The sequence below is a fragment of the Hyla sarda genome, chromosome 4 (genome assembly GCF_029499605.1).
Source record: "Hyla sarda isolate aHylSar1 chromosome 4, aHylSar1.hap1, whole genome shotgun sequence".
In the NCBI taxonomy this organism is placed as follows: domain Eukaryota; kingdom Metazoa; phylum Chordata; class Amphibia; order Anura; family Hylidae; genus Hyla; species Hyla sarda.
This window is the reverse complement of record NC_079192.1, coordinates 168,474,375-168,582,067: the sequence shown is the minus strand read 5'-3', so window position 1 is coordinate 168,582,067 and position 107,693 is coordinate 168,474,375. Positions and strand designations below refer to the sequence as shown.

Here is a 107,693-nt window from a genome sequence, read left to right as displayed (position 1 = left end):
TACCTCTTTATGTGAATGGTTTAGTGGTCAAGCTTGCATGCTGCTGTTCCATTTACTCACGAAGGGACTGCCAAAGATGGCTGAATAGAGTACTCTGCTACCTCCAGCAATCCCATAGTGATCAGATACTTATCACCTATCCTACGGATAACTTAAAATCTTGGGATAACCCCTTTAAAGAGAAACTTATAGGCTATTCCCCCACACTAAACCCAATATATGGGGTTATAGTGCAGGTAAACAGCATTTAAATGAGAGGTCACTTACGTGAATTAATGAAGTATTGCCAGTTATAGGTCTTCACTCTTCTAGTTCTATTGTGCAGCTCTGCACAATGGAGGCGGGGAGCTGGCTCACCAAGCTCCCCTGACTTCTCAATAGTCCCTGCTCTACCTGCCCCCCTTATGAATATGCAAAAGCATTCATTCTCTCGTCACTTTAATGTGAAAGCCTGCCTGTGCTGTGCTCGCCTGCACTCTGCTAAGACTTGAGCCATGTGAGAGTTAGTCCATTGTGCAGAGCTGCACAATAAAATGAGAAGACTGAAGACCTAAAACTCTGGCAATACTTCATTAATTCACGTATATACCCATTTAATGCTGTACACCTGCACTGTAACCCAGTATATTTAGGTTTAGTGTTGTTGAACAGCCTGTCAATTTCCCTTTTTAAGCTTCTAAGGTTTTTTTTTCCTTCTTTCAATGTATATATGTTTCTTACAGGTTCACTCCATGTATCGCAGAACAGGCGCAAACTTCCAGAGAGCACAGGAGGAGTTTTCACACGGCATCTTTTCCAATCGCACAGTTCAAAATGCAGCTGCCGGAGCTGCAACCTCGGCCGCCAGGGGGGCATTTCAGCAAAACTGAGCAGCTTGATTCCATTACTTAAACCTTTTTTTTACACTTCTGACTATTTCCCTGATCCCTTTTTACTTCTTATCCAGAGAAGAAATCCATCAGCTCTAAAGCCGTTTTCTCAGTAATGCCTCTGTGGTTGTATCCAGCACTCCACATAATACCACTTCCACCATGAGACTGTAAAATTCTACAAATATGTACAGAAATATATATTTAGGCATAAAAACTGATTTACTTAATTTTGACCTTTTTATTTGAGGCTGAATTATTTGTCTTTTTTTTTTTTTTCTTTTATTCAGAAAGGGGAATGAATGATGTATCTGTAAAACACAAAGTCTGTGGAAATACTTGTTCTATGTTGAGACAACCAGATATGTAAAATATGTAGATTCCTCTTGTATGTTTCCTCTCATTGTGTTTCTATGTTTGCTGCAGAAGCCATTTTATGTACCAGTGTTTCTTTCACTAGAGCCTACTAGATTAATTTCAGCTGTCTGGCCATTCCAGGAATGATACTTTTTAAGGGTAGGATCTCACTGCATATTTGACACTGTGAGAGATTAGCTGGGCAGCAGGAAATATGCTGCACATTTTGCTATGAGCAGACACACAGGGCTTCCCTGCCGCAGCCCTGTGTGTGCAGTAAGGTTTGGAGATGGGTCAAGTGTGTCACAGTCACCTTGGCCTGCCTCCAAACCTGACTGCACACACAGGGCTATGGCAGGGAAGCCCTGAGCATCTTATTTTCCGATGCCTGGCGGAGTATGCTGTGTATGTGTGATGTGTGACCCTACCCTAAGGGTATGTTCACACATGCATATTTATTTTGCTGCTGATTTTGCTACCCATTGACTTCAGTGGGTGGCCAAGTCCTCTGCAATCTCTCCCCAAAATATGCATGTGTAAATGTGTCCTAACGGTACACAAGTGCAGGATCCGCTGCAGATTTGAAGTTGTGGATCTGCAGTTATAAAATCCAATTTTACAATGCAATTCTTATGTATTTTTGATTGGCATGTCAATAAAGTGATTGCCTTTGTAAAATCTGCAACTGCAGCTCCGCATTTTTAAAATCTGAAGAAGATCTAGGGGGAGATTTGTCAAAACCTGTCCAGAGGAAAAGTTGACCAGTTGCCCATAGCAACCAATCAGATTGCTGCTTTTATTTTTCACAGGCCTTTTAAAAAAAAAAAAAAAAAAAAAAAAAAAAAAATGAAAGAAGCGATCTGATTGGTTACTATCGGCAGGTTTTGATGAATCTCCCCCCTAGTGTGTATGAATGCACCTTATATGTTAGGTCTAGCATCACACTTAGTGATTTTAGGTGAAATGGTGCTGCAGTTTTTGATGTAAATTTTTGTGAGCTAAGGCCAGTTAAGTAGAGCCAACAGAATGGGGAAGTGTAATGAAAAACTGCCACAATAAGCAGTGTGTGACCCCACCATCAAAGACCCGTGATCAGGGAAGATTATTAATTTGTAAGGTTTTCTCACCATTCACAATAAAATGACCATGTAAATATCCAGGCAGGAGCTGTGGATGGTCTTTTATAGGTACAAGTTACAAACTAAATGAATGTAAATGACTGCACCAGCTGTGTATAATGTTAACTGTTGCCCCCTACAGTGCCTAATGAGTGAAAATCTAAATAAATTTATTTTCTACAACGGGTATGAATACTTCATGTTTCTTTATTATTTCAGCCTTGAAGTTTCTCAGATATTTTAATATGGAATTGTGCAATTTTAGTGGGTAATAATTTTTATGGAGTTCATAATATGGTAAATTTGACATGCTAACTGTATTCTTTGTGTCAGTACTATTCTGATAATACCAAACGCGGATAATTTTTGTTTAGTTTTTTGGTATAAAATAAAAATGGAAGAAAAAAATAGTTTGTTCCACTCCATGTCCTGATCCCTGGAACTTTTTTTTCCACCTACGGAGCTGTATTAGGGTTTATTTTTTGCACCTTGAGCTGTTGTTTTTACCAGTACCACTTTTGTGTATGTGTGGCTTTTTGATCACTTTTTTATTAAGTTTTTTCTGGAAAATGATGTAACCAAAAATCATCAATTAAAAAAAAAATAAAAAAAAATTTTTTTTCCCGCTAACATTGTTCACCATGCAGGATCAGGAATGTCTATTTAATAGTTCGGACAATTATGCAAACACCAAATAAGTTTACTATTTAAATTTTTTACTGTATTGTATAAAAAAAAAAATAGCTAAAGAGGGGTAATTAGAATTTTTAATTGGGGGGGTATATCTTAAGCATTTATTTTCTTTATCTTTTACGTTGAGTAAAAGGACTCTGCTACAGTGAAATCTCCCCAAAATTCCGATATGTGAACATGGCCTAAGCCTACCATTATACAATCATAACTCGTACCTTGTTGCCCGCTGCGAATAATGCTACCATTTACCTCAACGCGTCTGCTGGTAATCTGCAAATTTGCCACTATAAAGGCCTTTCGGCTGACCTATTGCAGTGAATGCAGCAGGTAGCACACTGCGAGTTTTGATCATGTGAGCGCGCCTTCATGGTTTTCTCCACAGGGCAAACCTTTTAGGCTATGTTCATACACATTAGTCGGCATTTACTGAGCTGCGCCTCCGTTGTATTTGAACGCTTACTAAATGACCCCTGTTATTTATAGTCATTTCTTTATTTTCGGCAACCCGAAAACACTATGGGGAGATTTATCAAAACCTGTGCAGAGGAAGTGGTGCAGTTGCCCATAGCAACCAATCAGCTCACTACTTTCATTTTTAACAAGGACTCGGCAAAATGAAGGAAGCAATCTGGTTGCTATGGGCAACTGCACCACTCTTCCTCTACACAGGTTTTGATAAATCTCCCTCTGTGGTCCAGGTAAAGCTACCTAATTGTGCTCCAGATTTATCAAGGTATATCTGAGTTATAAATATTTACATATCTGAGGACCTCTGTTTTTTAGACCAGCTATTAGGCTAGGTTCACACTGCAGAATCTCCGGGCGGATATTCAGAGTTCGGACAGTCGGCGCTAGGACCGCGTGGACACTGCAGACTCCAATAGACTGCATTGTGTTCCGTGAGTATTTCCACCTGAAGAATGAGCAACGCCATTCTTCAGGCGGAAATTGCCAAGCAGATTTTCCGTTCACAAATGCCGTAGTGTGAATTTGTGAACGGAAACCCATTCACTACACTATACATTTTAGTAAGCAGAATTTCTGCCTGCAATTTCAAAGCAGAATTGCAGGCGGAAATTCCGACCTAGCCTTAGTTAGCTTACTTCAAACCAGTTATTTCTTTATTTGCTCATTTCAGTCGTGCCCCTTTTGTCAGCTTTTGGTGGAAGAGTATCTAAAACTTTTATTAAGCGTGGGACAAGTCATGTTAGACAGTAACTTGATGCAAATTGTTTGGGGATTCTGTCATATTTACAATAGTAGACCTATATTAATATCATTCCATACATATATAAGCATAGTTCTATTTGTTTATATAATATAGCCAAGAAAATGTTATCAGAACAGCCCTCCAGACGTTGCAAAACTACAACTTTCAGCATGCCCGGACGGGCATGCTGGGAGTTGTAGTTTTGCAACACCTGGATGGCCACAGTTTGAAGACCACTGTCTTAGAATAACCTGCATAGATCTTAAAGGGGTAGTCCAGTGGTGAAAAACTTATCCCCTATCCTAAGGATAGGGGATACGTTTCAGATCGCGGGGGTCCGAGCGCTGGGGGCCCCTGTGATCTCCTGTACGGGACCCCGGCTCGCTGGCCAGATAGCGGGTGTTGACCAACGCGCCAAGCGGCAGCCGACACACCCCCTCAATACAACTTAAATGGGCACTGTCATGAAGTAAAAAAATTGATATGTTGTAGTACTTAAATGCTACAACATATCTCTAATATACTTTAATAAAAAAAAAGTGATTTTAAACAAGTTTAAAATCGCTTTTAAATTCGGCCACTAGGGGTCGCCCTCCTAGTGGCCGAATGCATTCAGCAGTGACGTCACCACTGAATTTCGACTCATTTCAGCCTGGCAATGAGTCGAAATTCAGGCACTCCTGTGCTCGCTCCCGCCTGTCAATCAAACAGGCAAGAGCGAGCACGCTGATAGCTGGGGTTGCGCGCATTGGCCAGCTCCACTGGCCTCGCGCGTGGCCCCGCCCGCCCCCTGTTACCCTGTCTGGAGGCAGCGCGAGCACTCATTGCTGCGCTGATCCTCCGGATGGGTAAGTCTGATCTGAGGTCTTATATTACTTTACAAACTATAATAATTATGGCAGCAACATGTTCTGGTTGGGATCCGGCAACTACAACTCCCAGCATGCCAACTACAACTCCCGGCTGTAATATCGTGCACGGCAGGCCGGCGATGCTCCTCTACTCCTCCTCCCTGGATAGCACATGCACAGGTAAACAGGGAGGAGGAGACCCCGGAGCTGCCTGCCGTGCTATTGGCAGATCATCTATGCGCGCTCCCGACAGGAGCGCTGCATAGACGATCTGAGGGCGGAAGCAAGCGCCCAGCAAGGCATCAGTGACGTTGTGCCTGCTGGGAAGCGCTGCTTCCTGCCCTGCTTTATAGAGCAGATTTAGAAGCACTAAATCTGCTCTATTAAAGCGATTTAAAAGTTTTTTAAAGCCAGGTAGGGGGTTAGGGCTAGATTACTAATAGGTAGGGACATATTAGATTAGATATTACTTGGTGGGAGCTACCCTTTAATGGCAGAGCTGGAGATTGCCGAAGGCAGCGCTCTGGCTCTGTCATAGAGTTGTATTGAGGGGGCATGTCAGCCGCTGCTTCGTGCGGTGGTCAACACGCCTCCTTCCCGCGGGCTGTCAGGGCCCTGTACAGGAGATCACGCGGGGCCCCAGCGGTCGGCACCCCCAACCCCCCCCCCCCCCCCGCGATCTGAAACTTATCCCCTAACCTTAGGATATGGGCTAAGTTTTTCACCACTGGATATCTCCTTTAATGTAAAGCAATGTAGCCTGGATAATCTTAGGCGTCCCCATTCATGTTGATACTGATAGCTCAGCTATGGTCAGATCACTGGTGTGTAGACAGAAACGCAACACACACCCACTGGATGTACTTTGATCTATTAGATGTCAAGAGTACACTCTGTCATAAAGTCGCTTGGGACACACCTATGATTACTTGCATTTTTGTAACCATCCGTCATTACTGACACAGATAGGGCAGATAAATGCAGCATACATTTTGAGGCCTTGTTCACACAGTGGAATCCTGCTGAAAAATTCCACTCAGAAATTCTGTTGCAGCATAGTCCCATGGTTTTCAATGTTGCCCCGTGCACACGGAAACATCTGCTGCAGAAATTCCGGCCTCTGCAGATAGAATTAACATGTCAATTATTTCTGCGTAATCTGCATGGAAATGCATTACTGTGTATGGAGACAAAGCATTTTTGAGCGGTCCTAGTACCGGTATATTCTGCCGACGCCCACTGTATGCGGAGTGTCTGGCGAAAATTTTTCGGGCACACATTCTGCAAAAAATCCTAAACCTAATCTATGGTTCTCTGGAAATGTGTATACTTTATCTTTAGTAAACATACATATGTGAGCTTAGTGGGGAGAAGTTATCATTGGGTTTACCCTGCTTTTTTAGGGTAAATTTGTCACACAGTTTGTCTTAGATGCTGTTTATAGACGTCACTGCAAATTTTGCTTAAAGGGGTACTCCGGAGGAAAACTTTTTTTTTTTTTTTTTAAATCAACTGGTGCCAGAAAGTTAAACAGATTTGTAAATGACTTCTATTTAAAAATTTTAATCCTATTAGTACTTATTAGCAGCTGTATGCTACAGAGGAAATTTTATTCTTTTTGAATTTCTTTTTTTTATCTTGTCCACGGTGCTCTCTGCTGACACCTGATGCTTGTATCAGGAACTGTCCAGAGCAGGAGAAAATCCCCATAGCAAACCTAGGCTGCTCTGGACAGTTCCTGACACGGACAGAGGTGTCAGTAGAGAGCACTGTGAACAAGACAAAAAAAAAAAATTCAAAAAGAATAGAATTTCCTCTGTACCATACAGCTGCTAATAAGTACTGAAAGGATTAAGATTTTTAAATCGAAGTCCTTTACAAATCTATAAACGTGGAGAAGCTGGAAAGGACCTCGAGGGCACACAAGAAGGTTACTTCACCTGTAGTAGAAATACAGCGTAGTATCGGAGGCCGAAGAACGTCTCCTGCGGGGTGCACATACGAAATGTATGAAGTATCAATAAATGAAATGAAGGAAGCATGTATGTGCACTCACCGCTCAGCGGAGACAGCTCGGTGTGGGAGTCCGGTTCATGGAAAGCTGGGTCTCAGCATCGGCGCAGGTACACCGAACTCCCACACAGAGCTGTCTCAGCTGAGCAGTGAGTGCACACACGTGCTTTCTTCATATTATTAATTTACAAATCTGTTTAACTTTCTGGCACCAGTTGATTTAAAAAAAAAAGGGTTTCCACCGGAGTACCCCTTTTAATAAAAAAAAACCAAAAAAAAAAACACACACAGTCATGATTTTAGTTTCATGCAAGCTAAACCACTCTTGAAGAATACCCCGCCGTGTGTATAGAATAAGCATTGTCCTGTATGGTTACGGAGCGCGGATTCACACGCGCAGATTTTTTAGCGGGTTTTCCGCTGCATATTTGAAAGTGGGCGGGCTCTTCTCGGCTGTCCGCAGCAGATTTTCCGCGGCGGAATTTACGCTGCGGGAAATCCGCCACAGTCCCTACTGACTTCAATGGGGCTTGCAGCGGATTTTCTGCAGTGTACATTCCGCTGTGGAAAATCTGCTGCAGACAGCCGAGAAGAGCCCGCCCACTTTCAAATACGCAGCGGAAAACCCGCTAAAAAAATCTGTGCGTGTGAACGTACCCTTAGATTAGTTCAGTGGACTCCTCAAGCAGAGATTCCGTAGTGTAAACATACCCTAAGGATATGTTCACACAGTGGATTTTTTGCGGCATGTCCTCCTGGAATGTTTCTGTGGGATATTCCACAGACAGCGGACGCTGGTAGAACATGTCTGGGCTGGGAACTGTGCCTTCTCCATAGACTGCAAAGCATTTCCAAGTGAATTCCACAGAAAGAATCGGTATGTCATTTCTTACTGCGGAGGCCATAACTGGAATTTCTACGAGAGATGTTTCCGCCATGGAAATTTCACATTGCAGCAGAATCCCATTAAAAACAATGGGACTCTGCTGCCACAGAATTTCTGAGCACAATTTTTCTGCTGGATTCTGCCTGGAAATTCTGCCGTGTGAATGAAGCCTAAGGGTATGTTTACACGGTACTAAAATGTGCGGAATATCCGCTTGGACCGCTCAAAAATAGATGTTTCCATTATAGTTTTTCTCTGGCTGGTTTCACGCACTGTATTTGGTCAATATTTTCAACTAAAACCAGAAATGGTACCGGCAAAGAGAAAAACTAATAGAAAGCTATTACACTTCTAGTTGGCTAAAATGACTTACCAAAATACTGTGTGTAAATCCAGTGTATGTCCAGTGAATTTTGACCTACAGGTCTGACACAGCCTAAGGGCCTGTTCACACAGGTAAAGCCTGCACTGATTTTTTTTTATATGTAAACTATGTTAATCTTGGCATCAAAAAAAACGCAATTGTATCTTAAAACCCATCCCAGATTGTGATAGGAAATGTGTAAAAAGTATTTATATATTTTTTTGTAAGTCATGTTTACAGGAGGCGCATCCTACATCTAGGTCCATTTATTAGTTGGTGAATAATAACAGTATAAACATAGGAACGACTTTCAGACGCATATAGCCGCTCCACCACACGATGGCGCTAGTCGTCAGTTTCCTCGGCTCGCAGCTTCCTGTTCCTTTAACAGCAATAAGGAAGTGCAATGTAGAATGACAGCTCCACAACAACACCATGGTGCCCGGTATATACCAGGCGGCCGGGAGCGCTGAGGGTGGCACATAGACCGTGGTGTACGGACATAGACGCGGAGGGTACATGGCACACCATGGCTAGCTGGGCCCCCCCTCGGCTTAATGACTTCATTCTGACTGATAAACTGGGCAGCGGCACCTATGCCACCGTGTATAAGGCCTACAGGAAGGTAACCGCTGGGGGTGGGATTGTGGGCATAGTACCAGGCATGATAGCCATTGTATGGCAGCATGTGCATATGTATGTGCTGGCCTTAGGATAAGTTTCCACTCGGTTTTTTTCTGGCGTTTTTTTGACCTGTAAAAAAAAATACACCACAAAAACCTTTCCTCATATTGCACTCCCAAGATGCGGTTTTTGTGGCTTTTCTTAAAGGGGTAGTTCAGTGGTGAAAAACGTATTCCCCCCCCAGCGGTTGGGCCCCCCACGATCTCCTGTATGGGGCCCCGGCTCGCTGGCCAGATAGTGTGTTGACCACCGCACGAAGCTGCTGCCAACACGCCCCCCTCAATACATCGCTATGGCAGAGCCGGAGATTGCCGAAGGCAGCGCTCCAGTTCTGCCAGGGAGTTGTATTGACGGGGAGTGTCAGCTGCCACTTTGTGCTGTGGTCAACACACCCCCTTCCCGCGGGCTGTCAGGGCCCCGCACAGGAGATCGCAGGGGCCCCAGTGGTCGGACCCCCCGCGATCTGAAACTTATCCCCTATCCTTAGGATAGGGGATAAGTTTTTCACCACTGGATATCTCCTTTAATAGTTGGTTTTAGTCATGGTGTTTATATTTTTGCGTTTTTCCTTTTATCATAAGTCATGTGATTCTCTCATCACCAATGCTAAACCTACGTGGTGTGGGAGAGAAACGCCAATATTTTGTCCAAATAAACGCCAAGTCTCAACATGCTGCGATTTTGGAAAACTGACGCTGAGCCCCAAATTACATAAAGATCCCAAAGATGAGTGAAAAAACGACAAGTAGATTTGGCATCTCGTAAATCCCTATTGACTTTCTCTATTGACAACAACTAGTCGCGGTTTGTCATCAAAAATGCTGTGCAGCATTTGTGGCGTTATTTGGGGACGTTTTTGCAGCCTAGCCTTACACACAATACTACATGTATGACTGCTCAGTCACACCCTGTCATGGCGGCTGGTGAAGGCCATAGCCCTATTAGTAAACTGGGAATAGAGATTATATATTCTGAAGAAAACTAGTCACCTGTTCAGTCCCCACCGATTCCGGATGATGCCCGCAGGCTCCCGCCATGATGGGCTTCATGGCCTATGGGCATGTGACCGTGGTGACTGATCAGTAGCTTCTATGGTACCTGCCATTGCGGCCAGGTAACCCACCCCCAAGTAGCACCCCATTGGTTTACATTGAAAATACTCATCATGGTGTTTAAAAAAAAAATTTTTGTAGTGTAAAAAAAGAAGTGACATATATATATATATATATATATATATATATATATATATATATATATATGTATATTACACATCTAATGCTTACATTGAAATCAGTGGGAGCACAAAATAATGCACCCAATACATGTGACTAATGTGTCAGATCTGCACCCAATGTAAGCTTAGAAAAAGCTTCTAAATAAAAAATGCCTCTTGACTACACACCCATAAAAAACATGTCTTTGAGAAGCATTCCTGCCTTGAAATATACAGATCATTTTCAGTTTCAGTTTTACACTGTGGTGGAGATTTATCAAAATCTGTGTAGAGGAAGAATGGTGCAGTTGTCCTTAGGCTGCATTCACACTTCGTTTTTACATTACGGTTGCCGGATCTGGCTGGGGGTGGGGCAAACCAGGCTCTCCCGTGCCCGAGCCGGACCAGCGCTGCATGCGGTCTCCTGACCGGATCTAAAACCGTAGTATACTACAGTTTTATGTCCGGTCACAAAACCGGATACGGGTCAAAAATGAGCCAACCGGAGTCACATTTTGACTCTGGTCGGCTCATTAAAGTAAATGGGAGTTCAGCGCTTGTCCGGCTGGGGTACGGGAGAGTCCGGTTTGCCCCTCCCCCAGCCGGATCCGGAACCCATAATGTAAAAACAAAGTGTGAATGCAGCCTAAACCAATCAGACTGCTTCTTTCATTTTTTAAATGGCCTCTGAAAAATAAAAGAAGTGATCTGATTGGTTTCTAAGGACAACTGCCCCACTTGTCCTCTACACAGGTTTGGATAAATCTTCCCCGATGTAAATATAGCCTTAGTATAGCATGTGACCCCCGAGGCCTCTGATTGGCTGCTGCCAGTAGGTTCTCCCTGGAGCCTGGGTGAAGTATCTGTGCTAGATAGGTGGGAGACTGTAGAGGAAAGCACAGATTTTTTGGGAGGTTGCTATGTTATTTGTTGCTCCCACTTTTTTTCTTACACGGTCCCTTTTGCATTTGGTTCTTAAAACCGTATAAAACTGGCAGATGCGCTCTTAGGGCAGTGTTTCATAACCAGGCAGCCTCCAGCTGTTGCTAAACTACAAATCCCAGTATGCCCAGACAGCTCACACTGCAGGCACACTGTTTGGGAAACACTGTCATAGGGTACATTCACACATACAGGATTTGCTGCATATTTTCCTGGACAAATCAACAAACCCTAAGGCTAGGTTTCCACACAGGTTTTTTTTCTGGCGTTTCTTGGAATACTGCCACTATAGTTTTTGAGCCAAAGTCAGAAGTGGATCCAGTAGGATCCACATTCCTTTTAAATACACTTCTGGCTATGGCTCAAAAACTGCAGTGGCAGTTTTCTAAAAAATAAAAAACAGAAAAAAACCTATGTGGAAACCTAGCCTTAAAGGGGTTCTTCACCATAAGGTGATATTAGTATATACCTGGCAGGCAGTAATGGACATGCTTAGGAAGGATCTGCGCTTGTCTTGGGGATAAATGGCTATGTTGTGAGATTACCATAACACTGTGGCTGGCTTTTAGTGAACTGGTATTTCCTGTTTGATTTTTCTTTTTTTGCCTACAATTCCCATAATTCCATTTTCCTCCCTCCCACACATCAGCCAACCCACCCAGTGAAACATAAATGAGCTGCATCCATTCAAAAGACCTGTGGTTTTCAATCAGGGTGCCTATAGCTGTTGCATTAGTTGCAGATTGAGGCGCCTCTTGATAAAGCTACTTACGTAGCCAAACATGTCTCAGCTGTTTATTTTATCATTGACTTACCAGCAAAAAATAAGCAGCAGAAAAAAAGCAGCTGATAATCCGCAGCAAAGTCCGTCTGTGTAAATGTACCCTAAAGGTAGAGTCACACATGCTGTATTTTTTTGTGTATTTGCTGCTGCATATTTTCCTACCCTTGGGGTAGGATCACACGTAGCGCATACGCAGTGTATTTGAAGATGCGGATGCGCTACTGACAGTCCCTACACTGTGCCTGTGCGTCCTGCATTGTCTGCTCGTAGTTGCAATCCACAGCTATGAGCAGACACACAGGGATCTGCGAGTAGCATGTGGATGCGCAGTGTTCTCACAGACATTGCAGTCGCTCCCCCTGCTCCCTGATCTAGGCCGAGAGCAGCCACGATGTCTGTGAGTACACTGCACATGCGCACGGCAACTCATAAATCACTGTGTCTGCTCATGGCAGCTGCGAGCAGACAAAGCAGGACGCACAGGCACTGCAGAAGGCACACTCTAGAGACAGTCAGTAGCGCATCCACAGCGTCAAATACTCTGCAGATGCGCTACATGTGACCCTACCTTTAGGCTGGATTCACATGGCAGAATTTCTGAATTCTGCACAAATTTATATTGCATTCACTTCATTGGAATTCCTGCAGCAGAAATTCTGATGTATGAATGGGACACGAGAATTCCATTGAAATGTATTGAGCTCCCTGAGCATGGTCCCTGTACAGTTCCCGTATAAGTTTTCAATTTGAAAACTGTATGCCAAACGATGCCTCAGATTGTGTCCGTTTTGCATCCTGTACGGTTTTGTCAGTTTTTTTCCCGTACCCAAAACTGTAGCCTACCATGGTTTTTGGTCCGGGTGAAAACCCGTATTGAAACACATATGTTTTTTTAGTTTTTTTTTTTAACATGGGAGTCAGTGGGAACCATACAGAACCGTATGTGTGTACGGTTCCATACGGTTTTTGACTTTGCACAGTTTTTCTCTTGGAATTTCAATCAAACAAGTGAAACTTATTTATTATGGAATGAAAAGTTAAAAACTTATACATTTTTTTCTTAAAAAACGGATGCAACCAGACATCATTTTTCAAACCGTATACAGATAAAAATTTGTACACACGTTTTGATACAGTTTGGTCAGGTTTTGAAGAATCTGTTTATTTTTTATCAAAAACCTCATACGGGAACTGTATTGCAAAAACGTGGTGTGAACCCAGCCCTAGCTGAGAGCAGGATGGATTTGCCGCCAGGAATATCCACATATCTTGAAAATGCTGCAGAATTGAAACATTATTTTAAAGGGGTACTCCGGAAGGAAAAGAAAGTTTTCAAATCAACTGGTGACAGAAAGTTAAAGAGATTTGTAAATTATTTCTGTTTAAAAATCTTAACCCTTCCAGTACTTATCAGCTGCTGTATATTACAGAGAAAGTTGTGTAGTTCTTTCCATTCTGACAACCGTGATCTCTGGTGTTGGTGCATCCCTATTGTAGGACTTTTTATTTATACAGTAAAGAAGTATTATCTATATGTAAAACAGGAAAACCCCTCTACTTTATACAAGGAATACCTGTTATAATATCATTTGTTCTAATGACGTCTTTGTACCTCCCTGGAGAATCGTATTTTCTCCTATTAGCTCTGCTTGTATGGGCTACAGTATGGGAGCAAATGGATGCATAACATATGGATCCTTTTTTTTCTCTTAAAAAAAAAAAAAAAAACGATATCATTAAATCATTTTATTGAAAGTATGAATAAACGTCGGCATCACAGGATATACAATGATATAGATAATCGTACAAGATGTAACCATAGAGACTGTTCAGCAATAAAAAGGAACATATCACGGCTTTGCTGAGTGCAGAGATTTGTGAAAGGGAAACACTGCTGCCAGGGGGTGGCATCCCACAGGAAAGTTTGAAAGTGTTATCAGATCACTAGGGTACAGGGATCAGGGCTAGAGATGAGCAAACTTACAGTAAATTCGATTCGTCGCAAACTTCTCGGCTCGGCAGTTGATGACTTTTCCTGCATTAATTAGTTCAGCTTTCAGGTGCTCCGGTGGGCTGGAAAAGATGGAGTCTTTCCTAGGACTGTATCCACCTTTTCCAGCCCACCGGAGCACCTGAAAGCTGAACTAATTTACGCAGGATAAGTTATCAACTGCCGAGCCGAGAAGTTCGTGACAAATCGAATTTACTGTAAGTTCGCTCATCTCTAATCAGGGCCATGTGGTTTCTTGTAGGATACCATATGGATCCTTAAAGGGGTATTCCAAGCAAAAACTTTTTTTTATATATCAACTGGCTCCGGAAAGTTAAACAGATTTGTAAATTACTTCTATTAAAAAATCTTAATCCTTCTAATAGTTATTAACTTCTGAAGTTTTCTGTCTAACTGCTCAATGATGATGTCACGTCCTGGGAGCTGTGCATGATGGGAGAATATCCCCATAGGAACTGCACAGCTCCTGCGACGTGAGTCATCAGAGAGCAGTTAGACAGAAAACAGCAACTCAACTTCAGAAGCTAATAACTATTGGAAGGATTAAGATTTTTTAATAGAAGTAATTTACAAATCTGTTTAACTTTCCAGAGCCAGTTAATATATAAAAAAAATTTTGGCCTGGAATACCCCTTTTAATGCAGAAGTGTGCATGAAGCCCTAATATGAGAAAATGCTTCTAAATCGAAAGTATACATGTTAGAAGCCAGTCAGATTTTCCGCAGACATTGTGATGAACGTTAGTGTTGTAAATCTGCAGATTTGTGCCATTTCCAGTTTGGGTTTACATGGAGCTCTCTGTATGTGTAAAGATAGAGATGGAGTGATGGAGTGCTATCTATACATACAAGGGCAGATTTACACCAAAAACTGTCTTTCATGACTTCTGGCTTTGTGGGGAAAGGACATGACTTGTGTGTAACTCCATCCATCCAAATTTCATTATAAAACTTTAAAATAAAGTAAGCCAACTAATAGGTGGTCTAAACATGTCTGCAGATGTGGCAGATTTATTTATACAGCAGCCTGAGCGACTTATTCATTTGGAGTATTTTTGGAGTGTCTAGTCTAAGTTTGCAGGGTCTAACCATGAGACAGTATTTGTAAATCCATTATTTGTATCCAGGTAGTAAATCATGTGCATTTCATGGACTTTCTTTTTAAGCTAATTTTACTCCTACAAATCCAGAGAAGTCCTTTAATCATTCCATACAAGTCTTTCTGATTTAAGTGGGACGAGTGCTCATTTGTGGCTCTATATTGTATTGATGCACTCCTAACATGCACCTTCTATGATTTTCCTCTCTTTTTAGCACAACACACGTGAAGTAGTGGCCATTAAATGCGTCAGCAAGAAAAGCCTCAATAAGGCTTCTGTGGAGAACCTACTGACAGAAATTGAGATCCTGAAAACCGTCCATCATCCACATATTCTTGAGCTGAAGGACTTCCAGGTCAGCTACTGCAATGTTCTTGCTTTCCTTGCTTTGCAGGGGTCATATTAGTGGCTTTTTAGGATGGAAACACACCTGCAGTCTTTGATGCATATTAAAGTGCTGCTTTTGATGCAGTTTTATGAGCCAAGGCCAGAAGTGTATCCTGTTTAAAAGGAGAAGTATAAGGCTGGATTGGGAAAACCATTTTATTATTTTCAGAGAATTTTTTATTTTCTTTTTTATTATTATTATATTTTGACCTCATTATATTCACTTGATTTTTTTCTCTTGTTGTATATGCTGGATGGATGTATCGCAGTGGGACCGGGATTATATATTTCTCATCACAGAGTACTGTGCTGGTGGAGACCTATCTCGATTTATCCGGACCCGTCGTATTCTTCCAGAGAAGAATACACAAATTTTCCTTCAACAGCTAGGTAGGTAGTTTTTCTTATAGCAGTTGGACAAATATACAGAAGGATACAGCAGGAGCAGTTGAGGTGGCAGGATACAGCAGGAGGTGAGACCTGTTAGCCTCCTGCTGTTGCTAAGCAACAACTCCCAGCATGCACAGCCAAAGGGCATGCTGGGATTTGTAGTTTTGCAACAGCTGGAGGCACAGCTACAACTCCCAGCATGCCCTTTGGCTGTCTGAATGCTGGGAGTTATAGTTATGCAACAGCTGGAGGCACTTTTTTTTTTTCTATGAAAAAGTGTGCCTCCAGCTGTTGCAAAACTACAACTCTCAGCATGCACCGACAGCCAAAAGGCATGCTGAGAGTTGTAGTAATGTGCCTCCAGCTATTGCATATCAACAACTGCCAGCATGCCCTTCGGCTGTCAGTGCATGCTGAGAGTTGTAGTTTTGCAACAACTGTAGACACACTGGTTATAAAAAACTGTTGCAATCGACATCTCCCAACATGCACTGACAGACCGTACATGCTGGGAGTTGTAGTTATGCAACAGCTGAAGGCACACTGGTTGCGAAACACTGAGTTAAGTAACAAACTCTGTGTTTTGCAACCAGTGTGCCTCGTGCTGTTGCATAGCTACAACTCCCAGCATGCACGGACAGCCAAAGGGCATGCTGGGAGTTGTAGTAGTGTGCCTCCAGCTGTTGCATAACTACAACTGCCAGCATGCCCTCCCTCTGTCAGTGCATGTTGAGAGTTGTTGTTTTGCAACAGCTGAAGGCACACTGGTTGCAAAACACAGAGTTTGTTACTTAACTCAGAGTTTTGCAACCAGTGTGCCTCCAGCTGTTGCATAACTACAACTCCCAGCATGCCTGGACAGCCAAAGGCCATGCTGAGAGATGTAGTTTTGCAATAGCTGGTGATTTGCTGCGCCCCCCCCCATTTTCCATCACAGCTCAAACCCCCGCCCGTGTGAATGTACCCTTAAAACACCACACTACATTAACAGAAAATAAAAAGTAAAACACTACATATACACATTCCCCTCCAGCTATTGAGCTGGAGCCTTCAGCTGTTGCAAAACAAAACCTGCCATATTTTTGTGTTACATGACTCAGCACTTTCCAGTGCTGGACTAAGACAGTTCCATTGGCTGACAGGCGCACTCCCGCCCCCTACCATTGGTTGCTGGCAGGGGTGGGTGCTCATGTGTATAAGATGCCAGCCGCTGCGCTCAGCTTATGACACCCATGGGCGCACAATCCCCATAGCGGGGAATGAGTGTAATGTCAGCTCAGCACTGAGATCCCCTCGCGGGCGCACAGTCCCTGTAGCGGGGAATCAATTACATTACAGTCGCAAATAACATTGCAGACGCACAGCAGGTGACATCCTCTTGCTGTGGTAGCCGAACTCACACTGAAGGGAACCGTGTTTGAGACAGAATATTTGTGGTCACGTGACACGCGCTGAAACCAATGGTAGGGGGCGGGTGTGTGCGTGTCAGCCAATGGAGCTGTCTTAATCCAGCACTGGAAAGTGCTGAGTCATGTAACACATTCCACGGCAAAACACAAAATATGGCACTACACCAGACAGCCATAGACTGTCTAGGCATGCTGGGAGTTTTGCAATAGCTGGAGGCACCCTGTTTGGGTAACACTGCCGTAGGGTATTTTTTGGTTTCGAACACTCGCATCCGAGTCCATCCCTATGTAAATCCCTCGAATGCGCATGGCGCTCTTTCACTCCGGAGCCCTGTCATATTTCAAGAAAACAGTTTAGGGCCACATATGGGGTATTTCCGTACTTGGGAGAAATTGCATTACATGTTTTGGGGAGCTTTTTCTCCTTTTACACCTTATGAAAAGGTAAAGTTGGGGTCTACACCAGCCTGTTATTGTAAAAAAAAATTTTTTTACAAGAGGTAAAAGGAAAAAAAGACCCCCACAATTTGTAACACAATTTCTTCTGAGAATGGAAATACGGTACCCCATATGTGGACGTAAAATGCTCTACGGGTGCACAACAAGGCTCAGGAGTGGGAGCGCACTATGTACATTTGAGGTGATTTGCACAGGGGTGGTTGATAGTTACAGCAGTTCTGACATAAATGCAAAAAAAAACACCCACATGTGAGCCCATTTTGGAAACTACACCCCTCACATAACGTAACAAGGGGTATAGTGAGCCTTAATACCCCACAGTTGTTTGACGAATTTTCATTAAAGTTGGATGTGAAAATAAAAAAAAAAGTTTAAAATATTTCACTAAAATGCTGGTGTTACCCTAAATATGTAACCTCATTTCTTCTGAGTATGGAAATACACCATATGTGGATGTAAAGTGCTCTGCTGGTGCACTACAATGCTCAGAAGAGAAGGAGCGCCATTGGGCTTTTAGAGAGAGAATGTGTCCGGAATTTAAGGCCACGTGTGTTTACAAAGCCCCCATGGTGCCAGAACAGTGGATCCCCCCCACATGTGACCCCATTTTGGAAACTACACCCCTCATGTAATGTAATAAGGGGTACAGTGAGCATTTACGCCCCACAGGTGTCTGACAGATTTTTGGAACAGTGTCCCATGAAAATGAAAAATTTTATTTTTCATTTGCACAGCCCACTATCCAAAGATCTGTCAAACGCCAGTGGGGTGTAAATACTCATTGCACCCCTTATTACATTTTGTGGGGGGTGTAGTTTCCAAAATTGGGTCACATGTGGGGGGTCCACTGTTCTGGCACCACGGGAGGGCTATGTAAACGCACATGGCCCCTGACTACCATTCCAAACAAATTCTCTCTCCAATAGCCCAATGGCGCTCCTTCTCTTCTGAGCATTGTGGTTCGCTTGCAGAGCACTTTACGTCCACACATGGGGTATTTCCATACTCAGAAGAAATGGGGTTACAAATTTTGGGAGGCTTTTTCTCCAATTACCCCTTGTGAAAATGAAAAATGTGGGGTAACACCAGCATTTTAGTGGAAAAAAAAAAATCAAATTGTTCATTTTCACGTCCAACTTGAGCGGAAATTTGTCAAACACCTGTGGGGTGTAAAGGCTCACTATACCACTTGTTACGTTCCTTGAGGGGTATTGTTTTTTCAAATAGTTTGTCATGTTTTTTTTTTATTTATTTATTTTTTTGCTGCTGTTCTGGCACCTAATACGACATGCCCCCCTAAAACAATTTCAGCAAAATTCACTCTCCAAAATCCCACTGTCGCTCCTTCCCTTCTGAGCCCTCTACTGCGCCCACAGAGCACTTTACATCCACATATGAGGTATTTTCTTACTCAAGAGAAATTGGGTTACAATTTTTGCTGGGATTTCTCTCCTTTTACCCCTTTACTAAAATTCAAAAACTGGGTCTAAAAGAACATGCGAGTGTAAAAAAAATGAAGATATTGAATTTTCTCCTTCACTTTGCTGCTATTACTGTTAAACACCTAAAGGGTTAGCACACTTTCTGAATGTCATTTTGAGTACTTTGAGGGGTGCAGTTTTTATAATGGGGTCATTTCTGGGGTATTTATTATATGAAAGCCCTTAAAATCTACTTAAAAACTGAACTGGTAAAATTCCGATTTTGGAAATTTTGTGAAAAATTGGAAAAAAGAGGTTAAAGAGGAGGCTGCCCAATAAGGACAGAGAAGCACTGCAGCCTAGTTCTGGTGGTCTATAAATACATCAGGGATCAAACATATTTGTGTTAGTTTTTTTTTTTTTTTTATTTCACATAGAAATTTTGGGTAGACATTTCAGCTGGGAAATTTTCAGTGACAATTAATATGGGGATTTTGGTGTGGATTTGCATCTATGGAAGTGCAGAATATGTAAATGTAAAATAAAAAACTCAATGGAGGAATTTACACAGCTTTTCTGTGCACATTTGTCACTCATTTTATCACAAATTTGTAAAAAAAATTATGGGACTTTTTTGCCTCCACACTTATTCTTATTTATCAATACTCCTTAGTATGAAGTCAAATGTGCTCTGACTTTTGTAGCCGGAGCTGTTTTATCCAGTGCAACAATATAATATTGTCACACATTTATGGGCAATCTCACTTCAGCCAAGACCACACTTTGACCAACTTATTTAGATCTAACCTATTTATTTATAATAATTAAAAAAAAATGTGCAGCATTTTGATAAAACTTGGTTCAGTTACACATGATATATGACCAACAAAACAGTATAAACAAATCCCTTCAAATGCATAAACAATGATACATTCTGCAGTTGCAGCATTGCAGTTTTTTGGGTGGAATTTAAACTTTTTAATTTAAGTCAGTGGGGAAAATCCACCACAAATCTTATCCACACTGTAAATTGAAATGCTGCAGATTTCAACCGCACTGCATGTCAGTTTTGCACACAGATTTTGTGAGAAATTGTTTTTCCACAGCATGTGGATGATTTTCTACACTGCTGCAACAAGAAAGGCTGCAGATTTTCTGCACAAAAATTCCATGTGGAATATCTTCAGCTTAGGCTCCTTTCATACTATATGTTGCTCCGTTTTAAAGACCCGTCATAATGTCCCAATGTTTTGTTAAGAAAACCCTTAAAAACGTCCTTTACAAAATCCCATTCAAGTTTATGAGATTTTTTGATTATCCGTTATCACCCGTTATAGCCCGTTACGAATAACTGATGTTACATGCACTAATTTTTCTCCCATCATAAATAACATCCGTTATTTATAACGGGCTATAACAGGTGATAGCAGATAATCAAAAAATCCCATAGACTTGAGAATTGGGATTTTGTAATGGCCGTTTAACGGCCGTTTTTAAGGGTTTTCTCAACAGGACATCATAACAGGTCTTTAAAATGGAGCAAAATATAGTGTGAAAGGAGCCTAACATGTCACATGTGGCTTTACCCTAAGGCCATGACGTGCAGAGAGTTTGAGCTGTCGGGATATTAGGAAACATATGTGAATAGAGAATAAAGAAGACGACTGAGCCACAGATTGATAAAGTGTTTGAAGTGCGTATCCTACTTTGTAACAAAAACTTGTGGCCCTTTGGGATGCAGAAACTGACAGTAACATAAAGCCATCAAGGTCATAATATCATCAGGTATCAGTTTTTCTTACAAATGATCAGACCAACATAGGTACAGTCCCACATTGTGCACAATAGCAGTACAAGTGGACTGTTTTAGATGAAACTGCTTTGTAAGCTTGACACAGTCTCATTTTTTTTGTACACGTGAAGAGGCCTAGGACTGTGCTGGAGCATATGGAGATGTTTAGATTCTAGTGAAGTGGCGGGTAACGGGTGGCTCTGTTGGCAGATTGGATCCAGGAGAATTTGGATTAAGCTTCTGGACTTTGAAGCTTATCATAACAGTCATGACAAAAAATGACTTACTAATAATATACTGTCTATAGTTATGCAGCGCTAAGGATTGCTTAAAATATAAATTAACACCTGCTTTTTTTGTTTTTCTTCATTCCAGCAAGTGCTCTGAAGTTTCTGTACGAGAGAAATATTTCACACTTGGATCTGAAGCCTCAGAATATTCTACTTAGTAGCTTTGATAAGCCCTACCTAAAGCTTGCTGGTGAGTTTGGTTATTCTCAGCCTAACTCTTTCCTGATAGCAGGTGTTGGTGGAAAGAAGGATCGGACATGTTTTATTTTAAGATGCCCACAGGAGATAAACTACTGCCAGAGTGTTCTGACAGCAGCTTATTCCCCACTCCCTATGAAAATAAACATGCATGTTTAAAGGGGAACCCCACTATTTTAAAACTAATTCCCTATTCTCAGGATAGGGGGATAAGCGTTTAATCACGCTTTATGCATTCTATATGGTAGCGGCAGAAATACACAAGCACTGTACTCTGGTATCTTCGGCACTCCCAAAGAAAGTGCATGGAGCGTGTGCCAACACACTGCCTTCTGCGGATAGGTGATACGTTTTAAAGTAGGTGAGTGCTTCCTTAAGAGGAAGCTCCGTGGCCAGTTGTTGAATGTGTATGGTCACCTTTAGTTCACAGTTAACATAGTTTTCAAATACTTTACAAGTAGGCATAAAACAATTGCTATAATGTATCAACAATGGTTAACTTTTAGACATTGATATGGAAATAAAGGAGTTCTGTAGTGAAAAATAACTTATCGCCTATCAAAAGGCGATCTCCTGAACGGGGCCCCGGCAGTTTACTGGAAGGGGTGTGCCGACCCCTGGACGGAGCGCTGGCCGACACACCCCCTCCATGTATCCTATAGAGATACATGGAGGGGGTGTTTCGGCCACAGCTTCCTGCGGGGGTTGGTACGGCCGCTTCCTGCAGACTTCCACGCACCCGTTCAGGAGATCTATAACTTATCCCCTATCCTTTGGATAGAGAATAAGTTATTTTTGCTGTACTACTAGTTTAATAGTGTTATGTACTCTTTTGCTTAGGTTAAGGGGTTATCCGACACAGAGCAAAAAAAAACAAAAAAACACCAAAACATTGCTTAGCAAAGTATTATTAGTGCTTATCTGGCTGCCTCTGTCATTATTAGTCCTAAAATTCACAATTCATTTCCTGTACCCAGTCTGTAAATGTAAAAGCAGCTGCCCAATACTACATCTCCCGACATTCCGTGCACTTCTTCGCTCCATAATCCCTCCTTCCCTTCCACAGCCTCTGTTTACACAGTCACTGAACCGAATGAGGTCAGCATCTCCTGGATGTCAGCCAATGTGAGATCATGAAAAACGGCACCAGTGCCGAAGGGCTGCACTCCCATCACACAGACACAGCATGAATCACTTAGAGAGCCTACTTCTTTGAGACTAGACTAGGCAGTCATCACTCGGGCTGGTTTGGATACCGACACCAGAGAAAGCCAAGCCTCCTGGGATGTTGAAAAACTGATGACATGTTATCACATGGGAGGTACAGTGCAGCAATGCAGGGATTGAAAAGGAAGGATTGAAAAAAGGGGTATACGCACTTAGAATCAAGGACGGAAGTATATTGTAAAGTTGCATTTTTTTGAAAAGTTGTTTATGTACGTACAATTTTCTGACACCGGATAACCCTTCTTAAATTGAATTGTGTTTCAACTAGATTTTGGTTTTGCCCAGCACATGATATGCCAGGATGCACCTCAGGCACTACGTGGATCTCCTCTCTATATGGCTCCTGAGATAGTATGCAGTAAACACTATGATGCTCGAGTAGACCTCTGGTCTGTTGGGGTTATTTTGTATGGTAAGAATTCTCAGGCTATTTTTAATTTGTGTTATTTTTTACATTACTGTCACAATACACTGAAGCATATACATTAGTCTATTTCTATATAAAAAATATAAATAATGTCTCCTGACTAGAGGGTTAATGGACTTCATTACAACTGAATAAGGCTGGGTTGTTACTGCATTTTACTTTGGGATACCAGTGAAAAGGTATGCCGATGTATAAGCAGCACACTTGCAGTGTGCCCGTTGAATTAAATGGGCTAAATGTAGTCTACAAGTCAGTATATTCAGTCCATTTCTTGAACATATACTTTAATTTTGCAGGACTCAAAACTGTGGTCTTTCACTTTTGAGGCTTGCAAAATAAAAATATACACCCTTGACTTAACATTGTCACTAGTAGACTGTGTTAAGTCCAATAAAGTTTGCCATAGTATACTCCTGCATACCTTTTTACTGGTATGCCAAGGTATACTGGTGACATGCTGCAAAAACACTGTGTAAACCTAACTTTTCTTAAATATTACAGATAACCATATGCCTAAAGACTTTTTATCGTAATGTGATGATAGTTTTTCTGCTTATTGAGATAAGAATGATGGTTCCCTTGAAGAGGGTGTGCTAAGAATGCCATAGAAGCTGGAGAAGGAATGTGTGTTCTAGACAAATCACTTGTCCTGTTTTCATTTCTGCTCCATATGTCATCAGTCACTTCTCTTTCATCTCAGAGGCTTTATTTGGGCGAGCACCTTTTGCATCTAGGTCATTCTCAGAACTGGAAGAAAAGATAAGAAGCAACCAAAGTATAGAGGTAAGACATGTGAGGATGATAAAGGGCACACTGATGCTAGTGTATTGTAGCCATTAAAGCTGTTGTGCAGAATTAGAAAAACATGGCTGTTTTTTTCCAGAAATAGTGTCATGCCTGTCCACAGGTTTTATGTAACATTGCATTCAGCCCTTTTCATGTCAATAGAGCTGAGCTGCAGTACTGCGGAAAACCTGTGGACAGCCGTGGTTCTGTTTCTAGAATGAAGCAGATGTATTTTTCTAATCCTGGACAACCCACTTGTAGATGTGGTGCTTTTTGTAGTACTGTGTGGATGCTGTATGTGGCATATTAAAAGTAGTGTAATTTTCAGGTTACTGACACTTGTTGACATGCAAAATTGAGAAAAACTGGATGCTTATGCTGACTGATACCCTGTTTATCTCTTTTGGGAAACATTTGTTTGAACATGTGGCTGTGCATTTTTACATTAGATTTTTTTGGATCCCACTGAAATCAGGGAGGCTTGCTTCAAATAATTTAGCAAATGTATGACCAACTTTTCACTAATATAACTTCCTTTGCAGTGCATCTGAGAGTAATAGCTTTCTAAACCTCATTTTTCTTTTGCCATGTGTAGCTCCCAACAAGACCACGGGTTTCCCCAGAATGTCGTGATCTTCTTCAGCGACTGTTAGTAAGAGACCCGGATCAACGTATTTCTTTCCCAGATTTCTTTAACCATCCATTTGTGGACTTGGAGCACATGCCATGTGCGGAGTCTTTACAGAAAGCTGTAAGTATCTTATCTTATCGTTGCTCTGCCTTTTACTTTTTTTGGTGAGCAATTGACCACCTAAGCCATTTTCTTTTTATGACTGGACCATTGTTTTAATATTTCCATGTTTCTGCCTTGACACTTGCACATTAGTCTTGTCATGTACATTATATACACATATATTAGCATTCCAAATGTAATTTTGGGAGTAAAATAAATCTGACTTTCCCCCCTATTTTTTTTACCATTTTTATCATTAACCTAAACTAAGTATATACAGATACACTCAAAATTTTGCATTTGTGAAATGTTGGCATTGTCTTTTATTTAAAGAATAGTAATCATATAAAGCCATTTATATTCACCAAATGACTTGAATCTTTTGTTTTAATCTTAATAATACTGGAAAACATCCAAATGGTCCTTATTAAAAGTTTTTTTTTTTCCTTGAATGTTGGGTCTTGTTAGGCCCCTTTCACACTGCCAGTATGCTCCGGCAAATTTGGCCGTCAAACTCCCTTTTTTTATATTTTTTTCAGTTTTCCTGCCGTAATTTTGTTGGAGCATACTGGTAAATAACGGGTTCCGATGGACCCGATTATATTCTACAGCCATCGTTATTTTCGGACAAAATAGGCAGAGAAAAAGACGGTGCAAGCACTATTTGTTTTCCGGCTTATATCGATCCTAAAGTAACTGACTTCACACTGACGGAGACAGCCGGCAGTGTGAATGAAGCCTTACAGATACACAAGGTGACACACACAGGTTAAATGGCAAGTAAAGGTTAGTGTGTTTGCTCTCACGTGGATACACTGAGAAGGCTAGATACTGAGCCATGGGGAGCCGAAAAGAATTGTCAAAAGACCTGTGTAACGGCAACGGATGGAAAACGATATATAAAAAGCTATCCAAAGCCTTGAATATGCCAGTCAGTACTGTTCAATTAGTCATTAAGGGAAAAAATCCGGGATCTCTTGCTACTAAGCCAAGGTCAGGTAGACCAAGAAAAGTTTTAGTATCAATTTACATAATTATTATTCAGGATACAAAGAAAAAATATACAGGTTATCACAGAAGAAATACAGGCTGCTCTGGAAAAAGACAGTGGGCCTCATTTACTAAGCTGAAACCAACCAGTTTTTGTTGAGTTATATTGGCGCAGAGTGTCTGAGACAGTGTGCACCAGGAAAATCTGACAAACCCGACATTGCACTGTGAAAAGCCGAAAAGGGGCATGGTCTATCGCAAAGGGGGCATGGTCTGTCCAAAAAGGGGCATGGTTTCACAACCCGACCTATTTACTATTGAATTCACAGAAAATCCTGTGGATAAATTGCTGGAAGTTTCCACCTAGAAAAAGCTGGTCGGAAAATGTTCCCGATTTGTAAATCTGTGATCCTCATAGTAAATAAGGTGGAATCCTGCAAGTCTGAAACAACATTTCCCACTAGTAAAAACCCAATACTCTTAGTAAATGAGGCCCAGTGTGCTTGTTTCAAGGAGAGCAATACGACAATACATGAACAAAAATAAGCTGCATGGACGAGTTGCCAGAAAGCAGCTTTTACTTCGTTGATATCTCAAAATTCAAGTTACAATATGCCTGACAACACTTTGACGCGCCTCACAGTTTTTTACACACAATTATTTGAAGTGACAAGACCTAAACAAGGAATGCTATCCCCACTGAAGCATGGTGGTGGTCACTGATGTTATTAGGGGCATTCATGACAAGATAAATGTTAACTGAAAATACTGGTAGACAGTTTTCATTTGCCTGCACGCTGCGCATAAGACACTCCTAGACTTTCCAGCATGACAATGACACTAAGCACAAGACCAAGTTGACCCTCCAGTGGTTACAGCAAACAAGGTAAAGATTCTGGAGTGGCCATCACAGTCTACTGACCTTAATATCATCAAGCCACTCTAGGGGAACATTCTGCTATGACAAATTGGTAGCTTTGCCACCTTCAAGGTTCGGGGCCATTATAGACAATTATTACAAAAGTCTGCACACTGTCATTGATGCTAAAGGGGGCAATACAAAGTATTAAGAATTCTAGGTTTGATTACTTTTTAACAGAGGTGTTATTTGTTGCCATGTTTTAATTTATGACTGCCATTCTCTAATAACCTACAGAATAATGGAATAATTGTTGCACGCTGTGCATGCTCAGCCTACCCTCTATTCATCCACCAAACTTTGCCAAACATGGGCCACACATGCACAGTGCACACCATTCATTCCCGGGACCCCCCTCCTATGGATAGGGGATAACTGCTTCGGATGGGAATACCTCTTCAATATATTTTGTAGGTTATTTCTAGTCTTGTTTTGCTTTGTCTTTACCTTGTCTTTTGGATTTATATACAGGCGGCCTTTGTAGTGGAGGCAATAGAGAAAGATGGAGCTGGGGAGCATTCAGCCGCCCTCACATTGTACTGCCGAGCTCTGGAATACTTCATCCCTGCCCTGCACTGTAAGTATTCATTTTTATTAAATGTCTACTTTCCTCTTTTTTTAATATGTTTTGTTTTTCTTTTTTTTTTCAACTTAAATCATCTTTAGAAATGGTTGCAGATGTTTAATTTGCATAAACATTAAGCTTTAAAATACATTTAACTACTGTATTATTTCATGTAGATGAAACAGATGTTCGCCGTAAAGAAGCCATCCGTTCTAAGGTTCGTCCTAAGTGTCTGTTTCCTGCCTTCAATCATACCCTGTGTCTTTAGCAATGAATGATAAAAGGCATCCTAGATTTCACATGCAAGATGCAACATTGCACAATTTTTCATCTAAAAGGAGAGTTTCAATCTTTGCTGTTTATGTGTAAAATATTAAACTCTGTGCATGGTGCAGGTTTGTCAGTATGTGTCCAGAGCTGAGGAATTAAAGGTCCTGGTGTCATCTAAAAATAAGAGCCTGCTACTACAGGGTATACCATCACGGGAGCTTTTGAAAGGTGAGTTCTAGCACATTTTGAAGGGTAGCTAAAATAAAACCCTGAAATTTTACTTTTAAATAGATGTTTATTTTTTTGGTTTAGATTTTTTGATGTTGTGCTTGTAAATGTATAGCAGCAAATAACAGTGCATAAAGGAGAATAAGTAAATAACCCGAGGTTCACGTTTGTATACTATAGCAATATGGGGGCAATATAGAATTTAAATAGTGGTAACAGAGTATCGGATATGTGAGTGAGCCTCTTACCAAGACACAGTAAAATGGACAATGCAGGGGAGTGATTTGAGGTTGGGATATTGGGACTATGTCCATTGGCTCTCATACCCACTTTCAAAATGCTGTGAATTTACACAGTGCAATTCTTGATTGAATTTTTTTTTCTAAAAATCATATAAAAGACTAAAGTACAGAAATTCTTACCTTTTTCCATTAATACATTACAGCTATGTTGTTTCATCTTGGCATGTATATATTTTTATATTTTGCCACAACTAATGAAGGCCTTTTTAATCCTTTAATGAAGAGATGTCCCTGGACAAGCCACGTCTGTTTGCTGCCTTGGAGGTGGCCTCAGCTGCGGTAGTGAAGGTAACAAGTCAGCAGAACAAATAGCAGCAAACTCATTTGCTAGAAATTCCATACATTCCTTGTATTATTAATGCCCCTGCAGGATGAAGAAGGCCAGGCTGCAGATGCTCTGGATCTGTACCAGCAGAGTCTGGGGGAATTGATACTAATGCTGTCGGGTGAGTGAAAATATTTTGTGTGACAAGGGTCTTATAGACAGTGAATAATATCAAGGCGTGTCCTCAGTTGCTTAGAAAGGTTATCCCTTAGTGCAGAGACCTGCTAACTAGGTACATTTCTTGCACCGACTTGCCCCAGCAAAATCACCTGTTTTAGGATCTAATACCGAGGTATTAGTTTATTGTCCGGATGGCTGCATCCTAAGGGGATATAAAGGGTTATTTGTGGTGAGAAAGAAGCAATATAATGCTGTTCTCTTTGTACATTGATCACTGTCATCAAGCAGATTGTAAGCAAACAATGTGAAAATATTACCGATTTACTAATTTACTGATTCCAGTTGTCTACTACGTTCTTCAAGTTATAGCATCAGCCTTATATCAGAATTTACTATCATGTGCACTTATACCAAGAGCTGAAACGTTAAGACACCTCTTTGTTTAAGCTGAAGCCTTTAACACTGCACATATGTATGACAAGCTACTCATGTGACACATCAATTACGTAGGCTCAGCTTTAAGGACTGCGTGGTTTGGATCAGTGAGATGATAAAGAAAGGCCTGGGAGTAATCATCCTATATATTGGCAGTCATCCAACTCCAGTGTCTGTCACATATGTTTCCCATATTAACGTTTATAACATAAGGACTGCTATAGAATACATTTTGCATTCATATCGAGTGCAGCTAATAAAAAGGGTCCTGAAAACTGTTGAAAGTTGTATGCACCAAATTTGAGATCTACTACATGTCCTGAGATGTAGAACAATACTTTGGACACACTTTACCCTTTTCATTTTAAAGGGGTGTTCCAGGGGGTGGCATGTTTTTTTGTAGTTCTGCAGCAAGTCTGGAGTGATATGCAGTGTAATGGTTGCATGTGTCAGGTGCTGGGTCATGGCAGCAAATTATTATATATATTTTTATGTTTATGTCAAATCTATTTACAAAAACCCTGCAATCTTGCACTCTAGCCACCAAGCCTAATAATAGGCCAACATGTTTTGTAAAGATCACTTTTCAGCAGTCATTTCACTATCATCACAGGTGGAATTACAATGATGGATGACACAAATATATCGATAACCCAGGTGCACAATGGTCACAATAGGTGATGCTGACATCTCAGCATGTCTCATCCATGCCGTCATGATGTTCATCAGCTGATATCTGTGCCTCCGCCAGAAAGTTCTCTCTAACTGTGTAGAGTTTGTCTTGCCATATAGGCCTCAATACACAAATTGATGATTTCTTTTTCATTTTGGTCCTTGTAGCTGAACCTGCTGGAAGAAGACGGGAGCTACTACATGCTGAAGTGAGTACAACCGACAAGACAGTAATCATAGGCTGTGGTAGAAACATAGGCTGAAAGAAATGTATTAGGTGCATATTAGAACCTAAACCTGGTGTTTTTTTTATAAATTGTATCATTTTTGACACTCACTAAGCCACCTGCCCAATCTTATTTAATTTTAATATGTTCCTACATATCTGCCAATCCACAAAGTATTTTTTGCTAAACAGCCAAGCAGTTCCTTGCTCTAGCAGAGAAATGCACTTTACACCCAAGGTGGCAACTTGCTGCCATAGAGGTTTTATTTTGTGAGCTACAGCTCCCACCCCTTTGGGTAATCTAGATGTGCTTATCCTTATCCAGATTCAGGCACTAATGAAGCGAGCCGAGTTTCTGAAAGAGCAGGTAAGTAGAAGATAAGAAAAGAACACATCAGGTGGGTGCGAAGAATGTTTGCTCTTTAGGATCTTTAAACCAGGTTCTCTCTTTGACGGGTTTACTGCAGATGAAAACGTCTAGTTGGAAGTCTGAATCTCTCGGACAGGAAGAGATGCTATCAGACTCTGTACGAAGCTGTGAGTATATACACTTTTTTTTATCTTCTACACTTTTTTCTCTTTTGAAGTAAAGGATACATACCGCAAAAATAAAATAGAATATTGAAGCGTTTTTACAATCGAGCTCCTGCAGCAGGATATCTGTTTAAATCTCCCACAACTTTGAAGCCTTAGACTACAGTGATCAGGATATGGATATAAAGTTTTTAATGCAAGTCTATGACCCCCCAAAAATATATATATTGCACTCCAGCAACAGGACCGAAATAGCAGATTAATATACCAAAATAGTTAGTAAACAGTAAATTTTTTTTTTGTTCTCTTCTGCTGTACATACAAGTCTGGGAAATCCGTTTCACTGTAGTCTCGAGCTCCAAAGTTGCAGGAGATCTAAACAGATGCTGCCGTAGTGTGATTACAGCCGTGCTTTTACTACAGAGCAGTAATACAGCAATATGGACAATGGGGGAAATTCATCATCAATGGTAAAGCTGTTTTATTGTCTATATATATAAAAATATATAATTTATGCCAAAATGTTACACCTTTGTACATGGTGTAACCTTATGTGCTTTTGTAGAAAGTGTTGTAGAACATTTTCCAGATGGGCTTTGCAGTGGTAACCTATTTAAGAAATGCACAAAGCATGACATTTTTGCACACTCATTTTCTGCCTTAGAATTTCAGCAACATTTTTACATGAGCAAGGTGTGTGTACTTGCATCTAATTTGTTATACGGTTGTACGCCTTTTTGATATATTTGGTTCAATTACACCAACAAAAACCCAACAATTTCAAACTGTTTAGAAAATCACTTTGCCCACACCAATGAAAAATTTCCCCCATTGAGCTTGAGAGAAAAAAAAGTCTACATCTTGGTATAATGTTAAATGTCTTCCTCTCTCTTTTTCAGCATGCTCTCTGCAGTAGCCACATTGAGGGACTCTAACTTGGAAGGAATTCTCTTATATGGTCTTAGTGATATTATGTATAAATTAAATTATTTTCCAATCTCTGGTGTATTATTTTTTCCTGTATCCACACAGCTGTCATGTGAAACAGCTAAAGAAATCATTCACGATTCCACCTCTGATTTACAGCATGTGTATGCTATTTCAATAAGATGTGTGAAGCGTCCTGTCCCCATTTGAGTACATCGGCTGTCAGGTGTCTATATCCACTTAAGGACCGATGTCATTTTGGCCTTAATGGGGTACTCCACCCCTAGACATCTTATCCCTTATCCAAAGGATAGAGGATAATATGTCTGATCACGGGGGTCCCACTGCTGGGGACCCCCGCAAAATAGCAAAATAGCATGCGGCACCCACCTGTTTCTGCTCCGGAAGCGCTGAAGGGTCTGGGTCCCGACCACCGTCACGCCCCCTCCCATAGACTTGCACTAAGGGGATGGAGCATGACGTCACACAGGGGCGGTGTCGTGACGTCACGGACTTCTGTTCCGGTGGTCAGGACCCAGACCCTCCAGCGCTTCCGGAGCAGAAACCGGTGGGTGCCGCATGCTATATTCCGGGGGTCCCCAGTGGCGGGACCCCCGCGATCAGACATCTTATCCCCTATCCAAAGGATAGGGGATAAGATGTCTAGGGGTGGAGTACCCCTTTAAGGACCAGAGCATTTTTTGCACATCTGACCACTGTCACTTTAAACATTAATAACTCTGGGATGCTTTTACTTATGAATTCATGAAAAATTAGAAAATTTAGCATTTTTATGCTAACTAGACATGCCAAATAAATTATATATTGATTCACATATACAATATAGTGCTGGGCGGTGTGGCCTAAAATGAATATCACGGTATTTTTTTTTATTATCGCGGTATCACGGTATTACCGCCTGTCCCACCCCGCGAGCGGGGTCCCTGTGCCCACTAGCGGTTTCAAATGTGCCCCCCGTGAGCGGGATCGCTACCATCACCGCTAGCGGGGTCTCTGTGCCCACTAACGGTGTCATATGTGCCCCCCACGAGCGTGAGCGCTACCATCACCGCTAGCGGGGTCCCTGTGCCCACTAGCGGTGTCACAAGAATGCCGAGCGCGGCTCTGTTCCCCGTCCCTGTCAGCTCTCAGGGTATGGGGACAGATTTAAAAGCCTTGTGCGCATCTAACGTAGTACTGCGCATGCGCAGTACTACGCAAATAGCGTAGGGCTAACGCTAGGCTCCTAGCGCTGCCTACATTAGCCCTTACGCTATTTGCGCCTGCGCAGTACTACGTTAGCCGCGCGCGAGGCTTTTAAATCTGTTCCCGTACCCTGAGAGCTGACAGGGACGGGGAACAGAGCTGCGCTCGGCATTCTTGTGACACCGCTAGTTGGCACAGGGACGCCGCTAGCGGTTATGGTAGCGCTCGCGGGAGGCATTCTTGTGATACCGCTAGTGGGCACATGGATCGTGCTCGCGGGGACACTGGCTGACAGGCGCAGCGGGGGGACACAGTAAATGGATTAGCTTCTGTGGCCCGCTTCCGCTCTCGGAATCGGGCCAGAGAAGCACACCGGGACAAGTGAGGGCGCCGCGCTGGGCTCTGCAATTCATCCAGAGGGTGGGGGAGGGGCCCCACCGGTATAGCAGTATGGGCAAAAATCCATACCGTGGGAGAAAAAGAAAACGGTATCCGGTATACCGCCCAGCACTAATACAATATGTCTACTTTTATGTTTGCATCATAAAGTTGACATGTTTTTACTTTTGGAAGACTTTACAGCGATCTTCACTGCTGCCTCTGATGCCGCCGCTGCTTCCTACACTTGTGCCTGCCACCGATCCCCGGTACCCACTGCCGCACCAGTCCCAAGTATTTGCCGCGGTCCCACCCGCAGCTCACGAGATCCTCTTCCCCCGCTCTGCCCGACTTCTAGGGGTGGGCAGAGTGGGGGAAATTTACTTTAATCCTCCACCCCCCCCTCCCCCCAAGTCAGCTGAGACACTGTGATTGGTCCTCTGGTCCAATCACAGTGATCGCTGACCAGGACCATCCACAGATGCTCCTGGGGGGCTTGCAGAAGTTGTCTCCTGGTAACAGTGGGACTTCTGCCAATTAACCCGTGCGATGCAGCGCATCGCCGAGTTAACTGAATGACTTACATAAACGTCATGATGCGCGAACTACCAGCATAACATGACGTTTATAAAAGTCATTCTGCGAAGATTCAGCTGACTGCATCAGCAGGAATATAATCTGAGGATTTACATGATGGGTGACGCTACATTTGTGAAATACTCCTTTAGCTTAGGAACTCTAAAACTCCATTACAGTAAAGGTATACTTTTGACTTTTACCTTTGACTGAAAGGCTATGTTCACACAGGTGGAACTTGTGCAGAATGTCCGCACAGACATTCTGCTGCAGAATTTCCACACCAGATGTTTGTACCACGGAAATTCTTATTCCGGCATCTATAGACAAGTCTATTCTTTCTACGGAGCCCGCAAGGAAATGCATTGCCGTCTATGACGGCACATTTCTGGGCAGTCGTAGCATACACCGGATCAGGCAAATGTGTGGAATGTCCGCACATGTATTCTGTGCAGAAATTTTGCACATATTCTGACTGAACTTAGCCAAAAAAAGTAGTAAATGCTTGGAAGAAACTTCCAGCAGATGTTGTTGGATGAAATCCAGAATAAACAAACACATATCTACCATAATGTAAGGGCAAACTTGATTGACCCAGGGGCCTTTTCCTGCCAACAATCATCTATTTTTCTCTTGATGAAGAAACGTTATGTTCTTAGGGTGGGTTCACACTATCTTTGAAGATACGGTCACCATATCCGGCTGGAGGAAGTGATAATCAGACGCTCCAGTATCCCAGCCTGACCCGGCCTGTATATCATTCATTTGAATGAGCCGAGCAGAGTCAGATAGTGATTCCAGTCGTCTCGTTTTTGCCCCGTATCCAGTTTTGTGACTGGACCTAAAACCGCGGCATAACACTGTTTTTGGTCCGGTCACAAAACCGGACACGGGGCAAAAATTATATGACCAGAGTCACTATCTGACTCCGGTTGGCTCATTCAAATAAATGAGATACGAGCCAGGTCTGGCTTGGATATGGGAGCACCGGTTTTCACTCCCCCCAGCCGGATCCGGTGACCGTATCTTAAAAACGTAGTGTGAACAGACTCTTTTTGATGTTCTTGCAGTTCAAGTGGTTGTTCTCTTGTCACATGCTCACTAGATAAATAAAGTGAAAAATTATAACCCCTATGTTCTAAAACAGTGAGCTTTGTCCTTATATCTCATTGAGGTTTTGGTTAAATCTTTATATAGCTCTGGATGGATTTTGGGCATGGAAATTACCGTATACCGTATGTAGGTAAATGTAAATAAAATAGCTAACAGATTAATAGAAAACAGATTTTCTCTGTCGCCTACATTGGGGGACACAGGAACCGTGGGTATATGCTGCTTGTCCACTAGGAGGCTGACACCATGCAAAAAAAGTCGTCTCCACCCAGCAGGATATACCCGCCCACTGACTCTGAGCTAATCCGTTTTAGCTTAGTGTCAGGAGGAGGCAGACGCAGGTCTGGAGCTCTCCAAACCTAGTCTTTCTCTTTTTTTCTAGTTAGATTTTCTCTCCTTTTTTATTTTCATAGGTTGGAATGACAGGGGCATGGCACTGCCTGGTCCCCCACTTGCGAGGTAGGGGCATGGCCCATAAGGTATGTACCGTTAACCCCCCCCCCCCCCCCCCCTTGCCAGCATTCAGTTTCAGGTGGTCGACCCTGGGTCCGGGTCCGCCTCAGGTCCCTGCTCGCCCTGCCTTTTGCGGCCTGGCATGATGCAGCATGGCACCATACTGGCAGAACGCACCTGGGTGAGTATATCAGCCTCAGTGGTAAGTATTACGCCCATCACCCCCCCCCCCCCCTCCTTTTTCTATTTGCAGCTTCTGGCACAGGATATCAGGGAACTTTATTGGGGTTGGGGTGAGGGTGATGGGAGGCACAAGAAGGCAGCAGTCAGTGTGCTTTAGTTGCGTTCTGGGATGGGGTCCCGGGAAGCACCTTTTACTTTCACTTCAGCTGCACGGTGGGGCTTTTCTTCTGTGCCGGCAGCCATTAGTGTCTCCCATGCGCATTCTGCTGCGGTGGTCGGGTTCTCACTCTCTGGAACTGCAGCTGCTTTAGTTCCCCGCCCCGACCATGCTCCCTGGCACCGGGATTCCGGCACCGCTCCAGGCCCGCCATAGTGCTCACGTGGGATCCGGAGGTCGCAGCTGGGGTTCCCCCTCGCTGCACTATCCAATCACCGTCAGCACGCGCTATAGGGGTCAGGGAATCCTATCCCGCGGCAGCGCGTGTCCCTGAAGTTACATGATCCCCCTCCTGGTCCTATCTCCGGCCAGCGCGCGCACTGGAGGTAACATCTGACTCCTCCCTGTGCTCCTGCATCCTTCTCCTCAGGGGTTCTCTAACTTCTTCCCTGCTGCTGGATCTACTGCCGTTCTCCATAGCTTCTGGACACAGGAACCTAGGTGAGCTTGCTCCTTGTTAACTGGCTGTCTGTCAAGCGTTTTCATGCCTGACCCCAGACCCGATGCCCCTTTCCGGCCGGTGGCCCCTGCCTTGGTCACATACTACTTCTGTTCGGGTTGCAGAACCAAGATGCCTGGCGGTTCTACTGAACCTACTTGTTCTGTCTGCACTATTGCGCGACCCAGTCCTCCCCTTATCGACTCTCGGGACGGTCTGCCAGAGCGTGTGGCCCCTGAGCCGATGGGCCTCTTCTGTTTCTCATTCCATCTCCGATTTGGCGCTGGTGTCGCAGGTAGTGGCTACCACCCTGGAGCATTCCTCCTTGCAGCCATCTGTCGGCGGCTTCCCAGCACCGCTCCTCCAGGTGCTCTCCTCACATGCGCCTGAGACAGGAGTCCTTTGCCTCCTCTCAGAGGCGCAGTTCTTTATCCACCTCTCCTGCTGGCTGAAGCTGTTCCCCCCCCAGGAGCCGCTCAAGGTCTCCACCATGTCCCGCTGCAGGGATCATACAGTCTGTTCCAAGTCTCCTGGAGAACTTGTCACAGAATCAGGCTCGCCCACGGATTCGGAGGGAATGTCCCATATGTCGGACATGGTGGATAGCCTAGTGTCAGCTGTCAGAGACACCTTTCACTTGCAGGACCCTGGAACTTTCGAGGCAGTACCGGAAGTCTCCTTCCGCAGGGAGAGACGCCATCCCCAGGTCTTCAATTCTCATATTGAATTTGATGAACTCTTGGACACGGTATAGAAGCTCCCTTAGAAGCGGTTCCAGGGCTCTAAGAAACTTCGGGCCCTTTTTCCATTCGCTTAGGACCTGGTCTCTAAATGGACCTCTCCACCTACGGTGGATCCCCTGGTGTCCCATTTGTCTAAGTCCACCACTCTGCCGCTGGCAGACGCGGCTTCCTTTAAGGATCCTTCCGACAAACGCATTGAGAACCTTTGAGAAGTTTGCCTATGAGGCGGCTGGCTCTATGCTTTTACCGGGGTATGCCTCTACCTAGGTGTCCAAGGCTCTCTCGGCTTGGGCTTTCCAGCTTCGCCAGGGTATACTTTCTGGGTCCTCACCTGATGACCTAGCTGACCTGGCTAATCAAATCTCCAATGCCGGTGACTACCTTTGCTTGGCAGCCTTGGAATCAGCCCACTGTGCGACCTTCGCTTCCGGCAACCTGGTGGCTCTGCGTCGGGCCATGTGGCTCAAGGCATGGAATGTGGATGCAGCTTCCAAGCGTTCTCTTAAGGAACTCCCTTTCTCAGGAGTCCGACTCTTTGGTAAGCATCTGGACAAAATTTCAGAAGCCACGGGCAGCAAAAGCTTTTTGTTGCCGCAAGATAGTCCCCGGTGTACTGTTTCGCGTTGAAAGGTCTCTTCCTTTCGTCCTTTTCGGTTCGCCACAACCCGAACGGACAAGCCCTCGGCTTCTCAGGACCGGAAGGCGCCTTCCTTTAAAACTGGAAGTCCGGGACCCAGTCAGGCCGTTTTTCCTCTAAGCCGGTAGCTCCAATCCTTCCTCTGCCTGAAGGGGTGCCCCCTGTTTCAAGACAGGACAGTTCAGGGCCAATCAGCGTTCTGGAACCGAGTGCGATTTTCCTCCTATTCCTCCTCCTTCAGACGTTTCCTTTCAGACGGACAACACCACAGCCATGGCATACATAAATCACCTGGGGGGCACCCACAGTGCCTTGTCAATGGTGGAAACGGCCAGGATTCTTGCCTGGGCAAAATTCCCTCACGTTCTCTCAATTTCGGCAGTCCACATTCCAGGAGTGGACAATTGGGAGGCGGACTTTCTCAGTTGCACCACAGCCGACTCCGGGGAGTGGTCTCTTCATCCCGAGTTGTTTGCGTGCACGCACTTGTGATCCCTTGGACAGACTTCTCCTCTCCGTATCTCTTCCCTCCGCTTCCTCTTCTTCCCAGGGCGATCCGGAAGCTCAAGGCAGAAGGAGTCTCCGCGATTCTCATAGCCCCGGACTGGCCATGTCGCATGTGGTACGTGGACGTCGTCCACCTCCTCGCAGATGCTCCCATGCATCTTCCCGATTGGCCCGATCTTCTCTCTCAGGGCCCCCTTTGCCACCGAAATTCACTTCCGCTGCATTTAACAGCGTGGCGATTGAAATCGCAGTGTTGAAGGCCAGGGTTTTTTCGGCCCAAGTCATTCGCACCATGCTTCGCATCCGGAAGACCTCTTCAGCCAGGATTTATCATCGTACCTGGCAGGCTTACTTTCGCTCGTGTGAGGCCCGGTCTCTGTCTCCCACAGTTTTCTCTCCCTAACCTCCAGTTTGGAAATGCATCTGGCACTCAGTTCCTTGAAGGGTCAAGTGTCCGCACTCTGTTCTTTTCAACGGCCCTTTGGCATCCGACTCCCATGTCCGCACCTTTTTGCAAGGGGTGGCCCATGAGGCTCCTCCTTACAGGTCCCCCACTCCTCCCTGGGACCTGAATTTGGTGCTGTCTGCCTTGCAAGACTCTTCCCTTTAAACCTCTCCGCGAAGTCTCCCTTTGTTTCCTTTCTTGGAAATTGTCCTTCCTCGTGGCCATTACCTCTATTCGGAGGGTCTCTGAGTTGGCGTCCCTTTCCTGACGTTCTCCCTTTCTGATGCTTTACCAGGATAAATTGGTACTCTGTCCAGTTCCCTCCTTTCTGCCGAAGGTGGTTTCCTCCTTCCACCTGAATGAGGACATCATTCTCCCCTCTTTTTGTCCCAACCCTTCCTATCCTCTGGAATGCTACCTCCATAAGTTGGACCTAGTTTGGGCCCTCAAGGCCTGTTTGTTGGTCAATTCTTTTCGGCGCTGTGACTCGCTGTTTGTGATTCCCCGTGGCCGGCGTAAGGGGCTTCCTGCTTCTAAGCCGACCATCTCCAGGTGGATCCGGTCGGCCATGTCGAAGGCGTATCGCTGTAAGGGAAATTTACAACCTTTCGAGTTACTGCTCACTGTTCCTGCTCTGTGGGGGCCTCTTGGGCGGTCCCGAAACAGGGCTTCTGCTATTCAGTTGTGCAAGGCAGCCACTTGGTCGTCCGTGCACACTTTTGCTAAATTCTATCAGGTGCACACTTTTGCATCTGCTGATGCGGGGCATGGTCGCAAGGTTCTATTTTTCTCTTTTACCTCTCTCCTACTGCTTTGGAATTAAACTGATTAGCTCAGAGTCAGTGGGCGGGTATATCCTGCTGGGAGGAGCCATCTTTTTTGCCTAGTGTCAGCCTCCTAGTGGACAAGCAGCATATACCCACGGTTCCTGTGTCTCCCAGTGAGGCTCCAAGAAATAGATTTTGCAGTAAGTATAAAAAATCTACTTTTGATGCACTATAAATCACATAGATAAAAACAAAAACACCACTTTCCAAAGAGTTTTTAACCCCTTAAGGACCCAAGCCCATTTTCACCTTAAAGTGTACCTGTCGTCAACAAAAACTTTTTATATAATATAGATAATACCATTATATGTATATTTGTAATATGCATTGGTAAAAAATTGTGTATATTTTTGGGGTGAAAATTTTTTGTCCCTGCAGCTATTGTCTTTGTCTCTCTATGAGGAGTCCAAAAACAGAAAGTGAAAGTAGGACAAGCAGGGATCTGTGCAAACTTCAGGCTTATCAATCATGCTGATGTATGAGCCAGGAGCATGTTATTGAGCCTCAGTGCACACTGTCCTGCTTTTTCTTAGTGCACAGAGCCCTGCTTATCCACCTTCACTTCCTGTATTTGGACTCATAGAGAAACACATGCAATAGCTGCAGGGACAAAAATATACACATTTTTTAACCAATGTATATTACAAATATACATATAATGGTATTATCTACATTATTTAAAAAGTTTTTGTTGACGACAGGTACACTTTTAGGACCCGGGCATTTTTTGCAAATCTGACCACTGTCATTTTAAGCATTAATAACTCCGGAATGCTTTTACTTTTCATTCTGATTCCGAGATTGTTTTTTCGTGACATATTCTACTTTATGTTAGTGGTAAATTTTCGTCGATACTTGCATCATTTCTTGGTGAAAAATACTAACATTTTATGAAAAATTTGCATTTTTTTAACTTTGAAACTCTCTACTTATAAGGAAAATGGATATTCCAAATAAATTTATATATTGATTCACATATACAATATGTCTACTTTATGTTTTCATTATAAAGTTGACATGTTTTTACTTTTGGAAGACATCACAGGGCTTCAAAGTTCAGCAGCAATTTTCCAATGTTTCACCAAATTTTCAAAATCAGAATTTTTTCAGGGACCAGTTCAGTTTTGAAGTGGATTTGAAGGGTTTTCTTATTAGAAATACCTCATAAATTACCCATTATAAAAACTGCACCCCTCAAAGTATTCAAAATGACATTCAGAAAGTTTGTTAACCCTTTAGGCGTTTCACAGGAATAGCAGCAAAGTGAAGGAGAACATTCAAAATATTCATTTTTTACACTCTTTACATGTTCTTGTGTGTAAAAGAAGATAAATCCCCCCAAAATTTGTAACCCAATTTCTCTCGAGAAAGGAAATACCTCATATGTCTATGTAAAGTGTTCAGCGGGCGCAGTAGAGGGGTCAGAAGGGAATGAGCGACAATGGGATTTTGGAGAGTGAGTTTTTCTGAAATGGTTTTTGGGGGGAATGTCACATTTAGGAAGCCCCTATGGTGCCAGAACTGCAAAAAAAACCAAAAAAAAAAACACATGGCACACTATTTTGGAAACTATACCCCTCAAGGAACATAACAAGGGGTACAGTGAGCCTTAACACCCCACAGGTGTTTGACTACTTTTCGTTAAGGTTGGATGTGTAAATAAATAGTTTTTTTGTTTTTCACTAAAATGCCGGTTGTCCCCCAAATTTTACATTTTTACAAGGGGTAATAGGAGAAAATGCCCCCCAAAATTTGTAACCCCATCTCTTCTGAGTATGGAAATACAATTCTCAGAAGAGAAGGAGTCACATTTGCAAATTTTGCTGAAATGGGGGGGGGGGGGGGGTGTCACATTTAGGAAGCCCATATGGTGTCAGAACAGCAAAAAAACAAACAAAAAAAAAACCATACTAATACTAATTTGGAAACTACACCCCTCAAGGAACGTAACAAGCAGTACAGTGAGCCTCAACACCCCACAGGTTTTTGATAAATGTTCATTAAAGTGTGATGTGAAAAGGAAAAAAAAAAAATTTTTTACACTAAAATGCTGGGGTTACCCCAAATTTTTCATTTTCACAAGTGATAACAGGAGAAAATGCCCCCCACAATTTGTAAATACATTTCTTTGGAGTAAGGACATACCTCATATTTTGATGAAAACATCTCTGCGGGTGCACACCAGGTCTCGGAAGAGCAGGAGCGCAGTCAGGGGCCTTGAGCATTTACTTAGTGCCAGAACAGCGAGACCCCCCTCAAGGAGCCTTACATGGGGTACACTGAGTTAAATAAGTGGGGTAGAGAGGGCCGTAAAAATGATAAAATAGGTTATGTTCCCAGAATGATGACCCAGAGCATAGCCAAAACATTCGGGGAAATGTGATCTGTGTGGCCGTCCCTAACCTGTTTCCTCAAATGCGCAACATAAGCCCCCCCCTATTTGCTTTATTTTTCTCTTTTAACTCTTTCACCTACCTTTCCCTCACTTTAGCTGTCCGTGCACTAAGGGTGGCAGGAGGCCACTTTCTCTGCCCTGAGGGGCACAGATCTTGGCAGAGGGGGGGGTCCCTGGCTTCTCTCAGCTCTGCCCGCTGAGATCGGTGGGCAAGCAGAGTTGAGAGAAGGGGACATTAACCCCTCCCCTGCCGGCTGCTATTGTTCGGACCAATAGCAGCGCTTCTGGGGAGGTGACGGGATCGCCACCTCCCCCTAACTACAGGAGGTGATTGTCGCCGATCACCTTCTATTTCCGGGTCATCGGATCACACGTGACCCATATGACCGGAATTGCCGCAGATCGCCGGTGTGAATTCAGGACCCCCCCCAGGCGTTGTCACAGGATGCCTGCTGAATGATTTCAGCAGGCATCCCGGTCCCTGCCCGGTGAGCGGCGGGGACCGTAATTCCCACGGGCGTACAGGTGCGTCCTGGGTCCTTATGTACTAAGTAGTAGAAACCTCTGGTACAAAGACTCACAGAACAAACAAAGCTTTCAAAACCACTACATAGTGCGGAGAGTGAGGCATCCTATTCTAGGACACACTCTCCATTTCTTTCCCTCAATGGGTTGTTTTTGTTTTGCTGTGCTAGTGTTTAGTACTTTGAAGAGTGTAGCCATTTAACATGACCCTCCAGTGATATATTGCATAAAATCCTGATTGTTTTATTCTCTTCTCCCTTTCATATGTATTATAATTTTGCATAGAATATTATGAAGTAGTGTTTGCTCTTTTCCAGATGTTCTATATTTGGTCAAACTACTTCTTAAAATCTATAAACAAGATATAATGTGTGAGTAAAATACAAACCATTCTTTATCACTATATTTATTTTTGGGGCAAAGTTATCCAACACCTTTATTACCCACCGGAAAAATAACTTTAAGGTCTCCATGATGCCTGTGCAAACAGGGCCATACACATTTTCACAAAAGTTGGTCTGAAAAGGATTATGAAGCCACATCTTATGGAAAGAGAGAGCCTAACGTGTATAGGGGCTTCTGTTTCCCCAACAGATGAAGTTGCTAAAGAGGAGTATCTGGAATGTTGGATTTCACCTAACCAATTCTTTTATTTTCGGGATATAAGTTCATGCCAGAGCAGTTTGGCAGTGGCTTACCTCCCCTCTTCCTTTTCAGAGCACATGGATGCTCAGCCAGGCATCAGTGTTTGTGGGGTGAACTGGAGAAATAGCTGTTTATTGTGTATGGCTACTTTAAAAGCATTACAGACATGTCAAAAATAATTTTGACAACAGAATATCCCTAATGGTTGGTATTACTCAGTAATAACAAAGAGCGAAAAAGGGGAATCATCCTGGGACAACAAGGTGAAAGACACAAATTTTCATTTCCCATATTTGAAGCAAAATGAATCCTTTTCCCTGAAGGATCAAGCAAGGCAACAGTGTGATATAGGCAAATAAGGTCAGTAAGACGCATCATACAACAATGAAACCTGGTGGTATTTGTTACTATTTCTCAGCTATATCTAAAGACAATGATACAAAGCAAGTCTACATCTGCTCTTTTACCAGAAACAGCTACAATACCAGACATAAAATCATTCTTTTTCTAATCTCAACAACTTCTTTAAGGGTAGGGTCACACATTGCGTATATGCAGGGTATTTCACACTGCATAGCATGAAATATAATCAGTATTCTCCTTTGAGCAAACACACAGGGCTTCACCACAGCAGCCCTGTGTGCGCAGTGAGGTATGGAGGCAGGCCCAGCGAGCCCACATGACTGTGACGCATGAGCCCGCCTCCACTGCACAGCAGATTTTGCACAGCGTGAAATATGCTGTCTATACGCAATGTTTGACCCTACCCTAAAGGGGTGTTTTTGCTTTTAAAAAAACAATATGCTGATGGGCCGGGAGGGGAGGGCAGATGTGGGAATAGAATAAAAGCCATACTTTACTAGCCATAGTGCCCGCATCTCTCTTTTTTTCCTGCTTCCGAGCAGACAGCAGTGTGCTCCAAGCAGGACAGCAATGTCTTGTTATGGCATCTGATTGGGTGAGCGTACTTAGGCTACAACCTGGTCGCATATGCTCAGTTGCAGCACTAGGAGTTATAGGAGGGTGAGCAGTTTGTCTATGAAACAGCAGATGATGGGAATTGGAGCAATGTCAGGGAGCACAATATGAAGCACACAGGAGGGTGGTGGCTATCTCTCTAGCAATCAGGGGAATACAGGTGGAGGATTACAGCCCAGGGTAGCAATGCATGATGGGAAATGAAGTCTGCTATACACATGAACTCTCTATTCTTGAGTACGTGTGACAACAAAAGAAGGTAACTGCATGTTTAAGATGAAGGATTAGTGTTATACTGCTGCTTTGTGTGTAAAGTACCTATAGCTTTCTTTCTAGTTCTTTTGTCCTTATGGCAAATACTCTTTTAGGGTAGGGTCACACGTGCTGTATTTTGCTTCTGCTGCGTATTTTCTTTCCGCCTGAAGAAAGAGAGACCGCCATTCTTCAGGCGGAAATTTCCAAGCAGATTTTCCGTTCACAAATTCCGCTTCACAAATTCCGAAGTCTTAATTTGTGAACGGAAACCCATTCACTACACTATGCATTTTAGCAAGCGGAATTTCCACCTGCAATTTCAAAGCGGAATTGCTGGTGGAAATTCTGTAGTGTGAATCTAGACTTAGACAACAGGGGTGCTGTTTCTGAAACACTATATAGGGGGAGATTTATCAAAACCTGTCCAGAGGAAAAGTTGCTGAGTTGCTCATAGCAACCAATCAGATTGCTTCTTTCATTTTTAAAGAGGCCTGTGAAAAATGAAAGAAGCAATCTGATTGGTTGCTATGGACAACTCAGGTTTTCATAAAACTCACCCTATATCAGTGGTCTCCAACCTGTGGACCTCCAGATGTTGAAAAACTACAACTCCCAGCATGCCCAGACAGCCAACAGCTGTCCGGGCATGCTGGGAGTTGTAGTTTTGCAACATCTGGAGGTCCGCAAGTTGAAGACCACTGCCCTATATAGTATAGCCTTCTGTTTCTAGTCTCACTTCATATTGTTATTTTGCACATACTTTAAGTTCAGCATTTAAACATATAGGGGGAGATTTATCAAAATGTGTGCAGAGTAAAGGTTGCCCATAGCAACCAGATCGCTTCTTTCATTTTTCAAAGGCCTTGTTAAAAATGAAAGAAGAAATCTGGTTGCTATGGGCAACTGCACCACTCTTGCTCTACACTGGTTTTGATGAATCTCCCCCATAGAAGGAGTTAGAGGGAGTTTTATCAAGCTGTCTTGGGCAGGGCTCACATTATTAGGGCGTCTTGCACTGACTGAATCAGTGTTAGGACCGCACAGGCACTGCCGTCCCTATAGATGCAATGCAGTCTGTACTGATTCCATTGAAAGAATGAGCAAGATAATTTTTTTCAGTGAAATTCTGTAATGACTGTGTATCTCAATCTCACTGATAGCAATAGGAATCTGCTGCCCCTAAATTTCCAAGCATAATTTTAAAGCAGAATTACACTTGGAAATTCAGTAGTGTGAACCTTGCCTTATAGTAAAATTCTCTTCGTTGTTTATAGCAACCAATCAGAGCTAAGCTTTCATTTTACCAGATCAAAATGAGAAAAAAAATGGAGAGCTCTGATTGGTTGTGCTGGGCAACAAAGAGAATCTAAGTGTAAGTTCACACTGGAATTTAGAAAATGTTCCTCTAGTCTATATTCTTTTTGTTCTATGGTACTGTGTATTGAATTGAACATGTTAAAGGGGTACTCCGGCGCTTAGACATCTTATCCCCTATCCAAAGGATAGGGGATAAGATGCCTGATTGCGGGGGTCCTGCCGCTGGGGACCCCCGTGATCTTCCATGCCGCATCCCGTTAGAATCAGTCCCTGGAGCATGTTCGCTCCGGGTCTGATTACTGGCGATCACAGGGACAGAGCATAGTGACGTTACGGCTCCGCCCCCGTGTGACGTCACACTCCGCCCCCTCAATGCAAGCCTATGGGAGGGGCGTGACAGCTGTGCAAACAGGTGTCAGCAGAGAGCACTGTGGTCAGACAGAAAAGAACAGCTCAACTTCCTCTGTAGTATACAGCAGCTGATAAGTACTGGAAGGATTAAGATTTTTTTAATAGAAGTCATTTACAAATCTGTTTAACTTTCTGTTGCCAGTTGTTTTGAAAAAAAAATTGTTTTCCACCGGCGTACCCCTTTAATTCTTCTGGCAGAATTCAATTTCTTATCAAAAGTTCTGCTGTGGAACTTCCAACATGTGAACTAAACTAGCTTAGTTGCAGAAATTCCATTGTGTGTATGGTAAGAGTGGAATATGTAGTGTGGTTGGGCACTAAAACAGCTTGGTAACTCTGTAGTTACTAATAAATAGTTATGGGTCTTAATTTTGTTTTATCTGAACTTGAAATAATAGTAGCTGGTCAATAACCCTACAGCGACCACGAGAAAAACACAGAAATTTATCCCACGAAAAAACTATCAGATTTTTTACAAATAAACTTTGTTATTGCCAAACAATTTTAGACATATACAGTACAGTACATATCACAACACAAGTCAGATAAGGAGCTTAGTAACATCAAGCCCTACAAAAAGGTGTATACACTATTTTCTTCAGCAATACGGTATGAAATCTGTTATCCCATAAATATTAGAACTGGACTTTGCGAATACCTTTTTTTCCAACCAACACAAAACCATTGATAAACTGCCCTCAGTTAGGGGCGTGACCATTGGAAAAAGGGCTTGGCCCCAACAGTTTCGAATAATCCCAACATATTTACTTATGTTCCTACCTAAAATGTTTTTTTGTGCTCTGGAAAATCCAACAACTTTGAGCAGTTGTTTAAAAAAAAAAAAAGTAGGGTTATGTAACTCAAGTTTTTCTCCCCACCGCTTGCCTGTGCAAATGCCAAATTTATCAGAAAAGTGCACATTCTTCATAAAAAGCGTAGCTCTAAGTTTGTGTGGTGCAGGCTGGAGTGAGAGATCACAAAAGTGTGCAATTATTATTTAAAGGGGTTATCCAGGAAAAAACTTTTTTATATCTATCAACTGGCACCAGAAAGTTAAACAGATTTGTAAATTACTTCTATTAAAAAATCTTAATCCTTTCAGTACTTATGAGCTTCTGAAGTTAAGGTGGTTCTTTTCTGTCTAAGTGCTCTCTGATGACACGTGTCTCGGGAAATGCCCAGTTTAGAAGCAAATTCCCATAGCAAACCTCTTCTAAACTGGGCGTTTCCCGAGACACGTGTCATCAGAGAGCACTTAGACAGAAAAGAACAACCTTAACTTCAGAATCTCATAAGTACTGAAAGGATTAAGATTTTATAATAGAAGTAATTTACTAATCTGTTTAACTTTCTGGAGCCAGTTGATATATAAAAAAAAGTTTTTTTTCCTGGAATACCCCTTTAAATTGTCTCACTTGATAAATCGGCTACCACTGCAGAAGTCAAAGCAAATTTGACATCAACCTACAGAGTTTTGATAGAATAACTCAAGCGGTGAGGAAGTAAAAAGTTGCTAAATGTTTGTGCAGATACCTTTTTGGCAAACATTTGCAACATATATACAGAAAAACTGTGTTACAATAGGAACAGAAGACAGTCGTTAGGTTTCTCACTTGGCTGTATTGGTTAAACAGATGTCATAGTGTATTTGGATTTGTTTATGTGTAGTACTTGGTTGAAAAAATGGCTTTCTGGATAAGAGATCACATGCTTGTACTGAACTTCAATGTGTATAATCAAATATATTTTAAGGGAATCTGTCAGCTATAGATCATGCTCAGGTACCAAATAAGCAGTGTAGATCTGCAGTATTCATGTAGCCTCCCCCACCCTGACTTACATATATGATGTACAAGGTTCAGTGTTGAAAGCCAAGCCCTGTATAGCAATCAAGGCAGGGAGAAGACTCATCAGAGCTTCTTTACAACCTGAGCTCTGAGCATGATCGAAAGCTGACAGATACCCTTTAATATTATGTCTGCTTTACTCTGTTGACTACATAATCAACAACATCCTTGTCTCATGGATACAGGAAGCTTAAAGTGTACCTGTCATTAGCAAAAACTTTTTATATAATGTAGAAATAGCATTTTATTTTTAGTTTTTTTATGTCTAATATACATTGGTTAAAAAAAATGTTTGTATTTTTGTTCCTGCAGCTTTTGCCTGTGTGTCTCTGTGAGGAGACTAAATACAGGAAGTATGTGGGTGGACAAGCAGTGCTCTGTGCACTGAGGACAAGCAGGGCTCTGTGACACACTCCCGACTCACACAGCAGGATGATTGACAAGCCAGGAGCCTGCACAGAGCCCTGCTTGTTCCACCCTCACTTCCTGTATTTGGACTGTATAGGGACAGCATTTTTTCACCCAAAAATATACAGTCATGGCTGTAAATGTTGGCACCCCTGACATTTTTCTAGAAAAAGGAAGTATTTTTCACAGAAAAGGATTGCAGTAACACATGTTTTGCTATACACATTTATTTCCTGTGTGTGTATTGGAACTAAACCAAAAAAGGAGGGGAAAAAAGCATATTGGACACAATTTCACACCACACTCCAAAAATGGGCTGGACAAAATTATTTGCACCCTTTCAAAATTGTGGAAAAATAAGATTTTCAAGCATGTTATGCTCCTTTAAACTACCCTGGGGCAAGTAACAGGTGTGGGCAATGTTAAAATCACACCTGAAAGCAGATAAAAAGGAGAGTAGTTCACTTAGTCTTTGCATTGTGTGTTTGTGTGTGCCACACTAAGCATGGACAACAGAAAAGAGAAGAGAACTGTCCGAGAACTTGAGAACCAAAATTGTGGAAAAATATCAACAATCTCAAGGTTACAAGTCCATCTCCAGAGATCTAGATTTGCCTTTGTCCACCGTGTGCAACATTATCAAGAGGTTTGCAACCCATGGCACTGTAGCTAATCTCCCTGGGCATGGACAGAAGAGAAAAATTTATGAAAGGTGTCAATGCAGGATAGTCTGGATGGTGGAGAAGCAACCCCAAACAAGTTCCTAAGATAATCAAGCTGTCCTGCAGCCTCAGGGAGCATCAGTGTCAGCGCAAACTATCCATCGACATTTAAATGAAATGAAACGCTATGGCAGGAGACCCAGGAGGACCCCACTGCTGACTTTGCCAAAATTAACTTGAGTAAGCCAAAATCCTTCTGGGAAAACATCTTGTGGACAAATGAGACCAAGATAGAGCTTTTTGGTAAAGCACATCATTCTGCTGTTTACTGAAAACGGAATGAGGCCTACATAGAAAAGAACATAAGGGGAGATTTATCAAAACCTGTCCAGAGGAATAGTTGCCCAGTTGCCCATAGCAACCAATCAGCTTGCTTCTTTCATTTCTAACAAGGCCTCTGCAAAACGAAAGAAGCAATCTGATTGGTTGCTATGGGCAACTGATCAACTTTTCCTCTGGACAGGTTTTGATAAATCTCCCCCACAGTACCAACAAGTGAAATATGGTGGAGGTTCAATGTTGTTTTGGGGTTGTTTTACTGCCTCTGGCACTTAAATATGTGCGAGGCATCATGAAATCTGAGGATAACCAACTGATTTTGGGTCACACTGTACAGCCCAGTGTCAGAAAACTAGGTTTGCGTCCGAGATCTTGGGTCTTCCAGCAGGACAATGACCCCAAACATACGTCAAAAAACACCCAGAAATGGATGGCAACAAAGTGCTGAAAAGTTCTAAAGTGGCCAGCAATGAGTCTAGATCTAAATCCCATTGAATACCTGTGGAGAGATCTTAAAATTGCTGTTGGGGAAAAGGAGCCCTTCCAATAAAAGAGAACTGGAGCAGTTTTCAAAGGAAGAATGGTCCAACATTCCGGCTGAGAGGCGTAAGAAGCTTATTGATGATTATAGGAAGCGACTGATTTCAGTTATTTTTTTCCAAAGGGTGGGCAACCAAATATTAAGTTGGTGCCAATGATTTTGTTCAGCCCATTTTTGGAGTTTGGTCTGACATTATGTCCAATTTGCTTTTTTTTCCTCCCTTTTTTTGTTCACACAAAGGGAATAAACGTGTATAGCAAAACATGTTACTGCAATCCTTTTCTGTGAGAAATACTTAATTTTCTAGAAAAATTTCAGGGGTACCAACATTTACAGCCTTGACTGTACATATTTTTTAACCAATTACAAATATACATACAGCAGTATTATCTACATGTATAAAAAGTTTTTGCTAATTACAGGTACACTTTAAAATAGAAGGGCTTGTCAGGAGCAAACTTTTACATATTCTATTGCCTCCCCAACATAATTTATAGCTGGTATAGGTTTTGGGATTTCAGGATCTTCATCAGGCTTTCGGACAATCTAGATCATTTTGGGGTTTTGATAAAGTCACATGAGTGTACATTTTTCAGCTGACTGCTTCAGGTCATCCAGTGTAGACTGGGCTTTCCCTTTTATTGAGTCCAAGTCAATATTCTGAATATTGCTGAGTTGCCCAATGACAGAGGCTCTTCCTTCTTCTTCTTCATTATCTTCTTCAATCATTTTGGCCAACTCCTTAGGAAGCTCAACATCACCACCAGCTAACTGGATCTGTGCCTCATCAACATCACTCTAGTAAAGAAGAGAGAAATACATTATTGTTTAGATCTGTGAACATGTCACCACCTAGCACTGGATAAATGTTCTAATGAGTTTCAGAAGGAGTAAAATGTCATGCACATGACTGTATTATAGCCCTATTCAACTTCTAAATTACAGAGGGTTGTATTTTGTCATATACTACGGTCTGTGGTGCTTTACCGTATTGCCATATGCCTTCATGTTTTTACACAGGGATGTTCCTAGTTGATATACTTAAAGGGGAACTCCAGTAGAAAACAAGTGGGGAAAACAAATGTTTTCAAATCAACTGGTGCCAGAAAGTTAAACAGATTTGTAAATTACTTCTATTTCAAAATCTGAAGCCTTCCGGTACTTATCAGCTGCTGTATACTACAGAGGAAATTGTGCAGTTCTTTCCAGTCTGACAACAGTGCTCTTATGACATCTCTGTCCATGTCAGGAACTGTCCAGATTAGAAGCAAATCCCCAAAGCAAACCTCTCCTACTCTGGACAGTTCCTGACTAGAGATGTCGCGAATTGTTCGCCGGCGAACAGTTCCCGGCGAAGTAAGCATGTTCGCATCGCCGGGCGAATATATGTGAAGTTCGATCTGCCCCCTATACTTTAACATTGCAGTAAACTTTGAACCTGTGAGTCAGAGTCAGCAGACATATTACAGCCAATCAGCAGCAGTCCCTCCCTTCCAGACCCTCCTACCTCTTGCGCGGACGCCATTTTAGCCTCATTCAGCATGCTGCAGGCTTAGGAAGTGGAGGGTCAGAGAAGCTGCTCCAGCTGTATAGGGAAAGTGATAGCTAGGTTGCTGCTAGGTGGGGTATTCAGGGTCCAGTTTACTTCTAAAGCACTAGTGTAACATCTGCTTTAAGGATAGCACCCAAAAAAGCCCTTTTTAGGGCTGAAAGATATCAGTCCTGGTTGGGAGGGAACCACTGGTTAAAAGGGGTACTCCAGAATCAAACTTACGTCCTTCAAGCAACTAACTACTACAGTATTCAAAGAACTGAAATATATCAGTTCGTGTGTTTTGCAACAGCTGGAGGCACCCTGGTTGGGGACCACTGCATAAAAGGGGAACTCCGCTGATGAGCTTTTTTTCTTTAAAGCAACTAACTACTACAGTATTCAAAGGGCTGAAATATATCAGTCCGTGTGTTTTGCAACAGCTGGAGGCACCCTGGTTAGGGACCACTGCTTAAAAAGGGAACTCCGCTTGCAAGCTTTTTTGCTCATTGTCACACTAGTGCAAGTCACATTAGGTGTGACAGTTGTGCAAATTTGAAAAAAAAAAACCTTTTTTGGCTGTTAAATAAAATCAGTCGTCACTGTCAGTTCACGTCACAGTTGCCATTTTTTTTGCCTCCAGGGCAAATTGTGTCACCCTAGTGCAAATCACATTAGGTGTGACAGTTGTGCAAATTTAACCAAAAAAATGACAGGCAGAGGAAGGCCACCCCGCAGGTGCCGTTGTGGTGCTGGGATTCCCTTTGGCCCTAGAATGGCCAGTGTTCAGAGGCCATGTACCCTGAACCCCCAAAGTGTTGACTGAGTACTTTGTTGACTGGCTGTCACAAGACACCCAATATACTACAGCTTCCACTCGGAACCTTGACGCACCGTCCTTCTCCTCCTCTAGCTTAGCTTCGGGCACCTCTCATGCTACCACTTGCCCGCCTGCCGCCACCACCAACACTAGCACCGCAGCAGCTTTACTTGATCCGTCAGAGGAGTTATTTACACATCAGTTCGAAGACATGAGTGATGCGCAACCATTATTGCCAGAGGATGTAGTTAACAGGGATATGTTTCAGTCAGGCAGCATTACACACATGGACGTACGGTGTGATGATGATGATGTTGTACCCGCTGCTGCTTCCTTTCTTGAGGTGTCAGATAGCGGTAAAGGTGTTGATGATGACGATGTGCCCGTGGATGCCCACATGGGTGCCCGCTAGAAGAGAAGAAGAGGGGGAAAGTTCAGATGGGGAGACAGAGAGGAGGAGGAGACGAGTTGGAAGCAGGGGGAGGTCATTGCAAGGAGCTGGTGGCACTGTCAGACAGCGTGCATCGGCACCCGGAGTCAGCCAGACGGGACGCCAATCACCGCATGCTGTTGCCACCACGAGAATGCAGTCATCGCAGAGTTCAGCAGTGTGGCATTTTTTTTGTGTGTCTGCCTCTGACAACAGCGAGGCCATTTGCAACCTGTGCCAGAAGAAACTGAGTCATGGGAAGTCCAACACCCACCTAGGCACAACTGCTTTGCGAAGGCACATGATGTCACATCACAAACGCCTATGGGATCAACACATCAGTACAAGCACACAAAGTCAAAGCCGCCATCCTCCTCCTGGTCCAGCATCTTCAGCCAGGTCAACCACTGCTGCCCTCCTTGCCCCCTCTCAACCATCCGCCACTCCATCTCTCACTTTGAGCAGTTCCTGCTCATCTTCCCACAGTCAGGTGTCTGTCAAGGAGATGTTTGAGCGCAAGAAGACAATGTCTCAAAGTCACCCCATAGCCTGGCGTCTTACAGCTGGCTTGTCGGAACTGCTAGCCCGCCATTTTTTACCATACAAGCTGGTGGCCTTTAAAAAATGTGTAGCCATTGGAACACCGCAGTGGAAGGTACCCGGCCGAATTTTTTTTGCACAAAAGGCAATCCCCAACCTTTACTCCATTGTGCAAAAGGAAATGATGGCATGTCTGGCACACAGTGTAGGGGCAAGGGTCCATCTGACCACTGATACCTGGTCTGCAAAGCATGGTCAGGGCAGCTATATCACCTACACTGCACATTGGGTAAACCTGGTGACAGCTGCCAAGCATGGAATGCATGGCTCTGCAGAGGAGTTGGTGACACAGCCACGACTTGCAGGCAGGCCTGCTGCCACCTCCTCAACTCCTCCTACTCCATCCTCTTCCATAACATCCTCGGCTAAGTCCTCTTCCACCTCTGCATCTTGCTCCACATCCCGGATACAGCAGTGTCACGCCATCTTGGGGTTGACTTGCCTCAAATCGGAGAGTCACGCCGCACCAGCGCTCCTGTCGGCCCTGAACGCACAGGTGGACCAGTGGCTGACTCCGCACCAACTGGAGATCGGCAAGGTGGTTTGTGACAATGGAACAAATTTGTTGGCGGCATTGAGGTTGGGCAAGTTGACACATGTGCCGTGCATGGCACATGTGTGTAATCTGATTGTACAATGCTTTGTGCTCAAGTACCCATGTTTGCTGGTTGCCTTGAAGCAGTCCAGGAATGTGTGTGGCCATTTCAGGCGTTCCTACACGGCCATGGCGCACTTGTCAGATATCCAGCGGCGAAACAACATGCCAGTGAGGTGCTTGATTTGCGACAGCCCGACACGTTGGAATTCAACACTCCTAATGTTCGACCGCCTGCTCCAACAAGAAAAAGCTGTCAACGAATATTTGTATGACCGGGGTGCTAGCACATCATCTGCGGAGCTGGGAATTTTTTTTCGCCACGTTACTGGAGGCTCATGCGTCCTTTTTGAGGAGGTGACAAACCTGGTCAGTCGCCCCGAAGGCATCATCAGCGACATCATACCATTTTGTTTTCTTCCTGGAGTGTGCTCTGCGAAGAGTGCTGGATCAGGCCAGGGCCGTTTTGAAGGAATTTGGGGGCCCCAAGAAAAATGGATATGGAGGCCCCCCTTGATGCTCGCGCACATCACGCTCTAGGGCCGGCGTCAGGACGTAGTAACGCCGGGCCTTGAATGCTGGGAGCGCAACGTGAGCGAACGTCTATACGAGGCCCCCACGTTGGGTGCGGCACAGTTCCCCCCCACGTTAGGTGCGGCACAGTACCCCCCCCCCCCCCCACGTTAGGTGTGGCAAAGTTCCCCCCACGTTAGGTGTGGCAAAGTTCCCCCCACGTTAGGTGCGGCACAGTCCCCCCCACGTTAGGTGCGGCACAGTCCCCCCCCCCCCCCACGTTAGGTGCGGCAGAGTTATCCCCACATTAGGCTAGCAGTGTTCCCCCATATTAGGTGCAGTATAGTTCCCCCACATTAGGTGCAGTATAGTTTCCCCACATTAGGTGCAGTATAGTTTCCCCACATTAGGTGCAGTATAGTTCCCCCACATTAGGTGCAGTATAGTTTCCCCACATTAGGTGCAGTATAGTTTCCCCACATTAGGTGCAGTATAGTTTCCCCACATTAGGTGCAGTATAGTTTCCCCACATTAGGTGCAGTATAGTTTCCCCACATTAGGTGCAGCAGAGATCCCCCCCACATTAGGTGCAGCAGAGATCCCCCCCCACATTAGGTGCAGCAGAGATCCCCCCCACATTAGGTGCAGCAGAGATCCCCCCCCACATTAGGTGCAGCAGAGATCCCCCCCCACATTAGGTGCAGCAGAGATCCCCCCCCACATTAGGTGCAGCAGAGTTCCCCCCCACATTAGGTGCAGCAGAGTTCCCCCCCACATTAGGTGCAGCAGAGTTCCCCCACAGACATACAGCCTCCAGCCATACAGTGTATGGCTGGAGGCTGTATGCCTGTTTACTGCCCTACTTCGGTGTTCTGACCATTGTTCAGCTGGGTTCACACCACGTTTTCTTAAATACGGCTCCCGTATACGGTTGGGAGGAGGGGGGGCGGGGCTTAATCGCGGCGCCCGCACTAAGCCGTATTCGGGAACCGTATTTAATGTATGTCTATGAGCCGACCGGAGTGAACCGCAGCCTCCGGTCGACTTTGTTTTAGGCCGTATGCGGTTTCCCGACCGCAGGCAAAAACGTGGTCGACCCCCCTGGATCTGCCACATGCATTATATACACACAACACACTGTACACATTACATACTGTACATGCATGCTTCACACACAGATACTGTGCACATTACATACTGTACATGCATGCTTCATACACACAACACACTGTACACATTACATACGGTACATGCATCACACAAACACACTGTACACATTACATACTGTACATGCATCACACACACTGTACACATTACATACTGTACATGCATCACACACACACACACTGTACACATTACATACTGTACATGCATCACACACACACACTGTACACATTACATACTGTACATGCATCACACACACACACTGTACACATTACATACTGTACATGCATCACACACACACGCACACACACTGTACACATTACATACTGTACATGCATCACACACACACTGTGCACATTACATACTGTACATGCATCATACACACACTGTACACTACATACTGTACATGCATCATACACATTACATACTGTACATGCATCATACACACACACAATGTACACATTACATACTGTACATGCATTATACACACACACTGTACACATTACATACTGTACATGCATTATACACACACACTGTACACATTACATACTGTACATGCATCATACACACACACTGTACACATTACATACTGTACATGCATCATATACACACATACTGTACACATTACATACTGTACATGAATCATACACACACACACTGTACACATTATATACTGTACATTCATACACACACATACTGTACACATTACATACTCGACATGCATCATACACACACACTGTACACATTACATACTGTGCATGCATCATACACACACTGTACACACTACATACTGTACATGCATCATACACACACATACTGTACATGAATCATATGCACACATACTGTACACATTACATGCATCATACACAACACACTGTACACATTACATACTGTACATGCATCATACACACACACACACTGTACACATTACATACTGTACATGCATCATACACACACACACTGTACACATTACATACTGTACATGCATCATACACACACACACTGTACACATTACATACTGTACATGCATCATACACACACACACTGTACACATTACATACTGTACATGCATCATACACACACACACTGTACACATTACATACTGTACATGCATCATACACACACACACACACTGTACACATTACATACTGTACATGCATCATACACACACATACTGTACACATTACATACTATACATGCTTTGGCTGTCTGGGCATGCTGGGAGTTGTAGTTTTGCAACAACTGGAGGCACCCTGGTTGGGAAACACTGGTATAGATACACACATGCACTTTACATATACTGTAGTCATCCACAGTAGTAACACACACACAGGCACAGTACATAGACATACACATATGTACACATACACACATATATATATATATATCCACACTCTCACACACACATTTATACACATAATATATTTTTTTTTTATATATATATATATATATATATATATGCAGGGACCCCTACTATAGTCAGGCCCCATGTTGTACAGCCTCTGCGGTCTCCTTTCCTCACAGCTCTGTGCTCTCTCCTCACCCCGCCTCCTTCTCAGACGGCTGAAGGCTGAGAGAAGAGTCCGGGCTGAGGGAAGATACCAAGTGCAGCGGGGGTGGAGAGAGCGTGATTGTGGTGAGGTGAGCTGCAAATTAGTTTATTTAAAAAAAATGTCAGACATTCGGGGGCCCTCTTGTTTGACTGGGTGCCTGGGGCCCGGAGCACAAACTCCAAGAGCAGGATTGTTAATCACTACAGGACGGGCAAGCACTGGCTGTGCTCGGGGGCCCCCAGCCAGCTCGGGGCCCCAAGCAATTGCTTGGTTTGCCTGTCCTGTAGCGACGGGCCTGGATAAGGCAGTAGATGAGCGTGAAGAGGAAGAGTTGTGGACACCATCACCATCAGAAACAGCCTCATCAGCATCGCTTGCTGGACCTGCGGCAATGCTGGAAGAGGATTGTGAGGAAGAGGAGTCAGAGGAGGAATGTGGCTTTGAAGAGGAGGAGGAAGACCAACCACAGCAGGCATCCCAGGATGCTCCTTGTCACCTATCTGGTTCCCGTGGTGTTGTACGTTGCTGGGGAGAAGAAGATTATACCTTCCCTGACATCACTGAGGACGAGGAACGGGACATGAGTAGCTCGCCATCAGTCCTTGTGCAAATGGGGTCTTTCATGCTGTCGTGCCTGTTGAGGGACCATCGTATAAAAAAGGATGAAGGAGAACGACCTGTACTGGGTGTCCACGCTACTAGACCCCCGGTATAAACATAAAGTGCCTGACATGTTACCGCATTACAGCAAGGTGGAAAGGATTAAGCAGGTCGAAAATAAATTAAGAAGTATGCTGTACACAGCGTATAAGGGTCATGTCACAGCACAACAGGGATCTAACAGGGGAAGAGGTGAAAGTAATCCTCCTCCTCCCACGAACACGCCGGCAAGGACAGGATGCTGTACAGACATGCTGTTGATGGAGGACATGCGGAGCTTTTTAAGTCCTACGCATCGCCACAGCCGTTCGGGGTCCACTATCAGAGAAGGACTTGACCGATGGGTAGCAGACTACCTGGCCTTAACCGCAGATATCAACACTCTGAGGAGCGATGAACCCCTTGACTACTGGGTGTGCTGGCTTGACCTGTGGCCTGAGCTATCCCAATTTGCGCTCGAACTTCTGGCCTGTCCCGCTTCAAGTGTCCTGTCAGAAAGGACCTTCAGTGCAGCAGGAGGTATTGTCACTGAGAAGAGGAGTCGCCTTGGTCAAAAAAGTCTGGATTACCTCACCTTTCTTAAGATGAATGAGGGATGGATCCCGAAGGGACTGACACTGGGCGATACATTTGACTGAACAAGGCCTGATCAGATGAGCTGCCTTGCACTAAAAATGGTCCACACGCTGCTGTATTTGAACTCTGAATGCCGGATGACTTGCGTGACTTATCCACCACCAACTAGAGTTCAAGCCGCAATGTTTTAGGGCACTTTCTACCTGGCGAAACAAACAGAAATTTTTCTGGCCGCTGCAACAATACCAAATTTTCCAGCCAGGTGTACATGCCTAATTTTTCTGGCCTCTGCTGCTGCACTTGTTATGGTGCTGCAATTTTTCTGGCTGCTGCTACCGAAGCGGCTGCAACAATACCACATTTTTCAGGCATTTGTACATGCCTAATTTTTCTGGTACTCTGCTGACATCTCTGTCCATTTTATCAACCGTGGATATTAGATGTGTGCTAAGGGTAGCATGGTGGCTCAGAGGTTAGCACTGCTGCCTTGCAGCGCTGGGGCCTTGGGTTCAAATCCCACTATGTGCTGCCTAACATGGGGGAATCTATGAGCTGCCTAAAGGGGGATCTAACTATGTGCTGCCTAAAGGGGGCTCTATGTGCTGCCTAAAGGGAGGCTCTAACTATGTGCTGCCTAATATGGGGGAATCTATGTGCTGTCTAAAGGGGGAATCTAACTATGTGATGCCTAAAGGGGGGCTAAAGCACGTTATTCCAAACCATTTAGGAATAATAGGTGATTTATGCCCTTTATGGATTAAAACCATTAAAACTGCATCAACTATGTAATTTTCCATGGGAGTTTTGCCATGGATTCCACTCCGTCACGCCACAGTCCAGGTGTTGGTCCCCTTGAAACAACTTTTAAATCTCTATTGTGGCCAGAAAGAGTCCCTATGGATTTAAAAATTTGCATGCCCATTGAAGTCAATGGCGGTTTGCCCGCTTTCGCGAACTTTTGCGGATGAAAATTTTATGTTCGCGACATCACTATTTCTGACACGGACAAAGTTGTCAGCAGAGAGCAATGTGGTTGGACTGAAAAGAACTTCACAAATTTCTCTGTAGTATATCTGCAGTATACAGCAGCTAAGTACTGGTTAGGATTAGGGTTAAGATTTTTTTTAAATAGAAGTCATTTACAAATCTGTTTAACTTTCTGGCACCAGTTAATTTGAAAACCGTTTTTTTTTTCCACCGGTGTACTCCTTTAAGTTAATGTAAGCAAAGCTCCAGGATCAGACGGAGTACACCCAAGAGTTCTTAGAGAACTCCGTTAAGTAATTCCTGTATCCTTGTTCAGAATATTTAGATATTCTCTGGGAAAAGCCACAATTTTTCATTTCCTACATTTGAAGAAAAATATATTGATATTGTGCCTAGAGACTGGCGCAAGGCAAATGTGGTGCTGATCTTCAAAAAGGGCTCTAGGTCTTCTCCAGGTAACTATAGACTGCTTAATGTCCATTGTGAGTAAACTACTTCTATGGGCTCATAAAGAACTATGTACAGGAATATGTAGGGGGTAATAGTATTATAAGTGATAGCCAACATGGTTTTACTAAGACAGAAGTTGTCAAATCAGTCTAATTTGTTTTTATGAAGAGGTGAGTAGAAGTCTGGATAGGGGGGCAGCCAAAGATATATAGTGGGAGATTTATCAAAACCTGTGCAAAGGAAAAGTTGACCTGTTGCCCATAGCAACCAATCAGATCGCTTCTTTCATTTTAAAAAGGGCCTCTGAAAAATAAAAGAAGCAATCTGATTGGTTGCTATGGGCAACTGGTCAACATTTCCTCTACACAGGTTTTGCTAAATCTCCCCCATAGTGTTTTGGACTTGGCAAAAGTGTTTGACACTGTCCCTCAAAGATGCCTGTTGGGTAAATTGATGTCTTTACATTTAGGAAGTTTCGTTTGTGATCGGATTGAAAACTGTTACTGTCGGTTGTAAAGTCTCTAAAAATTCTAAATCTGGTGTAGTTATTATCCTTTAAACAATTCTGCAAATTAATATGTCTATTTTATATGTGAAATGTCTTATTTTCTTCTCTATAGGGCTGCTTACTCTCCCTGCAGTTTTGCTTTCCCTTGTCAAATGGCCTGCACTGGATTCTACAAAGTATAGGGTATAAGTCTACAAACATATTAATTTTGTGTCCATATAGAAACATGTGTACATATTAGCCAGTGTGCCTGGAAATCACTATCCTCCCCTGTAAATGCCACAGATGTCTGGCCTCTGTCTCCCCTTCTCACATGGTTCAGCTGCCCCTGCTGAGTTCTGTGAGGCAGGAAGTGAGCAGAGCAGGTAAATAACCCTACCCCACCTGTCAGCAAATCTGTCCATATTTGCTGTTGTTAGAATGGATAACACTAGGAGACTAGGGACTAAAGACAAAATTAAGGAGACAGAGACACCTATTGACCTAGTGGTATTAAACAAAAAAATTTTTTTTTTTTTAAATAAAGTATATTTTAACAACAGCAAAGCATTAGGGGCCATACCTAGAGAGAAATGGTTAATGATTGGTCCCCGGTGAACCCCAAGGTGGTCTACCCCAAGTTTCAGTACCGAGCCTGCTTTTGTTTAACTTGCTTATTAACGATATAGAGGATGGGATTAACAGCTCTGTTTCTATCTTTGCAGAAGACACCAAGCTTTGTTGCATGGTACAGTCTATGGAAGACGTATTTAAGTTTATAAGCTGACTTGGACAGACTGAACCTTATTTCGCAAGTGGATGCTCAGACACTCAATACGGGTAAATTTAAAGGTATGCATCTGGGTATTAATAATCTGCATGCAACATATGTCTTAGGGAAAGTAAAACTTGGAGAGTCACAGGTAAAGAAGGATTTGAGTATACTTGTAGATCATAGACTACAGAACGGTGTGCAGTGTGTCCTATGTAGAATTTCCAGATACAGTGCTTTTCCACATTAATAGGACACAAAGTGTGACCCTATAGAAGACCTATAGTGATAGGAAGGTTCAGGGCTACAAAAAAAAAATATTTTCGGGACCATATTTTCCTGGTGAACCAGCTATAAAGGGAAATTAATTGTAAAGTGAAAGGTCTCAAAAAGACAAAAAATAGGGATAGTGCCTAAAACTTTTAATAATGAGGCTAAAATTCACAAAATATCGTTAGTTACTTTTTCCATTAAAATAATTATTATTATAAGCAAAAGTATATTTGTCCATCACGGGACAGCCACTCTGCTCACTAAGGTGGACACCTGAGCGACTACAGCTCAGGATTTGCAAGGGATCAAACAAATCATTGTTTATTATCAACATCGCCCTCAACACGTTTCTGTCAGCCTGTAGATGCCGACGTCCTCAGGATGGCGTATGTATATAGTACTGCTTTTGTTCACTTGGAGTATAATATACAAGTAGTACACAAAAGGAGAAACAATAGATAGATAGAGATCTCTTATGGTACACCAACACCTGAAGGTAAAGCACTATGATAGTCGCACTGATATGTGCAAAGGCTTTATATAGCGATTTGTCAGAGGTTCCCAGTGGGGAAATCTGGAGGTAAAAGTACACTTATATGCCCCCTATGTAGTCAGACAAATCCTACACTGACACCTGAATTTAAAGCTTCATAGTGATCACACTGAAATGTTGAGCAAACTTTATATACATAGATTATTTAAGGGTTCCTGATGGAAGAACCTAGAGGGGAAAAAAAAAAAAATTTATATATACACACCTCTACTGCAATCAAACTGAACCTTCACAAAAAGAAATATAGCTGGTCCCGGTAGTCCCTAATGAGGGAACCTAAAAAAGAAAACACATATATGCATTTCTACTAGCGTGCAGTGTTCCCTGGAAACATCTTAGATCAAGTGCTTGTAAGCCCTTGTATATAATTCACTGTATATATCCTCCAGAGTGTCAGTACAGCATCCAAGTGTAACCTGTAAAGAAGAGGAAACAAAGAGGACAGTTGCAGAGTTTCTTTCTCAAGCTGAACTCAGTTTCCTGCAATAGAATGTTTACACAGCAGTGCTGTTACTCACGATTAGTGTACCATGCTTGTTCCGGCAATGAGCAGAACCTGCTTGTGGCAGGGAGCTGTGACTTCCGGCTACTGCTGCTCGTGTCGGTCGGAGCTGGCGTCTGACCTCATATCCTCCCTCCGGCATCTGCGTCATCACGCTCCAGTGCCTCCCCCGCCTGACGTCAGCGGGGGAAACCCTAGGTGATATCGCATTCCCACTGATGATGTGATTGCATGATAAATGTTAATATGATTTGCCAGTGATGTATCTCGACCATTCCGTACATCACCAATATGCTCTAATACTCTTCTGCGTAATTCGCGAAAGGTCTTCTCTACATATAATAGTGGGTTTGATACGTTTAGAAATCCCAGGTACAGTTTTGCTTTTCTTAATAAACTTGCAAGCTTTACAGTGGCCACAAGAAAAGCAACCCTGTGGGGAGGATCTAACCAAGTAGATGAGGGAGGACTTGAATTTAAAGGGCTCTGCACCAACCTGTCGCCAATGCTCTGCCCCTTTCTGTATGTAATCTGTGGTCTATCCCCAATAGCTTCTTTTAAATTGGGGTCCATTTTTTTTTTTTAAATTGTACATTTTTATAAATTTTTGTTACAACAACAAGGAAAACAAAGCATAATTGCAGTGGAGGAAAAACATACCCCACTGACACCAAACAAAGGAAAAATGTAAATATGCACAATCCAATGGTGGGAACACAAAGACCATACGAGACAATAGGGTGGGAAGGAGGGTGGGGGTAAGGGAAGGGGTAACACAAGAAGAGGGAAAAATAGGATGGATGGAGGGGAGGGGGAGGGGGAGGGGAGAGGGGAGGGAAAAGAGAACAGGAGGAAAGCAGTCCAACACATAGAAAAAAATTATAGGAGAAAGAGAAGTAGAAGAAGGGTCCATTTTTAATATATGCCAATATTTTGTTATGATGTTACTAATATCCACATCAGCCTTATCATATGTGCCCATGATTCTTAACGGTCCTGAACTGCTTTCCTGTGATTTGGGGGTAAGTAAACTATCTCGTGTTGTGTTCAGAGCTCCTCTATACGCATTAGTTAGAGTATATTCGGGATAACCCCTATCCCTAAAGCGGTTCCTCATATCAAGTGCTTGCCACTTGAATTCTGAGAGCTCCGAACAATTGCTTCTGAGGCGGAGGTACTGCCCCCTGGGTATCTCTCTTTTGAGGGGCCCAGGGTGACAGCTCTCCCACCTCTGGAGGCTGTTCATGGCTGTTTCTTTTCTATGGACTGTAGATTGTAATATACCATTAGGTCCTATGGAAATCTTGACATCTGGGAAAGCTAGTTCCTTGTTATGGGTTTCAAATGTAAAGAATAGTCCAATCTGATTCAGTGATTTAACAAAATCTTGAAATTCCGCTGCAGACCCATTCCAAAGAATAAACACGTCATCAATGAATTTGACCCATACTAAAGCATGGTCAGTAAATTTCTCTCTCTCATCAGAGAATGTAGTCATGGCCTCCCACTAACCCAGGACACGGCCACCAACAGCCTCCTGAGTTGGGAGAGCTGCCACCCTGGGCCCCTCAAAAGAGGGATACCCAGGGGGCAGTACCTCCGCCTCAGGAGGAATTGTTCGGAGCTCTCAGAATCCAAGCGGCAAGCACATGATATGAGGAACCGCTTTAGGGATAGGGGTTATCCTGAATATCCTCTAACTAATGCGTATAGAGGAGCTCTGAACAGGACACAAGATCGTTTACTTACCCCCAAATCATGGGAAAGCAGTGCAGAACCATGAAGAATCATAGGCACATATGATAAGCCTGATGTGGATATTAGTAACATCATAACCAAATATTGGCATATAGCAAAAATGGACCCTGATTTTAAAGAGGCTTTTGGGGATAGACCACAGATTACACACAGAAAGGGACAGAGTGATTTTTTTGTCGAAAACGTAAAAAAATTTACAGTTAAAAAAATAAAATAAAAAAGGGCAGAGCATTGGCGACAGGTTGGTGCAGAGCCATTTAAAGTCAAGTCCTCCCTCATCTACTTGGTTAGATCCTCCCCACAGGGTTGCTTTTCTTGTGGCCACTGTAAAGCTTGCAAGTTTATTAAGAAAAGCAGAACTGTACCTGGGATTTCTAAATGTATCAAACAATTCATAAATTGTTCATCAAAAGGAGTCATCTATGTTGCCACTTGTACTTGCCCACTATTATATGTAGGGAAGACCATTCACGAATTACGCAGAAGAGTATTAGAGCACATTGGTGACGTATGGAATGGTCGAGATACATCACTGGCAAATCATATTAACATTTATCATGTGGGAGATATCTCCTGTCTACATATTGTAGGGATTGACCAACAACGGAGACACCCCAGAGGAGAACATTTTGATAGATCCCTTATACAGAAGGAGACTAAGTGGATCTTCGCGTTGGGGATAGTATCCCCAGAGGGCTTAAACGAATAACTTAGTTTTGGTTGCTTCTTGTGAGAATGGGGTGTGGCTTAGAAATGCAGTTAGGTAGTTTAGGGAGGACTGTAGCCGGTCCAACAGGAGATAATGCATCTCTTAGATAAAGGGATACCTAGGAGTGGTATAGGAGGTTCCTGAGCGGGATCGCCCTTTTTAGGGCGGCCACCCCACCTAGATTAAGGAATATAAGATTAGTGTACCCATACCAGGGACAGTTAGTACCTCCCTAGGTCCCTGCTACTTGCACCTGCCACCTAGATATAGGCAGCCCTACCCACCACTGGCTAGACCTCATTCATCACATTAGCCCCTCAGAATATACTATGAAGGCTACCCATGGCCCATACTTGGCCATGTTAATATGACAAAATTGAGTTGCTTATTGACTTTTTGACCTGCACTGATTCGAGGCCATATGCTCTGCCACATACTATAATTGGTGTTTACCTAGCTTTATGGTTCTCTAAAATTGTGGTCACCCCTGAATTCAGAAGTCCAATATATTTAGCCTATTTGGTTGCTTACTGGCTTTATCATATTTTATCATATGTTACTTTATAAAATAACACAATACATTTTGTATTTGTAAATTGATTTGATTTTTTTTTCTCCCAACAGAATATATACCCTGAATATAACCCTATACCGTGAATATGATCATGTACCAAATATTAGGAGTATATTCTGAACCATTAAGTGAATGAGTCGGGTAGATATCACAATGATATGACTCATTAGATACACCGTGGTTATACCTCCTATTATAGAGCGTTGTATCTAAGTTTACATTTATTAACAACTTATTAATTGGGATACCATTTGTCCTTTCCCTTTCATTTAGCCAGTAATCTGCTAAGTATTAGCGCAATATCATCATCCATATCTCTTGGTTTACATTCTCGCATCTCTGCCAACGGTGTCCAATTGCGTCATCAGTGGGAGTGTCTAATGCGATACCACCTAGGGTTTCCCCCGCTGACGTCAGGCGGGGGAGGCACTGGAATGTGATGACGCAGATGCCGGAGGGAGGATATGAGGTCAGACGCTAGCTCTGACCGACATGAGCAGCAGTAGTCGAAAGTCACGGCTCCCTGCCACAAGCAGATTCTGCTCATCGTCGGTACAAGCATGGTACACTAATCGTGAGTAACAGCACTGCTGTGTAAACATTCTATTGCAGGAAACTGAGTTCAGCTTGAGAAAGAAACTCTGCAACTGTCCTCTTTGTTTCCTCTTCTTTATAGGTTACACTTGGATGCTGTACTGACACTCTGGAGGATATATACAGTGAATTATATACAAGGGCTTACAAGCACTTGATCTAAGATGTTTCCAGGGAACACTGCACGCTAGTAGAAATGCATATATGTGTTTTCTTTTTTAGGTTCCCTCATTAGGGACTACCGGGACCAGCTATATTTCTTTTTGTGAAGGTTCAGTTTGATTGCAATAGAGGTGTTTCTATATTTTTCCCTCTAGGTTATTCCATCAGGAACCATTGAATAATCTATGTATATAAAGCTTGTGCACATTTCAGTGTGATCACTATGAAGCTTTAAATTCAGGTGTCAGTGTAGGATTTGTCTGACTACATAGGGCATATAAGTGTACTTTTACCTCCAGATTTCCCCACTGGGAACCTCTGACAAATCGCTATATAAAGCCTTTGCAAATATCAGTGTGACCATCATAGTGCTTTACCTTCAGGTGTTGGCGTACCATAAGAGATCTCTATCATTACTATATTTTCTCCTTTTGTGTACTACTTGTATATTATATTCCAAGTGAACGTAAGCAGTACTATATACATACGCCATTCCTGAGGACGTCGGCATCTACAGGCTGACAGAAAAGCGTTGAGGGCGATGTTGATAATAAAAAAATATTTGTTGGATCTCTTGTAAATCCTGAGCTGTACTATAGTCGCTCAGGTGTCCACCTTAGTGAGCAGAGTGGCTGTCCCGTGATGGACAAATATACTTTTGCTTAAAATAATATTTTTAATGGAAAAAGGGACCCACGATATTTGGTGAATTGTAGCCATATTATTAAAAGCTAAGTTATAGGCACTATCCCTACTTTATTGTCTTTTTGATTTAAGTGCTGGATAGGTTACACTTAGTGTGTCAGATGGGACCAGAACAAAACCCATAACCCTACTATTAAAAGTAAAAGGCCTGCAAGTAAACTTCACAAATATTCATGTGAATTTGTCTGTAGGTAATTTTAATGAACTAGAATGCAATAGTTATATACGTCTATACCTTGGGTAAGCGGTACTTGTCTCTGAAGTGACTCCGAAGTGTGGCTCTTTCACCTTTGCGTTGAGTATACATTGCCTCCCGTTCCATCCTGTATGAAAAAAATATGGTTAATACTATGCATATATTTATAACTACGGTATTATGTAGGTCAAGATCTTACATAAACAGCCCAATAATTAATTAAAAATAATTCTCTCTCTCTTTGACAGTTAAAAAGGGGTTTTGTATATCACATGTCATATTTTTGGTGTTTTAAAAAAAAAAAAAAAAATCTTTGTGTACTGGGCTTTTATGCAGACCTTAGTGTCTCTATGATTCTAGTTAATTTCTAAAAACTCCAGGGCCATAGTCTGGAGTCACAAAAGCCCTATTTTTTCCCTCCATTAACCCCTTAAGGACCAGGCCATTTTATACCTTAAGGACCGGAGCGTTTTTTTCAATTCTGACCACTGTCACTTTAAACATTAATAACTCTGGGATGCTTTTAGTTATCATTCTGATTCCGAGACTGTTTTTTCGTGACATATTCTACTTTAACTTAGTGGTAACATTGTATGGTAATTTGCATCCTTTCTTGGTGAAAAATCCCAAAATTTTATGAAAAAAATGAAAATTTTGCATTTTTCTAACTTTGAAGCTCTCTGCTTGTAAGGAAAATGGATATTCAAAATATATATTTTTTGGGTTCACATATACAATATGTCTACTTTATGTTTGCATCATAAAATTTATGAGTTTTTACTTTTGAAAGACACCAGTGGGCTTCAAAGTTCAGCAGCAATTTTGAAATTTTTCACAAAATTTTCAAACTCACTATTTTTCAGGGACCAGTTCAGTTTTGAAGTGGATTTGAAGGGTCTTCATATTAGAAATACCCCATAAAAGACCCCATTATGAAAACTACACCCCCCAAAGTATTCAAAATGACATTCAGTAAGTGTATTAACCCTTTAGGTGTTTCACAGGAATAGCAGCAAAGTGAAGGAGAAAACTCAAAATCTTCATTTTTTACACTCACATGTTCGTGTAGACCCAATTTTTGAATTTTTGCAAGGGGTAAAAAGGAGAAAATTTTTACTTGTATTTGAAACCCAATTTCTCTCGAGTAAGCACATACCTCATATGTCTATGTTAATTGTTCGGCGGGCGCAGTAGAGGGCTCAGAAGGGAATGAGAGACAAATGGTTTTTGGGGGGCATGCCGCATTTAGGAAGCCCCTATGGTGCCAGGACAGCAAAAAAAAAACACATTGCATACCATTTTGGAAACTAGACCCCTCAGGGAACGTAACAAGGGGTAATTTGAACCTTAATACCCTACAGGTGATTCACGACTTTTGCATATGTAAAAAAAATATATATATTTTTTTACCTAAAATGCTTGGTTTCCCAAAAATTTTACATTTTTAAAAAGGGTAATAGCAGAAAATACCCCCCAAAATTTGAAGCCCAATTTCTCCCGATACAGAAAACACCTCGCATAGGGGTGGAAAGTGCTCTGCTGGCGCACTACAGGTCTCAGAAGAGAAGGAGTCACATTTGGCTTTTTGAAAGCAAATTTTGCTCTGGGGGCATGCCGCATTTAGGAAGCCCCTATGGTGCCAGGACAGCAAAAAAAAAAACACATGGCATACCATTTTGGAAACTAGACCCCTCGGGGAACATAACAAGGGGTAATTTGAACCTTAATACCCTACAGGTGTTTCACGACTTTTGCATATGTAAAAAAATATATATTTTTTTTACCTAAAATGCTTGTTTTCCCAAAATTTTTACAATTTTAAAAAGGGTAATAGCAGAAAATACCCCCCAAAATTTGAAGCCCAATTTCTCCCGATTCAAAAAACACCCCATATGGGGGTGAAAAGTGCTCTGCTGGCGCACTACAGGTCTCAGAAGAAAAGGAGTCACATTTGGCTTTTTGAAAGCGAATTTTGCTCTGGGGGCATGCCGCATTTAGGAAGCCCCTATGGTGCCAGGACAGCAAAAAAAAAAACACATGGCATACCATTTTGGAAACTAGACCCCTCGGGGAACATAACAAGGGGTAATTTGAACCTTAATACCCTACAGGTGTTTCACGACTTTTGCATATGTAAAAAAATATATATTTTTTTTACCTAAAATGCTTGTTTTCCCAAAAATTTTAAATTTTTTAAAAGGGTAATAGCAGAAAATACCCCCCAAAATTTGTTAGGCGATTTCTCCCGAGTACGGCGATACCCCATATGTGGCCCTAAACTGTTGCCTTGAAATACGACAGGGCTCCAAAGTGAGAGCGCCATGCGCATTTGAGGCCTAAATTAGGGACTTGCATAGGGGTGGACATAGGGGTATTCTACGCCAGTGATTCCCAAACAGGGTGCCTCCAGCTGTTGTAAAACTCCCAGCATGCCTAGACAGTCAACGGCTATCTGGCAATACTGGGAGGAGTTGTTTTGCAACAGCTGGAGGCTCCGTTTTGGAAACAGTGGCGTACCAGACGTTTTTCATTTTTATTGGGGAGGGGGGTTGTATAGGGGTATATGTATATGTAGTGTTTTTTACTTTTTATTTTATTTTGTGTTAGTGTAGTGTAGTGTTTTTAGGGTACAGTCACAGGGGCGGGGGTTCACAGTAGTTTCTCGCTGGCAGTTTTAGCTGCGGCAGAAAATTTGACGCAGCTCAAACTTGCAGCCGGATACTTACTGTAATCCTCCGCCCATGTGAGTGTACCCTGTACGTTCACATTGGGGGGGGGGACATCCAGCTGTTGCAAAACTACAACTCCCAGCATGTACGGTCTATCAGTGCATGCTGGGAGTTGTAGTTTTGCAACCGCTGGAGGCTCCGTTTTGGAAACAGTGGCATACCAGACGTTTTTCATTTTTATTGGGGAGGGGGGCTGTGTAGGGGTATGTGTATACGTAGTGTTTTTTACTTTTTATTTTATTTTGTGTTAGTGTAGTGTTTTTAGGGTACAGTCGCACGGGCGGGGGTTCACAGTAGTTTCTCGCTGGCAGTTTGAGCTGTGGCAGAAATTTTGCCGCACCTCAAACTTGCAGCCGGATACTTACTGTAATCCTCCGCCCATGTGAGTGTACCCTGTACATTCACATTGGGGGGGGGGGGGGGGGAACATCCAGCTGTTGCAAAACTACAACTCCCAGCATGTACGGTCTATCAGTGCATGCTGGGAGTTGTAGTTTTGCAACAGCTGGAGGCACACTGGTTGTGAAACACCGAGTTTGGTAACAAACACACTGGTGTTTTGCAACCAGTGTGCCTTCAGCTGTTGCAAAAGCTACAACCCCCAGCATGTACGGACAGTGGAAGGGCATGCTGGGTGTTGTAGTTATGCAACAGCTGGAGGCATACTACTTTGGCTGGGGATGCTGGGGATTGTAGTTATGCAACAGCTGGAGACACACTGGTTTGCTACTTAACTCAGTGTGCCTTCAGCTGTTGCAAAACTACAACTCTCAGCAGTCACCGACAGCCAACGGGCATGCTGGGAGTTGTAGTTATGCAACCACCAGATGCACCACTACAACTCCCAGCATGCACTTTAGCTGATTGTGCAAGCTGGGAGTTGTAGTTACACAACAGCTGAAGGTACACTTTTCTATAGAAAGAATGTGCCTCCAGCTGTTGCAAAACTACAAGTCCCAGCATGCCCATAAGGGAATGCTGGGAGTTGTGGTGGTCTGCCTCCTGCTGTTGCATAACTACAGCTCCCAGCATGCCCTTTTTGCATGCTGGGAGCTGTTGCTAAGCAACAGCAGGAGGCTGTCACTCACCTCCAACGATCCTCGCCGCATCAGGTCAGTCCCTCGTCGTCGCCGCCGTCACCGCTGCTCCTGGGGCCCCGATCCTAACACCCGGGGTGCACGTCCCGCACCCGCTCACGTCCTCCGGAAGAGGGGCGCAGCGGGTTGCGGGAGTGACACCCGCAGCAGGCGCCCTGATTTGTCGGCCGGTAATCCGGCCGACGAATCAGGGTGATCGTGAGGTGGCACCAGTGCCACCTCACCCCTGCTGGCTCTGGCTGTTCGGGGCCGTCTCTGACGGCCCCGATCAGCCAATAATTCCGGGTCACCGGGTCACTGGAGACCCGATTGACCCGGAACCTGCCGCAGATCGCTGGACTGAATTGTCCAGCGATCTGCGGCCATCGCCGACATGGGGGGGTCATAATGACCCCCCTGGGCGATATGCCCCGATGCCTGCTGAACGATTTCAGCAGGCATCGGGCACCGGCTCCGCTCCAGATGGTTGCGGGGGGCCGGTAAAACACATGACGTTCTCATACGTCATGTGTCCTTAAGGACTCGGAAATGGAGACGTATGAGAACGTCATGTGTCCTTAAGGGGTTAAAAATTCACTTTTATTGAGTCATAAGATATGAAAATTAGACGCCTTCTCAGGAAATTAAAAAAGGTTATACTGTGAGATGTGTCAAACACTATAAATGGGGATAATAATGTGAAACCCTGTTCACCAATATTATCCCTATTGATAGAGTTTGAGATATCTCACAGTATAACCTTTTAAGTTTTCTGTGGAGGATTCTCATTTTTATTTTATGACTCAATAAAAGTGAATTTTTAAGGGAGGGAAAAGGAAAAGGGATTTTTTTTTTTTTTTTTACTCTTGGCTGCGGCCCTGGATCTGTGCATAAAGAAGCCAGGGAAAGATGGAAAAATCTCCAAAAGGCATCAAATTACAGATTAGACATTCTTATAATATGTCAACAAAAGTTAGATTTTAATTTCCATCATTTACACTTTCAAAATAACATTAAAAAAAATGGCGTCTGCAAAAGTTTGGGCACCCTGCAGAGTTAAAGGGGTATTCCAGGAAAAAACTTTTTTTTTATGTATCAACTGGTTCCAGAAAGTTAAACAGATTTGTAAATTACTTCTATTAAAAAATCTTAATCCTTTCAGTACTTATGAGCTTCTGAAGTTAAGGTTGTTCTTTTCTGTCTAAGTAATCTCTGATGACACGTGTCTCGGGAAACGCCCAGTTTAGAAGCAAATTCCCATAGCAAACCTCTTCTAAACTGGGCGGTTCCCGAGACATGTGTCATTAGAGATTACTTAGACAGAGAAGAACAACCTAAACTTCAGAAGCTCATAAATACTGAAAGGATTAAGATTTTTTAATAGAAGTAATTTACAAATCTGTTTAACTTTCTGGAGCCAGTTGATATATAAAAAAAATAAAAAGTTTTTTCCTGGATAACCCCTTCAATATCTTGTACTGTCCCCTTTGGCAAGCATCACAGCTTGTAAATGCTTTTTGTAGCCAGCCAAGAGTCTTTCAATTCTTGTTTGAGGTATCTTTGCCCATTCTTCCTTACAAAAGTCTTCCAGTTCTTTGCGATTTCTGGACTGTCTGTCACGCACTGCTCTTTTAAGGTCTATCCATAGATTTTCAATTATGTTGAGGTCAGGAGATTGTGAAGGCCATGGCAAAACCTTCAGTTTACTCCTCTTGATGTAATCCCCCGTGGATTTCGAGGTGCGTTTAGAATAATTATCCATTTGTAGAAGCCATCCTCTCTTAAACTTCAGCTTTTTCACAGATGGCATCAAGTTAGCATCCAAAATTTGCTGAAATTGAATCAATTTTTCCTTCTACTTGTGAGATGTTCCCTGTGCCACTGGCTGCAATACAACCCCAAAGCATGATTGATCCACCCCCATGCTTAGCAGTTGGACAGAGGTTCTTTTAATTAAATGCTGTTCCCCTTATTCTCCAAACGTACCTTTGCTCATTCCGGCCAAAAAATTCAATCTTAACCTTATCGGTCCACACAACTTGTTTCCAAAATGCATCAGGCTTGTCTATATGTTCATTTTCAAAGTTTGTGGTGAGGATGTAGAAGAGGTTTTCTTCTGATGACTCTTCCATGAAGACCATATTTGTACAAGTATCCCTTTTATAGTGGAATAGTGTACCACAACTCCAGTGTCTGACAGATCTTTCTGGAGGGATTGTGCAGTCAAACATGGGTTTTGAATAGTTTTTCTCACAATCCTGCGAGCTGTTCTGTCTGGTATATTTCTTGGTCTTCCAGATCTTGCTTTAACTTCCACTGTTCCTGATGACTGCCATTTCGGATAGTTGTGTTTTTTTCCATTAAAGTATATAAAAACGATTGTTCCCTCCTGTGTCTGCCCCTTAACCTACTGTCTGTAGATAGTCTATAAACCTGAAGACACATGGCACTGAAGTATCCAGGATCTGCAGAGAATTATTAATTAAATGACAGCTCCACACCTGTCCTCAGGTTGTGTGTGGTATTACAACTCTGTTCCATTAAAGTAAATGGAGCCAAGTTGTAATACCACATCCAACCTGATGGTGGGGTGGTGCTGTTATTAGAAAAACAGAACACTTTTTTTTTTTCTATTTAGAAACATAGAATGGGTCGGCAGATAAGAACCATTTGGCCCATCTAGTCTGCCCAACAATCTGAATCCTATAAATAGTCCCTGGCCCTATCTTATATGAAGGATAGCCTTTTGCTTATCCCATGCATGCTTAAGCTCCTTCACTGTATTTGCAGATACCACTTCTGCAGGTAGGGTATTCCATTCATCCACTACTCTCTCAGAAAAGTAATACTTCTTGATATTACTGCATAAACCTTTGCCCCTCTAATTTAAAATTATTTCCTCTTGTGGTAGTTTTTCTTATTTTAAATATGCTCTCCTCCTTTACTGTGTTTATTCCCTTTATGTATTTAAAAGTCCCTATCATATCACCTCTGTCTCTTCTTCCAAGCTGTACATGTTAAGATCCTTTAACCTTTCCTGGTAAGTTTTATCCTGCAATCCATGTACTAGTTTAGTAGCTCTTCTCTGAACTCTCTCTAATGTATCTTTATCCTTCTGGAGATACGGCCACCAGTACTGTGCACAATACTCCAAGCGAGGTCTCGCCAGTGTTCTGTACCGCGGCATGAGCACTTCTCTCTTTCTACTGCTTATACCTCTTCCTATACATCCAAGCATTCTGCTAGTGTTTTCTGTTGCTCTATTGCATTGTTTTCTGCCCGAGGGTTTTTACGCCCCAGGTGCATTATCTTGCACTTTTCCACATTAATTTTCAGTTGCCAGAGTTCTGACCATTCTTCTAGTTTGCCTAAATCCTTTTCCATTTGGCGTATTCCTCCAGGAACATCAACCCTGTTACATATGTGTCATCAGCAAAAAGACATACCTTACCATTGAGACCTTTTGCAATATCACTAATGAAGATATTGAACAATATTGGTCCCATTACAGATCCCTAAGGTACCCCACTAGTAACAAGACCTTGCTCTTGAATTTACTCAATTGACTACAACCCTCAGTTGTCTGTCACTCAGCCACTGCCTAATCCACTCAACAATATGGGAGTCCAAGCTCAATGACTGTAGTTTATTGCTAAGTCTTCTATGTGGAACAGTGTCAAAAGCCTTACTAAAATCTAGATATGCAATGTTTACTGCCCCTCCACCATCTAATATTTTAGTTACCCAGTCAAAAAAATCAATAAGATTTGTTTGACATGATCTCCCTGAAGTAAATCCATGTTATTGTTTTTCATCTTGCAATCCATGGGATTTTAGATGTTCCACAATCCTATCCTTTAGTAGGGATTCCATTAATTTCCCCACTATTGATGTCAGACTTACTGGCCTATAGTTGGTTGATTCCTCCCTACCACCTTTCTTGTGAATTGGCACATCATTTGCTAATTACTAATCTTCCGGGACGACTCCTATTACCAGTGATAAGTTAAATAAATCTGTTAACGGTTTTGCTTGCTCACCACTAAGCTCTTTTAATAATTTTGGGTGTATCCCATCAGGCCTCTGTTACTTATTTGTCTTAACTTTAGAAAGCAAACATAGAACCTCTTCCTCTGTAAAGACACATGCATCAAACAATTTAGTCGTCTTCCTCTTAATTGAGGTCCTTTTTGCTTCTTTTTCTTCTGTAAAAACTGAACAGAAGTATTCATTAAGGCAGTCCGCTAACCCTTTATTCTCTTCTACATACCTTCCTTCCTTTGTTTTTAATTTAGTTATTCCTTGTTTCAATTTCCTTTTTTCATTTATATATCTGAAGAATGTCTCATCCCCTTTTTCACAGAATGAGCTAGTTTTTGAGCTGCACTTTAGAAGTTCTTATAACTTGCTTTGCCTAAACTTGTAGATTTCCCTATCTTCTTTGCTCTGTTTTATTTTTTATTTTATTTTTTATAATTACTAAATGCTAGCTTTTTGTTTTTTGATTTTGGCCACTTCTGCTGAGTACCACAGTTATTTGTTGCCTTCAATAATGCATCTTTTAAAGGGGTATTCCGGGCAAAAACATCTTATCCCCTATCGAAAGCATAGGGGATAAGATGTCTGATCGCAGGGGGCCCGCCACTGGGACCCCTGCGATCTCCCTGCAGCAGCCCACATTCTATGCGTAGCTGCGTCTGAAGTTTTTGAAACCGCCGGGCTTCCGAGACGGGGACGTGACGTCACGCCACGCCCCCTCCATTAATTTCTATTAGAGATGAGCGAATCGAATCTGACTAACCCGAATTTGTTACGAATTTCAGGAAAAATTTGATTCTGATCGAATACAAACTTCGCCACGAATCGCTTTATTAAACTCAATTTTCCTGCGTTCTAGGCTGTTTTAGACCTAAGATGGCGGCTCCACATGTCAGTACATGGGGCAAGGCACCATGGGAGGGCGGGAAGTTGGCGCGGGAATCAAGGTAGGTGGGCTGACCTTGAATCACATGTCAGATGCAGCCTATCAGTGTTCACTGACCCCTGTGATGTCACAGCCTTATATTATCGGCGGCCATCTTCCCTCTGGTCATTTCTTCTATGCACGAGATAGGGAAAGGAAGTGACTGCACGTCTGTGTGCTGATCGCATACAACAGCGTTCTACAGCATCCGACCGTTACGAGTAGCGGTGACATTAGCATTAGGGAAAGACACAGGGCACAGTGTTTCTGCTGTTCTGACCGAGAACGATTCTAGCAAAACCTTGTATTCTTGTTACTCAATATAGCAGGCAGAGAGGTGCTGCATAGCAGTCACCTGCGTCATAGATCTCACAGCTGTTTTACCTGTATGGAGCATCTAATCTCCTTTTTTTCAGCCCAAATCTGATTCTCACAATTGTGTGACAGAGTTCAATTTAAGGTTTAATCCCTGTAAAAAAAAAAAAAAATCTGTATTGCTGCCCAGTTGGGTCCAGCTGCTGTTCAGAAATAAGTCATATTAGTGTGGACCATTTTTCACCTGTTAATCTGTCTCTGTGCTAAATTCAGTGTTATACCACACGTTATGCACCTGCTGGTGTATGAAAGAAAAAAAAAATAATTTTCCTGCAATAAATACGCTTTACAGTGCCCTTATCATTGCAAAGGGTGTACATACAACCAAATAGTGTACTATATACTACCTTTTTTTCTGTCTCTGTGCTAAATTCAGTGCTATGCCACACAGTATACACCTGCTGGTATATGAAAAAAAAAAATTCTGCGTATAAATACGCTTAACAGTGCGCTCATCATTGCAAAGGGCATACATACAACCAAGTAGTGTACTATTTAGTACCTGTATTTCTGTCTCTGTGCTAAATTCAGTGCTATTCCACACATTAGTATAAGTATACACCTGCTGGTGTATTAAACAAAAAAAAGCGTTTTTTCGGCGTAGAAATACGCATACCAGTGTGCTCATCATTGCAAAGGGCATATATACAACAAAGGAGTGTACTATTTAGTAACTGTTATTCTGTCTAGGGTTTACATACTGTGAAAGGACAGCCGTAAGTAATTGCCTGCTGCTGTTCTAAACAAATACCGTTTAAAGAGTAGTGTGGCTTATTGTAATACCCTCATAAACGCACTAAGTATGTCAGGCAGGGAAGTGCCAGGACGTGCACAGAGAAGGGGCAGAGGCCTACATACGTCAGGCAGAGTTGGCAGCAGACTTGGGGCAAGTGGCAGCAGGAGTCGCAGCAATAGGCCTGAGCTCCCGTTAACACCCAGTGGTCGTGTGATCGACCCATCTCTCCCCATCATCACAAGTGACATGTGACAACCCCAGTCAAGAGTTGGTGGGTTCCTCAGACACAACCCTCAGTTGGCATGGCCCGGGAGCAGTCCCCGTAATCCCATTGCCTTTGTCCTATGCTGTTCCCTCTCCCAAAGAAGTATCTCATGCTTTGGGTTCAGCTCCACTATTTACTGAGGACGATGTAATAGAGGACAGTCAGCAGCTAATGGGCAGCCAAGAATGTGAGGAGACATGCGTCGTTTGCTCTGCAAGGCGGCCAAATAGTGATGCGGAGAGTGACGTGGGAGGTGGTGTTGCAATTGTTCAGGGTCCTGAAGCAGACACTGTTGTGGAACCTGAGGAGGACATCAGTGACGTGCACACATCTTTTGATGATGATGAAGCCGATCGCAACTGGGAGCCGGGTGCCGAAGCCGGGGCTTCATCATCATCAGGAGAAGAGATTTGCTCTTTGTCTATGAGGCAGCAAGGCGGTAGCACGGTTGGCAATCAGATAGGTGGTGGCAGTAGTGGAAATTAAGGAGCCAAACGTGCCAGAGGGAGACCGCCTGCTTCGCGGCAAGCTACCATTCTGGGAGGTAGTGGAACATGGGGTTCCTGGACACGGCGGAAATAGCAGTCAAATAGTGCGGACTGCGGGTGGGAAAATCAGCTACTCTGCAGTGTGGTTGTTCTTCATAAAGAATCTGGAGGACCTTAGCGTAGCCACATGCAGAAAGTGAAGCGTGGCCAGGGTCCCAATCTCGGCACCACGGCCCTGCGTCAACACATAATTCGCCACCATAAAGCAGGCCTGGGATAACTGTGTCTCCGATGTAGTGGTCCAGCCTGCCGCATCACCCAGTGGCCATCCGCTCCCTCCGTCATCCAGCCAAGGCTCCACCACCTCAGCCGAAGGGAGCATTGTGTCAAACCCTCCTTCTGCCGCCCCTGCTTCTTCCGCTTTTAGTCAGCCATTCCGCCAACAATCGATAGGCGAAGCCATGTCCAAGAGACAACAGTATGCGCCCACTCATCCAATGGCGCAGAAGTTGAATGTGCTCCTGTCCAAGTTGCTGGTGTTGCAGTCCCTCCCTTTCCAACTGGTGGACTCTGCAGCTTTCAGGGAATTGATGGCTTGTGCCGAGCCCAGGTGGAGAGTTCCAAGCCGTCATTTCTTTGCGAAGAAGGCAGTACCAGCCCTGCATGAGTTTGTACAAGAGAAGGTGGGCCAGTCATTGAGCCTGTTGGTGTGTTCAAAAGTGCACGGCAGCGCCGACGTGTGAAGCTGTAACTACGGTCAGGGACAATACATGTCTTTTATGGCCCACTGGGTAAATGTTGTTGCTGCACAGCCACAACAGCAACCTGGAGAGGTCACACCGCTTCCTCCTCCACGCTCTTGCTCCTAGGCAGTTGGTTCTTTTACAGTGTGCGCCTCCTCCTCCTCCCCCGTGTCCTCGGCCCCAACTGCACATTCAAATCTCGGTGGCCCTTCATCGTATAATGTGTGTAGGGCACAGCGGTGTCAAGCCGTCCTTCACATGGTTTGCCTTGGCGAACGGAGTCACACAGGGGAGGAACTGCTAAAGTTCATTCGTGAAGAAATCCGAGTATGGCTTACTCCATGAAATCTGGAAATGGGAACCATGGTGACCGACAATGGGAAGAACATCGTGGCCGCGCTGCGACAAGGAAGTGTGAACCATTCGTCCTGCATGACACACGTGTTGAATCTGGTTGTCAAGAAGTTCATCAAGTCTTCACCCCATTTGCAAGACATCCTGACAATGGCAAGGAAACTGTTCATGCACTTCAGCCACTCTTACACCGCCAAGCACACTTTGCTTGAGCTGCAGCGTCAGAACGGTATCCCACAACATAGTCTCATTTGTGACGTTGCCACACGTTGGAATTCCACCCTCCATATGTTGGACAGACTATACGAACAAAGAAAAGCCATCACCGATTTTTTGATGATCCAAGCAGATAGGAGTACTCCCCTGTGTAACTTCAATGTGAACGAGTGGCAGCTCATACGTGACACCTGCCGTTTGCTGAGGCCCTTTGAGGAAGCCACATTTTTTGTTAGTCACTCGAATTACGCCATGAACGACGTAATTTCACTCCTACATTTACTCCAAAAAATGATTGAAAACATGGCTGGTCACGGCAATGGAGACGTTGCACCTACATCAGAAGGCTACATGAGTCCTGTGGGGGATGAACTGGAGGAGCAGAAGCAGCCAGAGGAGCTGAAGGGCTTTACGAGGGAGGCGAGACAGAGGACCCAGACACACCGTGGCAGTATGCAGTGAAGATGGAGGCAGGTAGTCCCAGCGTGTCACTGTCACAAATGGCACGATGCATGCTGAGTTGCTTGCGTAGTGACCCCAGAATTGTCAAAATAGTCAGCGCGATGACTTCTGGATCTCCACCTTATTAGACCCTCGCTACCGGCCCAGAATAGGGGCCTTTTTTACACCCACTAAGAGGGAGGACAAACTGACCTACTACAGAGAGCTTCCACGTAGTCGGTTGGCCGATGCCTATCGGCCACATGGTTCATCCACTAGCAGGTCTGACTCGAGGGGGCCCTCTGCACTCACCTTCCGCTGCCATGGCTGCTGGGGAGGGGAGGGGTGGCAGGAGCAGTACCGGCTCAATCAGCAGCAGCCTGAGTCTACAATCGCTGATGAGTAGCTTCCTTCAGCCGCATAGTGAAGCTACTCATCAGCAGCAGGTGGACATGGAGCAGGACCTGAACCAGCAGGTGGTGGCATACCTCGACATGACCGTGCCAACAACCGTTGAAGATCCGCTGGACTTCTGGGCAGCCAAACTCGATTTATGGCCACAACTAGTTTGCCCTGGAAAAGCTGTCCTGCCCGGCCACTAGTGTGCCATCAGAGCGGGTGTTTAGTGCGGCCGGGGCCATAGTCACCCCAAGGCGAATTCGTCTGTCCACTAAAAATGGGGAGAGACTGACGTTTGTCAAGATGAATAAGGGATGGATCAGCCAGGATTTCCAGCCACCAATGACAGATGGGTCTGAGTAGATTGACCATGCTCCTACAACAAAATTTTCTCTATTATGGTTGGTTATGAAACCCTCTGGGGCAGACCTGGGCATTGTATGGGCCGCTTGCCAGATACGGCCCTTTGATTGGCTCTGACCGGCCCGCGCTGACTGGGGGACAACTATGCTGCCTAATCTGGGGGACAACTATGCTACTAATCTGGGGGACAACTATGCTCCTAATCTGGGGGACATCTATGCTGCCTAATCTGGGGGACAAGTATGCTCCTAATCTGAGGGACATCTATGCTGCCTAATCTGGGGGACAACTATGCTCCTAATCTGGGGGACATCTATGCTGCCTAATCTGGGGGACATCTATGCTGCCTAATCTGGGGGACATCTATGCTGCCTAATCTGGGGACATCTATGCTGCCTAATCTGGGGGACATCTATGCTGCCTAATCTGGGGGACATCTATGCTGCCTAATCTGGGGGACATCTATGCTGCCTAATCTGGGGGACATCTATGCTGCCTAATCTGGGGGACAACTATGCTCCTAATCTGGGGGACATCTATGCTGCCTAATCTTGGGGACAATTATGCTCCTAATTTGGGGGACATCTATGCTGCCTAATCTGGGGGACAACTATGCTCCTAATCTGGGGGACATATATGCTGCCTAATCTGGGGGACAATTATGCTCCTAACATGGGGGAAACTGATGCTTCTGGCCTTGGACCTATAATTTTTTGAAGTTTAGCAGTAGCTAAATACATGCTTAATGCAAATGTAAACATTGATCTTTAAATGTAAGGGGTTATGAAACCCTCTTGTGTACTGCAAATGACTGCTCCAGACTCATTCTGTGTCTTTCACAAACTACTTCCCTCCCAGGTGCCTCTGGCCTTGGGCCTTAAATTTTTGGATGTTTAGCAGTAGCTAAATACATGCTTAATGCAAATTTCAACAATGATCGTTAAATTCTCGGCGCTCTGCCGGGGCCTTCTCCTACCCCGCTTGGCCCGATCCGAGGACCTCACTAACCAATCCAATCGGTTGTAGCGATGGGCGGTGTGTACAAACACGAGCTTATGACCCTCACTTACTGGTAATTCCTCGTTTTAAGGGTAAATAATTGCAATCCCAGATCCCTATCACAAACTGGTTTCAGCGTGTAACAAGCACCTGTCCTTGAAAAAAAGAGACACGCTAATCCGTTCAGTGGAGCGCTAGTGCGGCCCAGGACATCTGAGGCCATAACACACCTGTTATTGCTCGATCTCACAATTGATGGGGCAAGGTAAGGGGTTATTAAAGCCTATTGGGTACTGCTGAGGCCTACTCCTGACTGTTCCTGGTGCATTGTATGGGGTAATTAAACACTCTTGGGTACTGTTATTGTTAAATTTACTGATAATTTTATCAGTATTAAAATTGAATTTTGCAGAATGCTAACCGTTACACAACGGAACGCTTGGTGCGTGTGATTTTTTAATGAAAAAAATAATAAAAAATACGGAGAGGGATTAACTCTGCTTAATCATTTTTGGCAAAAAAAAATCCTTTGGTGATCTGATCTTTTTGAAACAGATGCGCTTACACACATATGTAATAATTTTTTTAACCAAATTTCACAAATTGTGTGGTTAGGCAATATATGGGTTACTGAAGCAGCAGAGGTGGGGCCTTGGTCTTTGAATTTCAATTTTTTTTTTAAATTTCACAAATTGTGTGGTTTATTTTTGAGAAGAATGTCTTTGGGTGGTCCACCGTCCTGCATTATAGAGTCTTCTGAACTGTTGTATATGCGCTTGTTTTTACACAAAGGTATTTCGTCAGACAATTTCAAAAAATGTTGCTGTTTTTTGGGGTGGATTGTGAAGCCCGGGTGTGTACTCATGCATCAGCCAACTCCAGGCTGTGTCTTTCAGGCAATCTATGGGTTACTGATGCAGCAGAGGTGGGGCCTGGGTCTAGGAATAAAAAAAAAAAATTTTAATTAAAAAAAAATAATTTAGTTCATTATTTTTGAGAAGAAAGTCTTTGGGTGGTCCACTGTCCTGCCTTATGGAGTCTTCTGAAATGTTGGATATGCGCTTGTTCTTACACAAAGGTATAAAGATTTTTTTTTTAATTATACAATTTTGTTTATTTTGGGGCGAATTGTGAAGCCTTGTGTATACTGGTGCATCAGCCAACTCCAGGCTGTGTCCTTCAGGCAATAAATGGGTTCCTGATGCCGCTGAGGTGGGGCCTGGGTCTGGGAATTAAAAATTTTTGGATTGCGGGTGCTACCTATGAGAAATCTTTGTCAAACATTTCTCATATTGTGTTGTTTTTTGGGGGGGATTGTGAAGCCCTGGTGTGTAGTGTACTCGTGCAACAGCCAACTCCACGCTGTGCCATTCAGCCACTATATGGTGTCCTCATGCGGCCAACACCTCCACGCTGTGCCATTCAGCCACTATATGGTGTCCTCATGCTGCCAACACCTCCACGCTGTGCCATTCAGCCACTATATGGTGTCCTCATGCTGCCAACACCTCCACGCTGTGCCATTCACCCACTATATGGTGTCCTCATGCTGCAAACACCTCCACGCTGTGCCATTCAGCCACTATATGGTATCCTCATGCTGCGAACACCTCCACGCTGTGCCATTCACCCACTATATGGTGTCCTCATGCTGCAAACACCTCCACGCTGTGTCATTCTGCCTCTATATGGTGTCCTCATGCTGCCAACACCTCCACGCTATGTCATTCAGTCCCTATATGGTCTCCTGACATCCAGTCACTATATGGTCTCCAGGCTCTGTCATTTTGCTGCTGTGCGGCAGTGATTCTAAGAGCGATGCCGGTAATTTACATTCTATTCTGAATAAAAATATTATTTCACTACCCCAGCACACTCCATATGCGTTTTAGGACACAGCAAAGTGTTCTATACCCCTATAGAGGCTGTATGTAGGCTAGAAATAGCCTTTTTTAATATAAATTCTCCGCAAACAAATTCGGATCGAAACAAACTTTTTCGGAAAATTCGGCGAATCGGCCGAATCAAATTTTTGAAAAGTTCCCCCATCTCTAATTTCTATATAAGGGCCATAATCCTTTCGATTGGGGATAAGATGTTTTTTGCACGGAATACCCCTTTAAGTAGTCCCATTTCTCCTGGACTCCATGTAATCTGTTCCAGTCTGATAGGGAATCATTTATGACTAATCTCATTTTTGAAAAGTTGTTTTTTCTAAAATCTAAAAAATGTTTGTGTGGTGTGACTCCTTTACTGTTCTTATATTAAACCACATTGACTGGTGAGCACTAGATCCAAAGCTTTCGCCTACAGTAACATCATATACCAAATCCCCATTTGTTAATACCAAATCCAAAATGGCCTCCCTGTGGGTTGCCTCCTTAACCACTTGTTATAGAGATAATCCCAGCAGGGAATTTAGAATATCTGTACTCCTGGCAGAACGAGCTATTTTGGTTTTCCAGTTTATATCCGGAAGATTGAAGTCTCCAGTAATGATAACTTCTCCTTTGATTGTCATTTTAGCTATTTCCTCAACTAGTAGATCATCTAATTCTTTAACTTGGCCAGGTGGTCTATAAATCACACCTACACAAGTTACTGTCTGATTACCAAACTGCAACATAACCCAAACTTTATGTTGGCCTCACTAACTTGTATTAGGTTAGATTTTATGCTATCTTTCACATACAGGGCCTCCCCTCCCCTTTCTTGCCTTCTCTATCTCTTCTGTACAAAGAGTACCCTGGTATGGTTATGTTCCAGTTATTACTTCCATTAAACCATGTCTCACTAACAGCCACTAAATTTACATCCTCAGATGCCATTATTGACCCAAGTTCATTGATCTTTTTACCTAAACTGTGACCATTCATAGATAAGACTCTGAGCTTGTCATTTCTTAACCTGTGTGCTACTGACACATTCTGGCATCATTTCGGGGGGCGATTGGTCTCATGGATTATTACTCTTTTGCCCCCCCCCCCCCATTCCTAGTTTAAATACTCCTTAGCGAATTCTTGGAATTGTTCACCAAGTACATTCGTTCCCCTGAGAGAAAGATGCAAACCATTTTTTTGTACAGTTCCTTTGTATTTTAAGTAGAGCCAAATCCTTTCTCTTGACACCATTTACTAAGCCATAAGTTGAACTACTTAATGTGCCTCTGCCTATCATTCTGAATGTTATGCACAGGCAGAACTTCAGAAAATGAAACAGTGGATGCAAAATCCTGTACATCATTGCCAAGCGTGATAAAAGATTCCTTCACCAAAGAAGTCACCGAATGGTAGAATCTGGGTACAGGAGATCCAACTCCATCCAAGTAGTGGGTCAAGAGGCATTAATAACTTAGAAAATCACTGAGCAAAAGAACCACCGATCAGAATAACCAATGTAAAATGTAACTTTTATTAATTGTATTAAAAATATTTTTCATTTTATTTAATAAAAGTTTAAGTTTTACATTGGTTATTCTGATCAGAGGTTCTTTTGCTCGCTGATTTACCTCTGAAACTTCATTGCAAGCCAGGTCATTTGTCCCTAGATGGACAAGAACATCCCCTTCCTGCTTTGTTTGCTTAACAATATAAAGAATACGTCTTCTATCTCTTCTAGCAGTAGCACCAGGGAGACATCTCACAATACAATTTTACTTAAACTCCACACTTCTTATGATTGAATCACCCAGCAACAGCTGCTTCCTTTCAGACTTCACTTCATCTTTTTTGTCCTTGCCTGCAGTCTTGCATACATTAGACATAGGAGTCGATGGTTCCACACCCTCTGTGTTTAACCCATTAAATGGTACCTTCCCATGACAACATGATTTTGCAGTAAATGCCACAGTTTTACCAGCAAAATCCTTCATTTACAATGCATATAGGTTTTGCTTTGCATCTAGGTGGGCAAACGACTGGGATTGTAGATTCCTCCCATTCCAATCATGGAGCAGGAGCTCATCTCTCACTAGACTGCCTGACACATGCTACATCTGGCTTTGATCACTAAGGATTTATTCAGCACCATAGAAGGGCACATGCCCCAGAATAAAGACAAGCATAATAAGCTGTGTTGGTGGTCATTATTGATTAAAAACAGCTAATAAAAAACAATTGAAACAGAAGAAATAAAATATAAAAAGAAATATCAGAATACAGATCAAGCAACTACAGTTAGACATCTAATATGTTTCTCTATGTAATTGTTTCCTCCTACGGTCTCCATCTCCTGCTGTCTATGCACACACACATTGCCTAAAACATGAAAATATGGAGGCGTCTTATTTGTGGCCATCTCTAAAATGTCACAGAACTATTGACAGATTTGTTGCCTCTGAAGAAATATCTGACAAATGTGTTAGAACTTTTTAGATACTTTTTCTCCATCCACAGGATAGGGGATACATGTCTGATTGTGAGGGGTTCAAATATGTTAGCCAAGCTGCACAGATTTTTGTTTAAAGATCTTTTACATTTTCTACAATAAAATATTATACTTGATTGTGCAACCTTTTGGTGTAAAAATCTTCCTTTTTAGACGTGAATTTGTCAGCTCTAGATCATGTTCAAGTGGCTGCGTTGAGCTGCAGGAAGCACATCTTCTGCCTCTCCCACCCCTCCCTGCCTTGATTGATGGCTATACAGGGCTCTGCTTCCAACACTGAACATCAATGAAATAAACAAGGTGCAGAGATCATACGGAGGGATGGGGGAGGAAGTAGGCATGCGTGCTGTGGCTCACTATGGCCTCTCTGACTCTTGAGCTCTGAGCATGATCTAGAGTCGACATATTCCCTTTATTGTATTTTGCTTTTATATATTAAAGCTCAATACAAGCATGTGATCAGGAAGGCGAGGCTTGTTGCTCAATCAATCAAGGCAGGAAAGGGTGGGGGAAGGAGAAGGCTCAGCAGAGCCTTTTGGATACTTGAGCTTTGCACATGACCTAGAGCTCACAGATTCTCTTTAACTGTTTCAATTTGGAATTGGTATTCTCATCCAAGCACAGGTTTGCCTCTAGCTGGGGTATATTTTAGTCAGAGGTGCACAGGCAACCACTGACATGCAAGGCATTACATTTTCAAGATTTATTTAGACCGGTTTGTGTACTGCCAGTCTTAGTAAATTACCCCCCATGTATCTTAAGGTGTCATGACTCTACCTGGTTCTGGCAGAAGGGTTAAAAGGGTGGAACTTTCTAGATCCACAGGATAGGGGATAAGTGTCCTAATTGTGAGGGGTCCAACCCCTGGGACCCCCTGCAAACTCCGATACAGGGCCCAGGCTACTTACACATCCTTGGAGCAGAGAACCCCAACATCCTGAACAAGCTTAAGTTACTGACGGTCAGCCAATCACCAACTACAGCAATGTCCCACCTCAGCTGGTGATTGGCTGATGGAAGCGTCACTTGTGTTCATCCAGGAAGGTGGGGGCCGGAGTGTGCCAAAGGTGGATAAGTAATGGCGTCCCCTACAGGACACTGCAGTGGGTCCCAGCAGTCAGACCCCCTGAAATTAGAGATTTATCCCCTACCCTGTTGATAGGGGATAAGTGTCTAAAAAGTTAATTTCCCTGGACTATCCCTTCATGCTTTTTGGTGTTTAACTGAAGCATTATGAGGTGCTGTGATGACATCAAGGCCAATCACATCTGGTCTCAGCCTCCACACCCTTCTCAGGGGGATATAATTTTCCAGCTAGTCTGTTATTCTTTGCTTGTGTTTGAATCTGTCTACATTAGCTCTAATATAACTGCTAGCTTGTTGTAGTCTGTGTATTCTGACCTTGGCTTGTTACAAGTTCATTCTCTGCTTAGTGATTTGCTACCATTGCTGCTAAAGTTTTTAAGGACTGCAATTTGAAGGAGTCTCTATCTCTTTGTTTACCCTCAATGTTTTGTATATTGTTCTGTGTCTGTTAAACCTTTATGTCCTGACGTGCTTTCCTGACTTGTATACTGTGGTGTTTATTGTATTGGACTTCTACACCCTGATGTCCAGTTGCGGATCCGTTGCTCAGGGCGGATACTCAAGTAGGCAGTCAAAGTGGTTGTGGGTGAACTCAGGGCTGCACTTTTCTCTGTCCTATGTGATAAAATGCCTCTCCTTTGCAGGTCACAGTTTAGGCTCCATAGATGTCAGATCTAATGTGATGCTGCCCTATGATACTGTTCCTCAACCAGTCCCTCGGGTGCCAGATGTGGCTACTTGGCCCCTTAATATGTTGGTGAGTAGCGTCACTAGCACTTCATACCAAAGTCAAAACCTTATCCCAGGTAGTTTACACAAAAATAGGAAACACATCACTTATTTATTTATTTCTTTTCCCTTTGAATATTTCCTTTGGCTCAACACAATTTGCCATTTGGCTTGTGACCTTCAGGGGTTACTGTATATGGAAGGGATACAGATCATAACTACATCCTGTATTTTCCCTGTCAGTATACATTGTTTAATCCCAGTCTCTCTCACTCTACCAATTTAATGCGCCATGTGTGTAAGGCGTGTTTCGAAAAGCTCCTTAGGAAGCAGCACAACTAAAAGCAATAATGTTAAGAGAAGGATTACGCACATGGCAAAAAGGATTTTAATCCTTTTATTTTTAGCTTTTATTTTTTTGTACTGTCTACAGACAGCTTCATAACTTGAGGCTTTTTTCATTATAAGTAATGTAGCTGAGTTCCAGCAATTGTGCAACAAACTTTGTATTCTGCTTTCCCACCTTATCAATTATTGTTATTTCACTATATACTCTTATTTTACCGCCTTCTCAATAATTCTACTTCATACTCTTCTGTAAACTCTAATTTTGTCTTCAAACATGTAATTTCTTCCCTCTATCCTCACCTAGAATGAGACATTCCATCCATTTAGGTGTATTGCAGGGGGCATAATTTCAATCTTGTAGTCTATGGATTCATACACTGCTAAAAAAATATCCTTTGTTGTCAGCACATATTATTTTATATAGATCTATTTTCCTCTCTGGCGCCATACTTTATTATTTTTTTCAATTCAGAAATTGAGCAGACTTTCTTTTTCAGCATAAAGATAGCAATCGGTTGAACAGGCAGGAGATGGTTGACTCAATCTCTTTTCTACAGAGAAGCCAAGAATACAAGTAAGGTAGTTGGAACCTGGCTGAGATATAGAATTAGCAATGCTTTACATTCAGCTAAGCTGCCATGTATTCATGTAGTGATGTACAGTGGGTGAAATAAGTTTTGAACATGTCTCCATTTTTCTCACTACACATATTTCCAAATTGATATTGACAAAAAAATGGCACCAGATGTTGGTAACAGCCCAATTAATCCATATATACAAATAAGCTCACAAATTAAATGGGCACTGTCAGATCCAAAAACTTTTTATATGTTGTTACTAATGAAAATGTAAGACCTTTTTGTTATTTGGTGGTTTACATTTTTTTAAAATTAATATTTAGTAAAGAAAATGGCTTCCAAAATCCCCACCACAAGGGGTCCCCCATACCTACTGGGACACTATCCAGTCCTGCAGCAGCATCAGGCTTGTCCATGAGTCATGGACAAGGCTGCACTAGAAGACACCCCAATCAGCTCCCACCACCACCACAAGGGAGGGACATGCCCCCTTACCCTGAGAGGATTTCTAGCACTATGAGCTAATGAAAAGAGGTAATTTTATAATAAATATAAGGCACAAAAGTGATAGAGGCACAAAAATTTAATTTACATGGTCAGGATTAGGTACTGAGTAACATATTTAGTTTTTTTGTGAGATCTGGCAAGTACGCTATAAGTTGTTTAATAATGTGAAGTGACAGAAGGGCAACAGCCAAGACAACAACTAAAATCTATCAGTAATTAAAAGGAAATCGAGCCCCTTGTCAGTGCTAGTTAATATCAGCTGGTTCAGTCCCATCTGATGGGTCTCATTGCCAAGGTGTCACATAAGACACATCCCATGATGGGTAAAAGCAACGACCTTCACAACCCTAATTTGTTGCAAAACATAACAATGGTTTTGGTTACAGGTGCATTTTTAAGTTTCTGAATGTTCCAGTGAGTACTGTTGGGGCCATAATATGGAAGTGAAAAGACAATAATTTTATCTTAAATTTGCCTTGACCAGGTGCTCCTTACAGGATTTCTGACAGAGGAGTTAAAGGGGTACTCCCCCCTAGCATCTTATCCCCTATGCAAAGGATAGGGGATAAGATGTCAGATCGCTGGGGTCCCACTGCTGGGGACCCCCGGGATCTCCGCTGCAGCACCCCGCTATCATTACTGCACAGAGCAAACTCACTCTGTGCGTAATGACGGGCAATACAGGGGCCGGAGCATCGTTAAGTCACGGCTCCGCCCCCTCATGACGTCATGGGCCGTCTCCTCAATACAAGTCTATGGGAGGGGGCGTGGCGGCCATCACGCCCCCTCCCATAGACTTGCATTAAGGGGGCGGGCCGTGACATCACGAGGGGGCAGAGCCGTGACGTCACGATGCTCCGGCCCCTGTATCGGCGGTCATTACGCACAGAGCGAGTGTGCTCTGTGCAGTAATGATAGCGGGGTGCCACAGCGGAGATCCCGGGGGTCCCCAGCAAGCCAGTGAAATACTGTGAGAATATAGTGTGGTCAGACGAGAGCAAAATGAACAGTTTTGATGACAAAATACACACCATGGGGGACATGTATCAAAGTTACCCCTGTTTTGTGTGTATTCTTTTGAGCAAAATTTTGCGTAATATGAGATTACTATATTTACCCGCAATTTATGAATCTCATTGCACTTGATTGATAAATTTTGTGCTTCTGCGCATAATTTAGAATTCGGGAAAAGGGGTAAACTGCTTCTACCATACACAAATAATGATACATGTCCCCCCATGTGTGGAGAAGAAATGGCACTGCACATCACCCTAAAAACACCAGGTGGGAACATCATGGTGTGGGGCGGCTTTTCAGCAAATGGTACTGGCAAAATTTACATAACCGAAGGAAGAATGAATAGGCAAGTTTGCCAAAACATTCTTGACAAATACCTGCTGCCATCTACCAGGATGATGAAGATGAAGAAAGGGTCGACATTTCAGCAAGACAGTGGGGGAGATTTATCAAAGGATTTAGACTGGTTTTTCCTGTCTAAATTTGTCGCGCAGAAAGTCGCAGTCTAAACATGTGCAAATTTTGCTTTAGAGGATTTTTAGAACATGATGCATTCTAGTCTATTTTAGACTGAAAAATGCATTGGTGCTGAATTTATCAAAAGCGACTTTTCAGCGACAAGTCGCATCGGCTGAAAGTACGCTGAAATGTCTAACCATGCTGGAGCAGGTTTAACCCCTTAAAGACTCAGCCCATTTGGGCCTTAAGGACTCAGACAATTTTACTTTTACGTTTTAGTTTTTTCCTCCTCGCCTTCAAAAAATCATAACTCTTTTATATTTTAATCCACAGACTAGTATGAGGGCTTGTTTTTTGCGCGACCAGTTGTCCTTTGTAATGGCATCACTCGCTTTACCATAAAATGTATGGCGCAACCAAAAAAATACTATTTGTGTGGGAAATTAAAAAGAAAACCGTAATTTTGCAAATTTTGGAAGGTTTCAGTTTCACGGCGTACAATTTACAGTAAAAATGACGTGTTCTTTATTCTTTGGGTCAATATGATAAAAATGATACCCATGATAGCATACTTTTCTATTACTGTTGCGCTTAAAAAAAAATCGCAAACTTTTTAACCAAATTAGTATGTTTAAAATCCCCTATTTTGAAGACCTATAACTTTTTAAATTTTTCCGTATAAGCGGCGGTATGAGGGCTCATTTTTATTGATCTGTACTTTTTATTGATACCATATTTGCTTATATAAAACTTTTAATACATTTTTTTATTTTTTTGGGGAATAAAATGTTATAAAAAAGCAGCTATTTGGGACTTTTTTTTTTATGTTCACGCCGTTCACTGACGGGTATCATTAACATATTTTAATAGTTGGGATATTTACGCACACGGCGATACCAAATATGTATATAAAATATTTAGGGAAAATGGGTCAATTTACGTTTTTATTGGAGGAGGGGTTTTTTCCATTTTTTTTTTAAACTTTTTATTTTTACACTTTAATAGCCTCCATAGGGGACTATTTATAGCAATCATTCGATTGCTAATACTGTTTAGTGCTATGCATAGGACATAGCACTGATCAGTATTATCGGTCATCTTCTGCTCTGGTCTGCTCGATCGCAGACCAGAGCAGAAGACCCATGGAAGGCAGCGGAGGCAGGTGAGGGGACCTCCGTCTGCCGTTCTGGATGATCGGATCGCCACGGCAGCACTGCGGGCAATCCGATCATCCATTTTAGTGACCATGATGCTGCAGATTCATGGCATCTGAGGGGTTAATGGCAGACATCCGCGCGATCGTGGATGTCCGCCATTACCGGCGGGTCCCGGGCTGCTATCAGCAGCCAGGAACTGCCACGCATGACGTCCTGGTGCGTTAAATACCAGCTCATCAAGGACGTACATTTATGTCCGGCCTCATTAAAGGGGTATTCCAGGCAAAACCTTTTTTTATATATATCAACTGGCTCTGGAAAGTTAAACAGATTTGTAAATTACTTCTATTAAAAAATCTTAATCCTTCCAATAGTTATTAGCTTCTGAAGTTTCCCCATAGGAACTGCACAGCTCCCGGGACGTGAGTCATCAGAGAGCAGTTAGACAGAAAACAACAACTCAACTTCAGAAGCTAATAACTATTGGAAGGATTAAGATTTTTTTATAGAAGTAATTTACATATCTATTTAATTTTCCGGAGCCAGTTAATATATAAAAAAAAAGTTTTGGCCTGGAATACCCCTTTTAAGGGGTTAAATATAGTCTAAAGCATAAATCCCGAAGTCCGTGTGCAGAATTTACCAAGAGCTGTGCGACTTTTGATAAATTAGGCACAAAATAGACCAGTCTAACGCTCTGTAGTTTGGTCTATATTGATGCCGGACATAGACAACTTTGATAAATCTCCCCCCAATGATCCCAAACATACAGCCAATTAAACTCTCAAATAGTTTTAAAGGAAGAAAATAAAGCTGCTAGAATGGCCCGGCCAATCACCTGACTCATTCTTTGTGGGGCCGCTGAACATTACTAAATTCATCACTGGCCACGCACTTTCTGCATGCGTCATTAAACTTTTAAGGACTCAGGGAGTACCTGTACGCCCTGAGCCCGGTCCTGGTGTGAAAAACGTGACCCTGCATCACACCGGGTCGATCCCGGCTGCTAACAATAGCCGGGACCCTGGGCTAACAGCGTGCGGCACCGATCGTTGTGCCGCGCGCTGTTAACCCTTCAGACGTGGCATTCAAAGTTGATCTGCGCGTCTGAAAACAAAAGTAAACGCTTCCCGGCAGCTCAGTCGGGCTGATCGGGATATCGCGATAAAATCGCGATGTTTCGATCAGCTGGGATGCAGGCAGAGGTCTCCTTACCTCTCTCCACGGCGTCCAATCAGGGTTTGATTGCTCCAAGCCTGAGCTACAGGCTTGAGCAATCGAGCCCCTATCTCGCTGATTCGTGCAAAGCTATGGCTTTGCAGGGATCAGCATAAGAGATCAGTGTGTGCAGTGCTATAGGTCCCTATGGGAGCATTGTTATTATTCCCTAATAAAAGTTTGAATTGCCCCCCTTTTCCCATAAAAAAAACTGTGTAAATAAAAATAAAAATTAACATATGTGGTATCGCCGTGTGCAGAAATGTCCGAACTATAAAATTATATAACTAATTAAACCGCACGGTCAATGGCGTACACGCAAAAAAATTCCAAAGTCCAAAATAGCGTATTTTTGGTCACTTTTTATATCATAAAAAAATGAATAAAAAAGCGATCAAAAAGTCCAATCAACACAAACATGATACATATAAAAACTTCAGAACACGGCGCAAAAAATGAGCCCTCATACCAGCCCATACACGGAAAAATAATAAAGTTACAGGGGTCAGAAGATGACAATTTTAAACGTATACATTTTCCTGCATGTAGTTATGATTTTTTTCAGAAGTGCGACAAAATCAAACCTATATAAGTAGGGTATCATTTTAGTTGTATGGACCTACAGAATAAAGATAAGGTGTCATTTTTACCGAAATATGCACTGCGTAGAAACGGAAGCCCCCAAAAGTTACAAAATGAAATTTTTTCTTCAATTTTGTCGCACATTGATTTATTTTTCCGTTTCGCGTGGGTTTTTTGGTAAAATGACTAATGTCACTGCAAAGTAGAATTGGTGGCGCAAAAAATAAGCCATCATACGGATTTTTTGGTGCAAAATTGAAAGCACTATGATTTTTAGTATGGTGATGAGGAAAAAATGAAAATGAAAATGCAAAAACGGAAAAACGCTGAGTCCTTAAGAGGTTAATTTATGTGAGGGTCCCAGTGGTTGGACCCCCCCACTGAACAGCTTGTTGTCCTCTATCCTGTGGATAGGGGATAACTAACTAATTCAGATGGGAATACCCCATTAAACATGACAGACCAATAGTCATAAGTCTCTAAGACAGAAGCTCTTGTAGGGTATTTATGAAATGCAGTGCTTAAATTCTACCAAAAATCACCCAAGGTGTACCATCACCAGGGCCTGGTCCAGTCCTACAAAAGATTTTCTGTTGTGCAAATTGCTGTTCATAATAGGTGTCAGAAAACAGTGTAAACCGCTGGGTCCCTCACATGAATGAATGAATACATGAATAAGACTAGTACTGTGGATCAATGAAAGTAGGCAGCCTGGTCTGATAAATTTCATTTTCTTTTACCTTATGGGGATGGTCAGGTGCAGGTATATTGTTTACCTGGAGAAGAGAGAGCACCAGAATGCACTATGGGAAGTAGGCAAGCTGGTGGATCTAGTGTGATGCAATGTGCTGCTGTGAAACCTTGGCTTCTGGCATTATGTAATTGTTACTTTGTCACATATCATCTACGCTAAACATTGTTTCAGACCAAGTACACCCTTCCATGGAACAGTATTCCCTAATGGCAGTGGTCTGTATCAGCAGCACAGTGTGCCCTGTCACATTGTAGAAATTCTGTTTGAGAAACATGACAAAAAATTCAAGGTGGTGACTTGGCCTCCAAACTCCTCAAATCTAAATCAAAGCATCTGTGAGATGTGCTGGAAAAACAAGTCCAATCTATCAAGACCACTTCTTGCAGGACTTAACCTCTTAAGGACGTAGGGCGTACCTGTACGCCCTACACCCGGTCCCGGTGTTTAAAACTGGGTCATTCCGTGACCCCGCATAACACCGGGTCGGTCCCAGCTGCTAGTCATAGCCGGGACCCTGGGCTAACAGCACACGGCATCGATCGTTGTGCCGTGCGCTGTTAACCCTTCAGACGCGGCGATCAAAGTTGACCGCCGTGTCTGAAAATGAAAGTAAACGCTTCCCAGCAGCTCAGTCGGGCTGATCGGGACATCGCGATCAGTTAGGATGTAAGCGGAGGTCTCCTTACCTGTCCCCACAGCGCCTTAGCTACAGGCTTGAGCAATCGAGCCCCTATCTTGCTGATCCGTGCAAAGCTATTGCTTTGCAGGGATCAACATAAGAGATCAGTGTGTGCAGTGTTATAGGTCCCTATGGGAGCTATAGCACTGCAAAAAAAAAAGTGAAAAAAGTTAACAAACGTCATTTAACCCCTTCCCTAATAAAAGTTTGAATCACCCCCCTTTTCCCATAAAGAAAAACTGTGTAAATAAAAATAAACATACGTGGAATCTCCGCGTGCGGAAATTCAATTGCACGTTCAATGGCGTATGCGCAAAAAAATTCCAAAGTCCAAAATAGCATATTTTTGGTCACTTTTTATATCATGAAAAAATGAATAAAAAGCGATCAAAAAGTCCAATCAATACAAAAATGGTACTGATAAAAACTTAAGAACATAGCGCAAAAAATGAGTCCTCATACCGGCCCGTATGCAGAAAAATAAAAAAGTTATAGGGGTTAGAAGATGAGAATTTATAACATAAATTTTCCTGCATGTAGTTATAATTTTATTCCGAAGTACGACAATGGCCCTCATTTACTATTCTAAACCCGACTTGTTTTGTCGGGTTTTTTTGGCGCATCTTTGTCTGCAACATATCGCAGACATCGTGCGTCAGTCTGTGACACGATGCAAAATTTTTTCCCGACGGACCCGATGTGGATTCTCCCAAACCCAAAAAAGGGCGTAACCCGACATTTCTGAGCTTTACCACATATTTATAAAGGTTTCCAACCCGAATTTGTTGAATTGTTGTGGATTTTTTCCCGACAACTCAGAGGAGTTGGAAACCAAAACCAACAAAACCCACGTGCGACAAACAGGATGCGACATAATAATAAATACCAGGGGAAAAAGCAGTCGAGTAAGAAAGCAAGATAGACTTACAACCCGATTTTCTAAGTAAATGAGGGCCAATATCCAAACTACATAAGTAGGGTATCATTTTAATCATATGGACCTACAGAATAAAGATAAGGTGTTATTTTTACCGAAAAATGTACTGCGTAGAAACGGAAGCCCCCAAAAGTTACAAAATGAAATTTTTTTTCTTCCATTTTGTCGCACAATTAATTTTTTTTTTTCCGTTTCGCCGTGGATTTTTGGGTAAAATGACTAATGTCACTGCAAAGTAGAATTGGTGGCGCAAAAAATAAGCCATTATATGGAATTTTATGTGCAAAATTGAAAGCGTTATGATTTTTAGAAGGTGATGAGGAAAAAATGAAAATGCAAAAACGGAAAAACCCTGCGTCCTTAAGGGGTTAAAGGATCTGCTGCCAATGTGTTGGTACCAGATACCACAGGAGACCTTGTGAGGACTTGCCTCAGTGAGTCAGAGCTGTTATGGTCATGAGGGGTAACTACACAACAGGATGCAGTGGGTTGTAATGGGGTATGTGTGTCCAAGTAATATTGCCACATCCTCACCACACAGTATATGAACTCCCAGGCTGAAAAAAAAAACAGTGTAATAAGACTATTACCACCAGGGACCGACTTTATAGTAGTAGATACAAATTCTTCACAGGTGCTCTGCGGAACATATAAGTGATTACACTACAGTTAAAGGGGTATTTTTTTGATCCCATGATGCCACGTTATAATACAGTGTAATATGCTTCTATTACCTCCATGCGCCACTTTGTCCAGTTTTCATGTAAGGGACCCATACTCAGAAAAGCTGTAGTGCTTGCAAGTCTTTTTATTTTACTGTTGTCTCTGACCTTTTTCAGCTTTCCATGCAGTTGGCGACATTGTGTCATAAGTCACATGGTCTCCTGGAGTGTTGCTATGCTGCAGTGGACGGGCAGATAGCAGTGTATAAGGGATTTACTGAGGTAATGCTATCCTCCCACCTGCTCCATATACAGGATTTAATGCAATCACAAAGCTGCACCTCTAAATTGCATGCTAAATTGGCCTGCAGCAAACACTGACAGGAGACTGTGACCTCATCCCTCACACAGTGCAGATGCAATGACGTCAGCGCTTGCACAGTTGGGAAAAAGAGCGCAGCCCCTGCTGTACTGGAGATTGCTGTGTGGGACTTTGTGTGTGGTGTTTTTTTTTTTTCCTTCATTCTACGACAAATGGGGACTTATGACTACTGAGAATCTACCTATTTGGTGACCTACCTATCCACCTACCTGGAGACCTACCTACCTTGTTACCTATCTGGCTACCTACCTAGCTGACTACCTATCTTATAGCTGGCTACTTATCTTATAGCTGGCTACTTACCAGGTTATCAACCTAGCTGGCTACCTACCTAGCCACACACCTTTCCAATTAGCTCACTAACTACTGTATCTACCTAGTTACCTACCCACCTGGCTGCCTAGCTAGCTACCTACCTAGCTGTCTACTTAATTAGTTAGATATCTAAAGTATTTACCTTGCTACCTAACAAGCTAGCTACTTAACTATCTACCTGTACACCTACAGTATCTGCCTACCTAACTAGCTGGCTACTTATCTACCTGGCTACCTACTGATGTATTTATCTACTGGTGGGGAAAGGATCAATCTACCTACCTACTGACGTGTTTACCTACTGGTGGGGGAGATGGATCTACTTACCTACCTAAGGATGTATTAACCTATAAGGGTGGGACTACCTAATAAGGAAACTATCTCACTACTGAGGGACATACCTAACTAATGGAAGAGCTACTGTAAGGGATATATCAACTTTAATGGGGGACATAGTAGCCTACTCACTTTTACTGTGTGGGAAACTGAGGGGAGCAATATTATAGTTTGGGGGCAATAGATCAGGATACTGTGAAGAAGTAGAGAGCACTGACAAAATGCAGAATGTATAATGTTTGTCTTGCAGTTGCTAAAGAGATGAGTTTTGGCTAGAAGTCAACATGGCAGTCTACGCCAGTCAAAGAAGAAAAGGAAAGAGGATGATTGCAATCAGAGAAGACATCATCTGTGAAAGTAACTAGATTTAAGTGTAATCCCTTATATGGTAAACTGATCCTGTGTACAGCTAATATCTACCTTATTATACGGTATATACTGGTATAACCAGGTAAGTACAGCGGGTATACATCTATATGGCCCTGTATATAATCACTTATATGGTATACAGATTCTGTGTACAGCCTGTAATCTACTTCTATATGGGCACTGTATATAATCACTTATATGGTATACAGATCCTGTGTACAGCTGGTATTTACCTACATATATGGTCCTGTATATATTCACTTATATGATATACAGATCCTGTCTACAGCCGGTTATCTACCATTATATGGGCACTGTATATAATCACTTATATGGTATACAGATCCTGTGTACAGCTGGTATATACCTCTATGTGGTCCTGTATATTATCACTTATATGCTATACAGATTCTGTGTAGAGCTGGTATCTACTTCTGTATGATCACTATGAAGGAAATACCGATCTGTGTATAGGAGTTTTATTCAATAACTGTATGGTGCAGTCACTGTGTGATGAGAGGTAGAGTCTCACAGATGGCCCTTGCTTTTTTTGTGTTGGGGGGAGGATTGCACAATTTCATTGTTTACCATAGCTGCCAATTTCTGTAGATACATCTCGGAAAGTGTTCTCACCAGAGTCCTAGAACAGTCAATTGTCATTACAAAATGCACAACTTCCTCAAAGTGGCCTATCCAGGTGGCTGACACATTCTTCCTTTCTGGAACCATAATGTAGGACATGCTCAGTCTACACCATCTGAGACAGAACTCTCCTGGGTGCTAGGGCAACCACCACCAGTCTGCAATACAAACATATGGAATTTTCTAAGACCAGTTTTACATACACTGGTCTTAAGTAAGCCCCTGCCAGTGTATGTTCAAGAGGAAGACATTTCTTGATAAATCCAGGCACGGTAGCCTCAGAAATCTATGTCAGCTCTGAAATTGTAGTCTATTTGGCGCATGGGGGTGGCCATGTGCCCCTATGTGTTAAACCATGTCCCCTCTGGGTTAAGCCCCCTCTCCCACATGAGAATAAATGGGACGACATCTTTGCTGGTCTATGAAATAGTCTAGTTTATCATGATAGCCACAAAACACACTTGTAAGAGTTCTGGGTATGTTCAGGCATAGCAAATATTTTACAGATTTGTGGTATGGATTCCAGTTTGAAAATTAAAAAAAATTTACAATACAATACTAGTGAATTTTCACAATCTGAAGCACCTGTCCATTCTGCAAAGAACTGTTTCTTAGCCTTAGTGTTACATTCAGTTTTGAGCTTTTATCCAGCAACTGCTCTATCTTCACATGGCGGAATTTTTGCAATTCCACTAAGTTTTCTCACAGAAAAGCAGACTGGATTTTTTTGAAATTTAGCGGAATTTGAGCAGAATTCCAGTGGAATTCAGATTCGACCCAAATTCAGAGATCCATTAATTTCAATAGGGCTTTGAATGGAATTCCACAAAATGTCTTATAATTTTGCAGAATCTGGAATGCAGAATTTCCATGGCGGACATTCTGCTGTGTGAATGAGACAATGGAATCCCCAATCAAGTTAACGTGCAACACATTTTGCAGAATTTCCAAGCAGAGTTTCCCAGCATAATTCTGCGTGGAAATTCTGCCATATGAACATAGCCTAAGGGGGATTTGTCCTCAGGAAAGCAGCAGAAAAAGGAGAAAAAAAACGGCATAATTTACGCCTGCTTCAGCTGTGTACACAATTTATGTGATTTCTTTTCAAATTTATGACTCCCTCACCAAGTGGTCAGGGCTTAAAGTGGAGAAGGCATAGTTTGGTGCAAAGGGGTGTGGCGTGTACCAAATTTATTTCAATTTTACCTGTCAGCAGGTAAAAATTGTATGGGAAATCTCTGTCAGAACTGGTGAAGATTTCTCCCATGCGCCATGGATTGATCAAGAGTGAACTCCTGTGCTGGTGGGGTATTGATTTACACTGATGTGTAACACGCCGGTATTGACAAATCACCCCCTTTATTTCTCAATTGGCTGTTAGCTCAATCTTTAACATAGGGTATTGTAAAATTTCACAGAAATTATAAGAGAACCCGGATGGTAATGATTCCATGTTTTTGGAGCTATGAAAGCATTGTGCTATCATAGTGTTGGAATTAATATTTATACATAATCTGTGATCACACGTAGACAAGTGTTGAATCTTTCTCCGTCTCTGTGTATATGGAGTAATATTTAGACTTCCTGTGCAAACTAGTAATTACTGCTAGTAATCGTTTTAATTCACAAAAATCTGCCAATATACAAGTGTATACAGCATTTGTTTAATATAATAATGACTAAGCTGAGTGCTAAATTATCAAGAGCCTGTGACATGTTTATTCTATATATCTCTATACCCTCATATCATTAACTATTTGTCAGGTCCATCTACTCAGAAAGTCATTGAGATAAGGGGCTAAAACCTGTGCCCTTTATTCTGAGGCCACATTTTCCCCAATCAGAGTGAAGTTGGATCATGAGATGAACCCATTATATATCTGTTATGTGGTGTACTCATGTATTGTATTTTGATTTTATTATCACAATATCTGTCCTATTTCTTATTTATGTGCTTCTGCCAGGATTTGCTTCTCCCTTAACATGGAGCTGTTAGTGCATTGTTGGCCCATCTGGCAGCCTTTATTCAGCTTGATACATATAGAACCTATCTGATCTCCCTATCTGTCCTATCTAATCCTGCTGACAGTTAGGTACATGCGCTCTGGAGGGGCTTTTCTTGACAGATGGGAGGATTGTTTATAGACAGCTGTGGCTTATGACAACAAAATGGAAATATTCTGGAATAAGAAAAATTTATTTAAGAAAGGTGTATGGTATTTTAATCTCTATATTTATATATACTGTTTCATAGTGTAAAGAAAGGACACATGTAACTTGTGTGTACACAGCCATCACATTAAAACCACTGGTAGGCGAAACACATAACATTGATTCTCATAAGAATGGCACCTGTCAAATGGTTTGTATTACATAGTAAGTAAATGGTAAGCAGAAAAAATGGACAAAAGTAAGAATCTCAGGAACTTGCAGGTCTTGTGCTGTGTTCCCATGATTAGTAGTTACTGAGTAGTCCAAGAGAGGACAACTAGTGGTTTCACAACAGAATGATAGGTGCCCATGATTCACCAATGTTCGTGGGTACTTAAGACTAGCCTGTCTGTTTGGATGCTACAGAAGAGCTACTGTAGCACAAATGCTTTTTATGGGGATTTGTATTAACAGACTGACCACTGCCACTGCTGAAAGAGCCTACAATAAGCTCATGAGGATCAGAACTCTACTATGGAGCAATGGAAGGAGGCGCCATAGTCTTGGTAATATCTTCATTTATATCATGTGGATGGCTGATGTGTGTCACTTACCTGGGAAAGAGATGGCACTATGAAAGTAAGGCAAATAAGAGGCAGTGTGATAGGCTGGGCAGTGTTCTGTTGGTAAACCTTGGTTTCTGTCATTCACGTGGATGTTATTTTCAAACATACCACCTCGAAAAGTTAACTAATAGTAGTGACTTTTCTTTCCAGCTGCAAAATGTACCTTATCACATTGCAAAATTGTTCAGGAATGGTTTGAGGAACATGCCAAAGAATTGAAGGTGTTTAAGTTGCCTCGAAATTTCCCAGGTCTGAAGTCTTGTATCTGTAGTAAAACAGTATGACCCATTGAGACCCCACCATGCAACATACGGAAAGGATCTGCTGCTAACCTCTTGGTGTGAAATGAACTTGTTGTCTTGTGTCTCAATCCATTCCTGAACAATTTTGGCAGTATGGTAGGACACCTAATATATCCAGCATCAGTGTGAAATACTTAATCGTCAATGGCTTAAATGTTACGGCGGATGACACACATAATATAATATAATAGAATATATAATAGCGGTGTCCAATGATATTTCAGTTATAATTGTTTGACTATATAGAAAAGCCTGACTGTGCAAATAGCATAGGCATGGAGGCCATGCAGGGAATGTTCAAACATGAAAAATAAACTGTTATACATTTTGCTTTGAAATGATAGGAACTAATGGGGGAGATTTATCAAAACCTTAGGAAAAGTTGCTGAGTTGCCCATTCCAACCAATCAGATCGCTTCTTTCATTGTTCAACTGCCTTTTCAAAAATGAAAAAGCAGTCTGGTTGCCATGGGCAACTCAGCAACCTTTACTCTGTAAAGATTTAGATAAATCTCCCCCTATGGGATTATGCATATAGTATTGCTGTAAGCATGGACTTTATATAGTGGCACATATCATCACTACAGGTCCGTATGACATGTGCCACCATATTCTTCCAAGCATTGTGTTCTACCACAGAATACCTGCATAATATAGCATTCAAAAGAAATTGATTCAGCATTTTTCTTGCAGGTAATCCTTCTCCTTTTGCCTCTATGTAACATCAGAGGTATGTGTAGATACAGTATATCTACCATCAGGTAAAGCAGTCCATAGTACTGTGTGTGTATTGCATTGCTTGATTGTTGTATCGCAACAAAGCTTTGTGTATAGGCCCAACTGGTAATGCCAAATGGATTATTGAAAACTATTTTTTTTACAGCACATTACAATAAGAATGTTTGTTTATTATTACTAATGCTTGCAATAATTTGGGAAATTCCTTCTCTTGAGGATCAGGAAGTTGGGTTTAGTTGTAATATCAAGCACATAGTGGGGCTGTGGCACTGTTTCTGGGGTGGGGCGCTACATTTCTGGTCAGCAAAAAGTTGCTTGTCTCAGTCAACTGTAAGTTCTATTATATTGTAGTGGAAACGTCTATTTGCCAAGCTACAAAGCATTAGGTCACACAATCCCACAGAAAAGGACAAATGTGGTATTGATGCTGCTTGTCATAAGCAGGATCACGATCAAGTCAAAGGTGCGTCTTGAAGAACATTTAGCAAAGTTCAAGAACTACTCTTAGGAGATTTATGGATTTGGTTTCCATGGCTGTGCAGCTGCCTGAACTCCACAAACACAATTTAAAGCATTAGCTGGAGTGGTGTGAAGAATACAGCCATTAGACTACGGAGCCATTAATGCTCTGAAGTGGCAAATCATGCTTTACCATCTAGTGAACTAATTAACAAAGCTGCATTGGCAGATGCCAGGAGAATACTGGCCCGAATGCCTAGTGCCAAGTTTGGGGTGATCAGTTAGTTGTACAATTTTGAAGATTTCTCTGGTTAGTGAAATGTTGGGAAAAAGCACTTTGTTTCTGATATAGCAACTCAATTGAACCAGCAAGATGTATGAAAGGTTTTGCCAAGTTTGCTATAGAAGAACTTTACTTGTCAGTAAAGAGCCAATATCCACATTTCATTTAGCATACATAAGATGAACTAGAAATCCAACTGCATGGAAGGTTTTCTTACTCATTGTCAGTACTCAACCTCATGAATGCCTTAGTGGTTGATTTTACACAAATCCCAAATATCTCAAAGCTTCTGTGAAAGCCCTGTTGACGCAGCAAAGAAGAGTGCAAAATCTTAGGGAGGTTGCATGGTTTAAAGCAAACATTTAGTGGGTCAGGCAGCTACCAAAAATCTCTGGAGGGCCCAACATAGCCCTGAATTATGTAGACAAACCATTGATTTCTATGGACAACATGTAATAGTTTATCTTTCCAGTGGGGTCACTGCAAGGAAAGTGAACATTTTCTGTTAGGTTCCCTCACACTTTACAGCTGATCTCTGGGGGTTCCAGCATCAGGACATGCTTTGATGGCTTTCAGTAGATCCTTCTAATGTAAATCAGTTGTAAAGGGCAGGCATACCTTTTAATTACCATAGGTTTAGAATGAGAGATTCATCCACTTATATTGAACTATAACTACTTTTCTAAAGTCACAGAACATAGGATTATATAAAATTAGTAAATATAGACCGTCTACATAGTAAAAACCAACTTTTGTACTATTAGATGGATGATGTTGTATACAGACTCACTACAAATCACGTGTTTGACTAATAGTGTTGAATACCTAGGAATTATTAAATCACCTATACCTACTGATGTGCTGACAAGGAAGAGGTGGAAAATGTAATTTTCCTGTTTGCTCGGCTGTAATATTTTCTGCTCATAAAGGGGGCATGGTTGATAAAAATAGTATATTACAGATTTGCCAATGGCAACAAATATGTCCAGCTTTTACAGTACATGTAAAAATAGATGGGCACCTGTGGTGCACATATGAGACACCTATGAGACATAAAGGCATTTCATGGCCTACTATGATCTTTATAATCAGTACTTACTTTAGCTAACAACCTATGTGAAAACAAAATGGCTTGCATAGTAACATAGTTAATAAGGTTGAAAAAAGACCAGAGTCCATCAAATTCAACCTATATCCCTAATGAGTTGATGCAGGGGAAGGCAAAAAACCCTCATACTAGAGGTAAAAATTCCTTCCCGACTCCAAATATGGCATCAGAATAAATCCCTGGATCAACCTTCTGTCCCTATAAATGTAGTATCCATAACCAGTGATGTTGTTATTCTCCAAAAATGCATCCAGACCCCTTTTGAATTCCTTTACAGAGTTAACTAGGACCACCTCCTCTGGCAGAGAGTTACATAGTCTCACTGCTCTTACAGTAAAGAACCCCTGTCTGTGCTGGTGTAGAAACCTTCTTTCCTCAAGACGTAGAGGATGCCCCCTTGTTATAGATACAATCCTGGGTATAAATAGATCATGAACGTTTTGGAATGTTTTAAAGAACATTTTACTGTTATCTTCCAGAAACTAACAGTAAGGTGAAATGAAAATATGTGTGGAAAAACATGTGAGCTCCTATGTCTAGCAACATTGTAGTCAAATAGTTAATCAATATATATTGGGACCACAAGCATACAATTGCTAAAGGCTTCTTGTAATTGTGGATGGCAAATTTGAGTAGAGAATTGTTACTACATATAGTATATTATCTTTTCGGGTTACTATTTACTACAATATCCTACAATGGCACCATGCTTCCCTGTTCATATTCATTTCAGTATTACAGTATAATTGTGTACAGGTACTATATCTATGGAGAACCTTTACCTGGCATTATATAAAGGGCAGTCATGTTTGCAGTCAAGTGAATGCAGGTCTGCACATTGAGACTACACGTTACTAGATGCTGTTCCCAAAGGGACAGTCTCTTCATTCTCACCATGTTTTATCCTACATTTTACATGTTACACAACTTTTCATAGTAGCTGCAGAACAAATTGATCGATTTAGATGATTGTAAAGTGTACTTCTACAATGAGTAACAATATATTAATGAAATCATTTAAAAGGGATTATTATCATGTTTGGTAAAGGAATGAGTACAAATACTGCTAGCTGTACCCTATGTTAATGCATTTAGTTCTTACCATTTATTGAAGTATCTTCTGTGGTCCTGTCTCTTTTCAAAGTCAATTTTTAAATCTCAGTACTTGCACGATGTACAACTAATTTGTATACTGTATATATTCGCACTACATTTCTTCTGCTATTTTGCTTTTACTGTATCTGCTTTGTCATCTCAAACTGAAGTGTGACCAATAAACACAGCATCAACAAAGAGTTAATAAGGAAACTTTAAAATGTTATTAACCCAATGATTCTGAATTATTTACAGAAGGGTCTTATCATTCATGATTCATGATACATCCATCATAGAATATGCAATACAGCCAGATTATCAGGAATCGCTGTATAATATAGCACTATGTACAGTGGTTCCTCAAGCATGTTGAGGGATCCGTGCAATGTAAAGTATAGGACAGTGGTCTGCAACCTGCGGACCTCCACATGTTGCAAAACTACAACATCCAGCATGCCCGGACAGTCGTTGGCTGTCCAGTCATGCTGGGTGTTGTAGTTTTGCAACATCTGGAGGTCCGCAGGTTGTAGACCACTGTTAGAGGAAGTTGTACTCACGTGTCCCCGCCGCTCCGGACCCTCACCGCTCGTCACCGCTGCCCGGAATGTCGCCGTCCATCGCTGTCGCTGTGTCCCCGACGCTCCGGCAAGGCCTCTGCTTACCCGGCATCAGCGCTCTGTGACGCCGCCATCACATCGCTACGCACGCCGCTCCTATTGGATGATGGGACGGTGTCCGCAGTAACGTGATGACGTCGATGGAGAGCGCCGACAATGCAGAGGTTCCCAAAGAGGACGCGCCGGAGCCCCGAGGACAGGTAAGTGATCGTCAGCGGACCACACGGGGCACAGTAAACGCCTATCCGGTGGCAGCTGAAGCAGTCTGCGCTGCCGGATAGCCGTTTATGCGATGGCCCCGACATACAAAAGCATCGTATGTTGATGCTGCCTTCAACATGCGATGGACTCTGAGAGGACATCGCATGTTGAAATTATCGTATGTCGGGGCTATCGTAGGTCGAGGGGTCACTGTATTGGTGAGTTTACACAGGAACAGAAGAATCAAGTGTATTTCTCACTGCTGTACTCTGCTATCCAAAGTCTCCTCCTTCATGAGTAGCATTTAATATATAAAAATATATTCTTTCTATGCCTCAACAATGATATGTGTAAAGGTATATTTGCTATGATTTGCTTCAAAATAGGGTACAAAATCCAAAATAAATAAAAGAAGCATAAAATCTTACTTCTCCTCCAGAAGTTGCTTCTGATATTCTTCATATTCCTCTCTTGTCATTCCTTGGGCTTCAGCTGCTGATTTCTCCCCTTCTCCCTTCTCCTCTTTGCCCCCAAGACCCCCAGTCAGGTTCTTCAGTTGACCACCCACCATGGTCTTCACCATAAAAGCCATGGCTGTTGTAAACCTAAAGGTTTGTTTTTGGAGTTGTGAACAAGAACAATAGGAGCTGCTGAAATGTACAGAATCCCTTCACAACCCTACAGCATTAAGTTTGCATGTGCAGGTGGTTGGGCTCAGCACAGAGCTTGTAGCTTCAGGTATGATCTGTTTAATTAGTTGAATGGATTTTCTCAGTCATGTTGAGTTAAATCCTGCAGATCAGAAGTGAGGATTGTCCGAAAGGTCTCCGAATTTCAGCTCCTTAGGTCTACAGAAGTGTCACTCCTGCATTTTCCATTCAGCACTTCCAGCACCACTGTCCTGGATAGCTCCCACATAAACATTGAGTGAGCACCACAGTCCTGCACAGCTCCCAGTTAGTGTTTCATCATCACGACATGGACAACTTACAGTAAAAGATTCAGCACAAATGTCCTAAACAGCAAACAGTATTTCAGCACCTACTCCTGGATAGCTCCAAGTTCAATGTTTCAGCACCACAGTCCTGGACACCTCCAAGTTCAATTTTTTCAGCACCACAGTCCTGGACAGCTCCCAGTTAAACCTACACTATGCCTTTCCGTCTAAGACTTAGAGTGGGAGGGAGATTAGAGTCACATCTAACATGAGATCTCGGAACACAATCAGCCCCTTCTGGTGAGGCTGGCTTACATCATTGCAGCCATTGGCTGTAGTAAAGTCACTTATCCTCTCCAATCTGTTCACATCTCTCAAAAGGGCGATCCCACATTTAGGAAATAACAGACACATCTATTCCCATTAGCTTGAAGCCCTTTAAATCCTATTATTCTCTGCCTCTCAAACCCCCTCTTATTCCAAAGATAGCGAAACTTGTTTACACATTACATTACATCACAGGACCACATTCTTGACCCGTTACATATCTTTATCCTCATTTATATAAGGGTTAATGCCAGCAGTGAGTTACCCTAAAGAAAATAACTTCACACCTATGGCAGCGCTGCCACTGCTGGGTTATTAGTGTGAACTATAGCAAGAACCTTGAGATGATGATGCAATTAACACCTTTATCTACAATGTGTAACAGAGACATCAGCAGACAGGTTACTAATATAAAGTATTGAGTCAAAGATGAGAGCAATAAATAGAGCTTATTAAAATCAGGATTTCTGACTAGAACACTGTAATTGTAGGAATTTCAGTGAATGGACGGGAGACATTGAAAAGGCTCTAGTAATATAGCCCCAGGTAAAGACAGTGATTGTGTTGGTGAAATAACTTTATGTTATTTAATGTTTCATTTAAATAAGCTTTTATTGTATTTTAACACACATATTATACATATTATATATATATTCAGTTGAGGAGAAAATGTAACATATATATGAAGGTAGAAGTACCATTGTTTTTAGAAGAAAATATATCAAGTAAGGTACATTATATCTGCCACTCACCTGGTCTGTAGCTTCCAAAAACTTCTTTATTGCATCAAAAGGACAAACTGTTAAAATGATTAATATACAATATAACTTATGCAAGGGTATACAAGATGGCTGACAAGAGTCAAACCTAAAATGGATGCCATGACCTTTAGGAAAGTTAAGCTATAGCTGGATACTATAGATAGAATTGCTGAGGTATGCATAAGTATACTATTCTAGGAAGGGTACTAATGTCCAATTAGTATGTAAGTTAAGCATGACATAATGTATACACCCTTAAGTTAAAGATATACTCAAACCAACCCACTAGGAGGAGATATATAGAGATAAGTATATTTATGGATATAAGGCGTAGTATAACCACGCCCACATATGTAAAGAACACACCCATAAGTATGGTATTTAAGAAGACTGCGTCAATAGGGTGCAGGATCATTAAGGCATCATTCATTATGGAGGCATCATTAAGGCATCATCATTAA

General features: G+C 42.7%; 3 protein-coding genes across 3 annotated transcripts in view; 2 read left to right on the top strand and 1 right to left on the bottom strand.

The window, feature by feature from the left end:
• Positions 1-2,531, top strand: part of SCAMP2 (secretory carrier membrane protein 2) — a 46,484-nt gene extending 43,953 nt beyond the window's left edge. Inside the window, exon 9 of the mRNA XM_056572690.1 lies at positions 723-2,531. Coding sequence (XP_056428665.1) covers positions 723-869 — 147 coding nt within the window. The 3' untranslated portion in view covers positions 870-2,531. The remainder of the gene's footprint in view (positions 1-722) is intronic.
• A 6,206-nt stretch (positions 2,532-8,737) lies between these two features.
• ULK3 (unc-51 like kinase 3) lies at positions 8,738-31,198 on the top strand. Its single transcript, XM_056572683.1, has 16 exons — positions 8,738-8,986; positions 15,309-15,449; positions 15,751-15,871; positions 21,328-21,432; positions 22,936-23,079; positions 23,795-23,877; positions 24,476-24,631; positions 26,994-27,099; positions 27,264-27,304; positions 27,483-27,585; positions 28,111-28,175; positions 28,258-28,333; positions 29,608-29,648; positions 29,991-30,032; positions 30,133-30,202; positions 31,099-31,198. Exons 1-16 carry the CDS (start codon positions 8,891-8,893, stop codon positions 31,113-31,115), a joined length of 1,407 nt encoding a protein of 468 aa, XP_056428658.1. The 5' UTR covers positions 8,738-8,890; the 3' UTR covers positions 31,116-31,198.
• A 15,500-nt stretch (positions 31,199-46,698) lies between these two features.
• CPLX3 (complexin 3) lies at positions 46,699-106,443 on the bottom strand. The gene is made up of 3 exons (XM_056572682.1): positions 105,636-106,443; positions 66,377-66,464; positions 46,699-49,971 (listed from the first exon to the last, which is right to left on the bottom strand). Exons 1-3 carry the CDS (start codon positions 105,797-105,799, stop codon positions 49,747-49,749), a joined length of 477 nt encoding a protein of 158 aa, XP_056428657.1. The 5' UTR covers positions 105,800-106,443; the 3' UTR covers positions 46,699-49,746.
• Between the last annotated feature and the right edge of the window lie 1,250 nt (positions 106,444-107,693).

Bases quoted from the DNA above. Each gene is read 5' to 3' on its own strand.
- ULK3 (XM_056572683.1), top strand. From the start codon at position 8,891: ATGGCTAGCTGGGCCCCCCCTCGGCTTAATGACTTCATTCTGACTGAT. The intron at 27,100-27,263 runs GTAAGTATTCAT...TATTTCATGTAG, and splicing joins CTTCATCCCTGCCCTGCACT to ATGAAACAGATGTTCGCCGT. The intron at 29,649-29,990 runs GTGAGTACAACC...ATCCTTATCCAG, and splicing joins GGGAGCTACTACATGCTGAA to ATTCAGGCACTAATGAAGCG.
- CPLX3 (XM_056572682.1), bottom strand. From the start codon at position 105,799: ATGGCTTTTATGGTGAAGACCATGGTGGGTGGTCAACTGAAGAACCTG. The intron at 66,465-105,635 runs GTAAGATTTTAT...TTTTTCATACAG, and splicing joins AAGCAACTTCTGGAGGAGAA to GATGGAACGGGAGGCAATGT. The intron at 49,972-66,376 runs GTATAGACGTAT...CTTCTTTACTAG, and splicing joins ACAAGTACCGCTTACCCAAG to AGTGATGTTGATGAGGCACA.